General features: G+C 37.5%; 1 non-coding gene and 1 pseudogene across 1 annotated transcript; one reads left to right on the forward strand and one right to left on the reverse strand.

Moving 5' to 3' along the window:
* Nucleotides 1-7,072: 7,072 nt before the first annotated feature.
* Nucleotides 7,073-103,923, forward strand: LOC120779812 (annotated as a pseudogene).
* A 29,290-nt stretch (nt 103,924-133,213) lies between these two features.
* Nucleotides 133,214-133,417, reverse strand: LOC120779944. Its single transcript, XR_005705766.1, has one exon. It is a non-coding gene; the product is annotated as a small nucleolar RNA U3 (small nucleolar RNA).
* Nucleotides 133,418-144,179: the final 10,762 nt, after the last annotated feature.

Below are 144,179 nucleotides of genomic sequence, written 5' to 3' on the forward strand. Positions count from 1 at the left end.
TCTTTCAGCCTTCCTTTTTATACTCTCGCAACAATGTTGCTAAGGAGAGTATTATAGTTTTGTTCACATAACGGTTGTTTGTAAGTCCTAAAACTAAAAGAGTCAGATATAGGGTTATATATACCAAAGTGATCAGGGTGACGAGTAGAGTCGAAATCCGGATGTCTGTCTGTCCGTCCGTCCGTCTGTCCGTCTGTCCGTCCGTCCGTCCATGCAAGCTGTAACTTGAGTAAAAATTGAGATATCATGATGAAACTTGGTACACGTATTCCTTGGCTCCATAAGAAGGTTAAGTTCGAAGATGGGCAAAATCGGCCATTTGCCACGCCCACAAAATGGCGGAAACCGAAAACCTATAAAGTGTCATAACTAAGCCATAAACAAAGATATTAAAGTGAAATTTGGCACAAGGGATCGCATTAGGGAGAGGCATATTTGGACGTAATTTTTTTGGAAAAGTGGGCGTGGCCCCGCCCCCTACTAAGTTTTTTGCACGTATCTCGGAAACTACTACAGCTATGTCAACTAAACTCTACAGAGTCGTTTTCTTCAGGCATTTCCATATACAGTTCAAAAATGGAAGAAATCGGATAATAACCACGCCCACCTCCCACACAAAGGTTATGTTGAAAATCACTAAAAGTGCGTTAACGGACTAACAAAAAACGTCAGAAACACTAAATTTTACAGAAGAAATTGCAGAAGAAAGCTGCACCCTTTTTTTAAAAATTGAAAATGGGCGTGGCCTCGCCCACTTATGGACCAAAAACCATATCTCAGGAACTACTAGACCGATTTCAATGAAATTCGGTATATAATATTTTCTTAACACCCTGATGACATGTACGAAATATAGGGGAAATCGGTTCACAACCACGCCTTCTTCCAATATAACGCTATTTTGAATTCCATCCGATGCCTTCTCTGTATAATATATAGTACATACATTAGGAACCAATGATGATAGCGGAATAAAACTTTACACAAATACGGTATTTGAAAAATATGTAAATGACGTATAATGAAATCTCGATTATCACTTTATCATGCGAGAGTATAAAATGTTCGGTGACACCCGAACTTAGCCCTTCCTTACTTGTTATCATTGCTTTCGATGATATTAGTAGGATGATAAAAAAATTACATAGGAGTTGAGCATCAGATCTATGCTGACGATGTCCTAATCTACACAAAAGTCTCTGACGTTAATTTAGCCCAATCCTTATTTACTAATATGCTCGCCAGAATTGAGACTTGGTCACTGGAGTCTGGTGCTTCACTTTCCTTGGACAAAACACATATCCTTCATGTATGTAGGAAGCAAAATTGCAACGGTATTTCACTAACCCACAACCAAACTAACATCGAATGTAAAACACAGCTGAAAATACTAGGATTAATTTTTGACTCTAATTATAATTTTAATGCTCACTGTAAATATGTCAGAAACTCGTTAATATCACGATTAAATATTGTTAAATATCTCTCGTCTAAGCATTCATTTATTCATCCGAACACACTAGTCAATGTTGTCAGAGCTTTGCTAACTTCAAAAATAGATTATGGGCTCCCCATCTATGGCAATTGCTCCAAAAGCAGTATCAACCTTTTAAATGCACCTTACCATTGCGCAATACGGCGAAGTCTCCGGGCCTTTCCAACCTCGCCAATAAAACCGATAATGGCTGAATCTGGTTTACCAACTATTCAAAATAAAATTATAGTTTCTTCGCTTCAAATTCTTGCGAAAACGGCTGAGAACACCAACCCATTACTAAATACAACTATCACGCATGCCACGAAAAGAAGAAAAATTCCAAGAATACAATCGGCTATTTCGAGATGCTTAAGTTTCGCTGCAGAAAATAATATTTTACGTAACGCAACACGCAAATTCACCACTCGACATCCTCCCTGTCTGATCAATGATAAAATACTACAGAATAAGCTTATGTTTTTGTCCAAGCAAAACACACCAAACGAAGTCTTTCAACAAACCTTTGCTGAACTGGAATCTAATTACACAAATAATGGCTGGAAGTTATTGTTTACGGATGGGTCCAAGTCCATCGATTCCACTTCGTTAGCAGTTGTCACTGCCACAGGAGAAATTATTTGCAATTGGCTTCTTCCCTCAACGAGCTCTGTATTTACCGCTGAAGGATCTGCTTTCCTTCATGCAGTTAATTACGCAAAAAAGACTAAAGGAAAGTTACAGACAGCAAATCGTGTATGTCTGCAATAACGTCTCCTTCCAGTCACAATCCCATAATAGAAGTTATCAGGGACGCGGTCATTGGTGCCCCTCAGAAAATCCAAGTGATGTGGATCCCTGGCCATGCTGGTATTACAGGCAACCACTTTGCAGACCTCGCTGCGAAAAATGTAGCCAGGACTCCTGCCTTAACATACTACGTCTCATCCAAGCAAGACATTCTTAACCTTATTAAGCACAAAAGGCATCAAAAAAACGCAAGCGAATGGAAAACATTTAAACATCACTACGCGGTCATAAACCCAGCCAGAAATCGTATAATCTACTCGTCAACAGTTCCAACTAGCGCAATGAAGACATATACTCGATTAAGGATTGGACACACTATCATAACACACGCCCACTTACCATCGGGTAAAAGCCCATCCATTTGCCCCCTTTGTGATGACACCGCTTCTATCAAACACTTACTCACACTCTGTCCGATGCGTCACCCAACAGCCCATAACTCTGGCAACATTGATCTCATAAAACTACTAAGTGAACCTTCAGAAAAAAACGTGATGATTGTATATAGATTTTTAAAAACCAACGATTTGTTAAAATATATTTAAGCAACATACATCTTTACTAACCCTTAGCAAATAGAATTTTTCACCTAGTTATAATTACAAGACGGCTGAAGGCCTCGTAGCCAGTGCTGCGTTTATGTATTTATATAATAAAACTCTTTTTGTTATATGAATTATTATAAATAAATAAATAAATAAATAAAATGTGCACAAACAAACATACCTGTAATTGCGTGAGCGAAGCATAGCGTTAGCAAAGTGTACAGAGAAAACGCAAGCAAACACAATGCAAATACAATTATTAACTACATTGAGGTGACTGACTTCTATGCTTAACCTTGAATATTAGGCAAATAAGAAGAAGTAGAAATAGCAAAGAATATATAAGAACATATGATTGAAGTATGCAGTGGTTTGCAATCGGTGACCCAACATCCCGACCCCGCTGAAAGGCATTACAAACAGGTAGAAGTGCTAGCTTGTGAATTGGTCGCTGAATGATTCACTTTGTTGTTCGAATATCCACGACACGTATTTTAGAGTCCTTTCCTGGAATACAGTTTATAACTCTTCCAATATGTCATTTTTGTGGTGTTAAGTTGTCTTCATGGATGATAACCATTGAGTTGTTGTTGATGTTTGGCTGTTCCGAAAACCACTTTGATCGTATTTGAATTTGATTTGATTTTCGTTGATATAATCATTTGACCTTCTGTTCCAAAACGTCTGTTTAATGCTTGTGACTTGATTCCATCTTTGTATGCTGCTTATTTCAGCTGACAATGGGCTATGGGAGTGCCTTTAGTGCGCTACCAATAATAAAATGCCCCGGTGTTAATGCTTCCTATTCGTTTGGATCCGATGATAATGGTGTTAGTGTTGTTAGTTCCTCAGCTGTGAGTCTTGTATTTTTGATGGTACGGTTGAGATGACCCTTAGCCGATTTGACTGAGGCCTCCCAAATACTGCCGAAATGAGGTGTTCTGGAAGGAATGAAATTAAAATTTACAAATTCATTAGCACAGTATTTTATAATTGCATCTTTGTCTTCAGTTTTAAATAAAAATTACTTTAATTCAGCTAGTTTGCTGCAAGCGCCCACAAAATTGTTTGCGTTGTCACAAAAGATGTCAGAGGGTATCCCTCTCCTTTCAATCATCGGCTTCAATGATGCTAAGAACCTGTCCGTGGTTAGGTCCGATACAAGTTCGATGTGAACCGCCTTTGTCGCTAGACAAACAAAGATCGCTATGTACGATTTATAAGGTGTTTTACCTCGAATACGCAAGTATACGTTGACTGGTCCGCAGAAGTCAATACCGCAACGTGCAAAGGGGCGAAATGGAGTCAATCGCTCGACAGGTACCTGTCCCATTACCTTATTCATCAGCTTTGGCTTGTACAGTATACAATGTGTGCATGATCTGACGATACGTTTTGCTAAATCGCGTGCATTGACTATCCAAAACTGAAGTCTTATTAGTGCCTTTGGTTCTGCATGGCAGTGTTTCCGATGTAGATGGCGAAAGTAATGCACAACGAATTCGCATTTGCTTGGCAACAGTATTGGGTGTTTCCTTTTTTCTGGAATATCTGCTGATTCCAATCGACCTCCAACTTTGAGTATTTGAAACCCTTCGGTATACTCTAAAACGGATTTAAATAACGTAATGGGCCATTTGTCGTGAGACATTTCTGTAAGAGATGAATGTCATTAGCAAAATGTATATATTGAATGTTCCAATCTATGCAAAGTAATGCGTGATGTAACTCTTGTGGTGTAAGTGTAGATGATTCATTAAGTTTTGTATTATATCGACAAGTATTGATGAAGCGGAACATCCAAGCTATTAATCGAAGGCTGATTTCCAAAATGTCCATGTCGATATCATTGCAGCTGTCCTTTGGCCATTTATTTGAGTTTTCGTATAGAAACCACGGTCCGGTGTACCATATTGAATCAACAAGTTCTTTTACGGTACATCCTCAAGACGCAATATTGTAGGTTGGCCTGGAGGTAAACCGCCGTGAAGTAAGCTATGGTGTTGTCGTGCACAAACCTTGCACCTGTGCGATGATGAACAATTTGCTACTTGATGTCCCTTTGATAAGCAATTGATGCAAAGTCCAATTTTCTTTGCATTATCGAAACGTTGGGTTATGTTTAGTGACTTAAACCGTTCACAATTAAAAATCTTGTAGTTGTTGTTTAAACAGAATTGGCACGATATGGAAGAGCAGGAAAATGTGTAACCTTTTTGGTTGACTCCTTGATTTCGGAGTGGAATGTCTTTAAAACCATGAGCTGGCGAAGTACTACCATGCGTGTTGTCGAGTGACTCCAGATATTGGCAGTGTCTTTCCAAAACTGCGATGCCATCTTCCCATGACGGCAGCGTTCTAAAATCTAGCGACTCCTTCCATTTTTTGTTGGTCTGTTCATCAGACTTCTGCAATATTAGATAAATTAACATAGCTTGAGAAATTTGCCTGTCACTACGCAGTGATGTCAAAGAACTATAAATAGCAGAAGCTTTATCAATCAAACTTCTTAGCTGAATGCCATTTGGTTTCATAACTGCTGGTGAATTAAATAGTGAATTTATTCCTTCCAAGAAAATTAGTTTTGTTGTCATAATGTACCTTCAATCGTTCTTACGCCTTTGGGTAGTTTTCATTTGAAACCTGAAACGCATTTACAGTTTCTAAGGCTTGACCTTGGAGACAATTTCGTAAATGGTTGAATTTTTCAATATTTGTTAAATTGAACTTGTGCTCAATTATTAGTTTGAACGAGGTAATAAAGTTTTGATAATTCGAATACTTGCCATCAAATAGGAAGCTTTAGTGGTGGAAATTTTGAACTTTATTTTAGCACGCAAGTCGGATCCGAAAATGAAACGTTGTTATCTTCTGCCAGTTGCGATTTGATAACCAATTTAGTTGTTATGAAAAGTTCTTCCAGGTTAGCACGTCTTCCATCCTCACCATCCAATCTTTCGACGTCAGTTTGAATTGAGAGAATCTGCTTGAAGTATGACTACAGGATGCCTAAACGACATTTGTATTCCACCACTGAAAGAACCTTTCCAACTGATCGTAAGCTAGCATCGATGATATTTTTAATACGTGTGATATTTTTCTTGGTGCTGGTGCGTTGTTGTTTTAGTTCATCCAAAGACATTGTAGAACGGAATTCTATGTGCTTTATATTGACTTCAAAATTATTTCAAATAATTATAATTATCCTTCTAGTGAGTAGTTAGCTAATAAATGATTAGTTAATTTATTGCAAAATGGTATCAACGAGATTAATATTGTATATATGCGAAGCAACAAATATGTGAATATCACCTGGAGGAAGTGGTACTAGCGAAGCGTTGTCCAATGGTAAAGATGTCCACTGGTGAAGATCCAATGGTGAAGATCCAATGACGATAATGTCCCGCGATGCAGTCCAATACTGACCACCATACTCCGAAATGGCATGTGAACAACGAAACAACTTACTCGTGCCCCACGTTGGGTGCCAAAAGATGTAGGGCTATAAACCTTTTTTTATAACCGCGCAAATTTACCAAACAGTATAAGCGAAATTGTTGCAAAGGGCCAAGTAACGACACTATAAGGTGGTCAGGTATTAGACTAACTTTATTTGCACAATTCTTCTCCTTAAATAATATTCTATACAATATTTCGATACCGCTAAATATGTACATAATTCCGCTTTGTATTAATTTATATATACTTGTACATACTTGTATATATGTTATGTACTTCTAACAGTTTGTTCGATACACTTAGTTTCACTGGTTTTGTGGGGGGAATACTTACGCTGACCTTTGATTATGTATCCTTTTGTGGTTTTAGGTTTATTAAATATTTCCCAATTTTAGTGGGTAAAAATGTAGCAATTTGTATTCATGTTTCCCTTTTGCGAGAGTTAATACTTTAACCTTTAACCACAACCTTATGTTTCAGTTAACATTAAAGAAAAATCATCAAAACAACTTTATCTTAGAACAATAGAAGCGCACTACCAGTACATCAAATAATAACAACCCAAATAGTTATTTACTAGTAAACAACCAGCATCTCAATAGTATGAGCAGCGATAAGCATAGCCTATATAAGCAACTGGAACAATAGCCTCGAGGTCACTTTATCATTATCGACTGCCGATATGGTAACGACAGTTATCCGAACTACAATTAGGAAGAAGTGCAACCATTCCACAACGAACAGAACAAATATGTTCTTACACCAGACCAGAAGAAGTGGATCTGAATATGTTTAAATCAATAACACAATTTAATGGTGATTACAACGAATACAGGAATTGGAGGAAAGTAGCAACCACATTAATGGAAGACATACGACAATTCGAAGGACATAATATATATGCCCAAGCATTAATAATGATGAGAGGAAAAATTACTGGCAAAGCAGCACAGATCCTGAACAACCACAACGTAAAGAGAAACTTCCAAGACATCATCGATAGGCTAGACGATTCCTATGCCGATAAACGACCAATATACATGTATGTACGTTCTGGAGGAAGATATGACGAAAATACAACAAAAAGAACTACCACTGCATGTATATTATGACAATCTGAACCAAGCATTGAATGTAGTGCTATCCAAGATTGAGATGACACACAAGGAAGAACGAATAGTCCAAGTATTTACACAAGAAATCCAAGCTAAAGCAATCAGAACATTCGTGTAGCGAAGTGTAGCTATCAAGAACGCCATCTATGCACGAGCCTGCACAACATTAGCAGATGCCTACAGTATCGCCCGAACAATGCAACATGATTCACGCCATCAGAACCTCGAGTACATTCCACGATACAACAATCATCAGAATCATAATTTCAGCAATCAACATCAGAATAATTATTCTTGTCAACAACAACCCCCAGTTGAACCAATGGATATCGATTCATCCACCATATTCGGTAGACTAACGAGACAAGGTTACAAGAATCAGCAACAACCACCACGAAATCCGCAGCTTCGACAGAATTATCAAAATCCATTTAAGAAAGTAGCAGGAGCATTGGGATACAAACGAGAACGAGATAATACAAGTCATGCTAATATTCAACCGAAGAATCAAGGGATCAACCAAATTACACACGATCAACAATCAAATACAGAATATGAACAGGAAGAATATTTTTTAATTCTAAGGCATGGGTTACCAACGCTTGTAAGGACCACAGAAGAAGGTAACTCAGTGTATATTTTAATTGATAGTGGTGCAGAAGAAAATTATGTAAATCCAATTCCAATTCCAATTCCCTCAAGCCAAAAGGATAGTAGTATAAAGTAAAAAACAAGCCGCTACTTTACACGGTAAATCATTAATTAAATATGAAAAGAAAGTGAATATAATAGGATTCAGTATGGAATTTTTAGAACTCGATACCTTACAAGATTTCGATTTCTTGATAGGAATTAAAGGTTTAAAGCAAATGAAAGCAATGAATAGATACAGAAAAAAATATATTAATTGTGAAAAAGAATAAATTAACAAGAATAAATTATGTAAAAGGAGAAGAAATGTATAAAAAAGAAATAAATGAATTAATGAAAAGAAATGAACAGAGTAAAACATTACCCTACGTAACTACAGTAGAGGCAGAAATCAGAACAGAAACAAATAATCCTATTTGGGTCAGACAGTATCCATACCCCCAAGCGGATAGAGCATTTGTAAAAACTGAAATAAAAAAATTATTAGATAATGAAATAATACAGCCAAGCAAAAGCCCGTACAATTCACCCATATGAACAGTTTCTAAAAACGAGAATGACGAACAAGGCAACCCAAAAAGACGCAAGTTAAATGCGCAAACAATCGCTGATAGATATCCCATTCCGGACATCACCATAATGCTCCAAAACTAAGGAGAAGCACAGTACTTCACAACGTTAGAATTGGAATCAGGATTTCATGAAATTAAAATAAAAAAGAAGACAGCATTTTCAATAAATAATGCCAAATATGAATTTTTACGACTACCATTTGGACTGAAAAACGCACCGTCGATCTTTCAAAGATGCGTTGACGACATCCTCAGACCATGCATAGGAGTATGCGCATACGTGTATATAGATGATGTCCTAATATATTCAGCTAACTCTGAACAACATATGAAAGATATCACCAATATACTACACACTTTACACGCAGCCAACATGATAATTTCGGATGAAAAGTCAAAATTTTTTCAAAGACAGACAGAATTTTTAGGACATATAATTAAAAACGGTAGAATTACAGTAGATACAGGAAAAATAGAAGCTATAGATAGATACAAAACCCCTACAAATTTGAATGACTTAAGATCTTTCTTAGGAATGACCTCATATTATAGAAAATGTATAAAGGGATTTGCATCCATAACGAAATCATTAACACTCTACCTACGAGGAGAGAATGGTAATATTTCAAAGAATAAAAGTAGCTCAGTACATGTAAAATTAGATGACGAAGCACTTAAAGCAGTTGAAACCAGGGACCGGAAATAAGAGATATTTTACAATTTTTAATAAAAAAAAAATCATACATAAAGGAACATAGTAGAAAAGTTTTGATTACACCATCATGATTTTTAGGTGAACTATAAGCGAAATATTGTATGATTTTTAAATTTTGATTTTAATATATTTAGATCAAAAATAAAAGTTATTTTTGATTTTTATTTTTTTTAAGATCAACAAATAAGAATTATTTTTGATTTTTATATTTTTAAGTCAATAATAAAAATCAATTCAAAATTTGTGACATAATATGTTTCTTAATCTCTGTTAAGCTTTAAAGTAAAACTAAGGTGAACGGTTATAATAACAACAAAATGTTATGCCCCTGAACTTGGAATAACGCTGTTACTTGTTCTTTCATTTTTGTTCTTGTTATTATAAGCGTAATCTTATTGTTGTTTTCAATTTGCTAATTTCAATGCATATTGCATATTACATGATAGCATTCAATCGCGAGGGAGAAGTTGCGAAGAGCACTGCTTATTTATAAAACTGAAAAAGTAAAAGTTTAATATAAGTTCATAATGGGAAGAAAACGAAATGTATTCATACGTGGTTTTTATATTATTAAAGCCTCCAATGGAGAATGTAACCTTTGTAAAAAAAAAATTAGTGCACTCTGTTTAACTAATATGAAAAGACATTTACAAAAGGACCATAGTGATATATATGATGACAAAAGGGCTAAAATAGAAAGCTACCGTGAATATATCTACGTAAGAGTTTATTGGACGTTTGATAATGGATAAGTCGCATATATTCATATATAAAAATTGGAATGATGCAGCATTTTGTAATACATACGGCATAAATAAATAAATAAAAATTTTGAATTGATTTTTATTATTGATAAACAAAAAATAAAAATCAAAAATAACTTTTATTTTTGATCTAAATATATAAAAATCAAAAATAACTCTTATTTTTGATCTAAATATATAAAAATCAAAAATAATTTTTATTTTTGATCTAAATATATAAAAATCAAAAATAACTCTTATTTTTTGATTTTTTTGACAAAAGTCATAAGAGTTACGGTCCCTGGTTGAAATACTAAAAAATAAACTAAAAGAACAAATAGAATTATTCCACCCAGATTTTGGAAAAGGATTTGATTTGACTACAGACGCAAGCAGTCATGCGATTGGAGCTGTATTGTCACAAGGCAAGAAACCTATAGCATTCATTTCACGTACATTAACGCGAACTGAACAAAATTACTCAACAAACGAAAAAGAAAAGTTAGCAATCGTTTGGGCACTCAAGAAACTTAGGAATTATCTGTATGGTCTCACTAGTTATACTACTATTTACACCGATCATCAATCCCTAATTTTTTCAATATCAGAGGACAACGCAAATTCAAAATTAAAACGATGGAAAAATTTTATAGCAGAATGCGGAGCAAAAATTAAATATATTAAAGGAGATTTAAATGTAGTAGCCGATGCACTCAGCCGTCAAGAAAACGTAACTACGAACGACTCAATACACTCGCAAGAATCATCCTCGTCAATCAGATTTAAAGAAAGAGCACATAGAAACGCAAAAAATAATACATTAGAGATACAAGAAACTTGCTATTGGCCAAATATAAAAAATGATGTAATCCGACTAACTAGAATTGTAGCATTTGTAAAGAGAACAAATACGAACGCCACCCGACAAAACAAGTTTTTGCAAAAACACCCATACCCGAAGGTATAGGCACACAAATACAAATGGACATATTTGAAATCGATGGAACAATGTATCTCTCATGCATAGATAGATACTCAAAATACGCATATATGAGAAAATTAAACGACAAAGGAGAATTCTACAAAATATTAGAGAAAGTACTCATACAAATATTCGCATTTTGTAATAAACTAATGACAGATAACGAGACTATATTTAATAGCATAGCAGCAAAAGCTCTATTCCAACGGCTGTATATTGAACATTCAATGACCGCAACAAACCATTCAACATCGAACGCTCAAGTTGAACGGCTGCATTCAACCATTCTGGAAATTACTAGAATTCGCATTAAACAAAATAAATCAACCGCGACTGAAGAACTATTCAACGCAATCAAGGAATACAATAGGACAATACATTCCGTCACAAAAAGGAAACCTATCGAATTATTTTTTGAAAGGAGCAAGACTGAAGGAGTAAAAGAACTGATCGAAAATGAGGAGGAGTATATGCTATCATACCACAATAAAAAACGAACACAAAAGGAATTTAAAACATGACAAACAGTTTATGTGAAACAAAACCGACGAAATAAAACATATCCACTGTATATCTGAGAAACAACAACGCTACCATAGAACGTGTAGGAATGACTCATTTACTCAAGACCCAAGTATAGATCAGGAGATCTATTTTTTCCAAGAGAGGGGAGAGTTAATACTTTAACCTTTAACCATAACCTTATGTTTCAGTAAACATTAAAGAAAAATCATCAAAACAACTTTATCTTACAAAAATAGAAGCGCACTATCAGTACAAAAAATAATAACAACCCAAATAGTTATTTACTAGTTAACAACCAGCATCTCAATAGTATGAGCAGCGATAAGCATAGCCTATATAAGCAACTGGAACAATAGCCTCGAGGTCACTTTATCATTATCGACTGCCTAGTAACAAGTTACCACTTGTAACACTTGTACAGTTTAAGTGTAATATATTCAATATTGAAGTACATGTGTATACGGTGAAATATTATACAAATAAAGGATCAGTCAGAACCAATCTCATTGGCTGACTTAAAATTATGTATAGTAAGTAAGTATTTTATTCCTAGCGAGTAAATAAATTAACTTGGGCGAGACTTCAGTATTTGTACAAACTTCAAGGTATTTATAACATTACTTATTTTTGATTACACTGTTCACTGTTGATGCTCTGGATACTCCTGCACACCCACACACGCGACCGGATGGGGATTCCCAATCTGGACCAGAACTTTAAACTAAATTGGCGGATCCACGGTGGACGAGTTGGCGAGACGTGTCTTTTCGAAACGGGCGTAAAAAGCGAATTGGGGTCACCCGATCTAACCAATCCTTTTTGATCGGTTGGGTGGTGAAAACGATTATGGTGTGTAGATTTTATGATATAGTATGGTCGTGTTTGTTGCGTGGTGTGATGAATGATGTGTTGTGTGATGAATGTGGTGTTGTGGGGCGAGATTCCATGAAGTCGCATAAACATCCCGGCCCCCCTAGGCGAATTAATTGCCTAGAAGCCTCTGTAGTTTCTGTAGGGTGCTCACTACAGTGCTAAAGCCCGTCGCTTTTTTTTGCGATGATTATGATGTGGTGGTGTCTGCGAGCGTGCACCTCGGGACGGCTGAGAGCGATTGGCTCTTCGGCGTTGTATCTGATTCCCATGTTGACTGTGCCGGTGACCGGCGCACAGTGGTGCCAGAGCGGAAAAAAAGGATTTTTTTTATCATTCCAAATTTGTACCATCTTTTCAATTTAAGCTAAGAACTAATCAAATAACATTGTCCGAATACTTGGGCTTGATATATTCAATGGTTTTTTGTTGGGAGAGCTTCAAAAATCCAACAAAGTATCAACGCAAAGTTACTCAGAAAAATGTGATGAATATTGCAAAGGTTAAAACTCAAAAGTTAACTATAAAATACCAATTGTAAAGTTTCTATTTATTAAAACCAATGTTATAGATGTGATTTACATCATCAAATGTATACTTTCTTTTTCAAGATTTTTTTTAATATGATGTTTTTCATGGTCCAAAAAAATCATATATTTCACAACTTCAACAGAATATAACTATTGTGCGCAGGAGCGCGGCAAGTTAGCCACTTACACAAAATAAACTTTAAAATCTCCTTAATCGATAGAAAAAAAAATCAGCTGCCATTAGCTGCCAATTCATGAGTAATTAGCATTTTAATCTACTACAACTAGCTGTGATAACAGCGAAAATATTGCAACTTTTGTGATTATATTATATGGGAGATGGGCGTAATTGTGGGCGGATTTGCTTAATTTTTTCTGGACAAGCTTATATTTACAAAATATTACACTGTAGAAAATTTTGTTACTGTAGGATGATTTTTGATTTTTGTGTTATATGGGAGGTGGGCGTGGTTGTGGGCGGATTTTAACAAATTTTTTTTTTTCATCTAATTTAGCAATATGAGAGATGTGTGCCAAATTTCAAAGCCCTACCTCGATTCCTTCTATTTTTTGCCGCGGATTGTATGAAGCGGCACCACTGTGCGGCGTGCGTTAACTGAGCACCTCGTCGAGGGAATCGGTGAAACAATGTGTGGTGCTGTCGGTGGCAGTATTGACTTCACCCGTCTGACATACACACCAACGTAGAGGTGCGTGTCTGCCAAGCACGTCATGAAGTGGCCGTAAGCTCTAGCGAAAAAATGAATTAATCACAAACGAATCAGCTATTTTGCATTTTGAAAATTTACCTTTAATTTCGAAATCAGTGACCTCCAAAATCCCTTGATTCAAAATTTTATAAAAATTGAAGAATTTCTTAAAAATTTAAGAATTGGATACGCCATTTTGTATTTCGAAAAGAAAATAATAATAACATAAAAATATATGTATGTATATATTTATAAGCATATAGTTATGCTTTATGCTTTATGTTTGTATGCTCTTTTGTTTCCCTTATAGTTTCGCACAATTGTCATATATGTACATATGTATGTAATACGTATGTGCAATATAACGAAAGGTGCGGAATAATGGTACTAAATAAGTATACATTTTTTTATATGTTTGTAAATATATCAACATTTAAGTATGTCCGTCTTTATGCAAATGTTTTGTTAATCTGCATACGTTAGCTCAAGAAGAACGCGAAAAAGAAATAACGATAAGTACCCCATGTACGCACATATGTATATACTATAACTATGTATATACAGTAGAAATTCGATAATCCGAATAATTGATTGCAGACCCGATTCAAATTACTGAATTATTCGGATTATTGGATTATTTTTTATATGTGAAGGTATATAAGAAAAATGCTAAATTTCAATAAAAAACCAAACATGAATTCATTTATTAATAATAAAACAAACATTTAACTCTTAATTATATGCATATATTTACTTTGAGAAGTTACAAAAAATTAAGTTTTTTTTACGATTTAAAGAAATCGTTTATATTTGTTTGCTTAACATTTTTTGTGCAAAGCTCCAGCGCTTCATCTCGCAAATCCATTAAAAATAATATTTTCTGTTGATCAATATCTTTTTGTTGTGCCCATAGAATAATCTTTTTTAAATTTTCAACTGCTTCAGCATTTGAGATTTGCTCGTCTTTTTCAACATTTACTTCCGGTTCATCAGGATCTGACAACGTTAGAATATCGTCTGCAATATCACTTTCGTAGTTTTCTTCGATCCATTCATTCAAATTATCATTACTTACATTTATATTCATACAAATTTCAACAAGATCTCTCATAAAATTCGTTGTTTCAGTTTCACCTTGTATTATAGAAGACATTATATTTTGTCGAAGAGTAGCCAAGGGAATATCATCTTCAGAGATGATATTTTCATGAGAAATTTTTGACCAGCACTTTTTAAAACTTCCTCTCGAACTTTGTTCCATGCAGGTTTGAGGAAAATACATGCATCCTTTAACGCAAAAGACTTCAAAGACTTATCGTAATCTCCACCTCCTCCCATTATATGCCATAAAAGCGATTTCTTATAGTACAGTTTGGTTATTCTAATGGCGTTCTGGTCCATAGGTTGAATTAAACAGGTGCACATAGGGGGTAAAAATAAGCATTTGTAATTTTTATAAGCAAGTTCAGTAGGATGACGTGGAGCGTTATCTATTATTAGTAACGCTCTTTGGTCCTAATTGTTTTCAGTTTGGTATTGTTTAACTTGTGGAACAAAAGAATTCTGAAACCATTGCGAAAAAATATATGAAGTCATCCAATCATTCTTAGATGCGTAGTACTCTACTGGAGGAAGATTTTTGAAAGAACGCGGCTTTTTTGATTTTCCTACAACCATAATCCGCAATTTGTGATCTCCAGTCTTATTTGCACAGCAAAGAAAAGTAACCCGTTCTTTAGACATTTTTCTTCCTGGCGCAGATCTTTCCTCAGCATATACCAAAGTTTGACTAGGAAGTAATTTCCAAAAAAGGGCCAACTCATCTGCGTTATAAATTTTTGTGTCGCATAAGTCTTCTGATGATTGAAGTTCTTTCAACTGCCGTATAAGTGCAGGTACTAAATCATCTTGTGCGGATAATTTTTCGCCACAAATCTTTAAACAACGGATATTATATCGCTCCTTAAATTTTTGATACCATCCATATGACGCATTAAATATTTTGCCACTGCCATACCTATCTTTAAACATTTGTTTGGCCTTTTTGCATAAAATTTCACGTGAAAGTATCTTTTGAAGTTCCCGCTGCTTTAAAAACCAGGAGTATAGGCGTTCTTCAAACTCTTGAAATTCACCTTCTCTTAAAGTTTGACGCAGTTTTAGATTTTTAGCGCTTGCATTTTCCGATACTCTTTAAAACAAATGTATAAAAAATTAAAACTTGCAAACTAATTGTAACAGTTATGGATACAAACCTCTTAAGCTTATAACCTTTTCTTTTTATATCAGAAATAGTCAAACGTCCTACTCCGTATTTGTTGGCTAGTTCTTTATTAGATTTGCCTTTTTTTATTTCATCGATTATCTATATATTATTCTAAGACAAGGCGCTTATTTCCAGAGATCTACAAAACGTACAGAAACAAATAATACATCAAATTAAAGTGTGCGATCTGAAACTTTGCACAAATTTTACAGATTTTAAATTCATTAAACCACTTTTGATATATTTGCGTTTAAAGTTCTTCAATTTTTACATTATGATGCCACTGCTGAAAAATATTTGCTTGGGTATTTAATAAATTATACAAAACACTATATTAAACACTTTGAAAATGCATACATAAATGCTAAAATGCAAAATCATTAATTAATTTACATAGACATTTATTTTGCCAAAATATGTTCGCACAGTTTCATTTCACACTAATTTCGTCAAGTAATTATAGCGCTGCTTTTCTGGCATCCCGCCTTTTTCACTAACTGCTGGTTGACGGCACCCTGATTGTACTTTGTTGCCAGCTCAGAAAACAGATCAGGGTGCCCTGCCAGCTGACAAGCGAGAGAGCAAGAAAAGAGATTCTAATCAAGTTATCTATGACAATAAGAGAATGACGAATATTACAAATTACAAATGTTTGCTTTGGCATGTGCACTGGTACATATGTATGTACATACATATGCATGCGCTAAGGCGCTACGATTTGACATGCGCTCTCTTCTATGTTGCAGGTATATGTATGTACGAGCTAAGGAACACTGCGCTTTGACATGCGCACTCTACTTGGTTTTATATTCACACATACATACTTACAAACATATGTATGTATATATGTATGGGCGAAGATGCAAGTGCAAAATCTAACAGAAATATTGTTGTCGGCGTTATTTTGATTAGAAGTGTTATTGCGTTAGGTAAGCTTTGAGTCAGTTCAGTTTTCTTCCAAAAGTCAAGGCGGCTATTACCAGCGAATACATACATACTACATCGAATTTATTAATTAATTATTAAAACTAAAATGCCAAACCAAAGGCGAATTAGACGAAAAAGGAGTTTAACAGGTCGAAGAGAAGAGGTGAATGTTATAGATAACAAGTAATGAGGGGCTAAGTTCGGGTGTCACCGAACATTTTATACTCTCGCATGATAAAGTGATAATCGAGATTTCATTATACGTCATTTACATATTTTTCAAATACCGTATTTTTGTAAAGTTTTATTCCGCTATCATCATTGGTTCCTAATGTATGTACTCGTATTATACAGAAAAGGCATCAGATGGAATTCAAAATAGCGTTATATTGGAAGAAGGCGTGGTTGTGAACCGATTTCACCTATATTTTGTACATGTCATCAGGGTGTTAAGAAAATATTATATACCGAATTTCATTGAAATCGGTATAGTAGTTCCTGAGATATGGTTTTTGGTCCATAAGTGGGCGAGGCCACGCCCATTTTCAATTTTTAAAAAACGCCTGGGTGCAGCTTCCTTCTGCAATTTCTTCCGTAAAATTTTGTGTTTCTGACGTTTTTTGTTAGTCCGTTAACGCACTTTTAGTGATTTTCAACATAACCTTTGTATGGGAGGTGGGCGTGGTTATTATCCGATTTCTTCCATTTTTGAAATGTATATGGAAATGCCTGAAGGAAACGACTCTATAGAATTCGGTTGACATAGCTATAGTAGTTTCCGAGATATGTACAAAAACTTAGTAGGGGGCGGGGCCACGCCCACTTTTCCTAAAAAATTACGTCCAAATATGCCACTTCCTAATGCGATCCTTTGTGCCAAATTTCACTTTAATATCTTTATTTATGGCTTAGTTATGACACTTTATAGGTTTTCGGTTTCCGCCATTTTGTGGGCGTGGCAGTGGGCCGATTTTGCCCATCTTCGAACTTAACCTTCTTATGGAGCCAAGAAATACGTGTACCAAGTTTCATCATGATATCTCAATTTTTACTCAAGTTACAGCTTGCGCGGACGGACGGACAGACAGACATCCGGATTTCAACTCTACTCGTCACTCTGATCACTTTGGTATATATAATCCTATATCTGACTCTTTTAGTTTTAGGACTTACAAACAACCGTTATGTGAACAAAACTATAATACTCTCCTTAGCAACTTTGTTGCGAGAGTATAAAAAAGGAATTTTTAATTGTTAATGTATGTAAATATGTATATGAATTGACCTGTTTTATTAGAGCCGTAATCATGCAGGATCTATGGCAAGTTATTTCAAAGCTGCCCTAAACTCCGTAGTTCTTCCGGAGTATAGTTCGCTTGGGGGTTTGACTAATATATGTTTACACTGTAAAGCAAAACATTTCGGAAGTTCACAGCACACTTTTCATTGTTTTATATTCGTAATGTATGTATATACATACTTATTGTCTTAATATTTGGTTGAAATTGTTACTAGGTAAGAAATGGCTTTACGACATGTTGTCACTGCGGAAAAGTTAAACTTCAAGAATTACGTGTACCTGAGTTTTCGAAAGCTGTGTTAGAAAATGATTTGAGCTCTTGGCGGGGACACTATTTGAAGAATATTCGGCAGCTAAATAGTTCGTTTGCTTTTGCATCATTCGAAGCGAAAATTGAGGAGCCTACAGGGCGCGGACCATATTGCTTCCGAATACATGGATCAATATATCATAGGGTAAGTCCATTGTATGCAGATCATCCTTCAGAATCCTCCTACACCCAGCTGTTTATTCTTGACACGGATTAAGCAACTGATATAAGGGCACAACATAATTCAAACTGCGATAAGTATTTGCTGAGAGAAATCCACGAAATGCTTTCAAATATTAACCCCTTGGCAAATGACTATAATCATATGGCGCAGGTTGAACGCGAAGAGGAACAGAGGGCCAGAGAAGAAAATGGCAATGCTCGCCGAATTAGCATGCTACTTTTTAACAGCGCTGATCGACGTTATAATTTGCCAAACTGCTCAGAAATTGCGGCCGTTTTCACAACAGAGGATGGTGAACCACCTGGAAATCGAAAATTGCGAATATTTTCACGGAAATCTGATATGCAGAATTTATTATTTGTCTCAACGCTACATAGGTTGTGTGATCCATTAGTATATCCACTTTTGTTTCCTTATGGCGAGTCAGGATATGATGAAACTCTTCTGCATGAACAGGGTCATCGAACGGAATGTAGATTTAAATTAACCAAACTGCAGTTTGTTGCTTACCGTATGGCGATAAGAAAAGGTTTCAGCTTGCTTCATGCGTCAGGTAAACTTTGGCAACAGTATTTAGTTGACCAATATGTCAGAATTGAAGGAGCACGTCTGGCATTTCTGCGAACTCATCAGAAAGAGCTACGTGCTGAAACATATGCTGGTTTGCATGACTACTTAATGCGTGGTGCAAATATGGAAAGTGTTCGTCCTGGTATTATAGTTGTACTTCCTTCAAGTTTTGTTGGCTCCCCTCGAAATATGAACATGCATTACCGTCGCTTTTCATAACTTTTACATGCAACCCAAAATGGCCAGAAGTCATTCAGAATATTGAGAGATACCAGGGACCGGAAATGCGTCCAGAACTGATAGCCCGGGTTTTTACGCAGAAGCTCAATGAGCTTATGAAAGATATTTCCCATAGGAATGTGTTTGGAAAGGTGAAATACCACCTAAATGTCATTGAGTTTCAAAAACGGGGTCAACCACGTGCCCACATCTTAGTAGCACTTCACGAAGAAGATGTTATTCGCGAGCCTTCTGAAATTGACCTGGTTGTTTGCGCTGAGATTCCTAATAAGGAGGCAGAGCCTGAGTTGTATGAAATAGTCTCAAAATGTATGATTCATGGCCCATGTGTTGTTCTTAATCCATCATCGCCCTGCATGACTGATACGGGAATTCGCTCCAAAAACTCTCCGAAAACTTTTCATGCTAATACGCTTTCAAAGGTTAACGGCTATCCTCAATATCGCCGCCGCAATGATGGAAATAAAATAGTTGTTCGTGCCAATAAACATTTAATTGAAATAGACAACCGATGGATAGTCCCATACAACAAATATCTGACCAAAAAATACAGTGCCCATATCAATTAATTTCGTGATGATAATGCTGCGATTTCTGATACCCTTGCTCGATGCCGCGATACCACTTTAACCGCTTATTTTAAAGTGAATGCGATAGATCCATTTGCGAATACTTTGTTGTATTATCAAATTCCTGAGTACTATCCTTTGCAAGATGCGTCGCGCTCATGACAAAGAAAAAAACGTCCGAGTAATGCAATTGGTAGAATGTATACGGCCGATCCAAAAAATCGGGAACTATTTGCTTTACGTTTATTACTTACTTCGTTAAAAGGACCGAGGTCGTATTCAGATATATTAACCGTGAACAGGGAACATCTCTCTTCTTATTGGGAATCAGCAGTAAAGAGAAAGTTGCTTTAGCCGGATGACACAGAGTGGACCGCTGTACCAGAAGAAGCATCTGTCTTTAAAATGCCTGTGCAATTGAGACGTATGTTTGCAATGATTTGCATATTTGGAGAACCAACCTAACCAATAGAGCTCTCTGAGAAAATTTAAATTGCATCTTTATGAAGAATTTTTAAGAAATAATTCAGAAAACATCAGCGAGCTTTTAGCATTGAGAAATATTAGTCACATTTTCCAATCACATAACACATCTTTAAAAGACTTCGGGTTACCTGCAGATGATCTTACCACTGAAGACACAGGAATTGAGAATTATAATATAGGTGATGAAGTATTATACGCGCAAACACTAAAGGAACAGCTTAATCATGAGCAAAAGACTATATTCGACCAAATAACCCATGCAATTTTCAGTAGCAACGATGTCGTTAAGGCATTCTTTGTTGATGGTCCTGGCAAAACTTTTTTTTATTAGAGTATTATTCACCATATTCGTAGCCTCAGACAGAAGGTGATATCCGTGGCTTGGATAGGGATTGCCTCTATCTTGCTTCCTGGCGGAAGAACGGCACATAATATATTCAAATTTCCAAACCTTTGACTGAATCTTCTGTTTCTCTAATTAAGCCAGATAGCACCCTCGGAAAAGCAATCAAATGTTCTACAGCAATAATATGGGACGAAGCTAGCATGGTTCCTGGGACTGCATTACTATGCTTAGATCGATTATTACGTGATATTCACCAAAATGAAATACCTTTTGGTGGAAAGGTTATTTTATTAGGTGGTGATTTCAGGCAAGTTCTTCCTGTGGTGCCCAATAGCTCACGCGCCGCTATAGTTGGTAATTGTTTGAAACGGTGCTCACTTTGGAAATTGTTTAGGTGTCTCAAACTCTCAACGAATATGCGTTCTAAAGAATCCGTATACAACAGTTTTCTTTTGCGTGTTGGAGAAGGTCGAGAGCTCTCTCCAGAGTCGAAAATCAATATACCAGAAGAGATAATTTTGCTAAATGAAAATTTAGTGGATTGGGTATTTCAGCCTCAGTCTGGTGTCATTAGTCAAAACAATTTGAAGGATCGGGCAATTTTGTGTCCAAAAAATGATCACTGTACGATAATAAATAGCGAAATAGTAAATATGTTGCCCGGTGAAGAAAGGGTATATTATAGCGTGGATACTGTCGTTTCTGAAGATCCTCAAGAGCATGTCAGATACCCTACAGAATTTCTAAGCTCCCTTAATTTCAGTGGAGTAGCGCCTCATGAGTTAAGGCTTAAGGTTGGAACAGTTGTGATGTTAATCCGCAATCTTAATACATAGGAAGGTTTGATCAATGGGACTCGCTTGATAGTAAAAGCACTACATTGTAATTGTTTGGAGGTCGAAATTTTAACCGGTGAATAACAAGGGAAACAAATTTTATTGCCCCGTATAAATTTACAGCCCAGCGAATTAACACTTCCTTTTATTTTAAAGCGTCGCCAATTTTCAATAATTGTATCATATGCAATAACAATAAACAAATCTCAAGGGCAGACTCTAGCAAGAGTTGGTGTTTTCCTCAAGGAGGATTGTTTTACGCATGGCCAGCTGTATGTCGCATTGAGTCGAGTACGATCTTCTCAAGATATCAAAGTTAAGACTTACGACCAAAATAAAACCACTACGAATGTAGTTTTCCATGAAGTACTTGAATAAATTGAGTTTTTATAAAAAAAAAATTTTTTACTTTTTTCATTTTAAATAACGGAGTCCCCCGATTATCGGGGGTTATTACTAGTTTTTATAATAATAAACACAAAGTTTTATGAGCACGTTTTTTTTTATTCACTTTGCGACTGATCACTTGCAAAACTGATACACAATGACAAAATATGCATTCCCTCTTTCATTTATGAAAGCTATGCTGTTAAAAAGCGTTAAATTCCCGTTAATCATTTGATTCCATTGATTATATGAGCACATCATACAATTCGGATTATAGAGTTGCAATTAATTCGGACTACAGAATAGCCAGTAGTAAGAATATAACCCTTCGGATTACTGGATTTCCGGATTATAGAGTAGTCGGATTATCGAATTTCTTCTGTATGTATGTATAAATGCGCATCCGTAAGCATGTATATGTATCTTTGCCACAATTGAGTACCTTTACTTATATTTGTACATACATATGTACATATGTATTTGCACTTTCTTTTTTGCTCGCCTTTGCTTATTTATTATAGGCGATCCTGCTTGTTGCTTTGTTAGCCCAAGGGGTACTCGTATCAGCAAAACTTGCAAGTAAGAATACTTGACTTTGAAAAATTTTTTTTTTTTTTGAGTTTGGAAAATTACAGTGTGCTTGGAAACACAAAATTAGCAATAGGCAGGTACTGAAATTTTTTCAATTATTTCGGTACCTATATACATACATACATACATATGTATATACCGAACTGTCTAACCGGTTTTTCGTATAGAACAGTTGGGTTATTTCCAATTAGCTGTATGCCGTATTACCGCTCAAACTGTATATTAAAAATTTAATTGGAAAGGACTCACTTTTTTCTCCGCCAAGGGTTTTTGGGCAATACTTATGTGTTCTCTCTATGTTACTTCTCGTTTTTCTCTTTGTAATTTTCGATTAATTTCCTCGCACTCACCGTTTGGAGTTTTATTAAAAGAGAGAGCACACCACAATTCCGCAAAAACTTCACAATATTTATTAAAAATATAAATACAAAAATAGAGCTTGAATGCTTTAGAGTTTTATAATTGTAACACTAATAGAATAATGTTAAATACGGATTCAAAGGAAATTATTATTCGCAGATATGAGAACTCGGGGGGTGCACAGCACGGCTTTCGGCAGCGGATCGCAAAGAAGAAGAGACGAACTTATTTCTCCGCCCCTTTTGTTCCCTTTCGGTTGTGGTGAAAAATGAAATGGTAGTATAGTTATGTGTGATGTGGATTGTAGGTGGTGTAGAGATGAGTGTGGTGAATGAAGCGTGCTAGAGACGTATGTTTTAATGCGGTGAGTGTAGAGTGTTCTGGATGCGGGATTATTGCTGTGGTTAGGTGTTCGGTGTTGGTTATGTTGTGGGCAGGAGACTGAAGCTCATTTGGCCATCAGCCGCTGCCCCTAGGCCTGAGGTGCGGCGCGGACGGAAGGTTTGTTGCGGCGTCGGGCCGAATATTTCAGCCTATGCTGAAGTCTGGTGGTCCGGGTGCAGCATGGTGTAGGCCACATACATATCTGGCACAGGTTTCCCTGAAATATCCTCAAATAAACAAAAAAGCCTGGACGACGCGCAGCTCAAGGTGGTGGCAGTCCTTTTTAAAAATGGCGCAATGCATCAACCGGCGGTCGCGGACGCATATTGGGCACCTGATGCGCTGCGGCTCTGCCGCGGGTATGGGCGTTGACGGTAGTGCTCGCGTTCCACTACGAGGACCCGTGGATGTGGTGGTTCGGGGAGCTGCGACTGGGCCACCTGCAGATGGGGCTGCCGCAACTGGTGCTGCCACTTGGCGTGGCACGTGAATAGTCGAGCGAAGGGTGGGCGTCGGAGCGAGTGGCATGTCTGCATCCATGTTTATCTGTATGGAAGAGTGGTATTTTAATTGTAAATTGGTTGCATGGAGTGGATATGTATGAAATAGTCTCAAAATGTATGATTCATGGCCCATGTGTTGTTCTTAATCCATCATCGCCCTGCATGACTGATACGGGAATTCGCTCCAAAAACTCTCCGAAAACTTTTCATGCTAATACGCTTTCAAACGTTAACGGCTATCCTCAATATCGAAATAAAATAGTTGTTCGTGCCAATAAACATTTAATTGAAATAGACAACCGATGGATAGTCCCATACAACAAATATCTGACCAAAAAATACAGTGCCCATATCAATTAATTTCGTGATGATAATGCTGCGATTTCTGATACCCTTGCTCGATGCCGCGATACCACTTTAACCGCTTATTTTAAAGTGAATGCGATAGATCCATTTGCGAATACTTGGTTGTATTATCAAATTCCTGAGTACTATCCTTTGCAAGATGCGTCGCGCTCATGGCAAAGAAAAAAACGTCCGAGTAATGCAATTGGTAGAATGTATACGGCCGATCCAAAAAATCGGGAACTATTTGCTTTACGTTTATTACTTACTTCGTTAAAAGGACCGAGGTCGTATTCAGATATATTAACCGTGAACAGGGAACATCTCTCTTCTTATTGGGAATCAGCAGTAAAGAGAAAGTTGCTAGCGGATGACACAGAGTGGACCGCTGTACCAGAAGAAGCATCTGTCTTTAAAATGCCTGTGCAATTGAGACGTATGTTTGCAATGATTTGCATATTTGGAGAACCAACCTAACCAATAGAGCTCTGGAGAAAATTTAAATTGCATCTTTATGAAGAATTTTTAAGAAATAATTCAGAAAACATCAGCGAGCTTTTAGCATTGAGAAATATTAGTCACATTTTCCAATCACATAACACATCTTTAAAAGACTTCGGGTTACCTGCAGATGATCTTACCACTGAAGACACAGGAATTGAGAATTATAATATAGATGATGAAGTATTATACGCGCAAACACTAAAGGAACAGCTTAATCATGAGCAAAAGACTATATTCGACCAAATAACCCATGCAATTTTCAGTAGCAACGATGTCGTTAAGGCATTCTTTGTTGATGGTCCTGGCAAAACTTTTTTTTATTAGAGTATTATTCACCATATTCGTAGCCTCAGACAGAAGGTGATATCCGTGGCTTGGATAGGGATTGCCCCTATCTTGCTTTCTGGCGGAAGAACGGCACATAATATATTCAAATTTCCAATACCTTTGACTGAATCTTCTGTTTCTCTAATTAAGCCAGATAGCACCCTCGGAAAAGCAATCAAATGTTCTACAGCAATAATATGGGACGAAGCTAGCATGGTTCCTGGGACTGCATTACTATGCTTAGATCGATTATTACGTGATATTCACCAAAATGAAATACCTTTTGGTGGAAAGGTTATTTTATTAGGTGGTGATTTCAGGCAAGTTCTTCCTGTGGTGCCCAATAGCTCACGCGCCGCTATAGTTGGTTTGAAACGGTGCTCACTTTGGAAATTTTTTAGGTGTCTCAAACTCTCAACGAATATGCGTTCTAAAGAATTCGTATACAACAGTTTTCTTTTGCGCTCTCTCCAGAGTCGAAAATCAATATACCAGAAGAGATAATTTTGCTAAATGAAAATTTAGTGGATTGGGTATTTCAGCCTCAGTCTGGTGTTATTAGTCAAAACCATTTGAAGGATCGGGCAATTTTGTTTCCAAAAAATGATCACTGTACGATAATAAATAGCGAAATAGTAAATATGTTGCCCGGTGAAGAAAGGGTATATTATAGCGTGGATACTGTCGTTTCTGAAGACCCTCGAGAGCATGTCAGATTCCCTACAGAATTTCTAAACTCTTTTAATTTCAGTGGAGTAGCGCCTCATGAGTTAAGGCTTAAGGTTGGAACAGTTGTGATGTTAATCCGCAATCTTAATACATAGGAAGGTTTGATCAATGGGACTCGCTTGATAGTAAAAGCACTACATTGTAATTGTTTGGAGGTCGAAATTTTAACCGGTGAATAACAAGGGAAACAAATTTTATTGCCCCGTATAAATTTACAGCCCAGCGAATTAACACTTCCTTTTATTTTAAAGCGTCGCCAATTTCCAATAATTGTATCATATGCAATAACAATAAACAAATCTCAAGGGCAGACTCTAGCAAGAGTTGGTGTTTTCCTCAAGGAGGATTGTTTTACGCATGGCCAGCGGTATGTCGCATTGAGTCGAGTACGATCTTCTCAAGATATCAAAGTTAAGACTTACGACGAAAATAAAACCACTACGAATGTAGTTTTCCATGAAGTACTTGAATAAATTGAGTTTTTATAAAAAAATTGTTTTTTACTTTTTTCATTTTAAATAACGGAGTCCCCCGATTATCGGGGGTTATTACTAGTTTTTATAATAATAAACACAAAGTTTTATGAGCACGTTTTTTTTTTTATTCACTTTGCGACTGATCACTTGCAAAACTGATACACAATGACAAAATATGCATTCCCTCTTTCATTTATGAAAGCTATGCTGTTAAAAGCGTTAAATTCCCGTTAATCATTTGATTCCATTGATTATATGAGCACATCATACAATTCGGATTATAGAGTTGCAATTAATTCGGACTACAGAATAGCCAGTAGTAAGAATATAACCCTTCGGATTACTGGATTTCCGGATTATAGAGTAGTCGGATTATCGAATTTCTTCTGTATGTATGTATAAATGCGCATCCGTAAGCATGTACATATGTATCTTTTGTACAATTGAGTACCTTTACTTATATTTGTACATACATATGTACATATGTATTTGCACTTTCTTTTTTGCTCGCCTTTGCTTATTTATTATAGGCGATCCTGCTTGTTGCTTTGTTAGCCCAAGGGGTACTCGTATCAGCAAAACTTGCAAGTAAGAATACTTGACTTTGAAAAATTTTTTTTTTTTTTTGAGTTTGGAAAATTACAGTGTGCTTGGAAACACAAAATTAGCAATAGGCAGGTACTGAAATTTTTTCAATTATTTCGGTACCTATATACATACATACATACATATGTATATACCGAACTGTCTAACCGGTTTTTCGTATAGAACAGTTGGGTTATTTCCAATTAGCTGTATGCCGTATTACCGCTCAAACTGTATATTAAAAATTTAATTGGAAAGGACTCACTTTTTTCTCCGCCAAGGGTTTTTGGGCAATACTTATGTGTTCTCTCTATGTTACTTCTCGTTTTTCTCTTTGTAATTTTCGATTAATTTCCTCGCACTCACCGTTTGGAGTTTTATTAAAAAAGAGAGCACAGCACAATTCCGCAAAAACTTCAAAATATTTATTAAAAATATAAATATAAAAATAGAGCTTGAATGCTTTAGAGTTTTATAATTGTAACACTAATAGAATAATGTTAAATACGGATTCAAAGGAAATTATTATTCGCAGATATGAGAACTCGGGGGGTGCACAGCACGGCTTTCGGCAGCGGATCGCAAAGAAGAAGTGACGAACTTATTTCTCCGCCCCTTTTGTTCCCTTTCGGTTGTGGTGAAAAATGAAATGGTAGTATAGTTATGTGTGATGTGGATTGTAGGTGGTGTAGAAATGAGTGTGGTGAATGAAGCGTGCTAGTGACGTATGTTTTAATGCGGTGAGTGTAGAGTGTTCTGGATGCGGGATTATTGCTGTGGTTAGGTGTTCGGTGTTGGTTATGTTGTGGGCAGGAGACTGAAGCTCATTTGGCCATCCCGGCCCCCTAGGCGAATATTTCAGCCTAGAAGTCGTTGCAATTGCTGGAGTGTGGCTACAACGGTGCTTAAGCCTGAGGTGCGGCGCGGACGGGGCGTTTGTTGCGGGCGTCGGGTCGACGTCCATTCTGGTGCCGCCGGATACGGGATGATGAGGCGGTTGGCTGTCGACGCAATCGTGCATCCCGGCTTATTGGCGGTCGTCGTACAGCACCACGGTGGTGGCTACCAGAATGTTGATCGATGTCGTGTCTGGTGGTCCGGTGCAGCATGGTGTGGTGAGGCCACATACATATCTGGCACAGGTTTCCTGAGGTACACTCCTGGGTAGTGTGGGTAGGCGCCAGACAATTGAGGCAGTGGCCGTGTGCCTGGACGACGCGCAGCCTTTGCTGTGGTGGCAGTCCTTTAAAAATGGCGCAATGCATCAACCGGTGCGGTCGACGACATATTGGGCACCTGATGCGCTGCGGCTCTGCTGCGGGTATGGGCGTTGACGGTAGTGCTCGCGTTCCACTACGAGGACCCGTGGATGTGGTGGTTCGGGGAGCTGCGACTGGGCCAGCTGCAGATGGGGCTGCCGCAACTGGTGCTGCCACTTGGCGTGGCACGTGAATAGTCGAGCGAAGGGTGGGCGTCGGAGCGAGTGGCATGTCTGCATCCATGTTTATCTGTATGGAAGAGTGGTATTTTAATTGTAAATTGGTTGCATGGAGTGGATATGGGTATGGCTGCCACATTGTGGCATAAGTGGATCGTCAAGTTGATCGACCATTAAGTTGTATAATATTTATGTTGTATAATATTTATTTTATCGGGTTTATTGGATGGTTTTATCGTTCACGTTTCGATCGGCGGTCGGTAAAAAGCATAGCTTAACGAGCGGTCTTGTTAACTTTCCTGATTGCGTACGAAGATCGACTACGCGAATATGACCGTCGGAGCCCTGGTAAAGCTTCTCTATGCGGCCAAGCCGCCATTCGGTAGGGGGAGACATTCGTCCTGTATCAGGACACAATCTCCAATCTTTGGCGCATTTTCTGTAATTTTCCATCGGTACCTCTTGTGGAGGTCCTTGATATAGTCTTCTTTCCATCGGCGACTGAAATTATGATGGAGAATTTTAATTCTTTCCCATCTATTTAGCAAGGATAGCGACTCCACGCCTGGCTCAGGTGTGGCCAGAATGGGTGCTCCTTTTAGAAAATGCCCTGGAGTTAGGGCTGTGAAATCGGAGGATCTTGCGAGAGAACCGTGAGGGGCCGTGAGTTGAGAACGGCTTCGATTTTAGTTAATAATGTAGTGAATTCTACATAATTGAATTTGTAGCTGCCAGCTATCTTTTTGAAAAGAGATTTGAAGCTCCTTAACAGCTGATTCCCATAAACCACCCATATGAGGAGCGCTTGGGGTATAAATTGCCAATTGATACCTTGGGGGCGTACTTTTGTACGATGTTAGGTGATACTTGTTTAAAGAAATCCACAAACTGTTTTTCTGTGGCTCGTTGAGCTCCAATGAATGTTTTGCCATTATCGCTCATGATTTTTGACGGGAAACCTCGTCGTCCGACGAAACGAGCAAATGCCGCGAGAAACGCCTCCGTCGTCAGATTCGTACATAGCTCAAGGTGTACTGCTTTTGTCGTGAAACAGACAAAAACAGCCACATAGCCTTTCATGAGGGTGGGAGATCTTAGCATGGACGCCTTTATCATAAAAGGCCCAGCAAAATCTACACCTGTAGTGGTGAAAGGCAGAGCAAAATTGCAGCGTTCAGGTGGAAGTGCTGCCATAATCTGCGATCGCATTTTCTGCTTATGCATAGTGCAGATTTTGCACATGAAAATGCACTTCTTTATTTGGGGCTTCAGGCGGGGTATGTACAGCTCTTGGCGGACCATATGTTGCATGAGGCGATGTTCGGCGTGGAGCATTAGTACGTGAATATATCTAATAAATAACGTGGCAAACGGACACCTCTCTGGTATGATTATAGGGTGACGTTCATTATACGTTAGGCTTGAATTAGCAAGCCGACCATTCGCACGAAGTAAACCCTTTGTGTCTAGAAATGGGTTTAGAACTAAGAGTGAGCTCTTTTTATCAATAGGCTTCGATTCTCTTAGTAATGCTATATCGCGGCTGAAGTAGCGCGATTGGGTTGATGCGATAAGAGCGACCTTTGCTTTTTGTAAGTCTTGGTGCGTCAAGGCATCGCAATGGAGATAAGTTGCTCCTTTAACTTTTAGTTTAAGCCGCTCTAAAAACTTGAGCATATAGGCAACTACCCGGAGGGCTCGGGGGAACGATGAAAATCGTTCAAGGATGTCAGTGTCATCCAATGTTGCATGATAAGTGTCGATTTTCCGACTTTCTGGGGCAAGTATGTTGCGCATTGGTGATTGTGGCCAAGAATCAGGAGATTCGGTTAACCATCGGGGGCCATTCCACCATAGGGTGGTGGTGGCGAGATGAAGGGTTTGGACCCTCTTGTGCCTAGATCAGCAGGATTGTCAGCACTGGCTACGTGTCGCCAAGTGGCTGATCCTACTAGGTCAAGTATTTGCGCCGTTCGATTAGAAATATAGGTTTTCCACGCGTGTGGTGGCTTTTCTAACCAGGCTAGAACTATTTCGGAATCAGACCATAGATATAATTTGTATTTCGCCATGTCTAAGTGGGTCTGCACCATGGAAGCTAGTTTTGCTAGTAGCAGAGCTCCACAGAGTTCAAGTCGTGGGAGACTTAGCGTTTTTAGGGCGCAACTTTTGCTTTCGCCACTAGTAGGTGGCTTGTAGTTGCGGTATCGCTTTGTGTGCGCACATATATAGTGGCACAATACGCCTTTTCAGAGGCGTCGCAGAAGCCGTGTAGTTCCACTTTGTATTCGGGGGAATAATTTACCCACCGTGGAATTTGTATCTGCGAAATGTCGGTCAGATTATTAGCGAACTGGGACCATTTTTCTAAGCGAAGCGGTTTCACTTGTTTGTCCCAGTCAGTTCCGTCTAGCCATAATTCTTGGATAAGGATTTTCGCTTGTATCATAATTGGCGAAAGCCATCCTGCGGGGTCGAAAAGTTTTGCCACCGAGGATAAAATTTGTCGTTTTGTAATGGCGGATGATGCGGATATGGACTCAGTCGTATATGAAAACTGGTCCGATATCGCATTCCATTGGATGCCCAGTGTTTTTGTTGTACTTTCCTTTTCAAATATAAGGAAATTAGTATCCAACAAATTGTCGTTTGGTATATTTTTTAAGATACTTGGGTGATTAGCTGTGATCTTTTTAGAGGAAACCCTGCAGAGTTGAGGGCCTTTATCACTTGTGATAAGGACTCGTATGCTTGTGAGAGGCTGTGGCTCCCAGACAGGATGTCGTCTACATACGTATGTGTTTTAAGACTTGTGTTGCCAGAGGAAACTCTGACTTTGTGTCTTCTGCCAGTTCGTGGAGTGTACGAATGGCGAGGTATGGGGCACAGTTTACGCCAAAGGTAACTGTTTTTAATTTAAAGTCGCTTAGTGGACTATTGGGAGATTTTCGAAAAATAATTCGTTGAAAATCTTGATCATCCTTATGTACCATTATTTGTCGATACATTTTTTCGACATCCCCATTGAAAACGTATTTGTATATACGCCAATTTAATATGAGGAGCATCAAGTCTGGTTGGAGTGTGGGTCCCGTAAATAGAATATCATTTAGGGAATTCCCCGAGCTAGTGGATCTCGAGGCATTAAAGACAACTCTAACCTTTGTGGTTTTTTGTCAGGCTTTACTACTGCATGATGTGGCAAGTAGAATGAGTGATATTTGCCTTTTATTATTTTTTCGCATGGGCTTACTTCCTCCATGTGATCTAAATGGAGGTATTCTTCTAAGACACCATCGTAATCTTGTTTAAGCTCACCTTTTCTAAGTAGGTTTTTTTCCATACTTAGAAACTGCTGTATTGCAGAGGTGCGAGAGTGACCTAAGGCGAGTGTGTCTGGAAATTGTTGTTTTCGAGGTAGTCGTACGACATACCGACCATTATCTGATCTAGTAGTTGTGGCTTTGTAAAAGTCTTCACAATACTGATCTTCTGGTGTTGTAATTGAAATGGGGGGGAGTTCTTCTAACTCCCAAAATTTTCTCAATTGTGAATTGAGAAACTCGTTTGAGATTTCCTCAACTTGAGTTGTCATTGTTGTGACTGGTTCCGCAACTAGTCCACTTAGGACCCAACCGAAAATGGTATTTTGCGCCAGAAGTGTTTTCGAAATTTTTTCAACACCTTCTATTATAATTTGTGATATAAGGTCGCTGCCTAATAGAAGGTCTATTGGAGCGGGGGTGTTGCAGTTGGGGTCTGCTAGCTTTAGGTGTGTAACCTTTTGCCAATGCTTGCTATTTATATGATAGCTTGGAAGCATATTCGTTAGTTGCGGTAAGACTATTGCATCTGCTTGAATGCGCTTATCCGCTTGGGGAAATCAGGGTAATGGGGCAGATTTTATTTGAGTTTTGAACTACTCTTCCGCCCATTCCCGTAATTTCAAAATTGGCTAACTTTGTAGGCAGTTGTAGCCTATTTTGTGCCCTAGACGCAATAAATGATCTTTGTGATCCTTGGTCTATTAAGGCCCTGAGTTTAAACAGTTCTCCTCGGTGTTCAATGGAGACGACTGCTGTGGGTAGTAGTACCATACTTTGAATCTCGCTGTGCAGCGTTTGAGTTTTTAATGCCTTGGAGCAGCATGGTGTCTCTTGGCAAAATTCGGGATTTTGTGTTTCGGGAGTTGCTGTTGCAACTAAACCCGTGGCTCTTTTGGAGAAAGCGCTACTTTGAGGTGTGTTGGGAAAGTTATTTAAGTGCAACATAGAATGATGCCTTTGTGGCAATATACGCAGTTGAAGTTGCTTTCGCAATTATTGAGATTGTGTGAGTGGGACAAGCAGTTTGTACAGAGTCTTTTGATCTGACAAAGTTGTTCCTTTCATTGATATTAAGTTTTTAAACTTTTCGCAAGATTTTAGCTTATGCCCTCCTTTACACAGTTCGCATGACGTTAATTTATTTTGTTCAGATGTGAACGATTGATTTTTAAAAAAGCTTCTGTTTAAACTGTTATTGTTACTGGCTTGGGGTCTAATGAAACTTCGATTTAGGTCGTTTTGAACGTTTTTAGTTCTGACCGTTTTTTATCTACCCTTTCCGCAATTTCATATTGGGTAGTTAAGAAATCTTTCATTTGTTGCCACGTTGGGCATTTTCTTCGTGATGAGAGCGATTGCTCCCATAGAAGTAATGATTTTTCTGGTAATGCTGCGGTGCATATATTTACCAGTATGGGGTCCCAATTGTCTGTGGGAATATTCTGTGTGGATAGAACCGACAAACAGTTTGAAACAGTGGATTGAAGTTTAATGAACTCTTCACTTGTTTCTTTCTGAATTTTTGGTAAATTCATTAATATGGTGACCTGTTTGTCGACCAATATTCTTTCATTCTCGTATCGTTCTTTTAGAGCTTCCCAAGCCAAATTGAAATTGTAGTCATTTAATGCGAACTGTTTGACTATTACGCCTGCTTGACCTTTGGTTTTGTATCTGAGGTGATACAATTTTTGCGCTAGTGATAATTTAGGATGGTTTATGTACACGGCCGTAAACATGTCCCGGAAGGACGGCCATTGTTCATAACCTCCGTGAAATGTTTCTGTATCGCATGCTGGCACTTTAAGGTGAATGCCTGAACTCGCCTCTTGGCTTTGAATTTGTGGCAGCTCTACTCTCGTTTGTGGAGTAGGTGCAATTGCTTTAATTAATTTCAATTGATCAGAGATCATGGCTTTTGTCTCTTCATATTGGTCAAGGCAATTTTCATATTTGGCGTAAGCCGAGGATTTGAAATTTTCGGGTAGATCTGAGTCGTCCGTTTCTACTATCGCGTCATATGCAGATTGGAGACGTGTCCAGAAATTGTCAATATTTTGATTTTTGATTTCTAGCACCGATTCAGAGTTATCTTGAATCGGTGAAGATGAAAATCGAGTGCAGTATCTTATTAAGCTGTCACTCTCAGAAATGAATTTAGCGTAAGAAATATCTTTCCCCTTTTTTTGCTTTGTAGCACCTTGTTTCGAGCGTGTAGCTTCTGCAGGTGTACTTGGACTTTTGTCATCAGAAATCATTTTCGGAATTTTTAAAAATTGAGTAGATTTAGAATCTTTAGAGTCTGTGCTCATTTAGTAACAAATAAATTAATAAACGTGAAATATATTTTTTAGTCTAAATTCAGATAAATGCAAAAACCCGAAAACTCTTTAACGTAAATAAGAGTTTTTATTTCCGAATTAACGATTATGTTATTGAGATACGCGTATGTTGTGTTACGCAGTTTTTTTCAAAAATGTTTAGGCAATAATATAATAAATATATTGTATATTTTATATGTGTGTATATTTATATGTATATATAAGTATGTATATATATATATATATATATTTTTTTTTTGCGGACTTATTCGTAAGCCCTCGTATGCACTTTCGCAGTTTCAGGCGTCAATAACCTTTGCATATATGTCTGGCCTGTATGTAATGCGCTATGGTTATATTCAAGTAATTTTATTGCTTATATTGTTTTAACGTTCTTCCGTTGTTGTAGGCGCGATACGAATCCAAAAGAGAGTTCACCATGCGCGAGTGTTCACCTCTTTATGCTTTGTGTTTTTTGTTTTAACTTCGAATAATATAAATCGAGTTGTTACTATTTAATATGTATGTATGTATGTTCGAATTTATTATTTCTTTTATTTCTTTTTCTTGTGCCTTTTGCCTTTTTATTTTAGGTATACTGCTTACTGTTTTGAGGAACAGAAGGAGTATTGGGGAAAATCTTGCAAGTGGATACTTGAAATTAAATTGTTGGTAAATTAGCTGGTTACGTGTGTTCGTAACAGTGGGGTAAGCAAATAGGCAAATCAATTTTTTTTACTGTTTTATATATATAGATGATATATATAATTAAAAATTTCCCGGTTTGTGCCGTTCAAACGGATTATTTAATTTTAAATCCGTTTGTTATCATACATATGTACATACATATAATAAATATAAATGAAAAACGATACACTTACTTTATCTCGCCTCAAGGGGTTTTGGGGGAAAGTAAGGTTTTGAAAAATATTTTTATGCCTGTGTGCTCCGGTTTTCCCGTCCTGTTGTCCCGCGCCTGTGATCCGGTTTTCCTGGTGTGTGTTGTTTTTATGTTGTATTGATGCTTTTTTTTTTTTTGACCGATCGCGCCCGAATGATGTTTAGGGTTAGATTTTTATAACGCGGCGCGTTCGCTTGATTTTGATTTGTTAATTTTTATGTATTATAATTTGTTTAAAAACTGAATTTTTATTTTATTATATTTTTACACATGAACATGTAATTATATCGATATGTTCATACAATATATAAATATATGTTATTGTTTTAAAAATGGACTTGTTTCTGTATATGTGTTAATATTTCTTTTTATCTCCTTTTTTCACAGCACTCCGCTTAACTTTTTACTTCATTTTAATTTAGTTTTATTCTTTTTATTTCGCTTTTATATGTTTAAACGTCACTATTCGTTTCTATTAAAACTTGATTTTTGATTTTTTTTTTTATCTATAGTGCCTTTCTGTAGGCTCGAAGGACCATGTAATTTTCGATTAATTTCCTCGCACTCACCGTTTGGAGTTTTATTAAAAGAGAGAGCACACCACAATTCCGCAAAAACTTCACAATATTTATTAAAAATATAAGTACAAAAATAGAGCTTGAATGCTTTAGAGTTTTATAATTGTAACACTAATAGAATAATGTTAAAATACGGATTCAAAGGAAATTATTATTCGCAGATATGAGAACTCGGGGGTGCACAGCACGGCTTTCGGCAGCGGATCGCAAAGAAGAAGTGCCGAACTTATTTCTCCGCCCCTTTTGTTCCCTTTCGGTTGTGGTGAAAAATGAAATGGTAGTATAGTTATGTGTGATGTGGATTGTAGGTGGTGTAGAGATGAGTGTGGTGAATGAAGCGTGCTGGTGACGTATGTTTTAATGCGGTGAGTGTAGAGTGTTCTGGATGCGGGATTATTGCTGTGGTTAGGTGTTCGGTGTTGGTTATGTTGTGGGCAGGAGACTGAAGCTCATTTGGCCACTCTTGTTGGTTTTTATTTCTTCTTTGATGTTTTCCGTGTTGAGTTTGTATTCTCTTCCCACGTTGCTTGTAATCCTTGTCTGCTCTGCCGTATGTTTTGGGGTTTTTGTCACTTAAATACGTATGTATGTATGTACATACGCATTTTCCTAGTTCTTTTACCACTGCACTGCACTCTAGTTATGTACTATTGAGTATTCTTTTATATATTTTTGTTTTCTTTTTACAGCACTTTTTAGTACTGTTCCTATATGGGTCACTTCACTTTGGTACCGCACTTTAGTTTTCAGTTTCTTTAGTTAGTAATTTTGCCTTGTTAATTTGTATTATATCGCGCCCGTTTATGTATTTTGCAGAGTTGAGGTTATTGACCTTTGTTTTGTGTTATAACACGCCCGTTTAATGCAATTTGTTAATATCTGCCCGCAATTTTCTTCACTTTTTAACTTTTCCGTTTTTTCTTTATGTATTGTATCGTTTTGTATTTAATTTTTATTTTTTCATATTCTATTTTACGTTTGCGGTGTTTTATCTTAGGTGTCTTTCTGAGGGGCTCGAAGGACCATTTGTTCGATACACTTAGTTTCACCGGTTATGTGGGCGGAATACTTACGCTGACCTTTGATTATGTATCCTTTTGTGGTTTTAGGTAAATTAAATATTTCCCAATTTTAGTGGGTAAAAATGTATGTAGCAATTTATATATACATATGTTTCCCTTTGCGGGCGAGACTTCAGTATTTTTACAAACTTCAAGATATTTATAACATTCTTTATTTTTTATTACACTGTTCACTGTTGATGCTCTGGATGCTCCTGCACACCCACAACGCGACCTGATGGGGACTCCCAATTTGGACCAGAACTTTAAACTAAATTGGCGGATCCACGGTGGAGAGACGTGTCTTTTCGATACGGGCGTAAAAAGCGAATTGAGGTCACCCCGATCTAACCAATCCTTTTTGATCGGTTGGGTGGTGAAAACGATTATGGTGTGTAGTGTGGTTGGTTAGACAGAGAACTTAAAACATAGAGAACGTGCAAATTGAATTCTGTATGATGTTCGATTGGACGGCTAACAGAGCTTATAAGATTGAAGTAAGGAATTCACCATTCTCGCTGCTATTTAGCAGATATGAGCACGTTCAATGGCAGAAATATATGTAAAACGACTGAATTCTTGCGAGAATGAGTAAAGAGAAATGCTTTGAAGAAAAATATACAAACTCACACAAAGAATGTAAAAAAGCATTCTCTGAGTAACATATGCATGTATTATATGAACCATTGTCACATAAGTATGCGTGATTATTTTGTGTTATAAGAACCATTGTTTTCCGAAAAATGGTAAAAATTGTATGTTATAAAATTTAACAAAAAATAATTTTCTATAAATTATTATTTCAAAAATGATATTAATTTCGACTATTATGAAATGAACTTAAATGTGCTCATATAAACACTTCCATTCATTCCTTCCATTTCTTAAAAAAATTGATGACTACTTCATGAAATATGCATATTCGCATTATTTCGTTATCATTTCCATATTTGCACCAATAGAATTTCTATGGCATATATACATATGTATGTACATATATTATTTCTTTGGCACATTTGTCTGTATGTTTACGAAAGCAAATGTGAGCCATATACATATGTACATTCATAATAATAGTATCTCCGTTGCTCACGGTCAACCAATGGCCGAAAACTTGCGTTTTGTCAAAGAGTCAAGTGCTGAACAAATTGAGCACGACAGACTGCAAGCGACATCTGTCAAATATTAAAATACATACGTTCTTAGCCGGACACAGTTATGTAGTTGTGCAGCTGGCTCAATAACTGTGTCCCTAAGAACGTGTGTATTCTAATATATTCGTTTTAGCCTGTCGCGCTTAATGTGTTCAGCACTTCTATGTGTCGAAACACTGACGCGACGGTAAAGCGCCACAAGATTGTGTTGTTGGTAGAAAATCCGAGCTGTGCCGATAGAAACTAACAGACGATCGCCGATTGTTACCGCTTCCCTTGCTGCTCGAACAGCGTCGCCAACAAGCTAGCGTAAATATGTATGAAGATGTATGAGCGTGCATACATAGACGCAGAATTTTGCGAGTCACGGAAAAATATTTTAGACAAATATTGTAAATCGACAACGGCTATGTTGCCACTTTTGTCACTTCTTTCTGTGAAGAAGCATCAGAAAGTTGTTCAATTTATGATTTTTAGCTTTTGCCATCGTTGCGAAAAGACGCTTGTTGGCAAAGGCATACTCGGGGAGATGTTACGGCATCTGTTTTTATGAATGAAGCGAGGTCGCTTGTGGAATTTGCGCCTGCGTTTATGAATGAAATTGTTCTTGTTGTAAAATTTAATACATTTGGGCTTCGCCAATTCGGCTGCCATATTGACTTGTGGTGCTTATGCTATTTAGACAATTGTTGTTTTTGTAGAACAGTGTTTCAAGTTTATGTTGGTGACATATTCAAATGTGTACGCAATTGTATTTTTGTATGCTTGTGAATTATTTGTTCGGAAGTGTATACAAATATATGTACATACATATAAGTATAAATGAATGTATATGAACATTCAGATCAATCCGCGCACATGTAATATATTGATAAGTGATAAAATCATGATTTGAATTTCTGAATGCGCACATGGGTATACATGCAATCATATGAGCAGATAATAAGATTAATATGATAGACGATGTATTTATATATTGTTGTGATAAATTCAATTTCTATTACTAAGAAACATAATACAAAAATATTTATTAGTATAGTATATTATGTAAAAATCAAATTAAATTATTAAATATACAAGTCTAAATTGACTGTAAATAGTACTATACATGCATTCATACAAAATTATACTCATATCATAATTATTACATGCCAATATGTAAATGCCGACGGCAAAACGCAAAAGCATACATATTTGCATACATTGCGAAAGCAAAAATTGAAGCATGAAAATATCACAATGCTGTTGTTGGGAGTATCATAAGGAGCATGCATACATATTTATGTCTCTTCATATTCTTGAGTATGTGAGAGAGCTGTATTTGTACACATTTTTCGCTGTTAAAAATGGAATATCAAAGAACTTATTTTTCTTCAATATTCCCTGATTGCGCATACATGCTATGGCATCATAAGCCGTACGTATATTATTTCTCTTCATATTCTCTGTTTGAGCATGTGGAGAACTGTTAAAAATGTTAACATTTCACATCGTGAATTCCGAAGTTGTGAGGTGAATTCCTTACTCCAATCTTATAAATTGTTCGACATCGAACCTGCACCTTCTCTATGTTTTAAGTTCTCTGATCTACTAACATCAAAAACGGGAGCGGTATAATTTAAAAGTTTAACAAGCATACAAAAATTAAAACTAAAATAGCAAACGGGTGATAACATATACATACATACAACTGTACTTACACAAATCACAATTACCATACATAGTCACGGGAGACTACCCCAACAAACAACAAAGAGAAAGACAGCAAATCAACAGGGACTGCGCTGGACCAGAGAACTTAAAACATAGAGAAGGCGCAAATTGAATTCTGTATGATGTTCGATTGGACGGTTAACAGAGCTTATAAAATTGCGACACAGAATTTCACCATTCTCGCTGCTATTTAGCAGAATTGAGCATGTGCAATGGCAGAAATATATGTAAAGCGACTGAATTCATGCGAGAATGAATAAAGAGAAATGCTTTGAAGAAAAATATGCAAAGTCACACAAAGAATGTAAAGAAGCATTCTCTGAGACACATATGCGTGATCTTGTATCATATGAACCATTTTTTTCAGAAAAATTGTAAAAATTTTAATTTTTTACAAAATCGTAAAAAATTAGATAAAAAATAATTAATTATATTTTTTAATTTTTTAATTATTTCAAAAAAGTTATATTTATTTCGTCTATTACATAGCGAAGATGTGTCAAATGAACTTCATTTCTTAAAAAAAATTAATGACCTTCATGAAATATGCATATTCGCATTATTTCGTTATCAGTTCCATATTTGTACCAATAGAATTTCTATGACACATGCATATGTGCATATGTACATACATATATTATTTCTTTGGCACATTTGTCTGTATGTTTACGAAAGCAAATGCGAGCCATATACATACATATGTACATACATTCATAGTAACAAGTGTCGCACGCTTCTTTCGCATCTCCATTGTCACGGTCAACCAATGGCCGAAACTTGCGTTTTGTCAAAGAGTCAAGTGCTGAACAAATTGAGGACGACAGACTGCAAGCGACATCTGTCAAATACACACCTTCTTATGGACACAGTTATGTAGTTGTGCAGCTGGCTCAATAACTGTGTCCCTAAGAACGTGTGTATTCTAATATATTCGTTTGCAGTCGGTCGCGCTCATTGTGTTCAGTACTTCTATGTGTCGAAACACTGACGCGACGGTAAAGCGCCACAACATTGTGTTGTTGGTAGAAAATCCGAGCTGTGCCAAAAGAAACTAACAAACGATCGCCGATTGTTACCGCTTCCCTTGCTGCTCGAACAGCGTTGCCTACAAACCAGCGTAAATATGTATGAAGATGTATGCGCGTGCATACATATCGACGCAGATTTTTGCGAGTCACGGAAAAATATTTTAGACAAATATTGTAAATCGACAACGGCTATGTTGCCACTTTTGTCACTTCTTTCTGTGAAGAAGCATCAGAAAGTTGTTCAATTTATGATTTTTAGCTTTTGCCATCGTCGCGAAAAGACGCTTGTAGGCGAAGGCATGCTCGGGGAGATGTTACGGCGTCTGTTTTTATGAATGAAGCGAGGTCGCTTGTGGAATTTGCGCCTGCGTTTATGAATGAAATTGTTTTTGTTGTAAAATTTACTACATTTGAGCTTCGCCAATTCGGCAGCCATATTGACTTGCCATGCTTATGCTATTTAGGCAATTGTTGTTTTTGTAGAACAATGCTTCAATTTTTGTTGGTGACATATTCATGTGTACGCATATGCATATGTATGTTTGTATGCTTGTGAATTATTTGTTTGGAAGTGTATACATAATATATGTATGTACATATACATAAGTATATATGAATGTATGAACATGCAGCTCAATGCGCGCACATGTAATATGTGTATTGATAAGTGATAAAATCATGATTTGAATTTCTGAATGCGCACATGCAATCATATGGGCAGATAATAAGATTAATATGATAGACGATATATTTATGTATATATTTTTGTGGTAAATTGAATTTCTATTAGTAAGAAACATAATACAAAAATATTTATTAGTATATTAGAGTATACTATGTAAAAATCAAATAAAATTATTAAATATGCAAGTCCAAATTGACTGTAAATATTACTATGCATGCGTTTATACTCATAATTATTTTTACATGTCAATATGGAAATGCCGACGGCAAAACGCAAAAGCATACATATTTGCATACATTGCGATTGCCTGGTTCAAAGCAAAAATTGAAGCATGAAAATATCACAATGCTGTGGTTGGGAGTATCATAAGGAGCCTGCATACATACATATATTTATGTCTTCATATTCTTGGGCATGTGAGACAGAGAACACAATAAAAAATGTCTTTACGTTCTCTGTGTGAGATGTGTGTTTTGTACACATTTTTCTCTGTTAAAAGTGGAATATCAAAGAATTTATTTTTCTTCAATATTCTCTGCTTGAGCATATATGCCATCTCATCATATGCCGTAAATACATATATTTATTTCTCTTCATATTCTTTGTTGAATATGTGGAGAACTGTTAAAAATGTTAACATTTCACAGCGTGAATTCTGTATTTGTGTGGTGAGATTCCGTGTCGCAAATTTATCAAATGTTCGCTGTCGAACCTGCACCTTCTCTATGTTTTAAGTTCTCTGATTCAACATCCGCTAAACTCTGCCGTTAAGAACGCCGACGCCGCTGCCGTTGAACCACAGCTAGCTTGGGTATTTTTAAGATTCTATGTTCAGTTTTATTTTAAACTCACAATAAAGAAGAACTTAACTGGCGCCCGAGCAGGGACCAACGGGGATAAAAACTTAAAAGTTGAACTTCGTTGGACAAATCGGTGGATTGCAAGTCTTGTCAGGTACACTTGTGTAAGCTGCAGGATCCCTAGTAGGAAGCAAACTGGACAAAATTCGAGTTACCAGGAGGAGCGACCACATCGAATTCCCTAATGTAAGTTAGAATTTAAGTAATTTTGAAACATAAGTGAATTAAAAAATTAAGTTTTGATATTTGAAATTGAAAAGAAAAGAAATAAATAAAGTAAGCCAGAAATTATACCTGGAATGTTGAAAATTTAAAGATTTAGAAAAAATGGAGATATTAAGTTTAATTGAAAATAAAAATTATATTTGAGAATTTTAAATTTTATTCAAAAAATTGTTATTAAACTTCAAAACATAATTATTAAGAAGAAAACTTAAATTTTATATAAATATTTCATAAAACATTGAACGTAAGTGAAAGTGAAACTAACTAATTGAAATTGTGAAATCAAAGTGCTTATAAAATTACAAATAATCAAAATTGGGTAAAGCGATAAAAAAATAATAACTCCTACTTTTGCAAACAATTAACTTAACGAAGTTTTGTACGCAAAAGTAGTATAATTTAACCCAATTCTGCGATTCCTACCCAAAGGACCCTCCAGGATAAAAGGGTAAAACCAGCCACTGGTTTTCAAAAACAATAATAATAAATTAAAATAATGATATTGATTGATTAAGGCGAATAAACTTATCGTAGTAAAAATACTCCAATTAATTAATTAGACCTCCAATAATTGATATTGAAGAAAATCCCCATCAACGACAAACACAGATACAAAGACAAGCGACGTTTCAAAACAAGAGAAATATGACCCAACCCAGCGATTTAACAAATGCCATTCGGCAAGTGTTATATGTATGAACAATTACCGATTTTATTACAACAGACTCAAAATCAAACATTTGATTTTACCAATGTAGAGTGTCAAGAAATTGACCAAGAGCACTTAGGTAATTTAGGAGAATTAGACAAAGTGCCCGACATAGTAAAAAGTCTGAGAGAATTTTCTGGTGACCCAGCCGAGTTTGGATCATGGAAAAAAAGTGTAGACAGAATTTTAAGAACATACGAACACACAGTTGGTACGGCAAAGTATTTTGGTATTTTGCATACCATTCGCAATGAAATTACTGGTAACGCAGACACTGCGTTAGAATCGTACAACGTACCTTTAAATTGGAGTGCCATCTCCAAATGCCTTACGCTTCACTATGCAGACAAAAGGGACTTGAGTACATTGGAGTACCAAATGACCACCATAGCACAAGGTGCTAACCAGTCTGTTGAAGAATTTCATCAGGCCGTCTATAAACATTTCTCGTTGATCCTTAATAAGATAGGCTGTATGGAACTAGGCAGGGAATCAGAACAATTAATGACCAAGTTGTACAGGGATAAGGCTCTTGATACCTTTATTCGCGGATTACGTGGAGACCTTTCACGTCTTCTCGGCATGAAGGAGCCTGCTGATTTACCAACAGCATTGCATTTATGTTTGAAGTTAGAAAATAAAGCATACCGTACCAATCATGCGTCAAATAGAGGACAACAAAACATATTTAGGATTGAAAACACGTTGTTTAAACCTAATCTTTATTAAGAGCAATGAATTATAAAATTAACTTATGTTGCGATCCTCACGTGCAAAGCGATTGGCAGCTGCTATCCAAAAACAGAGCGAATATAGAGGCAAACGTAAGGACGAATGAATGACAATGCGCGAATACAAAAATAGCGTAATGTCAAAAACAAGTGTAATAGAGTGATTAGTGTTGTAAAGCGATCATAATAATAAAATTATAAGTTATTGTAATTAGAATGTAAAAGATCGAAATTATGAAAATACAATTTAAGAATCTCGTTATGTTGGTACGCCACATTACTCCCCTCTTAGAAGCCGGGCAAGGTAGCCACAAAGGCGGGCTTGAGCCTATCGATTGTGGTTTTGATATGCTTGCCTCCTATTTCAATGATGTAGTACTTTGGTGTCCTATGTAAAATTTTATAGGGGCCCTTATACGGCGGTGAGAGCGATGGTCGAATGGAGTCATCTCTAATGAAGACTTGCTCGCATGATTCCCAATGACGGATGAACGAACACTTTGTGTGTTGAGTGCCACGAAGTGTCTGCTGGTTTTAAGTCCTGCATGACTCGCCGAAGTTCGGTAACCATCTCGTGTTCGTTATTTGCTGGTTTACTATTCACCCAAAATTCCGAAGGTAATCTGAAGTGTTGTTCCATAAACGAGTTCGGCGGGGCTAGCCATTAAGTCGTCCTTAAAAACTGATCGTAGTCCCAGCAAGATCAATGGCAAATATGTCGTCCACCGTTCGTGTTTGTGGCAGAGAATGGCTGATTTTAGAGTACGGTGCCACCTCTCAATCATACCGTTTGCTTGAGGATGGTATGGCGTCGTGCGAAGGTGGTTAATCCCGAGGAATTTCAGAAGTTCTCGAAACAGAGCGCTTTCAAATTGTCTGCCCAAGTCGGACGTTATATTTGTGGGGATACCAAATCGGGAAATCCATGCATTCACTAAGGCTTTGCTACTGTCGGCGCTGTAATATCCGGCATAGGAATGGCATCGGGCCATCTGGTAAACCTATCGATTATCGTTAGGCAATAACGGCTGCCATCGGATAAAGGGAAAGGCCCAACGATATCAATGTGGAGATGCGAAAAGCGCTGTGTTGGCATTGTAATTCGCTGAAGCGTTGCTCTGTTGTGATGAACAACCTTTGACCTTTGGCACTGGATGCAATGTCGTGCGAATTCTCTGCTGTCATGTTGGATGGATGGCCATACGAAGCGCTCAGACATAAGGCGTGCAGTAGTTCTTGTTCCTGGATGAGCTAAATCGTGAATAGCATGCAAAGCGTTTGATCTGAACTTCTGCGTGATGAATGGACGCACCCTGCTGGTTGAAGAATCGCAATAAATTCTTCGCGAACTGGAAAGAACAGCAAATTTCGTTAGTTTAAGTGAATGAGGCTTATCACCTGACAACAGAGATAGGAGCTCTGTATCTGTGGTTTGGTCCTCAGCTAGTTGATCGTAATCCATGGGCGTGAAGTTTATTGAATTAATACGTGACATCAAATCAGCAGGCGCGTTCTTTTTACCATCAACGTGGCGAATATCTGTTGTAATCTGGGAAATGAAATCAAGTTGTCTCACTTGCCGGTCCTATGCTTTATCAAGGCGTTGTTGAAATGCGTAAACTAAAGGTTTGTGATCGGTGTAGATATGACACTGCCTACCTAAGACCATGTAGCGAAAATGGCGAAGGGACAGGTACAATGCTGTCAGCTCGCGGTCGTACGTGCTGTATCGCACCTCTGCCTTTGTAAATTTTCGGGAAAAGAAGCCGAGCGGTTGGAGGTGGCCATTAACCACTTGATTAAGTACTGCTCCCGCGGCGAAATTTGACGCGTCCACCCATAGCGATAACTCCGCATTGGGAACGGGGTGTGCAAGCATAACACAATTAACCAGTTGCATCTTTCAGGACTCAAAATAGCGCGTAGCTTCGTCGGACCACGTTAAAGGAGTGGAATCATTACGCGTGTTTGCTCCTATCATGTCAAAAAGGGGCCCTTGAGTTTCCATTGCGTGTGGCAGAAATCTACGATAAAAGTTCAACATTGCAAGAAACCGCTTTAGCTCTTTTGCTATTTTTGGTCGTTCAAAGTTCCGAATAGCCTCTACGCGATTCTCTAATGGTCGAATACCATCATTGGTGATGGAATGCCCCAAAAATTCGAGTTTCGTAACACCAAATTCCGATTTCGCTGCGTTAATTGTGAGGTTATGCTCTCGTAATCTTTTAAACACCTGTCGCAGATGTTTTCGATGTTCCTCATTCGACTTTGAAGCTACACATACGTCGTCTAAGTATGTAAAACAAAGTCAAGGCCACGAAATACTTTTCATTTATTGTGCGTTGGAATGTTTGGGCAGCATTTCGAAGGCCGAAAGTCATCTTAGTGAACTCATAGAGTCCGAACGGCGTAGTTATAGCAGTTTTGCACACGTCGTCGGGGTGTACAGGCACCTGATGAAATGCTCTTCTGTAGGTCAATTTTTGAAAAATTGTATTGCCTGCTAACACATTTGCGAAATCCTGCAGAAACGGTAAGGGGTAACGGTCCGGTATTGTCTGTGCATTAAGGGCTCGGTAATCCCCGCATGGCCTCCATGTTCCATCGGCTTTTCGCACCATGTGCAGTGCACTGGACCAGTTACTGCTGGATGGACGGCAAATGCCCAACTTTAGAAGATAGTCGAATTCGGCTCGAGCTGCAGTTAATTTCTCTGGCGAAAGTCGTCGTGGCTGCGAAAAAACGGGCTGGCCATTCGTTAAAATCCGATGAGCTACAGCGAAGTTGGTGATCTCTACAAATTCGTGAAGAATATCGGCGAAATTTGTGTCTGCGTTGATCGTCTTAACACTTACCCCAAGTGTTCTATAAATTGTGCAAACTGATTTTAAATCGGTCTTGCTATCACATAAACATCTCTGCTTGAGATCTACCAAAATACCGAAGTTACTCAAAAAATCTGCGCCAATAATGGCATGAGAGACGTCGGCGATCAGAAAATTCCAAACGAATTCGCGACGTAATTTTAAATTTAATTTTAATAGAACTTCACCGTATACTTTAATAGGTGAGCCGTTCGCGGCAAACAATTTCAATCCGGTGGTGTTGACTCTAGCTGTCTTCGTATTTGACGGTATTACGGACACATCAGCGCCAGTATCGATGAAAAAGCTAATGTTCGACGAAGAGTCAAAGATACGAAGTCGGTGGTTGTTGGCGACCTCAGGTTGCTTGCCAGTACCTGAAATCGTTGCAGCTGAGCAACATTATTGTGACGATGGCTTTTTGACAAAACTGCAGGGCTCACGGCACTTCGTAGCTTTGTCAGCAAATTTTCGATGGTACCAACAAAGTTCTCCGAAGTATCACGCTGTGCGCTATGTCGTACTCTTTTTAGTTCGTGAAGGTGACCTTGAACGAATACGGTCATTCTTAAAGTTAAGGTGCTTTTTCATACAGCGCGTTAATTCTGCGATTTCGGTTTTCAGGATAGAAATGTCATTATTTGCAGATACAATGTCTACATGACCGTTTTGCCAACCGATGGATTCCACGATGGAGTCGGCAATTTGTGCTTTTTCGCCGAGCGGCACTTTCGCTGCGATTACCGCTGCTTGTACGTACGGTGGGAGACGCGTTACCCACAAATCGTTCAACAAACTGTCATTGAGGGTGGTGCCGGCAACACGCTTCATCTCGCTAAACAGCTGCTGGGTTTTCGGTCACCCAGGGGCATGTCTTTTAAAACTTTTTGCAAGCGTCGTTGCTGACTATCGGTGAAATGATCAGTTAGCTTTTGTTTAATGTATTTGAATTTTTTCAATAGAAGGCGCTGCTTCTATGATTGGCTTTAGCTCCAGAAGTTTATTTGGCGGAAGGCCTCGCCAACACTATGTGAAATTTTCTAGTGTCGGAATATACGAGCGACGCCTGAAACCAAAATTCTAAAGCGTAGAAATAGGCCTCGATACTGTCTTCATTCATTTGAGGAAGCGGAATTCGAGGTACAGTGCTGTAATTCCCAGTAAGCGTAGCTTCCCCACCGCTGTTGCCAACTGCCATGCTGTCGTCCAGAGACATGATGTGGGAAATTTTCGAATTAAACAGATTCAAAAGCGAGGTTATACACGAGATGTTGCTTTAAAATGTAGGCTCTTGCACACGAATGGATGAATAGAAATACGAGTGAGAGTGTTCCTGCCACGTGCAGGCTCTTGCAATCGGATCAGCCGATGTAATTAGCGGGATGCGGCAACTTCTAACGAGCACCCCAAAAATGTGCTTATGTGACTTTTCTCAATGCGCGCCGGCGAAGGCCTTTGCAAACGAGCGGCTTCCTTTTAATTGTGGTGCACAAACGACGGGGTCATCAATTTAGGATTGAAAACACGTTGTTTAAACCTAATCTTTATTAAGAGCAATGAATTATAAAATTAACTTATCTTGCGATCCTCACGTGCGAAGCGATTGGCAGCTGCTATCTAAAAAAAGAGCGAATATAGAGGCAAACGTAAGGACGAATGAATGACAATGCGCGAATACAAAAATAGCGTAATGTCAAAAACAAGTGTAATAGAGTGATTAGTGTTGTAAAGCGATCATAATAATAAAATTATAAGTTATTGTAATTAGAATGTAAAAGATCGAAATTATGAAAATATAATTTAAGAATCTCGTTATGTTGGTACGCCACACATATTTAGAAATCAACCCAATAGACCAATGTTAGTACCACGTCAGGTTCCGACTCCTCACTTTTCATATTTTCAAGCTAGACCACTTCTACCACCTAGAATTAGCACATTGCCAAACCCAACTATGAATCCCAGACATTCAAATAATTTTTTTGAACAACCACAACAAAGGCCATATTTTAATAATGTAGGTAACCAATTCGCACAGAACCACAACGTACAACGACCATTATACCAACCATCTCGTCCTATGGTTGCCAAACCACAACCACGATGAACCGATGGACATTGACAGAAGTATCCAAACTAAGCAGATTAACTACATGAACCGACCACAATTTGAGTTAGGTAAAAGACCACCCATGCCCACTGCCGAGATAGCCAAACGACAAAGGAATTTTAATATTCAGACAGACACTTATCAAGAAACAGGTACAGAAGAATCAGTACCAACTATGGCTGATTATCAGCAAACTATTTCAGAACAAGAAGAACAGACAGATTATGATGAAACACTTAGCGACTATACCGAAGTTATTGAAAATAGTGACCAAGAACAGCAATCAGATTCTATTTATCTTAATTTTTTAGAATAACTGACTCCTCACTTCTGTACTTCGAATGTAAGGTGAGGAGCGGATAAATGCTTAAAATACTGATTGACACCGGATCCAATAGAAATTATATTCAGCCGAAACTTGTACAGAATCCATTACAGAATGAAACCTTATTTAATGTAGTATCCGTAGGAGGTAAAATAAAAATAACCCATTACAAAATGGCCAATTTGTTTAATGATCCAAAATCAATAGTTAAATTCTTTTTATTACCCACACTCAGAACATTTGACGGAATATTAGGAAATGACAGTTTGAAGGAACTAGGTGCAATTATTGACACCGAAAGAGGTAAATTGTTGCTTAGAAATGGCATGAGTATTCCCATAAAAGAGAAAAAATTTGAATCAGTAAATACAATTATACCCATATTAGATCATCTTACAAATTGTCAAAGAAAAGAATTAAACCATTTGCTAAAAAAATATCCAAATCTCTTTGCAAAACCCAATGACAAACTGACCTATACCACTAACGTTAAAGCCGAAATACGCACAAGTACAGACACACCAGTATACTCAAAATTCTACCAGTACCCCATGGCATTAAAAGATGAAGTCAACAAGCAAATTAAAGAACTTTTAGATAACAATATAATACGATCTTCCCGATCACCTTACAATTCACCTGTGTGGATTGTCCCCAAAAAATTAGACGCATCAAATACAAAAAAATACAGAATGGTAATTGACTATAGAAAATTAAACAGTGTTACAATAGCGGACAGATACCCTATACCAGACATTAACGGAGTACTTGCACAGTTAGGCAACAATAAAATATTTTCTGTGTTAGACCTCAAGAGTGGGTTCCATCAGATCCTCATGAAGGACAGTGATATAGAAAAAACAGCGTTTTCCGTGAATAACGGAAAGTACGAATTCACTAGACTCCCCTTTGGGTTGAAAAATGCCCCCTCAATATTCCAACGCGCCCTTGATGATATACTAAGGGATCACGTAGGTAATATTTGTTATATTTACATTGACGACATTGTTGTCTTTAGTAAAGATGAAGAAACTCATTACAAAAATCTTGACCTAATATTCAAAACTCTAAATGCAGCTAATATTAAATGCCAACTAGACAAATGCGAGTTTTTCAAAAACAAAGTAGAATTTTTAGGATTTGTTATCTCAGACAAAGGGATAGAAACGAATCCGGCAAAGGTAGAAGCCATAGCCAGCTATCCATGCCCAAAAACTCTCAAAAAATTGAGATCATTCCTTGGACTTTCAGGATATTATAGAAGGTTTATAATGGGCTATGCTGCAATGGCTAAACCACTAACGACACTACTTAGGGGAGAAGACGGACGCATATCAAAGAGTGCTTCATCTAGAAAAATAATACATCTAGATAATGAGGCCAAGAAAGCATTTGAGCAGCTAAAAAATGCATTAATATCCGATGACGTAATACTACAATACCCCGATTTCAATAAAGAATTTACATTAACTACAGATGCCTCTGATCATGCAATTGGAGCAGTACTCTCTCAATCTGACAGACCAATCGCGTTTATATCGAGAACTCTATCAAAAACTGAAGAAGGTTATGAAACAGCGAAAAAAGAAATTTAGCCATTTGTTGGGCAGTAAAGACTTTTAAAGGTTATCTTTATGGTGGTTCCAAAGTAAAAATTTACACAGATCACGAACCACTTACACATGATTGTAATTGGAAAGGTGGAATAGCGATTAAAAGATGGAAGTCATACCAGGATGAGTACAATAAGGAATTACTATATTAACCAGGAAAAGAAAATATTGTAGCTGATGCATTGCCTCGAGTACCAAAACAATATGAAGTTAATTCAATAACAGAAACCCAACACAGTGCTCAAAGCTCTTCTCATAATCTTATTCCCAGCATTGAGGTACCGATAAACGCTTTTAAAAACCAAATTTTTATTTACAAAAAACATCCTCCTGACTACAAGTTTACCATTCCATTCCCTACATTCCATAGACACACTGTTTTTCAACCAACATATTCTGATGACGATCTAATGAAAATATTGAGAAAGTACTTAAACCCATCAGTAATAAATGGAATCTACACGACGGAAGACATAATGGGACAGATTCAAAGACTGTATCCAGAAAATTTCAGGTATTTTAAAATCAGATTTACTCAAATGAAGGTAGAAGACATAACAAAAGAAACAGACCAGGATGAGATAGTTTTACAGATTCACAACAGGGCTCATAGGAACGCTCAGGAAAACAAACTGCAACTATCAGAGAAATATTATTTTCCGAAAATGAGACAAAGAATAGCTACACTGGTAAAACAGTGCCAGGTATGCAAGGAAGAAAAATACGATAGGCATCCTCCAAATCCAGCAATTACAGAAACCCCAATACCTGAGTTTCCTGGACATACACTTCACATAGACATATTCTCAACTGAAAAAAAATTAGTCTTAACAGCAATAGATAAATTTTCAAAACTTGCACAAGCAAGAATAATTCCGTCAAAATCAATAGACGATATAAAAAAACCTTTGCACGACATTTTATTTTATTATGGAGTACCTAAGTGCGTTATAGTAGATAACGAAAAGTCTCTTAATTCTGCAACTATTACTTTCATGATGAAAGATCAGCTAGGTATAAATGTTTTTAAAGCTCAGCCCTACAAGAGCTCTGTAAACGGACAAGTTGAAAGATTCCATTGCACCCTCTCACCCCTAGAAATATTTTTCGGCAGAAACGTAACCACAGGACAACATAGAAAAACTAAAACAAAAGCAGGCAACTGACCTAGAAAACCATAACAAGGACCGCAAAGAAATTAAAACTTACACACCAGGTCAGACAATATTCGTTAAATAAAATAGCAGATTAGGATCTAAACTTTCACCACGATATAAAAAGGAAATTGTAAAAGAAAACAAACACACAACAATTATTACAGAAAATGGGAGAGTTGTTCATAAAAGTAACATCAAAAATGTTTAGTTATTAATCTGATGGTGAATAGAACTCAGATGTCTAATTTAAAAAAAAAAAACAAAAACAAAAAAATTATATCTAACCTTTTATAATTCACTGTTTCAGGATAATTTTACTCTTATTGTGGTTGCCAATGGCAAAGGCGAATCTCGACATTACGAACTATACGGACGCACATACTATTTCCATCTATAAAGGAATAGGGAAGTTACAAACGTCATCCATAAAATTAATCCACTTAATAGATCCTCAGCAAATAGAAATCGAACTTCTAAAAATTCGTGAACATACCAAAGATCTTAAAACAAGTTATTTCTTTCATACTCTAACTCACGAAATAGTACAATCACTCACTGCATTAAATACACTAACTTTGCAAGACCGACGAACTAGATCAATAAATTGGATTGGATCAGCCTGGAAATATGTTGCAGGAAATCCAGATCATGATAATCTATTAGTAATACAAAATAATCTCAATAGCCTTAATACAAACAATAACAATCAAATCATTATAAATAAACAACTACAGAATAGAATTAATGATTTAACTACAATTTCAAATATGTTAAAAAATACAATCAAGAAAGACAATTTGTTTAATAATGAAATAGCAATAAGTTTCCAAAATCAAGTAAGACTAATAAAAGAAGAGATAATAAATGTCAAATATGCAACTCAATGGGCAAAACAAAATATAATAAATACTTTACTTTTAAACGAAATAGAATTACAAGAAGTCCACAAAATATTTCAAAAAATATATAATAAAACAACTCTATCAGTCGAAGAAATGTTAGAATTCGCTGAAGTATCAGTCTTACATAATAAAACAGCTATAGTTTACATTGTAAAAATTCCAGAATTAGAAGCAACCAACTATCAGAATCTACTAATAAAACCTGTTGTAAAAAAAAAATAATTGTTCACTTAGAGACAGATGAAATATTTTTGTCCGAAAATTCTTTGTAAAAAGTATCAAAAAACTGTAAAATATCCAACAATATAAAAATTTGTAAATAAGATACAACCATTAACTTAAGAGAATCAAAATGTATTTCTAAATTAGTTGAGGGCAAAGAATCGCTGTGTGATTTCAGTAATGCAGACCATATCCCGAAAATCGAAGAGATTGACAACAGCCTAATCCTACTTAACAACTTTAACGGCAGTCTAATACAAAATAATATAACCCATCATCTGAAAGGAACATACATATCTCGTACATTATTGGAATGAGAACATAACCATAAATAATAAAGAATTCAGCAACAAGGAGCAACCCGGAGCACCACTCATCCAAATGACTCCAATAGAATTGGAGCGTCTTCAAATACTATCATTGGAATCCCTACACGCACTCAACATAAAAAATAGGAAACAATTAGACCAAATAAATACAGATTCCTTTTCGAACCGTATAGCTATAATTTTTCTATCGGCCATTATTATAGCAATAGTTGTAATACAAAAATTTTGTATAAAGCCAAAGGAAAACCTAATCCTACAAATTGGAAAAGTTCCGGCACAAATCATGAATGAAACAAACAATTTTACTAGATCTGTACAACCACAATTCAATAATATACCATACTTTTAAAGCTACTTGAGGACAAGTAGGAATTTGAGGAGGGAGAGTTAATACAACAAATATTTATTTCAACAACATTCATTGCAACAATGTAGATATTAAAGTTGAATAACATAAACAAACATCCGCTGCAACTCCCAGAATTGATCGACATTAATGCTGATCAATAAATAATAATATCAACAACAATAATCAACTTCAAATTCTGCTGACCATTCAACATCCGCTAAACTCTGCCGTTAAGAACGCCGACGCCGCTGCCGTTGAACCACAGCTAGCTTAGAGTATTTTTAAGATTCTATGTTCAGTTTTATTTTAAACTCACAATAAAGACGAATTTAACTTATATGTACATAAAAATAAAAAAAAAAAAAATGTTTCTTATTTTAATACCGTGTTCAATCTCTCTCTCTAAAAAATAAATATTATAACATTTATTTACAAATATACGGCAAAGAATCTGCCTGCGACACTAAATAAAGTCTCGACATATTACATATTAACACACATTAGTATATATTCAAAGTCCACATTGGCAATTATTCGGCAATACCTCTTGTTATTTGGCAAACAGAAACAACCAGGATTGTATACAAAAAGCGAGTTGATCTCTCTAACGAGCTCTCAATTGCTTAAGAATATAAGAAAAAGCATAATCATAAGCACACAAACAATTCGTGCATACTTATGTAAATAGCGCATTGATCTCTTCAGCGAGCTCTCAATTGCTTAAAACATAAGCACATAAAAAGTGTTAATAAATTAAAGGTGAGTTATTAATAAAACAAAAACTCGTTTTTATACTTAAAAAAAAGGAATTCAGTTTACACTGAAAAATACTTCTACATAAAACTAAAATAATGAACAATAACAAAAATCAAAGTACACCTGGAGCTACACGCTCAAAACAGGTTGCTAGACTTATTTCAGAAAGTGACAGTTTAACAAGATACTGCACTAGATTTGCCTCTTCACCGATTCACGAAAACTCGGAATCGTTATTAGAAATAAAGACTCAAAATCTTAAAAAATTTTGGACTCGCCTCCAAGCGGCTCATGACGCCATAGTAGATTCTGACAATTCAGATCTACCACAAGATTTTAAATCATCGGCTTACGATATTTACGAAAACTGCTTAGACCAATATGAAGAAACGAAAGCGATGATCTCCGATCAATTAAAGCTAATAAAAGCAATTGCACCTACTCCCCACAGTAGAGTAGAGCTGCCACAAATGCAACAATATCAAGAGGCAAGTTCAGGCATCCACCTCGAGGTGCCTGCATGTGACACAGAAACCTTTTACGGAGGTTATGAAGAATGGCCGTCCTTCCGACCGACATGTTCACGGCCGTGTACATAAAATCCTCCATTATCACATGCGCAAAAATTGTATCACCTCAGATACAATACTAAAGGTCAAGCAGGCGAAATAGTCAAACAGTTCGCATTAAATGACGACAATTTCAATTTGGCTTGGGAAACTCTAAAAGCGAGATATGAAAACGACAGAATACTGGTCGATAAGCAAGTAACGATACTAACGAACTTGCCAAAAATTAAGAAAGGAACAAGTGTAGAATTCATCAAACTAGAATCCACTGTTTCAAATTGTTTGTCGATTCTATCGACACTAAATATTCCCACAGACAGCTGGGACCCAATTATGGTAAATATTTGCACCGCCGCATTACCAGACAAGTCGTTACTTCTATGGGAGCAATCGCTCTCATCACGAAAAAAGTGCCCAACGTGGCAACAAATGAAAGATTTTCTCACCACCCAATATGAAATTGCGGAAAGGTTAGAAGAAAAAATAATCAAAACTAAGAACATTAAACACGACCAAAATAAAAGCTTCAATAGACCCCAAGCTAGAAGCAACAAAAATTTAAACAAAAGTTTTCACAAAACGCACACGTTCATATCCGAACAGAAAAAATACACGTCATGCGAACTATGCACAAGAGGGCATAAGCTTAAAACTTGCGATAAGTTTAAAAAAATAAATATTAACGAAAGGAACAACTTTATCGGATCAAAAAGACTCTGTACAAACTGCTTGTCCCATACACACAATCTTAAAAATTGCGAAAGCAAATATAATTGCTTCTGTTGTCACAACTCAATGCTTCATTACAGCCGATATCCCATCTCACACCAAAAAAGCGCTTATTCACAAGGAACCACGGGTTTAATTGCAAAAGCAAATCCCAAAACCCAAAATTCAAAAAATTGTCAAGAGACTCCATGTTGCTCAAAGGCACAAAAAGCTCAAACGCTGCACAGCCAAACACAAAGTGGACTAGTTACAGAACTAGTTACCACCACACCAACTCAGGTTGAGCAAAAATCAAATAAATGCCTTAATTCACAATTAAGGAAATTTAAAGATTTAGGGAAACTTCCCCAAATATTAAACAAAACTAAAGAAGATCAGTATTGTGAGGACTTTTCTAAAGCCACAACTACTCGATCAAATAATGGCCGGTACGTCGTACGACAACCACTAGAGCCACAATTTTGCAATACCCCACATAAAGGTAGAAAAAGCAGGGTCAGATTCCCTATGACAACCTCTTCTAAAAACACAAATATATGTTCGTAACCTTTCGACCCCGCAAGATGACTTTCGCAAATAATGAAAACAAAAAAAAACCATTTCTAAACAAATCTTAGAGCGTTGGCGGGCTACTACTTGTCAAATTAGTGCATACACACTTAAATACATATTATCAATATTTATAGTATAATAAAATTATCTACATCTACATAAGCGCTGCTCACATTGGTGATTAATGGGAATGACCTATACAAAGCATTAATAAATTATGAAAAATTTTCTCACTATGAATCGAAGCCGTTCTCCATTCACGGTCACTCTCTCGCAAGATCCCTCTATTATCACAGTCCTAACTCCAGGGCTAAGGAGTACCCATTCTGGCCATACCTGAGCCAGGCGTGGTGTTACTATCCTTCATAAGCCGAGAATAAATAAAATGCACACTATTGCCGATCAAACAAAAAAGGCAACTAATAAACAACCGGTGTATCAAACCGATAAAATAAGAAATTGTAAATAACCGCTAATAAATTAATACACAAAAACAATTTTTTTTGCTATAATAATACAATAAGTCGTCAAAACACGCAAAAGCAATTACTACCTCAAGCCCCAATATTTACAAAAAATACAATTTTCTATTAAAACCAAAATCGCTTCTTACAGCAAATACTTTGCGCCCTCGGCTACAGTACGCCAAATTACATATTATACCTACATATATAAAACTAGGCAAAATATTCGCCTAGGGGGCCCAGGATGTTTAAATGAGCTAAGCATACACCCCCTCTACCCAGTAAAACAGGCGCATCCTAATGCTACAGTGTAATTCACCACACCTGATAACACTATACTACAAGTCACCACACCTGTCCCGCTAACCACTAAACAAAAAGGATGGACAACAGGATAGAAAACACAATTCGCTATCAACATTCGTTCTACACAAGCCGCCCATCCACATTCGTTTTGATACTTTCCGTTCTGCATTACGCCGCGTGAACAGCTTTTTGATTGGATATTCGCAACCACAAAGTTCGTGTCAATCCAGGTCCTGCGAGCGGCATCCTGTCTCAACTGAACAACACAACACCGTTCTAAATTCATCCATATGTACATATATTTATATTTCATTTAATTGTATTTTAAATATACAAAACATGAAAGCAATTGTACACCAAATTACCCGCGCATTTTCATTTGTAATGTGTATTAATCGCGGGTGTAAGTGAATTTTAAATACCCTAGCATTGAGGGGTTTAAAAATGGTCCTTCGAGCCGGATGACAGGCACTATGGATTTTTAAACAAAATAAAATTAAACAAAATTAAGTGCAATGCGTTGAAGAGCAGTGGCGAACCATCAAACAAAAAAACCAAAATAGAAAGAAAACAGTGTGCAGTGAAAAAATCAGCAACTTCACTTCATTTGCGACTTCCACAGCGACTTGAACCACCTGTGCGATAACCTTTTTTCGGCCTCTTCGATCGGTGTGCATTTTGCTTTTTTTCTCGCGAGTTCTTCACTCCATGCTCGACCGGAATTTTACGTCATCTTATATAAATTAATACATATACAGATTTTTTATATTGTTCGTACATCATTTTTAATAAACCCTATAGGGACGTTGACGATTTTGTACAAGCCTACGCGTGTGCATAGACACCAACCTTTTTTTGGTGAGGAAAACTAGTGGTGGTGTAAAAGGTGAGTGCAGAGACAATATTCGTTAATTTCAGGTTCTGGCTTACAACTGCTTCAGAAAAGATAATAGACTACTCTAGGTCGTTCTATATACCTATAGAGGATGGAAAAGTCGCAACTTATAATGACACAAAATTTCTCATACACAAAACGTAGCTAAATAATTTTGAACAAATGACCTATGAAAATCTCCACATAGCAGAACGTTTCTCATATCCAGAACTACAGAAAACAATAGAAATAGAGTCGGAACAAATAATAAGACTAGTAAATATGTTGACTTTACATCATAGGTATTCACGCAGTATAAAGTTACAAGGATCGGCACTTAAATTTGTCGCCGGTACACCGGATTTTTATGATTTCAATGAAATGAAAATAAAAACTGAGGCACTAATAGAATCCAATAACGATCAGTTAATAATATATGCAGAAATCACTAATAAAATCAATCAGATAACGGAAAGAATAAATGAACTAAAAAATGATAATGGAATAACAAAAGAGGATAACATTTTTGAACTTATTTCACATAGAAATAATATTATCATATTAGAATTAGAAATATTATTTATTCAATAATAATTAAAATGGATGTAGTAAACCCACTTTTTATTAACAGACAATGAACTAATAGATATAAATGCAAGCTTAAGAGATAAAATTAGCATAACAAATATACTAAGTAATTTCTAAACTTAAGGTAATGCAGAATAACGAAACGATATATACAGTATCTATAAATGATTTCTTTATCAGAAATTTCTTATTGAGCCTGTAATTCGAAAAAGACATATCATATAGACTACAGAACTAGTTAAAAAAGAGAGGAGGACACTTTAAATTATTAAAAAATTGTAATAATAAAACAGTCATTAATTTTTGTCAAACAGAAGATAAACCAAATTGTTTATTAGATCTGCTCAACAAAAACACAGCGCATTGTAACATTAGTTATGCTAAAAACTATAAAAAAAATCTACAATGTAAGAGAGGGCATACTAATATTAAATAATGATAAATTTATAATACAAGATGGATTTAATGAAAAAATAACTATAAATGGAACACATTTAGTAATATTTGAGGATAAAGTAACAATCAAAAATACAATTTTCGAAAACAAGGAACACAGAGCTTATGACAACATAGAGCACCCCGGTTTACAGAAATTAAACATAGTAAAAGAGTTGGAAGAACTAACCTTGGAAAACATTGACCAAATTGATATTAAAAACATTAAAAGAATATCAAACATAAACCAAAAGATATAAACAAACCACAGTAGCATGAAGATAATTTTACGCGTTGTCACAATGATTCTATTCATCATAATTGTTGCAAAATTTTGTAAACGTACAACGATTAAACTTATAATGAGGAGGCAAACTCAACAAAGTAATGACCTAGTCATTGAAGAAATATTGAGGCAGGTCAATGCAAATGATACAAATAACAGCGAATAATCGCGGACGATTATACTTAAGAGAGGGAGGAGTTAACACATGACTCCCACGCCATGACTTCCACTCTAAACATCACATCGCTACGCTAAGTCCATTCGCAGGGAACATGCGACATCAGCAGTTCTGGATGATTCCCATCAACCTTGAAGTCATTATGCTCCCACGCCAGTTGGCAGCGCTCGCAATCAGATGCTAGCTGCCAATAGACTAAACAAACAAAGTCGGCAATAAAAGGAACCACAACGTATGAACAGCTGCGGTTCCAGTTTCCTACATGTTTTGTAATTAATAGAATTAAGTACATAGAATAAGGTATATGAACTCACCAAGTCGAGCGAATAGCAAGTACAAACGCAACTGGCACCCAAGGACTTATTCAACTTGTACATATATCGTTTTTAAATTAGTGTTATTAGTTAAGCGAAAATTGTGTACCTGTAATTATAGTAAATTACTGCCCTTTTTGTTATTGAAACAAATTTCCTTTCCACTTTTACTTACTATGTAATAAGTGTCGCATCAAAACCTTTGAGTGGAGTGCGCTTCAAATTGAATTCGGTACAAAAATGCTCATGGTCCTTCAAGCCTCAAGTGGTGAACACAATGACAGCGACAGACTGCAGCAGCACGACAGTGAACTGAAAATGGCGTTGTGCATCTTACTACATGAACATTCGTAGGAAGGCAGCAACATAACAATGGCCGGCATGTACACAAGACAGCACAGCTGTCCATTTTGCATGTACACAATTTCGTTGTGGCCATACTTATTTCTTTCTTTTCAATGAAATTTTAATATTTTGTTCAAAGTGAAATTTTTTATGCAAAAAATTAGTAAATAGGTAAATAGTTTTGCTTTAAATTATCAATTGTTATTACAAATGATATAATAGAGCTATTTTATGCTTTTATTTGCAAAATAACGTCAAGTTTGTTAGAGCTATTTCTAATTTTCATTTTATATAATAGTGGCATCACCACTCTACCTTCTCATTCTATCTTCCATTCTACTGTCGTCCTACTGTCGTTGGCAAATATAGGGGGATATTGAAGTTAGCGAGAACGACAACTGTCGGCCTGCAGTCGTGTAGTCGGGCAGCTGTCAAAATAACAGTGTCCATAAGAACGTGTGTATTTTACTATTTGACAGATATAGTTTGCAGTCTGTCGCGCTCTATGTGTTCCGCACTTTAGTTTGCGGATACAAATATACAAAATAAGCGCGAGTGAACTGAAGATACATTGATACACGTCAAAAAATTTTCAGTCACATTTTAAATAAAAAAAAAATTATCGAACTTTTACATAAAAAACTTTTACAAAAAAAAAACTTCAATCTTTTTATGAGGTAGCGAGAATTAATTTTGAATCATACTACATCTATTAGGAAAAACTTTAAACTAAAAGCTTAAACCCCTTTCCAAATAAATGCAATCTGACAAATCAAGAGATGTTAAGCCAAAAACACCTCTATCATTAGAAATTCCGAAAATGGCTGATGAAGATAAACCAAAAGGCATACCTGCAGAAGCTACATGCTCAAAGCAGAGTATAAAACAAAAAAGATCAAAAGATCAGACAATTTATAGATTTATCACTGAAAGTGATAGTTTTATAAGATATTGTACAAGATTTCAAGCTTCCCCTATTACTGACATCACAGAAGCAGTTTTGAATATTAAACTAGAAAGTGTTAACAATCTCTGGGCACGCCTTCGGGCAGCGTACGATACAGTACTAGATGCTGACGACGCAGAACTCCGAGAAAACGCAAAAGCTTCTTCGACAGCCAAGTGTGATAACTGCCGCGATCAGTATGAGTTAACAAAGGAAATGATAATTGAACAAATAAGTTTAGTAAGGCCAAATAGAGCCACTACTCTCCCTCCCAATAGTTACAATACCAAAAGAAGACCTAGATAAAGGCATATAAGTATCTAAAAGTACCAGCTTGTGATACTGAAGTTTTTAATGGAATCAATAGCACTCCTTCCGGGACATGTTCACTGCCAAAAATTCCAAAAGAAACCAGCCAGGAATTTCAAAATTTATACTCGACAGTGACTAATTGCATATCAACACAAAATATCTCCACAGAATCGTGGGACCCTATGATAGTAACTCTTTGTACAGAAACACTCCCTGATGCTGCGTTACTATGATGGGAACAATCACTTGTGGAAAGAAAAAAAATGCCCACATGGGAACAAATGAAAGCATTCCTCACTGCTCAATACGAGATAGCTGAGCGAATTGACAACAAAAATATAAACCTAAAAAGTCATCAAAATGACTCAAGTAAAAACTTGTTTAAACCTCAAGCCAGCAATAATATGGAATACAATAGACACGTTAATAAAAGTCACACTTTCATGTCAAACCAAACAAATAAATGGCAACCGTTATGTGAAATTTGTAAAGGAGGTCATATCATAAGATTTTGCGAGAAATTTAAAAAATTATCCGTTTCTAACAGGAACAATAATGTCAGACAACATAAACTTTGCATCAACTGTCCGTCGAATGCTCATACGACAAAAAAATGTGAGAACAAATTTAATTGTGTGTACTGTCAACGAAGACATCACTCACTGCTTCATATTACTAACTTTCAAAATATTTTTTTTTTCTCAAATTCTTTATTTACAATCTGTCTGTATTCAAGACAATAAGCAAATGTTCTAAAATATACATAACTTTATACTGTTGGACCCCAGTGGGCGCAAAAGTAATATTTTAATCTATACTTAGCTTAAGCTAATGATTATTTATTTCCTGTACGGGAGGTCTAGAATATGAAATCGTTTCAGTCGAAACGTTTCATCTGTTTCATCCAATAACGCAATAGCTAAAGGGTTGGAATGATTGCTCAGCCTTTCAAGATATCTAGAACTAAATTTCCTAATTTCGTCTTTGACACTTGGTATATTTAGGTCGTTGTTAATTGTGATATTTGAAAACAAACCAAGGAGCATCCAGAATCTTCCTGAGGGTTAAGTTCTGATAACGCTGCAATATTTCAATATTTGAGTTGCTGCAAGAGCCCCAAAGCTGGATTCCATACGTCCAGACCGGCTTTAGTATGGCTTTATAAAGTAAAATTTTGTTTTCAAAACTTAATTCAGATTTGGGTCCAATAAGCCAGTACATTTTATTAGTCTTTACTTTAAGCTCTTTTCGTTTTGCCTTAACGTGATTTTTCCACGTTAATCTTCTATCAAGATGGAGGCCTAAGTACTTCACTGTATTGCTGTTAGGAATCTCTTCATTGTTCAAAATAATATTTGGACAGGAGTCTTTTTTCATTGTAAATGTGATATGTATAGATTTATCTGTATTAATGGCCATATTCCATTTTTTAAACCATGCCTCAGTAATTCGTACCTGATCCTGAATAATTTTCGACGCTTCGATCCGAGAACTGCTTGCTGCAAGCATTGCAGTGTCATCCGCATAGGTGGCGACTAAGACATTTTCAAGGACAGGCATATCTGAGGTATATATTGTATACAGGATCGGACCAAGAACGCTTCCCTGTGGAATTCCAGCACTAATAGGATATATTTTCGAATATTCGTCTTTCACTCTTACGTAAAAGTGTCTATCTAGAATGTAGTTTTTCAGAACAAGGAAAAACGGAGCAGGGAGCACTTTTTTTAGTTTATAAATCAACCCAATATGCCAGACTCGATCAAAAGCTTGTTGAATATCTAAAAACACTGCGGAACAGTAATTTTTACTTTCCAGCGTATTACTAATAAAACGAACAATGCGATGGCATTGTTCAGGAGTACCGTGTTTGTGACGAAATCCGAATTGATGCTGCGGAATAATGGAATTTTTCTCTAAAACTGGTAACAGTCGTCGCAAAAGGATTTTCTCAAATAATTTGGAGAAAGTTACCAGTAAGCTTATCGGTCTGTGCGACTTCAGCATGCTTTCAGGTTTGCCTGGTTTGCTGATCATAATGATTTCCGCGCACTTCCATTGAGACGGAAAGTGGTGAAGCCGTAGTATTGCATTGAATAAAAGCGTTAAAAGGTTATGTGCTTTTTTCGTTAGCAATTTAACCACTCTTGCGTTTATTTGATCATAACCAGGGGATTTGGCATTATTGAGCATTTCTATCTGCTTACCCACCTCACATTGTCTTATAGGTCTTACAGGAAGATCCATTTGACAAGGGCTTTCAATAAAATTATTTATTTCTTCAATGACAGAAGGGCAGCTAAACTCAAATGGCTGGAAAGTGCCTTCTAAATGTTCGGCAAAAGCTTCTGCTTTGGCAAAATCGGACCTACACCATGCTCCGTTAATATCTTTTACCGGATGGTTTCTTGTTTTTGGGCGTTTTATGTACTTCGTTGCTTTCCAAATAGAGTGATCGCTGGGTCGTGTACCTAGACTTTTTAAAAAGTTAGCTGTACATTCATTTTTGAAATCTGAGAGTCGTTGCTTTAGCTCTTTTGTTGCCCTGTTTAAATTTCTTTTGTCAGAGGGGTACCTACTTGTCTGCCATATCTTCCTTAACTGTCGCTTGGTCTGAACCAGTTTTCTTATGTCAGCTGAAAGGAAATCACTATACGATCTTTGGTCAAGTTGTCGCGAAGGAGTGGAGATGGCGGCTGCTTCATGGATTGAATTGGTCAAACTTTCCACTGCCTCATCCAAATCTCTACCAGATTTTAAGCAAATATTGAGGTTGATATTTTCGTCCAGGCAGTGTTGAAATTTATGTATACTGGTTGTTTTAGAAATGATACTGCTCTTTTTCATATAAGTGTGCAAAAAAGTGTTATAGTGAAGAATGAGTGGAGAATGGTCCGAGCTTAAATCATTGGAATCTGTTATATGGAGGCAATTTTTAGGAATTCCATTATATACGACAAAATCTAGCAAGTCAGGAGTTTTACAAGGATCAGATGGCCAATAAGTCGGGTTTCCTGGAGACAGTGTTGAAAATTTCTTATTGCTAATACACTTATGCAACTCTTTGCCTTTTGGGTTGGTTAGCCTGGAACCCCACCATGGATGCTTAGCGTTAAAGTCACCACCTACTAAGAATCTTGGTCCCAACGACCCAAAGAAAGCATCAAATTCATGAGCCCTGACGTTATGGCGAGGGGGTAGATATATTGAGGATACAAGCACCTCGGAAGAGTCACATTTTATTTTTATACATGCTGCCTGAATATAATCTTTTGTGATGGGCTCTTCAACAGTATACTTCATATTTGCCTTAACCAAAATAGCAGATCCTGCATGAGCTCTGTCATTTGGATGGTTTGCGCTTATCAAATCATAACCTCTTATCTTGAAAAAAGATTTCGATGTGAAGTGGGTCTCAGAAATTAAAAATATGTCAATGGACATGGTCTTAAGAAATTGTTCTACTTCTAGTACATGATTTGAAAGGCCGTTGGCATTCCATATAGCTAGTTTTAAATTTAAGGACATAATTTTGCTATAATTAATCTCATCATTTGCATCATAGTGTTCATTAATTCGCTTTGTTTGTTAATCATTTGTTCTATCTTAGTTATTAGAGAATTTTCTTTGGCTAAGTTAATGCTAATATTATCACTAACGCTATTTATATTATTGTTGTTATTAATGAACTGAGACCGGGTAACATCTGCATATGACAAATTTGTGTTGTTGTCTTTATAACTTGAGTTTCCCGTTCCCTATTATTTTTAACATTATTTCTTTTAATTAATTTTTGGTATACCAGGCATTCTCTGTAGTTCGCTGTGTGTATCTGTTCACAATGGACACATTTCCGTGGGGACTCTTTCTGTTTTGAGCATTCTGCTGTCGGATGACCTAGGGCGCATTTAACACATCTATAGGCCTTTCTGCAGTAATTTTGGGTATGACCATACTCTTGGCATCTGTAGCACTGAACCAAGTCATTTGTCTTTCTTACAGGCTCAATCGTAACAACCGCGTTGCACAAATGTTCAATTCCATATATTTCCTTGTTATTAGTGTCGGGGTCCAAGTCTACCAAAAACATATTCAATGGTCTCTTGTCAATGCTGCTTGTAGAATTCCTAACACTTCTGACGCTATGACCAAGAATTATAAGCTCAGCTTTTATTGATGAAATGTCAGTGGAGTGATGAAGCCCTTTAATGGCAATCCTAAACGAACGTTCTTCCTTCAATTGGTATGTATGATAGTTAACTTTAGTTGCATTCAGTTGTTTAATTAATTTGCGGTAGCTTTCAACGTTCTTTACCATCAGCCGAACTTCATTATTTTTAACAGTTTTGTAATAGAAATCATTCATAGATATTACTTTTTGAATGTTAGCTATCATGTTGTTTACCTCGGTTACATCTGGAAAGAATATTGGCGGCGGTTTTGGTATTTTTTCCTTGGCTGTAGTATTTTCATTAATGTCACAGCTGTTATTGCAGTCCATAACATTATTGTCATTGTTGTTCGTGCTAATGGCATTGTCAAGAAGACTGAATCTATTGTGGCTTGGCAAATCTTTACTTAGTTCTCTAACTCTTTTGCTGGTTTCCGGAGTTGGTGACGCTGATTCTCTAGGTCGCTTGCTGGTCACAGTTTGCCACGATGAGTCCATGCTGCAGCAGCATGTATTTTTATTTTAATTAGATTTGCTAATAATTATTTATAGATTTTATTGATATTTACTTAATTTAATGAATATTTGATGTTGTTTGTAATATTGTATTAGTTGCACTTTGCACTTATTTATGTAAATCAATCATATGATGTACATATATGGTTGTTAGTGTCTTAGCACTGCACTCAGCTGCACTAGCACATAGTTGTTAGCGCGTTAGCACGAATGATACTGTGTTATCAGTATTTTGTCTTGCACTCTCGTTTGTTTTTTAACGGTGGTTTGCTTTGCATTGATCGCTAAAATATTCACTTGATTGAATGTTAATCAGCTTCACTTCACACGTCTGTTCTACTCAAGAGTTGGATAGCTAATAACTTTCAAAATATGAAGCAAAATCAATTTCAAAAAACCACGGGGTTAGTCGCTACAACTACATCAAGTAGTCCCGAAGCCTCAAATCCCGAAAAAAGGGAAGATAACCATGTTGCTCTAATGCAGCAAAAATTCAAGCGCTTCATTCAGAAAATGAAAGCAAAATTCTTTTACCCACTGCGGTCATCACCATAGAAAATAAGGGTGATTTATTCAAACTAAGAGCACTAATAGATCAAGGATCTCAAAGATCCTTTATATCATCAAAGGCTTAAAATCGGCTCAAATTGCCAATAAAACATTCAAATTTCCAAATTTCGGGAATGGGCGGAAGAATTATCCAAAATTCGAACAAAATATGCCCAATTACCATAGTATCTCCAAATGCGGATATTAGAATAGATGCACAAGCCATCGTTCTACCGCTACTTACAAATTTGCTTCCAAGCTATGAAGTAAATAAAATACACTGGGAAAAATGCTCACATCTCAAACTAACAGATCCAAATTGTCATACCCCATCACAAATCGACATTTTATTAGGCAGTGACTTAATACCTCAAATAATTCTTGAAGGTATAGAGAAAATCTCCAATGAATTGTTAGCCCTAAATGCAATCTTTGGGTGGATTATAAGTGGCCAAGTCCCTGAAAAAATCAATTATTTCACCACACAAGTAGAAAATATCTCAAACGAGTTCTTAAATAATGAACTTAAAAATTCTGGGAAATAGAAGAATTACCCCAAATCACACAGCTTTCAGAAGAAGACCAGGCATGCGAAGTTTATTACTTATTATTATTATGATAATGTGATGGACGAATATCTTGACCTCAATCATATGGAAGAAGTTGTACCATATGAAAAGGTATCTAAAGGTAGATATTTGTCTTTTTATCTGACACATCATGGGGTAATAAGACCTGATAAAATTACAACAAAAGTACGGTGGTTTTCAATGCCTCAAAACGTACGAGCTCAGTCAAATCACTTAATGTACTATACACATACACATACACAGGGCCAACATTACAACCTGATCTCAAGTTGCTAATTCTAAATTGGCGCATGCTTAAATACGTTTTCAATGGTGATGTAGAAAAAATGTACAGACAAATTATATGTATAGCCTTCCGCAAATCAAATAATAGTCCAATCAGTGACTACAAACTTAAAACCGTCACCTTTGGCATCAATTGTGCACCCTATTTGGCCATTAGAACATTACACGAAGTGGCAAAAACAAATGCAACAAATTTGCCTTTAGCATCTTCTGTGTTGCAAACACAACATACGTGGATGATATTCAGTATCGCATTAGCATGCGAATCACTATCGCAAGTGATCAAAGCATTAAATTCAGCAGGTTTCCCTCTAAAGAAGATAACATCACATCACCCTGAAATAATAATGAGCATTAAAAAGGAATACTTATAAGATACAGATTTCCTTAAATTTGAAAAAGCTGGTACAACCAAAACCCTAGGGATTCAATGGAATGCGATAACAGATCAAATCTCATATACAATTGAGTAGCTGCTATATTACAAAACGCCAAATACTTTCCTCGGCGGCAAAACTTTTCGACCCCGCAGGATGGCTTTCGCCAATAATGATTCAAGCTAAAATTCTCATTCAAGAATTGTGGCAAGATGGCACTGAATGGGATGAACAGATAAAACCTTTACGTTTAGCGATATGGGTAAATTTCGATGGGTAAATTTCACCCCTAATATTAACGCAGAATTACACGGTTTCAGTGATACCTCTGAAAATACTTATTGCGCAACAGTTTACGTACGCACTCGGTACGATAACAAAATATCCTCACACCTCTTGGTAGCCAAAGCCAAAGTTGAACCTTTGAAGACACTCAGTCTGCCACGGCTTGAAATGAATGGTGCTCTTCTGTTAGCGAAATTAATTTCAATAGTCCAAACCCATCTCAAATTAAACGATCATAAAATGTATCTTTGGTCAGACTCAGAAATAGTTTTAGCATGGTTAGAAAAACCACCCTATACCTGGAAGACCTATGTACCTAACCGAATATCTCAAATCTTAGACTTAGTTGGCCCAGCAGAATGGCAACATGTTGCAAGTGCTGATAACCCAGCGGATCTTGGGACAAGAGGTTGCAAGCACCTGCACCTCACCAGCACTACACTCTGGTGGAATGGTCCAACATGGCTAACAGAATCACCAGAATTCTGGCCAAAGTCTCCTGCTTGGAATATCATACCTCCGGAAAGTCGGAAATTAGAAAGTTTTCATATCACTCCAGAAGAGGATGTTATTCTCCACAGATTTTCAGTCAGAAGGTCAGTCTAATATTATATACGCAAACTCGCTATTTCAGCAAAGTGAAATCAAAGTTGCTGGAAAAGCGACCTCTCGAAAAGGGGGTCACAGGGGCCTCCGTGTCGCAGCCTGTGCCATCGCCCACACGCCCTGAAAAGATGTACCACTTTTAAGAGCATGAAGCCCGCTCAACGACAGCAGGTTGCAAGAGCACACGGGCATTGCACGACCTGCCTGGCAGATGACCACGCCACCATAGAGTGCTGGGCCGACGGCGCCTGTCAATATTGCCAAAGGCCGCATTACACTCTATTTCATCGATTTCCCAGCCGAGCGAATCCGTGGGAAAATCCCACTAACACCCGGTCTGGCCACGCGCCGATCCTATCCGGCGACGACGAAGCAGCCAATCAACCACCATACGTTCACGGCCATCTCCGCCACGCCACGCTCATCGCCAGCAACAACGACGCTCAACAGGTTTGAGCGCTGTACTCAGTACACTGCAACAGCTGCAGAGGCTCCTAGCCGATTACTTCGTCTAGGGGGGCCGGGATGTTCACATGAGTTATGAGCGTTCTGCAACGTCCCACATCACATCACATCACGTCACAACACCTCATCAGATTACAACACAACAACCACACGTTCAGCATCGAGATGACTCGGAATAATATAGTATTCACCACCCAAACTATCAAAAGGGATAGATCCGAACGGGATCTTTCTCTTATCTTAAGTAAGAAGCTCGACCGTATTTATTAATTTTTTCACCGCAACAACCACCGCACTTTCCTTTTTCATAAACCACCAAGTGACGGAGTGACGTGATCAGCGAGTTCGCCAACAGTGTCCGGCAGTGGATTTTCTTTAAAAACAACGTGTTTTACATACGATAAATAAATATTATATAGTGAAAAGAAAAGTTCTTTGCGTTGTGTTTTCCTTTATTAAGATCAGTGTCTTCCCATTCCAGTAAGTACATATATCTAGTAAACAACCACCTTTCCATCTTTTGCCACTTATTGCACTTTTCGCAGTGTCGACAACTTCTTTCAGTGCATCGATAGTACACCTTTATTTTCTGAAGCCGTATTGTCTTTCTGATAGTCCGCCGGCTTCCTGAATTGCAATCTCCACGCGGTTTCTTATTATGCTTTCGTACACTTTACCCATTGTGTCGAGCTTCCGCAGAGGTCGATACGAAAAAGGTTCATCTGGTGTTTTTTGATTTTGGGAATAAAACCAAGCGCTGGACTCTCCTGGGATCAGGGACCATCCCTTATTTTATACATGCCTTGTACATTTTTGCGAAAAGAGTGGGCTTTGAAATTATGGCTACCTTTAGGCCTATGTTTGGTATGTCATCGATACATGGCGCTTTGTTGTTTTTTAGCTATGTCCAATAGTTCTTCTTCTGTAACCAGGGGGGGTGATTCAGCAGATTCGTTTCGTTGCACATCGCTAGTAATAATGCCTCGATGACTTTCTTCATAAACGGAGCGCATTTGGGTTTCTGTCTCTTATTTTGGAATTTGGACATACAGATTTTATAAGCAGTCCCCAGGGGTCTATATCTATATATCTATATCTTTTGCTACGGGTTATAGCTGACTTTAAAAGCTTCTTGTGACTTTTAAAAGTTTCTTTGAGACGGTTTTTGTTTTTGCCACTTTGATTGTGTTGTAGGCGACGTCGGGCTGAGTGACAGAGCTTTCTCAGGGTGGCAATTTCTTCATTCCACTAGTATACAGGTCTTCGTTTATTGTAGCATTTCCTTTCGCAATGCGGCTACTAAGTGGACGCCACCTTCGCCAGGTGCTATTGGTGCATTCCAGACTGTCTCGAAAACGTCAATATTAAAATCTGTTTGCTTCCAGCTTCCTTTTGGTATAGTATTACTGTGTGCGGGTTCCTGGTCTCGAGAAAACAAAACTTCTGCAATGATAGCATTTTGGTCACTAGTTGTAAAATTGGCTGACACCTCCCACTTAATGTGTATGTTTATTGCGTCATTTGCAAACATCAGGTCCATTATACAGCCTTTATTTCCTCTTTGCTAAGTTTTTTTCTAGCCACTATTAATTATTTGAGGTTGGTTTGGCTCAGAAATTGTACAACTAGGCACCCACGCTGGTTTAAACTTCTGCTACCCCAGGCAGTAGACCATGTGTTAAAATCGCCTGCCATTATTATCGGCGACTTGCATCTGTTTAGGCTAATTCTAGGAGGAAGTCTTCAAATTCTCTAATGGGCGCTCTGGGACGAGCATAGCAGCTTACGAAAAATATTCCTCCTATTTGCGCCCACGTTAAACCATTTTTTTGCTTCTCTGCAGCAGGATGTAAATGTGTGTCCATTGCAGAAACATATTGCTGTTTTGCCACTTACATCTGTTATCCAAGTACTTTCGGAACATTGGGAATATTGCTTACTCAGTAAGGCGACATCAATGTTGCTTTCTATTACGATTTGTTGCAGCAGGGCTTGTGCTGCAGCGCAGTGGTTTAAGTTCAGCTGCAATATTCTCATTTCTCCATTGTTTTTAGCAACTCCACGTATTTGGGGCAAGTCGTACTTAGAACCGAATGTTCTCCTTTGCAGAGCATGCAACTCGGTGTGTTAGTGCATACTTTTGCAACATGTCCCGCGCTTCCACAACGTGTGCAAAGGGAGGACCTGTTGGTCAGACTGCAACATTTATGCGCCATGCGGCCTGGATAGAAACATCTGTAACAGGGGGAAACAGAGGAGTACTCTCGGAGGCGACAGATCGACCACCCGATCTTTACTTTGCCAACTTTCCAGTCTTGGCATCTTCAGCACGCGCGGATATAAGGGCTATTTGAGTGCCGCTTCTTGTTTTCCGCATATTTTTAACATTAGCTGGCCCTATGTTGTGTATTCCGCACTCGTTTTGTAATTCGCAGCAAATTTCTTCATCAGTAGTTATCTCATCCAGATCTTTGCACATTATAGTGACGTTGTGTGTCTTTGGTTGTCCTACAGCCATCTCGCCAACCACTCCCTCTTGGGCGCTCTGAAAAGTTTTGAGCTCATTTGTCTCCTTGGCTTTTTAGCTCTATGAGTACGTCTCCTTTGAGAGTTTTCCTGATGTAGGTCACGTTTCAACCCAGTTCCTCGCGGCCACTGTCACCTTTATTTTACCGGGGATGTCTGCATACGAGGCTCCGTCATTTTTTGTTAGAATTTTAGCGTCTGGTTTCGACCTAATTCTCTTCTCCATAGGCCTCTTCTTTTTTTCCCACTTCTACCTATTTCTCGCGTACTGGTTTATTTGCTGTGGTGTCTTTAGTATTTGTTTTGATGACTTCACAAAAACTTTCTTGCACTTTTTGAGTCATGTTTCTTGGCTTCTTCGTATGTAGTAAGAAGCCTGATGTCTCCCATGCCCTTTTTGGGGTATTTTGGGGCAATAATTGTGACGCTTTCCCTACCATCACTATTTTCGAATGGATTTCGGGATTATCTGTTTTGCCACACAAGTACGTTATGCTGCTTGCAAGCTCTCGCATGGCTTGGTTTATGTGTCTCTGTCCGGACATCATATTTTCGAGCTCCTTTATTTTTCTGCCCAATTTGCAAAAAATATTAGTGGATTCTTTACTTTGCGCTCTATCGGATTTGCTACTCTTGTTCTCGTTGTCAGCAGATTCACTATTTTTTATCGGTCCAACAACGGTGGACTCCTCATTTTTGCCATTTGACGACGTTCTTGCAATTTTTGAAATCCTCCGAAAAGGATTTTCTGGTGTACACCCAGAACTATTCTTAGGCCCATACCTCACTAGAAAATAGTTAGGAACACCTGCCAACTAGTCTGCCAAAACCAAAAGGGAATGCAAAAAAGAAAACAAAGTGAAAAGGAAAAGGAGAAAAAAGGGGAAAACAGCTGATGTCTCCAACCACACCAGCAAAACAAAATGTATAATAATGTATGTAAAAAACAATTTTTGTTTAAAACAGCCCTCGCAGTGCTAGTATTATGGAAAAACAAATGTGTGTTTTATATGTTTAAAGCGGCCTGCGCAGTACTAAAATATGTCAAAACAAGTTTCTGTTTCATATGTTTTTAAATTGGCCTGTACAATGCTTAAATTATGTAAAAACAAATGTTTGTTTTATATGCTTTAAAGCGGCCTGCGCAGTGATAGAATTTTGTAAAAAAAATTTTTGTTTTATTTGTTACAAGCGGCCTTCGCAGTGTTAAAATGATTAAATTATGTAAAACCAAATCTCTGTTTAAATGAGTTAAGCATCCACCAACTCTACCCGGAAAATCTGGCGCACTCTAATAAAAGACAGCTCAATTCACTACAGCAGAAGACACTACAACACATCTGCACACCAACCCACTTATCAAAAAAGATGGGAAAGCAGACACAATTCAAATGTCCAAATGACTCTCAGTCTACACCGTCATGAAACACAGCTACATCACATTTCAACACCCCACATTGGCAGACAAAATCATCATAAACGAACCGCACACCTCACTCACCACTCACCTTCCACATCACACCAATACACTCAAACATGACACCACACTATACCAACTAGAACACAACAACTTTCAAAAAAAAGGGACGGACAACTCTAGCCGCTCACACTTCGTTTTTGGTTTCCGTACGAGTTAAGACTCAGGCACTTGCGCATCCGTTTTTCTTTTCGCATCATCACGGCTTTTTTTCCCCCGTCTAATAAAATCAGTTTATTCCGCCGATTGGCATATATAATTTATAATTTTGAAATCGTTTTGTAAATTATAATTGTGAAATCTTTGCTACATTTAATCCGAAATATAGTACATATACTTATATAAGAATATTTAAAGAGAAAAAAACCGTACTTTGCGTTCTTCTTTAGAAAAGTGAGTTTCGGCAAAACAAAAGGTGAGTTCGCTACTTAAGAAAACATGGTCCTTCGAGCCTACAGAAAGGCACCTTAAAAAAGAAAAACAAAAAAAAAAAGTTAATAATAATAATAAATTTGAATTAAACAAAAGTGTGGTGACTACTTAATATACACATATTAAAAAAAATATAAAAGTGAAAAAAAAAAAAATTTAGAAAACAGTGGGGTGAATAACACCTAAAAATCAAAAAGGAAACATTTGCATATTATATACATATACATATACATATCTATACAGTGAAGCGAACAAAAACGCATAAAAAAAAAAGGAAGACTAAACGAAAACAAAAACAACAACAACAACGGGCGCGAAACTAAATTAAATCACACCACCGGGCGCGGATAATAAAAACAAATACAACATACACAAAAGCACTTGCATAAGGCACACCAGAAAATAGGAGCAAACCAAGAGCAGTGGGATAAGGCACAAGGCAACAAACATTAGGGCAAGCCACAATAAGTACACTCCCCCAAAATTCCCTTGATGCGAGAAAGGGTAAGTGTATCGCTTCCACCTTTTATTTATATGCATGTACATATGTATGTTTAAAAAACTGGTTTACTAATTATAACTCTGTTATAACTTTAAACAGTTTCATCTAAACGGATACTAAAATTTAATACGGTGCTTCAAAATACCGATATTAAAGTTGATAAAATACATACTTGTATTTAAATTACTAATGCCTATGTATGCTTTTTCTTTGTGAACACAATCACACAAAACAAATTAAAACCTTACAAAGTCTCTACTTGCTATATTTTCCAACACCCCTTCTGCTTTTAAAGCAGCAAGCGAATTGCACTAATAAGCAACAGGCACATTAAAAAGTACAAAACAAGAAATAAAAGAAAACATATATACAGAACATACAATTTATAACTTCAAACACACATACATATATACATGCAAAACAACTTATCATAACTTAAAATTTACCTAACAAGTAAATTAGACATATGCTTACCAATATTTATTAGAGGCATATGTAGGAACATATATACGAGTATACATACCGTCACACATGTGTGTTGAGTGCAGAAGTTTATACCTGTAAATCTCATCTCTCTTTTAACATTGTATCCAACTTTCTTTCGTCATTACTTGAACCGCGATTAGAACAATAAATTGTATTTACATAAATTGCATGCCTACATAGTATATACCACATATACATAGGGACAATTAAGTTATTGGAAAATAATACAGTTTTGAAAAAAAAAATATAAAAGGAGTGTTCTAGAATTTCATAACACGAATTAACAACAAAACGACAAAAAAAAATTTATTATATAAATACATAAAAGTTATTAAACCATATATGTACATACATATACCTATGCACATATGAATAGCATATATTCATATATTCAAAGTCCATATTGACAACCGGTTCAAGCAATACCCCTTGTATTTGCACAATAAAACAAGCAGGTTGCACCGTATTAAAATAATTTAAGCAGGCACATATCGTGCACACTTATATACAAAAGGTATTGACCCCTTTCGTTACATACGTACGAGGGCATACCAATAAATCCGAAGCACAAAAAAAAAAAAAAACAAAATACTCGCAGTACATATAAAAAAGAAAAAAAATATTGTTATAATAATATTATTATTATAATAATATTTAACAAATATAATAATAAAAATTATAAACGCGGATTTCATTAATTTTATCGAAAAAAAAACTCTTATTTACTTAAAAGAGTTTTCGGTTGATAAAGTTCTCAGTATACACTGAAAGAAAATATATACAAATATTTTACAAACTTACATTTTCTAAATGAATATAGATTCAAAAGAATCTAAAACATCTCAATTCTTGAAAATTCCTAAAATGATTTCTGACGATAAAAGTCCATGTACACCTGCAGAAGCTACACGCTCTAAGCAAGGTGCTACAAAACAAAAGAGGGGGAAAGACATATCATACTCCAAATTCATTTCTGAGAGCGACTGTCTCATAAAATACTGCACTCGATTTGCTTCTTCGCCGATTCAAGACAATTCTGAATCGGCGCTAGAAATAAAAAGCCAAACGATTGAAAATTTTTGGACACGTCTCCAAGGTGCATATGACGCAATTGTAGATACTGACGATTCAGATCTACCAGAAAACTTTAAATCTTCTGCATACGCCAAATTTGAAAACTGCTTAGACCAGTATGAAGACACGAAAATTATGATCGCAGATCAACTAAAACTTATAAAGTCAATTGCACCTACTCCCCACAGTAGAGTAGAGTTACCACAATTGCAAGCCCAAGAGGCAACAGGCATTCATCTCAAAGTGCCAGCGTGCGATATAGAAATATTCCATGGAGGTTATGAACAATGGCGGTCCTTCCGGGACATGTTTACTGCCGTGTACATAAACCATCCAAAACTATCGCAAGCGCAAAAATTGTATCATCTCCGATACAAAACGAAAGGTCAAGCTGGCGTCATAGTAAAACAGTTCGCATTAAATGACGACAATTTTAATATGGCTTGGGAAGCTTTAAAATCAAGATATGAAAACAAAAGAATATTGGTCGACAAGCAAGTAACCATACTCATGAACTTGCCGAAAATTCAAAAAGAAACAAGTGAAGAATTCATAAAATTAGAATCCACTGTTTCAAATTGTTTGTCGGTTCTAACGACACAAAATGTTCCCACAGACAGTTGGGACCCTATTCTGGTAAACATATGCACCGCAGCATTACCAGAAACATCATTACTTCTATGGGAGCAATCGCTCTCATCAAGAAGAGACTGCCCAACGTGGCAGCAAATGAAAGATTTCTTAACTGCCCAATATGAAATTGCAGAAAGGGTAGATAAAAAACAGTCAGAACTAAAAACGTTCAACCCGACCTAAACAGAAGCTTCAATAGACCCCAAGTCAATAACAATAACAATTTAAATAGAAGCTTTTTCAAAGCTCAATCGTTCACATCTGAACAGAACAAATATACATCATGCGAACTATGTACAGGAGGGCATAAACTCAAAACTTGCGAGAAGTTTAAAAAATTAAATATAAACGATAGGAACAACTTTGTCAGGTCAAAACGACTCTGCACAAACTGCTTGTCCCACTCACACAATCTTAATACTTGCGAAAGCAAATTTAATTGCGTATATTGCCATAAAAGGCATCATTCCATGTTACATCTCAATAACTTTCCCAACGCATCTCAAAGTAGCGCTTTTTCAAAAAAAGCCACGGGTTTTGTTGCAACAGCAACTCCCGAAACAGAAACTCAACAAAATTGCCAAGAGACACCATGCTGCTCAAAGGCATTAAAAACTCAAACGCTACACAGCGATAATCATGGTAGAGTACTACTACCCACAGCAGTTGTCTCCATCGAACATCGAGGAGAACTGTTCAAACTAAGAGCCTTAATAGACCAAGGGTCCCAACGATCCTTTATAGCGTCTAAGGCCCAAAATAAATTAAAATTGCCAACAAAACATGCCAACTATGAAATTACGGGAATGGGCGGAAGAGTAGTACAAAACTCTAACAAAATATGCCCCATTACCCTAATTTCCCCCCAAGCGGATAAGCGCATTCAAGCAAATGCTATTGTCTTACCGCAACTAACAAACATGCTTCCAAGCTATCAAATAAGTAGCAAGCATTGGGATAAGATTTCACATCTGACTCTAGCAGATCCCAACTGCAACACCCCCGCTCAAATAGACCTTCTATTAGGCAGCGATCTTATATCACAAATAATACTGGAAGGTGTTGAAAAAATTTCGAAAACACTACTGGCGCAAAATACCATTTTCGGATGGGTCCTAAGTGGACTAGTTGCGGAACCAGTCACAGCACTGACAACTCAAGTTGAGGAAATCTCAAACGAGTACCTCAATTCACAATTGAGAAAATTTTGGGAGTTAGAGGAACTCCCCCCCATTTCAATTACAACACCAGAAGATCAGTATTGTGAAGACTTTTACAAAGCCACAACTACTCGATCAGATAATGGTCGGTATGTCGTACGACTACCACTAAAACAACAATTTCCAGATACACTCGCCTTAGGTCACTCTCGCACCTCTGCAATACAGCAGTTTTTAAGCATGGAAAAAAACCTACTTAGAAAAGGTGAGCTCAAACAAGATTATGATGGGGTCTTAGAAGAATACCTCCATTTAGACCACATGGAGGAAGTAAGCCCATGTGAAAAAATCATAAGAGGCAAATATTACTCTTTCTACTTGCCACATCATGCAGTAGTAAAGCCTGACAAAAAAACAACAAAAGTCAGAGTTGTCTTCAATGCCTCCAGAACCACTAGCTCGGGGAATTCCCTAAATGACATTCTATTTACGGGACCCACACTCCAACCAGATCTAATGCTCTTCATATTGAACTGGCGTATATACAAATACGTATTCAATGGGGATGTCGAAAAAATTTATCGACAAATAATTGTTCATAAAGATGATCAAGATTTTCAACGGATTATTTTCCGAAAATCTGCCAATAGTCCACTACGCGACTTTAAATTAAAAACAGTAACCTTTGGCGTAAACTGCGCTCCATACTTAGCCATTCGTACACTCTACGAACTGGCAGAAGACACAAAGTCAGAATTTCCTCTGGCAACACAAGTGTTAAAAACACAGACGTATGTAGACGATATCTTGTCTGGGAGCCACAGCCTCTCACAAGCATACGAGTCCTTATCACAAGTGATAAAGGCCCTCAACACCGCAGGGTTTCCCCTAAAAAAGATCACAGCTAATCACCCAAATATCTTGAAAAATATACCAAACGACAATTTGTTGGATACTAATTTCCTTATATTCGAAAAGGAAAGTACAACAAAAACACTGGGCATCCAATGGAATGCGATATCGGACCAGTTTTCATACACGACTGAGTCCATATCCGCATTATCCGCCATTACAAAACGCCAAATTCTCTCCTCTGTGGCAAAACTTTTCGACCCCGCAGGATGGCTTTCGCCAATTATGATACAAGCGAAAATCCTGATCCAAGAATTATGGCTAGACGGAACTGACTGGGACGAACAAGTGAAACCTCTTCGCTTAGAAAGATGGTCCCAGTTTGCTAATAACCTAAAAGACATTTCGCAGATACAAATTCCACGGTGGGTAAACTATTCCCCCGAATACAAAGTGGAACTACACGGCTTCTGCGACGCCTCGGAAAAGGCATATTGTGCCACTATATATGTGCGCACCCAAAGCGATATTGCAACTACAAGCCACCTACTAGTGGCAAAAGCAAAAGTTGCGCCTCTAAAAACCATAAGTCTACCACGACTTGAACTCTGTGGCGCTCTGCTACTAGCAAAGCTAGTTTCCATGGTGCAGACCCACTTAAACATGGCAAAATATAAATTATACCTCTGGTCCGATTCCGAAATAGTTCTAGCCTGGTTAGAAAAACCACCACACGCGTGGAAAACATATATTTCTAACCGAACGTCTCAAATACTTGATCTAGTAGGATCAGCCACTTGGCGCCACGTAGCCAGTGCTGACAATCCGGCCGATCTTGGGACAAGAGGGTGCAAACCCCTTCATCTCGCCACCACCACCCTCTGGTGGAATGGCCCCGATGGTTAACAGAATCTCCCGATTCTTGGCCACAATCGCCAATGCGCAACATAATTGCCCCAGAAAGTCGAAAAATCGCCACTTATCACACAATAATGGATGATGCTGACATCCTTGAACGATTTTCATCGTTCTCCCGAGCACTCAGAGTAGTCGCCTATAATCTCAAATTCGTAGAGCGACTCAAACTTAAGGTAAAAGGAGCAACTTGCCCGCAATGCGATACATTGACGCACCAAGACTTACAAAAAGCGAAGGTCGCTCTTATGGCATTCACCAAAACGCGCTACGTCAGCCGCGACCTAGGGTTACTAAGAGAATCGAAGCCAATTGACAAAAAGAGCTCACTATTAGTACTAAACCCATTTATAGACTCGAAAGGTCTGTTTCGTGCAAACGGCCGGCTTGCTAATTCCAGCCTTACGTATAACGAACGCCATCCCATAATAATACCAGAGAAATCCTCATTTGCCAAATTATTCATCAATTATATCCATATAATCATGTTACACGCCGAACATCGCCTCATGCAACATATGGTACGCCAAGAGTACTATGTTCCCCGCCTTAAGCCCCAAATTAAGAAGTGCATTTTCACGTGCAAGGTCTGCACTATGCACAAGCAGAAAATGAGAACGCAGATTATGGCAGCACTTCCATCGGAACGCTGTAACTTTGCTCTGCCTTTCACCACCACAGGTGTCGACTTTGCTGGGCCTTTTCAAATAAAGGCGTCCATGCTAAGGTCTCACACCCTGATGAAAGGCTATGTGGCTGTCTTTGTCTGTTTTACGACAAAAGCAGTACACCTTGAGCTATGTTTCAATCTGACAAAGGAGGCTTTCCTCGCGGCATTTGGTCGCTTCGTCGGACGACGTGGCTTTCCATCCAAAATCATGAGCGATAATGGTAAAACATTTATCGGAGCTCAAAGAGCCACAGAGAAACAATTTGTGGATTTTATGAAACAAGTCTCACCTGACATTATACAAAAATATGCTCCCCAAGGCATCAATTGGCAGTTTATCCCCCCAAGCGCTCCACATATGGGTGGTTTATGGGAATCAGCCGTAAAAAGCTTCAAATCACATTTCAAGAAGCTAGCTGGCACTTATAAATTCAATTATGAAGAATTCACGACCTTGTTAACTAGAATTGAAGCCGTTCTCAACTCACGGCCTCTCGCAGCCCTCTCGCAAGATCCATCAGACTTCACAGCCCTCACACCAGGGCATTTTCTTAAAGGAGCGCCCATTCTGGCCACACCTGAGCCAGGCGTGGAGTCGCTTTCCTTATTAAACAGATGCGAAAGAATTAAAATTCTCCATCACGATTTCAGTCTTCGATGGAAAGAAGATTATTTAAAGGACCTCCACAGAAGGTACCGGTGGAAAACACCAGAAAACGCGCCTAAGCTTGGAGATTGTGTCTTAATTCATGACGATTGTCTCCCCCCCACTGAATGGCGGCTTGGCCGCATAGAGAAGCTTTACCACGGCTCCGACGGTCATATTCGCGTAGTTGATCTCCGTACGCAAAACGGAATACTAACTCGGCCGCTCGTTAAACTATGCTTTTTGCCCACAGCCGATAAAACCGACACGTAAACCGTAAACAATAAACGAGAAATCGTACTTAAGAAAACGATATAACCCGCAAAACGAACCACGAATAATATGTTAATGAACCGCAAAAGTAATAATAGATGGGTGATCCACATGACTACCCACCAGTGCCACCTAACGTAGCACCAACTATCATATCCGTATCTACCACAAACATATAACTTAAATAATATCTTTGACAGATCAATGGATGTCGATATGCCGCCAGCACCAACGCCAGCCGTTCGGTCGACCATTCACGTGCCACGACCGGGGCCTACACCAATCCCTCGAAATCCTACGGCCATAACGCAACCGACCGTTGCCCGAAGTGCAACACGCGCAAATCCGACGCCGGTGCCAGCAGAACCGCAGCGCCTCCGATGCCCGCTTTGCCGCCGCCCCCACAGATTGCCGCACTGCGGCATATTTAAGAGAATGCTGCCTCCGCTCCGCCAGCAGATTGTCCAGGCACATGGCCACTGCCTAAACTGTCTGGCAACTACCCACTCCACATCGGAGTGTACGTCCGGATATACGTGCCAAATATGCATGCGGCCGCATCACACACTCCTTCATCGAGACGGCAGACAAATATTTGCCTCCTCCAGTCGTGCTACGACCCGACGACCGCAGGCGAACCGTGCTGCACGACCACGAAGAGCAGAGCCACCTCCAGAATCCCGAACACGTACTCGGCGCCAACACCATAATACCTCTACGCGGCGGCGTCAACCTAGGCCGCGGTCACGCCAACCCACTGGGCTCAGTAACGTGGTGGCCACATTGCAACAATTGCAAAGATTACTAGGCTAATAATTTGCCTAGGGGGGCCGGGATGTCCAAATGACTCTCAGTCTACACCGTCATGAAACACAGCTACATCACATTTCAACACCCCACATTGGCAGACAAAATCATCATAAACGAACAGCACACCTCACTCACCACTCACCTTCCACATCACACCAATACACTCAAACATGACACCACACTATACCAACTAGAACACAACAACTTTCAAAAAAAGGGACGGACAACTCTAGCCGCTCACACTTCGTTTTTGGTTTCCGTACGAGTTAAGACTCAGGCACTTGCGCATCCGTTTTTCTTTTCGCATCATCACGGCTTTTTTTCCCCCGTCTAATAAAATCAGTTTATTCCGCCGATTGGCATATATAATTTATAATTTTGAAATCGTTTTGTAAATTATAATTGTGAAATCTTTGCTACATTTAATCCGAAATATAGTACATATACTTATATAAGAATATTCAAAGAGAAAAAAAAACCGTACTTTGCGTTCTTCTTTAGAAAAGTGAGTTTCGGCAAAACAAAAGGTGAGTTCGCTACTTAAGAAAACAATAATGTACAAGATTCGCACATCGACAATCGTTTTTTCGACCCATCCCACGACTGCAATTTTTTGGATCAGAACATTCAATCAAAACGGTTCTCCACAGCGATCACTATATTATACACATTTGTAAGTTAACACATGACTCCCACGCCATGACTTCCACTCTAAACATCACATCACTACGCTAAATCCATTCGCAGGGAACATGCGACATCAGCAGTTTTGGAAGATTCCCATCAACCTTGAAGTCATTCTGCTCCCACGCCAGTTGGAAGCGCTCGCAATCAGATGCTAGCTGCCAATAGACTAAACAAACAAAGTCGGCAATAAAAGGAACCACAACGTATGAACAGCTGCGGTTCCAGTTTCCTACATGTTTTGTAATTAATAGAATTAAGTACATAGAATAAGGTATATGAACTAACACATAGGTAGCTGTTAGTTCAATTTTAAGTTAAGCCACAAAATTATATTCTCAATAAAGCTAGTAAAGACTTACCAAGCAGCCAAGCAATCAAGTTTGATTTTATTCAAAGTATACTTTAATAAGTTTTCAACCAACAACAGCCCACTTGGAACTGTTTGAGCTTGTTCACCAAGTCGAGCGAATAGCAAGTACAGACGCAACTGGCACCAAAGGACTTATTCAACTGAAACTCTTAGTGTAAAAATTATAATTAATAAAACAGTGAAAAGCTTGTTCAAAAAGCTTGTTAATAAAAGTGCATAGTTATTATTAAACGTTTTATCATAAAAAAGGTGAAATAAGTTCAAAATGAACGAAGCACAAATTAGGGAACTATTTGATGCCTTTGCAAGTAAAGTTATGCAATCGGTACAAGCAAACATAAATGAGATAACGGAAAGAGTGAGCAAGTTAGAAATACCAAATCAAGTAAAATAATACGAATCAATTTCCGTAGTTAGTGGTGTGACTTGCGAAGAGCCTTTAGACATTGTCAAAACATTACCTGAATTTAACGGGGACGAGGCACGTTATGTTTCGTGGAAGCAAGCGGCATTTGCCGCACACAAACTATTTGCGCCCTATAGAGGTAGCTCTAAATATTGTCAAGCCGTTGCAATTGTAAGAAACAAAGTTGTAGGTCGTGCTGATGCCACGTTGGCCTCCTTTAACACGGTATTAAGTTTTCAAGCTATATTAGCCAGACTTGACTTCGCGTTCGCAAATAAGCGACCAATTTACCTAATATAACAGGAGTTATCGACTTTAAGACAGGGCCTCCAGTGTCACCAAATTTTATGAGGAGGTAGAGAAAAAATTAACTCTTATCATAAACAAAATAATTATGTCTCACGAGGGAAATTCCGAACTAATTACATCACTTAAGTACAAATACCGTAGTGACGCGCTTCGTGTTTTTATATCTGGGTTGAATAAACCATTATGTAATATCTTGTTTTCTTCAAAACCAAGTAACCTGCCTAGTGCGCTGGCATTATCCCAAGAACTTGTACCAAATAATGCCCGATATGCTTTCGCAAACGCTTTCAAAAACTCCCAACACAAGATACAAAGATACAATTACTCTACGTACTACCAAAGTGCATCTAATACAACGAATCAGGAAAATAATAAAAATCAAACCCCTATGCCAATGGAGGTTGACCCAAGCACTTCCCGATTTGTAAGGAGAACACCGGGTAATACTTCTTTCCAAAACGGCAAGGCAGTAAATAACTACAATAGAAGCAGATCAAATGTTTTTAACGGTTTAGGGGAAAGCCCAACACAGGTGAAAACAGGCCTGCCGATGGTACACAGCAAGTACCCAACAAAATCCAAAGCATTAATCACGTCGAAACAGACGAATGCAATTTTTTAGATTAGAATCGCGGCTCACATATAAAAAAAAAGGCTTAAATGGTAAGCTGCTTAGATTTCTCTTGGACACAGGAAGTGCCAAGAATTATATTAAGAAGGTAACATTTTTAAAAGGGATTAAAAAGCTTGGGAAAGCGTTTATCTTAAAGACAGTAAACAGTAAATTGATCATAGATCAAAAATGTCTAATAAACGTGTTCCACAAGTACTCGTACTTTTATATATTACCCGAACTTCAATCGTTCGATGGTATTATAGGATACGATTTTCTTAAACAACTTCTTAACTTACCTTTAACAACGGCATAGAACCGTTAAAATTTAGAAGTCTCGCGGAGGTGAATCAATTGGAGTTAGAGCATTACCTGCCTTCATATGTAAAGGCCAGGTTTTACGAAATATTAAGTAAAAATGAGAAAGTTTTTGCGGACCCAAACGTCACAATACAAATGTAAAAGCTACTATAAGCAAATCGACGGACGAACCCGTTTATAGTAAAAGCTATCCTTACCCAATGGCGGTAAGTGAATTTATTAATAAAGAGATTCATGACTTATTAAGAAACGGAATCATCCAACCTTCCAAGTCGCTCTATAACAACCCTGTATGGGTAGTGGACAAAAAGGGTATAGACGACAACGGCCAAAGAAAGAAAAGACTGGTCATAGATTTTAGGAAATTAAATAACATAACTGCCAATGATAAATATCCCATACCCGATACCTCAGTTATCTTATCGAATTTAGGCAAGGCCAAGTTTTTCTCTACGCTAGACCTCAAAGCGGGTTTCCACCAAATTCTACTGCACGAAAAAGATAAAAAAAAAAATAAAACAGCTTTTAACATAAATAATGAAAAATACGAATTTTGTCGCATGCCATTTGGCCTCAAAAATTTGCCAAGTATTTTCCAACGAACCATAGATGATGTGTTAAGATCAAAAATAGGGAAAACATGTCATGTCTATGTCGACGATATAATAATATATTCGGAAAATGAAAACGAACACCTAAAGCATTTGCAAGAAATTTTAACTTTACTAAATAATGCAAACATGAAGGTAAATTTAGAAAAATCGAAATTTTTTAGAGAAGAAACGGAATTTTTAGGATTCGTTGTATCAAAGGATGGGCTTAAAATTTCACCCGATAAAGTGAAAGCTATCCTTCAGTACGAAGAACCGAAAACTGTTCGAAGTCTCCGAGCGTTTTTGGGTCTGACAGAGTATTATAGAAGATTCATTAAGGGGTACGCTGACGTAGCAAAACCTCTCACAAAATTCCTGAGAGGTGTAAATGGCAATGTAAGCGCAAACCAGTCGAAGAAAATACCCGTTGAATTAGATATAGAAGGACGAAAGGCATTTGAGAAACTAAAAGAAATTCTTACATCTGAAGAAGTAATACTTCTCTACCCAGATTTAAATAAGCTCTTTGATCTGACGACTGATGCGTCATCTCAGGCTGGTGCGGTCTTATCACAAAATAAACGCCCAATTACATTCATTTGAAGAGCACTGTCTAAAACAGAAGTCAACTATGCAGTAAATGAAAAGGAATTACTGGCTATAGTGTGGGCTATAAAAAATTTAAGAAATTACTTATATGGATGCAAAGGACTCAATATTTTTACCGATCACAAACCTCTCACATTTTCAATGTCAGATAAAAATCCAAATGCAAAAATAAAAAGATGGAGAGCTTCTATAGAAGATTTCGCCCCAACATTTTTTTATAAACCTGGCAATTTAAATGTTGTAGCAGACGCTCTGTCAAGGCAACACTTAAATCACCTAACTGAGTCCTGTTCCCATTCCGAAATTTCTTTAACAAATACAATTAGAATAATACAAACTCCCTTAAATAGTTTTAGGAACCAATTAATAATAAGTAAACGCGATAGTAACAGTAAAAAGACAAAAATTTTGTTTCAAAAACACATTCGGCATGAGATAAACTTTACGGATGAACAAAATCTTATAAAATTACTAAAAGAAACAATTAATCCTGATGTAGTTAATGTACTTTCTTCTTCTTCTTAATTGGCGTAGAAACCGCTTAAGCGATTATAGCCGAGTTAACAACAGCGCGCCAGTCGTTTCTTCTTCTCGCTACGTGGCGCCAATTGGATATTCCAAGCGAAGCCAGGTCCTTCTCCACTTGGTCCTTCCAACGGAGTGGAGGTCTTCCCTCTTCCTCTGCTTCCCCGGCGGGTACTGCGTCGAATATTTTCAGAGCTGGAGTGTTTTCGTCCATCCGGACAACATGACTCTAGCCAGCGTAGCCGCTGTCTTTTAATTCGCTGAACTATGTCGATGTCGTCGTATATCTCGTACAGCTCATCGTTCCATCGAATGCGGTATTCGCCGTGGCTAACGCGCAAAGGACCATAAATCTTTCGCAGAACTTTTCTCTCGAAAACTCGCAACGTCGACTCATCCGTTGTTGACATCGTCCAAGACTCTGCACCATACAGCAGGACGGGAATTATGAGTGACTTATAGAGTTTGGTTTTTGTTTGTCGAGAGAGGACTTTGGTTCTCAATTGCCTACTCAGTCCGAAGTAGCACCTGTTGGCAAGAGTTATCCTGCGTTGGATTTCTAGGCTGACATTGTTGGTGGTGTTTACGCTGGTTCCAAGATAGACGTTAATGTACTTTACTGCGAAGAAATTGATCTCGGAGAGATACAACAAATATTATTAAAGAACTTTTCAGGTATTAAATTCGTGTACACTCAGAAAATTGTGATTGATGTAACTAACAAAGACGATCAAGAAGAAATTTTAGTTGCTGAACACAACAGGGCACACAGAAAGGCAAAAGAAAATTATAAGCAAATAACAGAAGATTATTTGTCCCAAGTCATGCAAGACCTGTTTACTCTCAAAATATAATAGGAAACCAGGCAGACAAAGAATTGAAGAAACTCCTATTCCAACTTATCCAGGGGAAATTTTACACATAGATATTTACTCGACGGCAAAGAATTCATTCTTGACATGTGTCGATAAATTTTCCAAATTCGCAGTATTCAAAAAAAATAGAAACACGCATATATAAAAGTAGGCATTATGAAAATATTAAACATATTCCCTAAAACGAAGATTATAGTGTGTTCGGTGTCACGCATTTAAGTCACAAACAATTAAAAATTACATTAAAAATAACCATAATATACAACAATATGAGGTCCAACCTTACCATAGCAAGTCAAATGGTCAAGTGGAGCGATTCCATAGTCCACTCACAGAAATTGGTAGATGCATAAAAAATATATATAGATAGATATAATTTATGGGGGAAAAAATATCATATAAGGATATAGAGGAAAAACTTAGAAAAAAAAGCAAATGATTTAATATTTCATAGTAAAAAAACTAAATATAAAACATATAAAAACGGAGATATTGTCTACGCTAAAGTAAATAAACGACTAGGAAATAAGTTATCAAATATTTACCTAGAGAAAGTAATTTCAGGTTCTGGCTTACAATTGTTTCAGCAAAGATAATAGACTACTCTAGGTCGTTCTATATACCCATAGAGGATGGAGAAGTCGCAACTTATAATGACACAAAATTTCTCATACACAAAACGGAGCTAAATAATTTTGTACAAATGGCCTATGTAAATCTCCACATAGCAGAACGTTTCTCATATCCAGAACTACAGAAAACAATAGAAATAGAGTCGCAACAAGTAATAAGACTAGTAAATATGTTGACTTTACATCATAGGTATTCACGCAGTATAAACTTACTAGGATCGGCACTTAAATTTGTCGCCGGTACACCGGATTTTTATGATTTCAACGAAGTAAAAATAAAAACTGAGGCACTAATAGAATCCAATAACGAAAAGAATAAATGAACTAAAAAATGATAATGGAATAACAAAAGAGGATAACATTTTTGAACTTATTTCACATAGAAATAATATTATCATATTAGAATTAGAAATATTATTTATTCAATAATAATTAAAATGGATGTAGTAAACCCACTTTTATTAACAGACAATGAACTAATAGATATAAATGCAAGCTTAAGAGATAAAATTAGCATAACAAATATACTAAGTAATTCTAAACTTAAGGTAATGCAGAATAACGAAACGATATACTTCATAATACAGTATCCTATAGTAAATGATTTTTATCAGAAATTTCTTATTGAGCCTGTAATTCGAAAAGACAAGATACTACAGTTAGACTACAGAACCGTTGGAAAGAGAGGAGGACACTTTAAATTATTAAAAAATTGTAATAATAAAACAGTCATTAATTTTTGTCAAACAGAAGATAAACCAAATTGTTTATTAGATCTGCTCAACAAAAACACAGCGCATTGTAACATTAGTTATGCTAAAAACTATAAAAAAATCTACAATGTAAGAGAGGCATACTAATATTAAATAATGATAAATTTATAATACAAGATGGATTTAATGAAAAAATAACTATAAATGGAACACATTTAGTAATATTTGAGGATAAAGTAACAATCAAAAATACAATTTTCGAAAACAAGGAACACAGAGCTTATGACAACATAGAGCACCCCGGTTTACAGAAATTAAACATAGTAAAAGAGTTGGAAGAACTAACCTTGGAAAACATTGACCAAATTGATATTAAAAACATTAAAAGAATATCAAACATAAACCAAAAGATATAAACAAACCACAGTAGCATGAAGATAATTTTACGCGTTGTCACAATGATTCTATTCATCATAATTGTTGCAAAATTTTGTAAACGTACAACGATTAAACTTATAATGAGGAGGCAAACTCAACAAAGTAATGACCTAGTCATTGAAGAAATATTGAGGCAGGTCAATGCAAATGATACAAATAACAGCGAATAATCGCGGACGATTATACTTAAGAGAGGGAGGAGTTAACACATGACTCCCACGCCATGACTTCCACTCTCAACATCACATCGCTACGCTAAGTTCATTCGCAGGAACATGCGACATCAGCAGTTCTGGATGATTCCCATCAACCTTGAAGTCATTATGCTCCCACGCCAGTTGGCAGCGCTCGCAATCAGATGCTAGCTGCCAATAGACTAAACAAACAAAGTCGGCAATAAAAGGAACCACAACGTATGAACAGCTGCGGTTCCAGTTTCCTACATGTTTTGTAATTAATAGAATTAAGTACATAGAATAAGGTATATGAACTAACACATAGGTAGCTGTTAGTTCAATTTTAAGTTAAGCTACAAAATTATATTCTCAATAAAGCTAGTAAGTCTTTAGCAGCCAAGCAATCAAGTTTGATTTTATTCAAAGTATACTTTATTAAGTTTTCAACCAACAACAGCCCACTTGGAACTGTTTCAGCTTGTTCACCAAGTCGAGCGAATAGCAAGTACAAACGCAACTGGCACCCAAGGACTTATTCAACTTGTACATATATCATTTTTAAATTAGTGTTATTAGTTAAGCGAAAATTGTGTACCTGTAATTATAGTAAATTACTGCCCTTTTTGTTATTGAAACAAATCTCCTTTCCACTTTTACTTACTATGTAATAAGTGTCGCATCAAAACCTTTGAGTGGAGTGCGCTTCAAATTGAATTCGGTACAAAAATGCTCATGGTCCTTCAAGCCTCAAGTGGTGAACACAATGACAGCGACAGACTGCAGCAGCACGACAGTGAACTGAAAATGGCGTTGTGCATCTTACTACATGAACATTCGTAGGACGGCAGCAACATAACAATGGCCGGCATGTACACAAGACAGCACAGCCGTCCATTTTGCATGTACACAATTTCGTTGTGGCCATACTAATTTCTTTCACTTCAATGAAATTTTAATATTTTGTTCAAAGTGAAATCTTTTATGCAAAAAATTAGTAAATAGGTAAATAGTTTTGCTTTAAATTATCAATTGTTATTACAAATGATATAATAGAGCTATTTTATGATTTTATTTGTAAAATAACGTCAAGTTTGTTAGAGCTGTTTATAATTTTACATTTTACATATTACTGGCATCACCACTCTACCTTCTCTTTCTATCTTCCATTCTACTGTCAACTCTACTGTCGTCCTACTGTCGTTGGCAAATATAGGAGGATATTGAAGTTAGCGAGAACGACAACTGTCGGCCTGCAGTCGTGTAGTCGGGCAGCTGTCAAAATAACAGTGTCCATAAGAACGTGTGTATTTTAATATTTGACAGATGTAGTTTGCAGTCTGTCGCGCTCTATATGTTCCGCACTTCACAGAAAGGCACTATTGGAAACACGGAACATAATAATATAAATAAATGTACTTATACTAGTGTAGTGGCAAACAAAAAAACAGAATAAACAAAGTGCAGTGACCCAAACAGACCAAAAAAAAGCAAGAAGAAACATATTTATATATATTATATAGGACATACAACTATGGATACATAAATGGCACATGTTTTATATCTTCTTCCTTGTGTTACAGTATCATAAATGTTTTTAATAAATAACAAGTGTTTGGGGTTTTTTAAAAGGTTCATTCTTTGTCTATACTAACAGTACAAAATGAAGTTTCAAATCACTACTAAAAAAATAATCTTCAAAATGCGAAAACTTTGGTATAATGAGCTGGACACATAAATGGCACAACCTAAAAAAAGGTGGACAATTTAGTTCATATTGCATTTTTATAAATTTTGTTCCATACAAACGTTTTTATTGTTAATATATTGTGCTGTAACCTTTATTTTTAATGACTGCACTCCTGCGACCCGTACTTTCTACGAGATTCTGACGTCTAGCTTTAGGTATAGCGTACCAAGTTTTTTTAACGACAGACCAGAGATCGTCCATATTTTTATAATTAACTTTGCAATTTCAGTCTTGACTTCATTCCATAGGTTTTCAATTGGATTTAAGTCAGGGCTTTGCGCTGGCCAATCCAAAATATCTATCCCCTCTGCAGAAAACCAATTTTTAACTAGCTTCGAGGCGTATTTGTGATCGTTGTCGTGCATAAATTTCCATTTAATTGGCAAAGACTCAAAAGCATATGGTTCCATATGGTTTTTCAAAATGTGAAAATACTGAAACTTGTCCATTTTTCCATTGATTCTTGCGAGCGGACCTAGACTATGCCACGAAAAATCCTGCCCTTGACAAATAGTTGGGAATTCTCCATACATGATTTGATTGCGTTGTATACTTTTTTACGAGAAATTTCAAGTAGTTTAGCAATTTCGTCCACTTTTGTTTTTTTTCATACATGTTCCAAATTATTTCCTTTCCTTCTTTTTCTTTCCGGATCCCATTTTATATTATTTCTTTCACTGAAATACTTTCAATTATTTATTTTTCAACAACACAAAAATTGATGTTCTTAAATTAAAATCTGCGCCAGTATTACTTCTGCGAAGTAATCTGTGCCATATAAGTATGTGTCCCCTCAAAATCAGCATTGACTACGCATAATTGATAACGGTAAACAAAAGCAAAACATAACGGAATATTTGGGCAGTACAGTACAACTATAGTAGAGCAGCACCAAGTTGAATGCAAAATTTTTACATTTTAAACAACTTTAACTTAAACAATTTTAGCATTTATATGAAATGAAACTTTGTGCCGTTTATGACTGTACATAAGTATACATTAGTATATACTTGAAGTGACAAAAAATGCGGTACAACCAATTTAATTATACATACGAGTACATATATAGATATATAAAAAAAAAGTGCAGAATAGTGCAGTGTTTTGATGTAAATTTACATAGTATAAAGATTGTCGGTAGATAAAAGAGAAGTTAAAGTGACAAAAACAAAAACAAATTACATGGAAAATCAAATTATACAAAATAATTTCAACAGGCAAAGAAAAAACAAACAGGCAATCGGGCGCGAAATTTAGAAGCGCTTAAACAATAAAACATATGTACACAAAAACGAAACCACAAGGTAAATCCGTAGGCAGCAGTAAGCTACAGGAGTGGAAGAGAGTTGGAGCAAAATGCCCTGGCACTTTAACACAATGAGTGCCATGTCACACATTTTCGTACAACAGCGATTTTTACGATGATCTTGTCAATCATGCAGGCCCATGTCGTACAAAATCGTGCGACGTACGAAAACAATTATGAAATCCAAAGTAAACAATAAAGCTGATCGGGGATGGCTCAGATATAAATACATATATACTATTTTTAACTCCTTTATAACAAAAAACCAGAGACCAGAGAAGATTTTTGTCAAATCCGCTTGGCACTCATGCATATATACATACATTAGGGTGTTCTTTTTATGGCAAAAAATTTTTTTTTTTTGAATTTCGAAACGCATAATCTCTACTTTTTTATAAATGCTAAAACGTACTTAAATATGAAATTTCATCTTTCTAGCATGATTGCAACCAGTGCCGACCTAGCTCTAAAGTTTAATAAAAAATGGTGTTTTGGCCTGACATTTTGGTTTGATCCAAAACTAATTAAAATGCAAGAGATGAAGTAAATATGAGTAAAAAAAAATTGTAATAACAATTAATTAGGGTAGCTTCTTTTTAGTGTCGTTTTTTTACAGTCTGGTTAAAGATTTCTATGTTCCTGTGCACAAGGCAACAAAAACTTTTTGTGCTCTTCTTCAGCCGTGATAAGTCCATTAAAATCTAGAAATAATTTAATAGCTCTTTCAGCAGTGTCACTTACCACCACGATACGTCTTCCCGAAGAAAACTGTCGTCGATTTGTAGTCGAGTTAGATACTGTTTGCTTCTTTGAGTCACAAAATCACCCAGCGTCATATCTGAAAGGAAGAAAACACAGTTTAAATAAGCAAAAACTAGCCACGACACTTTGAAAAAAGAAACAAGAGAATATTAAGCTTACTAAACAAATTTTGCGTAATTTCTTCCTTCGATGGGACATAGCGTTTGGCGTAATCTGAACTTTCGTCTCTGTTTAAATTATTAATCATTTTTGTCTTGGTTTTGGAATCAATCTCTTCACCAAAGAGTGATAACATGACTGTTTATTCACACAAATACTGTTTAATCCAAACAAATACTCCTCTGCATTATTCCCACAAATTACATAAAGTAATGAGGCGTAATGCAGAGGAATGTCAACCGCCCCAACTTCACTTATAGTGCCCATACACGAGCACACAAGTGCGTTCGATCGGTATGAATTCGTTTGCCCATACACGACACACAAATCCATTTTGCGTTCGTTCTTCACAGAGTTAATATGTGCGACAGGCAAGCCGAACATTTCTTGGAATTTATTTCTGATGTAGCATTTTTATCTATTTCATTGTATTTCGTTAATAAGTTATCCCAACTTTTATTTTTCTTACACTATGTACATATATGTATGAGCGCTTAGGCACAAGGCGAAAACTTGAAGCGTGATTTCTCGGTTTTTCATTTTTACGATTATTCTTAATTGGCGGGCAGGATAGAAAAAAAAAACTAATCGTCGTATGGAATTAGGGCAAAGTTTATTATCATTGACATAGAATTATCTTATATTTAAACTAAAAAAAATATTAAGAAAAGTCAAGTTTTAACATGTTTTTAAACAGCATAAAGTAAAATTTTTTTGATCAAAAGCCACTATTTATTCAATTTTTAATAAAATTTTAAGTTTTACACTTTTTTTTGGAATTTTCTTATTTTTAACTAGAAGATAAATTAATAAAAAATATGAATCTCTTTGAATTTTTTGTTTCCGATAGAAATTACGACCTGCATCCTGCCCGCCGTCCGAAAAATGTACATGCGAGATGGATCGGGTAATTGCTTCCCAAAGGCAGAATATCAAAGATTTCGTATCCAAAAAATTTGTGAAAGGTGTTCAAATATATAACTATAAAGCCTAGAAATTTCGCTTGAATCAATTCTTTCTTTCCCTCCCAAAAAAATCCTCAAAAAAATCGATTTTTTGAAGCCTCGAAAGCAGGCTCTCCCCTTAACACTTGCCATTGTCCGCGATCTTCACTGTTCGGCGACACGAGAGAAATGAGATTTGGGGCGCCGACAACGCCATACACGATACACATGCTCGCGCACCGAACATGGATCGGTACGCGAACAAGCCCATACACGATAAACCGCAAGCGCACATATACCGATCGAACGCACTTGTGTGCTCGTGTATGGGCGCTTTTAACAGGCGAAGAAGGAGAAACAAAAGAAGACAGCTTTTTCACGCGGTTTTTGCACAAAAGGAATATTATCCCGCCAACACAGCAGTGAAATACAAGTGAACACGGAGAACAAAACTAAGTAAAGTTTTTTATTATACAGTGAACACGGAAAGCGAACGTGTGCCATCCTGCCATAAAAGAAGAATTTTTATACCTTTTTTTCAACAAAACTAAGTGAAGTTGATTATCATAAAAAGTGAGCAAACACCGAAGAGGAAACAGCACTTCGATCAACAACAAACACACAGATATAGCGGAATCATAACCCACAGCAGGTTACAACACTTGAATTAATTAACATAGATTTACATATATCTACAAAATAACATAATTAACCAATATTGATAACACACACACACCTATAATTTTATATATCTACACAATTGAATATTAAATAAGAAATTTATAACGATCATACTAAAGGAAGTATTTTTTGATTAAACACAATCGGCCCCCTACGTCAACATACCCCGACACGTTTGGTCCTATCGAACCGCGACAATTAAAAGAAAAAGTCTTCGTGGGAATTTCAGCAACAACATCGTTGGAATTCCAGAACCCAACCTAAAGGTTTTAAACACTGCAGCCAACAAACAAACACCATGTACGGGAAAAAACTGTAAGTGCGACCTATATTTTTTCTATATAATAACATAAAGTGCAAATCATATTTGTTAAAAAATACCTAATTATCAAATTGTGTCCTTAAGCAGACTTAAGCCTAATTTATTTGTTTTATAAGGTTTACAAAAATTTATTTTGCACTATTTAACTATATATATGTACCTATTTACATATACTTACCCAAGAGAAGAAGTGCAATAATAAACTATATGCAAGTTAAGCTTTTGGTTATTAAAAAACTAAAAATATATAATTTTTTAGCGGAGCTGCATTGGTGCAGCGTTACCCCGTAGCTTTATTGGAGTAATCAAACTGAAACTTAGCTTAACCAAATTACAATATTTATACTTAATTCTAAACTAAATAATTACCCGTGGCGTGATTCGTTTTCACGCATCTTATTCTGCACAACATGTAGTGCAGACGCTGACCATGCACTTCCTGATGCATTTCGGTCACACGCGCGGAAGTTGTAAGTCGATGCTTATCATGTAACAAGTGTTGCGTTAACTATTCCCCTCTTAAATCGATTGTCCCCAATCGGTGTTGCTCGTAGGGTGTGCCGTTGTTACTTGTAAAAAAGGACCTTTCCGCACGTTTAGTACGTCCTCTGCACTAGATTCAGGTGACAAATATACTTTCTGACGATGTTTATATAAAAATGCTTTTATAACGATTATAATTATGACAATTATAATTACATCAGAACTTAAGGGGGTAGTAAGATTAATTAGTTAAGGTTTAATATTTTCCATAATTTTTTTAAAGATAGAATCAATATTTATTTATTTGTATAATTATAGCATAATCATATGATATTTAAAGAATATTCTGTGAAAGTTTCATAGAAAATTTTTAAAAAATGAGCCGGTGACAAAGATCTTCGCAGACGTTCCAAAAAAAAATGATTCGCGGTGTACAGCATAACTCATGACTGGATCATCTGAAATTATAAAACCAAATTGATTTGATTAGTTGATAAGTTTCCTCAGGTACGCTGTCGAGTGTTTTTTTTTGTTTTTGATGACTTTTCAATTTTTTATAACGCTCGGAACTCAAAATACTGATTTTTCATTAAAAAAAATCAGAAATTTTGTTGTTTAAAAATAAGTTAAAATTAAAAAAAAAAACTCTACAGGATCAAAAGGATCGGTTCAGTAGACTTTGAGCCACAGAGTTCACCGGTGAAGTGTGAGAAAAACACGTTTAAAGTTTCACAGCCGCTCACAATCAAATCGGAGGGCGGAGACTTAGAAGTGTATATCTTCGTCAATTTTGCTTTGATTGCTCTCAAATTTTCTCACAGAATAATCTTAAGATATTGTACATTAATATAAAATAAAAAAAATGCAAAAAAAAATACCTTACTACACACTTAAGCTAATTACTGAGGAACTGTTGCTTTTATTTAACAAAAATTCAATATTATTTTCATGTTGGAGTTGTTTCACATATAAGGTTTCCAGTCTTAATTCTTTGTTAGTAAAATTTGTATTTTCTTTAATACTTGTTATTACATTCGGTAATACAAAGGATTCATATACTCCCCTTTTTACACTAATATATGATCTGTTAAATACTTAATTCACAATTTTTACCTGCCACCTGCAAGTAACTTTTTCTTCTTAACATTGTTTTATGTTGTTTTTGTGAACAATCCTGCCTGTTTTAGTTTTAACGGTGGTATTATAATTCTGCGCGACAATTTCTTTCCTAAATCTAGGTGATAACTTAGTTCCTAATCTCTTATTTATCTTAACAAAAATTTCATCTCCTCCAAAATATTGTTTGGGTGGCGTTCGGTTTTTATTGTGATAGGAAAGATCTGCCAATTGTTTATCCTGAAGCCTTTTTTCGTTTCTTTTCTTTCCTCTTCTATTAGCCTGTAGTCGCTACTGACACGTCGTCCGAAGAAGATTTCAATTGGTTTTTTTTCCGTTGTTGAATGAATAGTGTAGTTATATTCTTTGATTGATTGTTCCAAAATTTCTCCTGTAGAGTAGAACGGAAGCGCTCAACCTGACCGTTCGAGCAGCTTGTATAAGGGGGGGTATATTTTGGTACCAAATTCGTTCTTTATCATAAAGTTGATGGACTCTGAGTTCAAGGATCTTAAATAACTATTACCAATGTTTCCGGTACAAGGAAGAAAAGAATGTCCCTTAAAGGTTGTCTGATATCCTCTGTTGCCTTGGATTTTATGGGTTTTGCGATAGCGTATTTTGAGAATTTGTCCATTGCTGTCAGAACTAGCTTTTTGCCTATCAATAATATATCAACGTGGATTATTTGTCCAGGGTAATTAGGTATGGGTGTGGCTTGTAGTTGCGGCTTTGATGGGTGGCGATCGTACTTTTTATTATCTTATTTATTTTATTCGCCATACTTGGAAAGTAGAATTTTTCTAAAATTTATATCTTATTCTCCCTGCAATTTCTATGCGCTCTCTTATGTTCATTTACAATAATATTCTCTTGCTCTTCCTCGTTTGTTATGTCTTCCACTTGGAACTGCGAAAACCTAATATTATATTTGTCAAAGTGTAAGGGGTAAATTTCTTGAATCTTGCCCATGATGTGCTCCTCCGTTTTGATGCAGTTTATTACGGACGGATTTAATATCTTTTTAAAATAGAAATCAAATTTTGTTCGCAGTAATCAGGTTCGGTTACTATATGACGGTGGTAGGTGGGAAATATGATTTTAAATTATTTAAAAATATTTGATTTTTCAACGCGTTAATTGGTGCTTCTACGCAGTATATTAAATAGTGGGATGAGCTATCATCCGATTTTGTCGCTATTGCGTATGCAAATCTGATTCTTGGTGTGGAATTCTTGACAGTGCGTCGGCCACGACATTTGTTCTACCTGCCTTATAGTGCATTTCATAACTGTATTCTTCTAGTATTGCTTTCCTGCGTTTCATTTTGCTACTACAATTCTTATTGCTTAACGCATAAGTTAATGGTTGATGATCGATGAATATTTTTACTCTGCCCGATCCATACAGATAATTCCGAAATGAGTTCAATGCCCAAATGATGGCTAACATTTATTTTTCATTTGCGGCATAGTGCTCTTCCGCTTTGCTTAATGTCCTGGATACAATTGCTATTTGTCTCTCTGACTGAGACAATACTGCGTCTATGGCGAAGTTGGACGCATCTGTGGTCAGCTCAAATTCTTTGCTGTAATCCGGATACGTGAGAATGATATCCTCTGAGGTGAGGGAATTTTTTATTTTCATGAAAACTTCTATCGCTTCCCTATTCAAATTTATTTTTATGTGAGTAGATTTATTCTTTGAGGTACGACCGTCTTCCCTCTTAAAAGAGATGTTAGGAGTTTTGCAAGTTTAGCGTAGCTGCGAAGTTGTTTTAAATTTTGTGGTTGTGGAAAGTTTGAAATGGCTTCAACTTTTTTTGGGTTGGTTCTTACGCCAACCGATGTGATTACATACCCTAAGAATTCTACTTCGTTTTTTAAAAGTTTACATTTTCCTAAGAGCACTTTCATACTAGCGTTTTCTAATGTTTCAAACACCTTATTAACGCACCATAAGACAGCTAACTTGTTTAATCGACCTGACATTATCATACATTTTGTTTTGTTTCCTACATTAACATCTTTTTGCGCTATTTTAGGGAGCGGAAGCCCTAAAGAATTAGAGGAAGAAACTAAAATTCACAAGAAATTAATGACCATAAAGCAAAATATTCATATTCCAATTAAGGAAAGGATTTGTGACGGACATTCAAAGAAATGATTTGCACCAATTGGTAAAAAAAAAATTCAATCCCTTTTTGGCAGTGTGAATGGCAAAATAATTTTCATCACAAGTATCAAAGCAGAGATTAGAACAAATACAGATTCACACGTATTTTCTAAGTTTTATCAATATCCAAAGACTCTCAGGGATGAAGTCAGCAAACAGGTCAAAGAATTATGGGATGACGGAATTATCCGCCCATCCCGCTCACCATATAATTCATCAGTGTGGAATATACTGAATATATATACGAAAATGCGCTTTCATATTCCAACGCGCACTCGATAATTTACTTCGAGAACATATTGGTAAAATATGTTGCATATACTATACATCGACGACATCATTATCTTTAGCAAGGATAGCGAGTCGCATACGAAAAATTTGGAAAAAATGTTCCAAATCCTGCAATATACCAATATTAAATGCCAAATGCCGGCCTCCTTCTCCAAAAGAAAACCCGCAAAAAAGTTAATTAATCTTAATCAAGAGGCAATAGAAGCGTTTAAAAAATATAAAAAATGTACTAGTATCCGAAGAAGTAATATTACAATACCCCGACTATAATAAAGAATTCCAGTTAACAACGGACGCCTCCAACTTCGCCCGGGCCCGTATTGTCTCAGAAAATCCTTTCTTTCAAGAACCCTTTCCAAAGCGGAAGAAAATTAGGCCACGAACGAAAAGAGATGTTGGCAATACAAGTAATATTGTCTTTAAAAAAATTCCGGAACTACCTTTATGGTAAAGCGAAAGTCAAAATTTTTACAGATCATGAGCCCCTCATTCTCTTAGTAATTGGAATGGTAACGTTAGAGTCAAAAGATGGAAATTTTACTTGGAAGAATACAATTACGAACTAATTTACAAACCAGGCAAGGGGAATGTAGTGGCTGATGCTCTGTCAAGAATCAATCAAACAAACTCACTAACATCAACGGTATCCACACAACACAGCTCTGAAAACTCAGGCGAGTACCTTATACCTAGCATTGAGGTACTTGCTCAACGCTTTCAAAAACCAGATTTTCATTCAAAAGGGAAATTACACAGATTATGCTTTCAGTATCCCACATCCGACCTTTCACAGGGATGCACTAACGGAGCCAGATTACGCTAGCGAAGACCTCATCTACATTCTAAAAAAATACCTCAATCCGTCCGTGACGGACGGAATCCTCTCTGAAAGTAATGGGACAAATTCAGAAAATGTATCCCCTTCACTTTAAAAATATGAAATCTAGATTCACCTCAATTATGGTTAAAGACCTTGTCACAGCAGTAACAAGCTATGGAAAACAAACAACAATTGTCCGAGCAATATTACTTTCCTAAAATGAAGCAAAAGATTATAGCAATATCAAACCAATGTCGAGTATGTAAGGAAGAGAAATACGACCGAAATCCCACAAAACCAGAGTCCTCGAATACCCAGGCCAAATAAATATAGACATTTACTCGACAGAAAAAACACTTGTCTTGACCGCCAGAGACAAATTCTCTAAACTTGCTCAGGGTAGAATCATTAAGTCTAAAGCCATAGAAGATACAAAGAAACCTCTGCATGAAATCCACAATCATGAGATATCCAAGAACAAAGAAAGAACATAAATATCTAACATATAATTACTCTATACTAAATATTAGACCTAAAGAACCATAGACAAGACAGAACAAAAAATATTTGAAACACAAAGTTAGGATCGAAACTGACTTCAAGATACCAAAAAGAAATAGTGAAAGAACACAAAAACACAACAATACTAACGGAATCAGGAAAAAAATTTCATAAAAGCAGTATACGAAATACTTGATTTTTTTCAGAGTATTATTGAGATGGAGTTTGACGACAATAAACAGATTCAGTGAGGTAACAAATTACACTGATGCCCAAACAATTACCATCCACAAAGGAATATGAAATATAAGGACAACAACCACCAGAATAGTTCATGTCATAGACTTGAACTTGACGACACTCTTGAAAATTACTTTACCATATTGACAATTAATTAAAAACTAACGGTTTATATCCTACTATTCAAAATGAAATAATTTACGCATTCACCTCATTTGATACGATAACGTAATCTTTTAACAAGCGCCATACAAAACTGGACAGGTTCAGCTTGGAAAATATATCGCATATAGTCCCGACCCATTTGATCTGATCACAGTAGAACAAAATATCAACAACTTAATTTCAAACAATAACGAACAAAACATAATAAATAGACAATTTGAACCGCGAATAAATATTCAAGTTAACAAGCCTAACAAGCGACCTTACGAATTCCCTACGAAAGGATAGTTTTTTCAGTGACGAAGTAGCTATAACCTTACAAAACCAAGCTGGACTCATAAAAGATGAAGTTAACAACATAAAATACTCAATACAGTGGACAAGGTTGAACATTGTAAATGCACTGCTCCAGAGTAAATATGAATTAGAACAGGTTAATAAAATATACCGTATGAGTAAATTGCCTCAGTTATCGATTGAGGAAATGTTAGAATTCTCTGATGTTTCTATCTTATACGTACAACAAAACAACACTTATTTATATTGTAAAGATTCCGAATCTTGAAGAGCCAAATATTCAAAAGTTAGGTTAGAAGTAAGGTTAGATGGCCGATGAGAGATCGCACGTGGACTGATAATGTAGTCCTTTTTGAAGTCATTGAAAAAATAACTCCCGTGTTCGGACTTACAGACAAAACCCTTTGTAGCCAATACAAATTTACAAAGGCACTTAACTTCAACATCCGCCAGATCGGTAGGAAGTCTGAAGGTATACGCACCTAAGTGTCTAAGTCTTGACCTCCCAAACGCGATACAGTCAAGAAGGAAGTGCTGCCTTGTTTCTACCGCATTTTCCTCCAAACAACTTATGCAGTCGGCGTCCGATAAGATTCCCATTCTCACCGCATGTGTGCCTACTAATGAAAGGCTAGCCTTACTGAGGGCAAAGAGATCACTAGATCTCCTGCGATTTATCTTGCGTTGGCCAAGCATTCGTGCGGCCCAGCAATCTAGTGGTAGAACACAAGAGGATGCAGGAGCACTGACCCGTTCCCATTGTACCGATAATAATTTTAGGGTGTCTTTCCTTGCTAGCTAGAACTAGAGATAGCGACGTTAGATATTCTTCGACCAACCATGAACGCACTGTAAATGAGTTCAAGGCTAGTATCGCCGTTCTGCTATCTGAGTGAATGGTCACTTCTCTGAAGATGGACGCTCTCCGGAGCAGCAAATTTTCTGAGTCTAATAGCCACCTTCGCGGCAAAGCACCTTCCGGCAGTGTCCACGGGCGTTATGTTCAAAATTCCATTAAGTGCCATGGTTGGGGTGGACCTTAATGCACCGCACATGCTATTGAGCGCAGCCCGTTGAACGCTCTCCAGTTTCTTTGCAGGTTTGGTCTTCTCTAAAACCCTTCACCACATAAAGACTCCATAGAACGTAATGGGCTTGACTATGGTGTTATAGAGCCAGAGGACCACTTTCGGTGAGAAGCCCCACCTCTTGCCAATAGCTCCTCTACAGCAGTACAGGGCAATCAATGCCTTTTTGCTCTCTCCTCGATATTCGGCTTCCATGAAAGCTTCGGTTGCAAACGAATACCTCCCACTTATATCTTCTACTGAATAAGACTATTTCGGTTTTATATGGGTTGATGGCGAGTCCACTTCCGACCGCCCATTTTGTTACAACGCTGAGATACCCCTGCATCAACTCGTACACTGTGCTAAGGAAATTTCCTTTGATCATAAGGGCATCATCGTCCGCATAGGTAATCATCCGACAGCCACGATATTCTATTTTTTTGAACAGGTCGTTAACGACTAGGATCCATAAAAGAGGAGAAAGAACCCCCCGCTGCCCTATTCTGTTTCGATCACTCTGTCGCACAGAAGACTGAGAATGAGGTGCTTGAGGTTCGAATCAACCCCAAGACCGACAAGAGCAGTTACGACTACCTCCAGCAGGTAATTGTTGAAAGCTCCCCCGATATCAAGGAAGGTCCCAACAGCGAAGTCCTCAGCTTCAATGACTTCCTCAAGCCATAACACGATAGTATGCGGGGCAGTATCCACTGACTTACCTTTACGATAAGCATATTGCGCTCCTGACAGATAGTCTCTCGGAATGCGCCTCCTTATATACCAGTCCATCAGTCTCTCCAGAGTTTTAAGCAAAAAGCCGGAGAGGCTGATGGGCTCGGAATCCTTGATCGTAACATGGGAGCCCTGGCCATCCTTTGGAGTGAACGTAACTCTGACTCGTTTCCAGGACCCCGGGATGTAACTTAATCTGATACAGTTCGCATAGATAGGTGCCACCCAGCTGCTTGATACCTTAACAACCTCCTGCAGCTGCGCTGGTATGATGCTGTCCGGACCCGGGGTCTTCAACAGTTTGAACGAATTTATCGCCCATGTCAAGTGTCGCTCATCCAAAAGGTCGACAAAGGCCCTGCAGTCATCATGCACCACTCCGAGAGATACCTCCTCGGGAAACGAGAATCAAGGATCATCTGAAGTGTTTCCTCACTGCTCAGGGCCCACTTCCCATTCGCATCCTTGAGAAAACCGAGGGACACTGGTTTTTTTTTTCTAGAATACGCCTGAATCTATTCGTGACAGCACTCTACTTTTTCGCAGAAGCTCTTCTACGAGATCCTCTTAGCCTTATATTAACTCGGACTTGTATATTGAAAGACCTGTTTTATACAGCGCCCAGTCATCAGATAACCCACTCCTATGGGTCCTGTTAAATAAACGTCTGCAGGACGCCCTGATATCAGAAATCCATAGTCTACCATAGAGGTTTCCCTCTGCCCTTCGGTGCTTTCAGTGTACAAGAGCTCTTCAGTGAACACCATTTCAAACCCATAGCGTATGCCTCTTTTGGTTTTGCTGAGAGGACCGATGGACTCCGCGGTAAGCATTATCTGCGCTTGCCGATATGGTTCGTCGGTTCTCTCCAGCCTTATAACCCTCCAGTCTTGCGGTTGCAGTACCTGTGGATATCCTCAATCTTATTCGCAGTAGAAGGTTCGACTGGCAGCCAGATGCGAGCCCTGGGTCGTACCTCCCTCACCTGAGAGACTGCCTCCTTATATAAGATAGCCGATCTTTCTTTGGCACATCTTGTCAGCTTGTGCAGCCCATGGTGCCAACCGGCACTCACGCATTTTTGGGGTGGCCCAGGGTTTGCTTTGACCACCTTCAGGAAGACTGAAGAGATAGCTCCCGCTACTCTCTTCCATTCTTCGTTGGAGATAGCACCATCCTCCCTGCTGCGGTCGAGCACACCAAGTACTATTGTATCAGCGCTTTTAGCGATTTCACTAAAGGTTGGCGCAGCCCCCGTTCGCGGTTTTTTTCCAAGATAGGTTTCTCCCTCATGCGACCTATGCCGCTTAACAGCTGGTTCAAGTCTGTTCGTTTCCGGTTCAGCCCTATCGGTCTCGCTCTAGCTCAACACCTTCTTGGCCTACCCAAGCGTATTAGCACGCTGCTCAGATACCTGACCAACATGCTTACCACCGTACCGTTCCACGATTTTGGCCGCCAATCGGAGGTCAGACTTCAGCTTCCTTGCTAAAGCTGCCTTGCTTCTGCCCCCTGTGGATCCCTTCATAATTCTAGCTGAGGTTCTCTGCTAGTGCTGGCGATTCCGCCGCGTATGAAGCCTCCACCCTTCCCTACTTCTCTTTCCGGGTGGCTTGCGCCGGCTTTCTCCAACCTACTGTCTGATGAGGAGACTCCTACTGGAGTCTTAGTCCTGTTGCTGCAGTTACCCAGCTACGGTTTCGTCCCCACAGGAGCAGCAGCCCCGCCTGCGATAGATTTGGATGCCAATTTCGATATCCCTTCACCTCCCATCGTCGCCTTTCCGTCGTTTGTGTTTTTGTCGTTAGTTGTGTTGTCCATGCATAAAAGCTCCCCACTCATAGCCGCTATCCGTCTCCCCGAAAGGTAGTCGCCTTTTATGGTCCCAAAGCTATCTCAGTGACGAGGCCAAGGCGAGGGTTGACGTACGCCTTTATGAAGCAATACGTTCAGAGGCGACCAGCGTAAAGAAGGAGTCATCTCAACTTACGTACTCTGAGGCCTGCCAGGGTTTTAACCATTTCTGATGAGTGTCACCTCATCATACTCAGGTGCCAGAATATCGCCGCTACCAGCCGAGGGTTCTACCAAATCCGAAGAAAGTTTTCCTACTCTAAACCACTTCGAAGCCAAAAAGTCGTCATTGGAGTTGTAAGGCCCTAAAGGCCGCATTCATTTAGCGTTACTCAGGATGCACCTGCTTGGAGGTGACCTGCACTACATCCCAAAACATAATATTAAAACCAGTTGTCAAAATGATCCATTTAGATGAAAATGAAATATTCCTGCTAAACTCAAAACTGTATGGACTATCAAGTAATTGCAAAACCGTTTATAATTTTAAAGTATGTAATAAGGACGAAATTTTTAACTCAAGCGAAACGAACTGTATCCCAAAGCTATTTAGAGGCCAAAAGGCAGAATGCAAATTCAGTAATGCTGATCACGTTGGTAAAATCTCCAAGTTGGCGATAGTATAACATTGGAGTCTACACGTTTGCAAATAGAAGAGGAAGGAAGTAGCTTTACAAGTGACGACAATTCGAAACACCAGCAAAACGACTATGAGCAAGATATCGGTTGTAAGTTGCAATACGCCACAGGTATTACCCCCACGATTACAATTTAACAACATTCCATACTTTTGACGTCTGCTTGAGGACAAGCAGAAATTAGAGAGGGAGTCAATGACAAAATTGCACAATTTCAAGAAATGCTGGCTTTGCATCTGCACGACTTCCTAGAGAAAATTAAATTCACAGCGATCACTTCCGCCGTTGCCGAATTCTACAGAATTCGCGCTCAGCAGTTTTCGCTTCAGCTTTATCAATGCCGGCGATATGAACAACTTAACTTGGCTTAGCTTAGATTTGATTGAAGTTAAAGCAGGCAGTCTAGAAGTAACAATAAAAGAGAACTAACGCTTCATAAAAAGTTTTGTCAATTTTGTAGGATTAATATGAGTCATTATTGTAATATATGTACATATTAAGTTTTTTAAGATATTATGTTATTAAGTTATACTTATCTATATCTTGTTCTTCTTTTACGCGATTATAGCCGAGTTAACAAGAGCGCGCCAGTCGTTTTTTCTATTCGTTACGTGGCGCCAATTGAATATTCCAAGCAAAGCCATGTTCTTCTTATATCAATATCATCGGCAAACGCCAGCAGCTGTACACTCTTATAAAAAATTTTACCTGCTCGATTAAGTTCTGCAGCTCGAATTATTTTTTCCAGCAGCAGATTGAAAAAGTCGCACTATAGGGAGTCGCCTTGTTAAAACCTCGTTTGGTATCCAACGGCTCGGAAAGGTCCTTCCCGATCCTGACGGACTTTTGGTGTTGCTCAACGTCAGTTTACACATGCGTATTAGTTTTGCGGGGATACCAAATTCAGACATCGCGGCATAAAGGCAGCTCCTTTTCGTGCTGTCAAGAGCAGCTTTGAAATCGACGAAGAGGTGGTGTGTGTCGATCCTCTTTTCACGGGTCTTTTCTAAAATTTGGCGCATGGTGAATATCTGGTCGGTTATTGATTTGCCAAGTCGAAAGCCACACTGATGTATCGTCCAATCAGTTTGTTGACGGTGGGCTTTAATCTTTCACACAATACGCTCGATAGAACCTTATACGCGATGTTGAGGAGGCTTATCCCACGGTAGTTGGCGCAGATTGTAGGTCTCGCTCTTTGTGGATAAAGAGCTAATGCGGGAGAACACTAATTTTCGTATGCATGTAAGTATACTTAGTACATACAAGTATATGGATTATGGTGGGTTCGAATCGTTACAGCCATGAACGTATCACTCGTCAGTTAAAGTGCTGCATTTAAAATTATGAGATAAGCGGTCGTAACGCTTCTCCGTATCGTAATCTGGCCTGATGAAATACGTGAACGAGTATAAACGTATGTTGTGTGTAATCAGAATCACAATTTTGAGGATCATAACTTATTTTAAATTTTATGTAGATGTTATTGTAATGCAGCACAAACATTAGCAAATCTTGCCACTTTGTGATATGATACATTACTCTCTTGCCATATCCTAAATTTCTCTACTTTCATTAAAAGATACATCTAGAAAGAAAATTTTTGTAAGAAGGTAACAAACTTTTTTTTATACCTACGCTATCGCACTTTCACTAGAGCTGAAATAAAAAAACAAAGTCGGATCCATTTTGATATTTTATCAGCTTTTGTTAGTTTATTGAAAATTTTTAAGTTTTTACAGTTCCACATCTATTGTGACCTAAAAATACGATCCAATGCAATGTGGATTTTAAAAACTATTGGACATTAAGACAAATTACGACCCGTTTGCTGTCGTATGTCATGATGCCAATCACCGTATACCATTGACGTATCCCGGAATTTTCCTTCGTAGGTTTGCTGATCTGTGCACGGATGTAACGTACTTAATTTCGACGCAATCGTAGTTAGGCTGGATTGCTCATACGCAGATAAAATTTCGCCACGCCTGTTGAGACAGGGCCTCGAAATGGTTTGGCAAGGTGTCTTATGCCTCATGTAATATTATTATGAGGACGAAAGGAAGTTGACCCTAGTTCCAAACAAGATTGTAATATCACACGAGGCGGAGCAGGCTGCATTGCTCAACGATGAAGTTAGGGCAGACCCACTCCACGCCTTCCTTTCTGGCTTGAAAAAGCTCCTTAAGCCCATTGTTTTTCCAGCACAGCCAGCTTAGCCAGTGCAGCATAGAGCGCAGTACGCTTTCGGCATCCTAAACCAAATATATTGCAGGAAGAGAAAGGGCGAGGGAAAAAAATTTCAACCGCACTCGAAACAAGGCAAAAACAATAAAGATGAAAGTTATGGTGAAAGAAACCCAATTTTGTCAAAAGGCAACCACAGTCAACAAGATGAGAAAAAAACGAAGACCAAGGGCATGCCCCAAAGCCAGTGGAAGTTGACTCATGATGAACACAACGCAAAAGTGTTCTACAAACCTATTCTTTTTCTCCTTAATAGGCGTAGACACCAATTAACAAAAGCGCGCCAGTCGTTTCTTCTTTTCGCTACGTGGCGCCAATTGGATATTCCAAGCGTAGCCAAGTCCTTCTCCACCTCGACCTTAAAACGGAGTGGAGGTCTTCCTCTTCCTCTGCTTCCCCCGGCGGGTACTTCGTCGAATACTTTCAGAGCTGGAGTGTTTTCGTCCATTCGCTGAACTATGTCAATGTCGACGTATATCTCGACCAGCCCATCGTTCCAACGAATGCGATATTCGCCGTGGCCAATGCGCAAAGGACCATAAATCTTTCGCAGAACTTTTCTCTCAACGTCGACTCATCAGTTGTTGACATCGTCCAGGCCTCTGCACCATAAAGCAGGACGGAAATTATGAGTGACTTATAGAGTTTGGTTTTTGTTCGTCGAGAGAGGACTTTGCTTCTCAATTGCCTACTCAGTCCGAAGTAGCACCTGTTGGCAAGAGTTATGCTGCGTTGGATTTCCAGGCTGACATTGTTGGTGGTATTTACGCTGGTTCCCAAATATACGAAACTATCTACAACTTCATGGTTATGACCGTCAACAGTGATGTGGGAGCCAAGTCGCGAGTGCGACGACTGTTTGTTTGATGACAGGAGATATTTCGGCTTGCCCTCGTTTACTTCCAGGCCCATTTTCTTTGCTTCTTTACCCAGTTTGGAGAAAGCAGAACTAACGCGCCGGTGTTGAGGCCAATAATATCAGTATGATCGACATAAGCCAGCAGCAGTACTCTTATAGAAGTTTGTACCTTTTCGATTAAGTTCTGCAGCTCGAATTATTTTCTCCAAGACCATATTGAAGAAGTCGCGCGATAGGGAGTCGCCATGTCTGAAACCTCGTATGATATCAAACGGATCTGAGAGGACCTTCTCGATCCTAAAGGAGCTTTTGGTATTGCTCAACGTCAGTTCACACAGCCGTATTAGTTTTGCGAGGATACCGAATTCAAACATCGCGGCATAAAGGCAGCTTCTTTTCGTGCTGTCAATAGCAGCTTTGAAATCGACGAAGAGGTAGTGTGTGTCGATTCTCTTGTCACGTGTTCTTTCCAAGATTTGGCGTTTCGTTTACGGTGGGCTTTAATCTTTCACCCAATACGCTCGATAGAACCTTATACTCGATATTGAGGAGGCTTATCACACGGTAGGTAAGGAGCTTGAAATGCTGTCCCACAGTTCCCTTATAGCGGGTTGTTGACGAGTGCTCTCAGAGAGCAGGAGTGCAAGCCGAGTAGTAATTCGATCGGCTGTCTGTTGTGATTGCAGCTTCTCGACGTCGAACCTTCCTTGTGTTTGTTGACGAGCGTTTTTGCTGCACAGAGGCGGGTGCGAATCTTGGCTGCAACAAGATAATGGTCCGAGTCGATGTTAGGACCTCCGAGCGTACGCACGTCTAGAACACTGGAGACGTGTCTTGCGTCTACCCTAACATGATCGATCTGGTTGGTAGTTTTTCGATCCGGAGACAGCCAGGTAGCTTGATGTATCTTCTTGTGCTGGAATCTAGTACTAGAGATAACCATATTTCGGGCCCCGGCGAAGTCAATCAGCCTTAACCCATTCTTTGCCCACCCTGGCGTTAAAGTCGCCAAGCACGATTTTGACAGCGTGGCGGAGGCAGCTCTCATAGGCGCGCTCCAAGCGCTCATAGAAGGCATCTTTGGTCACATCGTCCTTCTCTTTCGTCGGGGCGTGGGCGCAAATCAGCGATATGTTGAAGAACCTCGCTTTGATGCGGATAGTGGCTAAACGTTCATTCACCGGATTGAATGATAGTATTCGGCGACGGAGTCTCTCCCCCACCACGAATCCCACACCAAACTTGCGCTCCTTTATATGGCCACTGTAGTAAATGCCACAAGGACCTATTCGTCTCTGTCCTTGTCCCGTCCACCGCATTTATGGGTCTGGGGTCACTCATCCGTGGCTTGTTGTTTCCTTTCATGGCGGGTGTTTTTTTTTACGTGGCGGGTCCCAAACCCAGCGCACAACCCTATGAAGGGGATGTTTCGCCTTCTCACTTTAGCTCGCCTTCAAACGGATGTTCTTAGGCTACCCAGAGGATACTTGGTCAAAGACCGGAAGTCGTGAGCTGCGTGAGCCATATGTAAAAGAATCGTTTCTGGCAACTCCCAAGTGAATGGCGATCAGAGAACTTTCCTCACCTGCGTGAACTTCTACACATGACCCCATCCTCCTATTACGGTAAAATGTAAATGCCTGAAAAAGCCGAGATACAGGCAGACGCTAAAACGACTCACAGCGAAATATCCTTGACATACACGATCGAAATGACTGAAAAGTCCTTAAACTGTTCAAAAAATCACATCGATCTCGAAGAAGTAAAATTTCAGGCGAAACGTGTTATCATATTATTTGTTCAAAAATACGCCACCATATAAACTTCATGAACAAAAACATTATTATTTTTAAATGTTATTGAGTATGTTCCAATTAATGTTTGATTGTCTACAATGTTTTTTCCTGAAACTTATATAACTTCTGGTTTAATTTCTTCTAATTGCGAATTTGTTTCTTTTAATTTATTATATTTTCCGTGTTTTTTATTTAAAATTTCTGACAAACATGTGCTTCTTTTATTTAGTTTACAATATAATAATACCCAACGATTACCCTCCTCCCGCCCAACCGACGCGAGGGGCGCAATCCGCGAACGAGCGGAATTAGCCGAGTAATAAAAGGCAAGAGAGTTTTAAGCGTTGCGATCTTAAGCTGCTCAGCTAGAGAAACAAAAATTTCAACAGCCGAAATTAAGAATTAGATTAAAGTTTATAATTTTTAAATGTTACTTGTTAAGAGTAGATAAAATAATTTTTTTAATGGTAAAGAGGGAGTCTGTTAGATCAAATGTGCTGGAATGAAAATTGAAATCATGACATATACAGCGGAATGGTTCGTTTAGCTCAAAATTTGTTCTAGAAAATTTTAAAAGTAAGGGTCTAAACTGCCTGGTAGAGCGAGCGGGAACGTTAAAATTAATATCAGATAAGAGAGATGGGCTACAGACTGACCCATTCATGAGTTTTACAAGAAATATTATACCAAGCATCTCCCTACGACTAGCGAGTGTCGGGAGATTTATAAGATTTAAACGGTTAATGTAAAGAGGAAGATTTAAACTGGAATCCCAATACAAATGATTTAAGGCAAAAAGTAAAAATTGTTTTTGAACGGGCTCTAACTTATCCGAATGGACTTGGTAACTAGGGTTCCAAATCACAGAGGCATACTCCAATAAAGGCCTCACCAGAGATGTAAAAAGAATTTTTGTGGTAAGCGGATCTCTAAATTCTTTAGACCAACGTTTAACAAAACTAAGAGCGCCTTTAGCTTTAAAAACCGTGGAAGTTGCGTGAAGGGTAAAATTGAGTTTGGGGTCCATAGTTACTCCCAGATCAACAAAACTGCATACTTGCTCCAACTTAAAGTTTTGTATTGCGTATGAAGTAGGGTCTGCAGTTCTACGTGAAAAGCACATCGTTTTGCATTTTCTAAGGTTTCACTGTTTGAAGTATATGTTTTAAAAAGTTTTACATCGTCAGCATATAATAAAACTTTTGAAAACTTAACAACAGATGATATGTCGTTAATAAATAACAAGAACAGAATTGGACCAAGATGGCTACCTTGAGGAACGCCTGAAGGAACATTGATTATGTCAGAAAAAGTATCTTTAAATATGACTTGTTGAATTCTGTTACTAAGATAAGAAGCAACCCATTTTAGAAATATTGGTTGAAAACCAAGAAGATCAAGTTTATTCAAAAGAATTGAATGGTTTACTTTATCAAAAGCTTTACTAAAATCTGTATATATAACATCAGTATTCTTATTCTCCCTAAAGCCCGTTGATACATGTGATACAAATTCAAGCAAATTTGTTATGGTAGATTTCCCTTTACGAAAACCGTGCTGAGAACAAGAAATTAGTGGAGAGATCCGGAAGGTTATGTCGTCTGTTATAATTGCTTCAAAAAGTTTAGGTATTGCAGACAACTTTGCTATTCCCCTATAGTTTTCAATAGATGAACCAAATTCACTCTTATGCAAAGGAATTATAAATGAATTTTTCCATATGTTTGGAAATAAGCCTTGCATAAGAGATGAGTTAAATATGTAGTTTTGTTAGGGGTTGGTATATATATTTGGCACATTTCTTAAGAAAGCATGAGGGAATCATATCTGGGCCATAATTGTATGATTGTTCCAACATATTTAACTGATTTAAGACGTCTGCTTCGGAAATGGTAGGTGCATTAATGACAGAAATCGGACATAACTTGTGCTGATGCGGAACATTTTGTGGAGATTTTGGAGAGTAATTGGACCTAAAGAATTCAGCGAACATATTAGAAATGGTGTGATTGTCACTGGACATACTAGACTTATATTTCATAGCGGACGGAAAATTAGAAATCCTGAGTTTGGAGTTGACGAAACCATAAAACAATTTCGGATTACGTATAATATTATTTTTTACTGTATTTATATAATTACTATAACATATTTTGTTAAGTTCAGCAAATTGTCGACGCAATTTAGAATATTTTGAATAGTTAGCAACTAAACCAGTTTTTTTTGAAAGTTTAAAAGCACGAGATTTTCTATTTTTTACATTACATAATTCTTTCGAAAACCATAAATTAGAACTAATTTTTTAAGTAACAACACACTTCGGAACATATTTTTCAAATAAATTTACAATAGTTTCATTAAAGTGGGAAGCACTAAATTCAATATTGTCACTGTAATCTGGCCAAGTTATTTTAGATAGTTCGTAATTAATCTTCTTAAAATTAGCTTTCGCAAAGTTGAACCGAAAACAAAGGTCTTGTGTATTATTATAAGCAAAGTTGGCTATGATTTCGATGTTAATTTCCAAAGCGGTATGATACGTGTCCTCTGGCCGAACCAAAGGATCACATCGGACAACAGAGAACATTGAAGCGTTATCGACGTAAACTAGATCTAAGAGCTTACCAAACTCGTTTGAAATTAAATTAATTTGGTTAAGACCCAACTCCGACATTTCATCTAAGAACTCGTTGAAACATGAACGAGTACTAATAGGGATGGTGTGATCATCACTAGATTTCCATGATACGCACGGTAAGTTGAAATCTCCCAAAACAATCATGGAATCAGTATCATTAACCATTGAGAAAACATTACTTATTAATGAAGCATTCTGCATGTATACAGATATGTCCGAGTGAGGCGGTATGTAAGACAATGTTAAGTAGATATGGCCACTATTAGCGCAAATACGAATGCACTTAAATTCAATGAAGTCTGCATTCGGAACATCGACTTCTTCAGATGGAATTGAAGAATGAACAGCAAACAAGACGCCACCTCCTTTTCTGTTCAGCCGGTCATATCTAAAGATTTCGAATTTGCTGTTGAATATTTCGTTATCAAAAATGTGGGGCTTTAGCCAAGTTTCTTTCAAAGCAATGATTTTAAAGTTACAATGAATGCTATTTAGATACAAAGCAGTAAGTTTTGTATTAAGCCCTCTAACATTTTGATAATAAATAATCAGCGAATTATTGTTAATTAGTTTTTTGTATCAACGGAATTTCTTGGCATTTTAGTGATAACTACAGGGGGCTTATCACGTTTGTGCTCGAATTCGCGCACAAAGACCCCAGATGGCCAGAAAGAGTTGTTAAGTATCAATTGAAAATTGTCAGCGGATACGTCGATCTTAAACGAGGAAATATCCCTGTTGTATTTGAAATTAAATTTACGGATGCCTGTATCTACCGTTTTTAATTTCGACGAGATGTAACTTTTTATATCCTCGACTGTGGTATCCGCAGCAAGTCTCGAGATAAAAATTGCTTTTTTCCGCGGTATTACCACTAAGTTTTTATTAGCTGACTTGGAGGTATTTGGAGGCGGATCTTGAAAAGTTTTCCGCTTACCGTATTCAGTAACAGTTTTCTCTGTGTCCTGAGCAGACGGAACCTTCTCTCCTTGAGGACAAGGGGATGCAAGATTTATGAGGTCAATAGCGGGTGGGGGCATTCTTTTTAAGGAAGATACAGTGCTATCTTCATCAGACGGACGTTTTCGTTTAGGTTTTGAATTCTCATCCCGAGTATTTAGGCATTGAAATGATTGAAACAGCGTTTCATAATGCCTAAATTTTTCAGTAAGGGTTTCAAGCTCTCGACCAATCTCCCTGAAACCATTGCGCGCCTGCTTAAAAACTTTAAGCAATTCAATTTCAGTTGGTCTGCATTTCAAGCAAGACCAGCGCAAGCCCTTGCTGTCAAGAATGGAATCCAAAATCCTACCTGTCAGTCCAGCACATTTAAGATGGGCAAGCCCATCACAAAGCCAACAAGAAACAAAGCGTTCCGACTCGCCTTTCACAGAGCAGTTCGGAAAGTTACAAGTCATAATGAACAAAAACAGTATTAAACAAAAATATAAAAAATGTTAAATAATAAAAGTAAAAGAAAGCGCGATGACAAAAATATTTGTGACAAATGAATGCAATAAAATAGTTAGTTATCAAAGATAACAACCAATGTAAGCTGAGCAGTTTGAGATGGACTGTAACACACGAAAAGTAAGAAACTCGCGATCAGCTGTGGACAAAGATGGAAATGAATAAACACAAGAAAGAAATTTAAGTAAGCAATATAAATTACCACAAACAATTGCACCTTTTATAATGTAGCTACAAAAACAAATTGAAAACAAGTAAGGAAGGGCTAAATTCGGGTGTCACCGAACATTTTATACTCTCGCATGATAAAGTGATAATCGAGATTTCATTATACGTCATTTACATATTTTTCAAATACCGTATTTTTGTAAAGTTTTATTCCGCTATCATCATTGGTTCCTAATGTATATACTTATATTATACAGAGAAATCATTAGATGGAATTCAAAATAGCGTTATATTGGAAGAAGGCGTGGTTATGAACCGATTTGACCTATATTTCGTACATGTCATCAGAGCGTTAAGAAAATATTATATACCGAATTTCATTGAAATCGGTCTAGTAGTTCCTGAGATATGATTTTTGGTCCATAAGTGGGCGAGGCCACGCCCATTTTCAATTTTTAAAAAACGCCTGGGTGCAGCTTCCTTCTGCAATATCTTCCGTAAAATTTAGTGTTTCTGACGTTTTTTGTTAGTCTGTTAACGCACTTTTAGTGATTTTCAACATAACCTTTGTATGGGGGGTGGGCGTTTTTATTACCCGATTTCTTCCATTTTGGAACTGTATATGGAAATGCCTGAAGTACACGACTCTGTAGAGTTTGGTTGATATAGCTATAGTAGTTTCCGAGATATGTACAAAAAACTTAGTAGGGGGCGGGGCCACGCCCACTTTTCCAAAAAAATTGCGTCCAAATATGCCCCTCCCTAATGCGATCCTTTGTGCCAAATTTCACTTTAATATCATTATCTATGGCTTAGTTATGACACTTTATAAGTTTTCGGTTTCCGCCATTTTGTGGGCGTGGAAGTGGGCCGATTTTACCCATCTTCGAACTTGACCTTCTTATAGAGCCAAGGAATACGTGTACCAAGTTTAGTCATGATATCTCAATTTTTACTCAAGTTACAGCTTGCACGGACGGACGGACAGACGGACGGACGGACAGACAGACATCCGGATTTCGACTCTACTCGTCACCCTGATCACTTTGGTATATATAACCCTATATCTGACTCTTTTAGTTTTAGGACTTACAAACAACCGTTATGTGAACAAAACTATAATACTCTCCTTAGCAACATTGTTGCGAGAGTATAATGACTCGGCACAATAAATTAAAATTAGCCAGAACAGATTTAAAGTAAAATCAATTGCTTCACTAGCACAATATAGCACTGATACTTATCTTAAAAGATCGCTTAATACAGAAATTTTCACAATAAAGTTTTAAATATAAATTGAATAAATTCGCCAGAGCACCAAATTCACAGCTGAGCACGAGAAATGTTGCCGGATATGTTTTCGAAATTTCTGTTTTACAATTTTGAATATTCAAAAATTTATTATTACAATGTGTTATGTTCTGGTCAATAATAAGCTTACCAGCTTACCATCTAATTGAGCTATGGCTTTTACATCAAAGTACTTACATGTTAGTTCTATTTTAGGGTATTTTATATAAATTATAATTATGTACCCTTTTTGTGCTATTTTAAATTTATAAATGTTCATTAAATCGGTTATGGTCATTATACCGTGTTGGTAATATGTTATGTTTTTTAGTTCATCAAAATGTAAAATTGTTGTAGAACAATTTCGTTACACAATATTTTTTATAATTATTAATTTTATGCTCCTGGGATAAATCTTCAGCTGGCGTTTAAGACCTTTTCGTCCCAAAATAATTTTTTTAAATAAAATATTGACGGTGAAATCTTCGGCTGGCTTTTTAGTACCTTTTCGTTCCCCAATATTATTTATAATTATTATTTCCATTCTGCTGGTATAAATCTTCAGCTGGCGTTTTAGTACCTTTTTGTCCCAAAATAATTTTTCCTTCATCATAAAATTGCCGGTAAAATCTTCGGCTGGCTTTGTAGAACTTTTTCGTTCCACAATATTTTTTATTTGAATATTTATAACCATGGTTTTTGTAATTTTTTCGATACCATTGTAATCCACATAACAAACTTTCCCATTGGGTACATCGATGTGTGCCTCAATATTTTTAAGGAAATTGTACCCTAGGAGAAGATCAGATTCTAATCCTTCAAATTCGTAGAAAATCTGCCTAAACCCAAACAAGGTTATTATGTGGTAATATTTGTTAAAGGAATAGCATTTCACGGTTTTTATCCGTATGTAGTTGGCTAATATAATCCTATTATCATAGACTCCTGGCTTGATACAGCAGGAGGTTGCCCCGTATCGACAAGAGCTTTTAAATTTGTATTTTAATTTTAAATAATAAAGTTTGAGGTAGGGGAGTTCATCCCTTCCTCGCCTAATAAAAAACTCTCATTTATATTAAAAATTCTTCGAATTTTTTTTTTGCGAGCGAAAGTTTGATTACTTTCTCTTTGTCTCTTTGCACCAGGGGTTTTGACCCCTATTAACCTGAGCGTTTGCACTTGTTTGTATTGGTTTTATATTTTGATTACAGTTTCGGTTACCTTGTTGTCCCTTCACTTTAAAATCTCTATTAGCTACATTACTGTCTGCCGAAAGCCATTTTGTCTTATTTTCTGTATTTCTGTTTTTTTGTAGTATTTGTTTTTTTTTTTTTAATAAGGTGGTTATTTTCACCACAACCGTAACAGTTTGAGATAAATTATTATTTTTTTTTGTAATTTTTTCGTAGTCCCTACCTTAAGAAAGGAAGCTCTTCTATTCTGGAGGGTCTGGAGTTCAGAATCGCAAAATTGTGCTTGAATTATAGAACTTTTACTTTAATTTATTGGCTGTACAAGCCTTAATTTATGTATTACCATCTTTTTGGTTAATTATTTTTATTTTATCCCTTTTAGGCAGGGATGCAATTTTATTCTGGATGGTCTGGAGTTCAGAATAGCGGAATTAAGCTTTTATAATAAACCGGAGGGTCCCCCTTGCGGTGGTGAATAGCGGTTCAATATATATGACCTGGTCTACGAAAAGGGGGCTTAGGTGTCAAAAAAAGGAGAACAATTAATGAGATAACGCGAAACTGACGATTATTTTAGACAGCTTTTCCCAGAAAACTAGTTTTCGCACGTTAGCCCCCTTTTCGTAGACCAGGTCACATATTTTGTTATATGGCTGGTCGAGCCTTTAATTCTTGTTTTATTGATTTAAATAAAATTTATCGGTATAGGCTTTTTGAAACCTTAATCATAGCTACACTCTCTGCTTTTAATGAATCCCTATTGTATCAGTCCTTTAATGTGGCTGTTTTATTTTTTCCTATATAATTAAATACTGCGTTCATGCAGACTACTTTCCTATCTTTGTCGTGAAGGTATTTTAATAAATATGTTTTTATCTGTTAGAATGGCATACTTTTTCTACTATTTTGTCATAGTCCAAGTTATTAGATAGGTCGTAAAAAGATTTCTTGGTTGGATATATTTTAATTTTCTGGAATTCTCTGGAAGATCCCTTGGGTGGTGAATCGCAGAGAATTTTAAATTTTAATAAGCTGGAGGGTCCCCCCAAGGGTGGTGAATCGCAGCTTTTGATTATGTTATTTATTGGTTGTACAAACCATTAGTTATACTCTTTTATTTTTGCTTCTTCATTCTTTCCAGTTCGTCAGTGTTCAAGTCTGCTGTTAATACCCCGGATACATCTTGATATAAAAAATCACGTGTCACGTTGTTTGTCCGCGATGGACGCCTAAACTACTGAACCGATATTAAATTTCATTGCACACCGTGTGCAATTTGATCCAACTTGAGAGACAGGATAGTTTACATTTCAATTTTTAATCGCAATATTGTATTATTGCAAATTATTTGCATATTATTTGTCTATTATTTGACAGTCATAATTATTTGTTAGCTCCAAAAGATTCTAACAGATGGCGATAATTATTGATTGGATTGAGTAAGTATTCAACAGATGGCGCTATGTAAAAAATACCTTAGCACGTTACACGTGGTGCTTTATTCAATCTCAAAAAAGAAGTAAGTGTTACAAAATGACAATTCAATTATAAAAAGTTACATGACATTTAGCAGTGCTGCCACAGCCACTCCCCTTCCAATGAACCCCTTAGGGGAAGGCAAGATACTTCAATAAGTCCTTTGTGGTACAGCAGGATTAGGACGAGTGCTGTCATCTTCGGTTACGAATGCCGGCTTAAGGCGATCCGTTGAAATGTTAACTTCGCTGCCGTTGATTCTCACTGTAAACACTCGATCTGATTGCCGACTGACTATTGGATATGTGCCGCTATACGGTGGACCCAAAGGCGCCCTTACTGCATCCGTCCGTACGAAGACATGTGAACGCTCGAACATATTTTTCAACACGAACATTTTCGGCCTTTGATGATGTGCGACAGCTGAAGGTTTGACTTTTTGCATGTGCTCTCTGAATTTATCGATGAAAGTTTGATGTGGAATGTGCATCTCTTCTTCTGTGAGAAATTCACGCGGAAGACGAAAAGTTGTACCGTACAAAATCTCTGCATCTGATGCTTTAATGTCCTCCTTAAAGCAAGCCCTTAATCCCAACAAGACTGTAGGAAGCAAGTCCACCCACGATTTATCACTGTGGCACACGAGTGCGGCCTTGAAGGATCTGTGCCAACGATCTATCATGCCGTTGGATTGTGGATTGTACGGAGTGGTATGAATATGTTTGCTTCCAACCAATCTTGCCAATGATTGGAACAAGGCAGACTCGAATTGCGTACTCGTACCTTGACGAATATCCCAACAAGACTGTATTAAGCAAGTCCACCCACGATTTATCACTGTAGCACATGAGTGCGGCCTTGAAGGATCTGTACCAACGATCTATCATGCCGTTGGATTGTGAATGGTACGGAGTGGTATGAATATGTTTGCTTCCAACCAATCTTGCCAATGATTGGAACAAGGCAGACTCGAATTGCGTACCTTGATCGGTGGTAGTTGTTGTTGGGCAGCCAAAACGAGCAATCCAATGCGTCCAAAATTTAGTTGCCACTGTGTTTGCGGTTATGTCCTTCAAAGGAATCGCTTCGGGCCAACGAGAAAATCTATCTATCATTGTGAGGCAATAGCGGTATCCTTTGACTAAGGGCATTACAACCAGATCAAGATGTATGTACATGTTCAAAACGGCTATCTGGTATGTCAATTTTTATCGGTGGAAAGTGATTATGTTTATGAATTTTAGCCCGTTGGCACGGTAAACAACTCCTTACCCATGAACTTACATCTTTTTTCATGGCTGGCCAAACATATTTACATACATACAACGAATTTTTTGTAATGTAGCGCACCCACTGGGGTGGGACGAACTGTGAACTGCGGCAAAAGCTTGATAACGTAATTCCTTGGGTATATAAAGGCGAAGATGTCCGGTTGAGACATCACAGTACACTGAAGGTTTGTCTTGGGATTGCACCAAGCGAAGCCTTAAAGACTGCTGTGATTTCAGAAGCTCCTCCAACTCTATGTCACGTTCCTGTGTTGCTTGAAGTTGTGATCGGTCGATAAAACAGGGCATTGAAATGGCGTTTATTCGAGACAATGCATCGGCAACTACATTTTCGGAGCCAGCTAAGTTTACGATCGCCGTTGAAAATTGTGATATATAGCTGAGGTGCCTTAACTGCCTCGGAGATACTTTGTCTGGCTTTTGCGCAAAAGCAAATATAAGTGGCTTATGATCTGTTTTGATCACAAATTGACGTGCTTCCAGTATATGACGAAAATGTTTCACTGCTTCATAAATTGCTAGCAACTCACGATCGTAAGCACTGTAGTTTTTTTCAGTTGCGGTTAGCTTCCGCGAGTTAACGACATAGCCTCGCTCCGGGTCACACACACTCACATACACCTTATCTCCTAATATACATTCCGAACAAAGGCGAACTATGTATGTAAACCGATAGAACTCGCTTTGACATGCACTATCAGTCTAACAATAGAAATGAACATGCATTATCTAGAAAGGCATTCTCAACATGTAAACAACAAACATCTGGCAATGGAATAATCCACTGCGATAACCAACTCCGCATCTCAAGTAATAGCAAGATAGCAGATATCGAATTACGACAAAGAAGTCGCATGCAGATAACAGCAGCCGCATTTCATTAGTATAAATAGCTGTAAGATCTTATATTAAAATTCAGTTCTTAAGAATATCAATAAGAGGCACGCATTTCGGCGTATAAATAAAATTGTTTAAATTCTTGAACTCATATCGTGCAAAACGATATTAACTGGGGGCTCAACCAGTCTGTAAGCCATCTCTATCCATTGAATAAAACGATAGAAAAAAATTCCACGGGAAGTAGGACTTCCAGCACTGAGATCTTTGAAAAAGGTGCTTAGAATTGAACAAAGATAAAATTAATATTCCTGCAAAATCTGGAAAAGAATAACGGATAAGTCTTGATATATAGTTAAAACAGTCAAAGCAACGTTATATCAACGGATATCCCAACACGCTAGAATCTCAAAAAAGGAGACAAAAGCCGTTCAATTTGCGTCGTCCCTATTGAACACCGACGTCAAGATGACAACACAAGAAATCATAAGCTTGAGAGCACAAATCGCTGCTCTGACCACAACGTTCACTGAAACCCAACAAAGATTGAATTCGTTGGAAACCCACACCAACACCTAACGTCACAGTCACAAACCAATACCAGGACTGTACACCAAACATCACAGATGAATCACAAATAAACTTAGAGAAATATTCAAAACCTTACCAGTCTTCACAGACGATATGAACCATTATAGGTCATGGAGAAAACGCGCCTGGACGCACATGGAAAACATCAAGAATTACGCTACTACACCCATGTACTACACGGCACTCTCGATTGTACATTCCAAAATTCAAGGAGAGGCGGCCGATATTTTAATAAACCACAACACCAAATTCCAACTTTTATTCCATAATAAACCGTCTCGATTATACTTATGCGGACCAGAGACCTCTGTATGTTTTGCTCGAAGGAATGAAAAGAATAATGCAAGGAAAAAGGACTCTGGCAGAGTTCCATTCCGAAGTCAGCAAGTCACTTAATCTTGCACTCACTAAAGTTGAGATGGATAATCATGGACCAGGAAATCCATCAGCTATGATTGAATATGCAAACCAGGAAGCTGTGAGGACATTCATTCTCGGTCTGAACAGCAAATATACCAGCGGCACCCTCTACAGTCACAATCCGAAGGGACTTGAAACCGCTTACGCTATCGCCAGTACGATATACCACGATAATATAAACTCACAATTCGACGTTCCAATGCAATCATGCAGAGACAATATAATACATCACAGTACCAAAACTCAAACAGAAGACATTACGAGGAGCCACAAAGGGTACAAACCTAACGTACTGGGTGCAATACAATCAGACAGCACCCCGGCAACAGCATCAACCAATGGACGTAGATTCATCACAACAATACACGAGATCCGCAAATCCCAATAGGATCATTCCAAACCACAACAAAGCAGCTATAACCGCCAATTACAAGGGCTACCTCCAAATAATCAATTTCGCGGTAACCCTCAAAAAAGAGAACGAGAAATCCTTGCGCATCTCATAATTCCCACGTACAACAGAAATGTCAACGTGTAAACCAGACACGCGACGAAGAACTACAATCGCTTACACGCAGAATACGAGAACGATGATTACCGAAACAGGCAGCGCTTTTTTACAGCGCATGAACGATTTGCCGTGTCTGCAACGCCACTGCAGGGATACAGGCAAACTTATTAAACATCCTGATTGATACTGGAGCAACAAACAACTATATAAGTACAAAATGTAACTTAGGTAAGTCTATTCAAATTAAACCTGTAAAAGTGAAAACTCTTCATGGTTACTCAATAACCAAATCAAAAAAAATAATTACATTGTTAGAACATAATCTCACTTTTTTTGAAACTGATGTATTAAAAGAATTCGATATGCTTCTGGGTGAACAGGGTCTTAGGAAAATTAAAGCAGAAATCAACCTTTTCGAGTACACGCTCAGTTATAAATATAGGGCCAAGAAAGAAAGTGAATCTGTGCAAAAAATAAATTATACGGTTAATAGTGAAAAATATAGAGCAGAAATCAGGAAGAAATTATGCAAAGAAATGAAGACACAAATGAAGTGCTACCATATACTACCACGGTACAAGCTACCATTAGAACGAAATCCGAAGATCCTATTTGGACCAAGCAATATCCGTACCCTATGTCGGATAGCGATTTCATTAACAAAGAGAATTAACAAACTTTTGAAAATGAAATAATTCAACCCAGCAAAAGTCCGTATAACTCTCCCATTTGGACAGTCGCAAAAAAAGGGTACCGATGAACAAGGGAAACCTAAGCGCAGAATGGTCGTAGACTTTCAGAAACTTAACAATCAAACTGTTACAGATAGATACCCCATACCTGATGTGGCTATGACCATACAAAATTTAGGTAGCAAAAAGTATTTTCAACTCTAGACTTAGAGTCTGGTTTCCATCAGATCCTTATTAATAAATCAGACAGGGAAAAAACGGCTTTTAGTGTAAATGGAGCTAAATACGAATTTCTTCGTATGCCATTCGGCCTGAAAAACGCCCCATCTATTTTTCAAAGATGCGTGGATGATATCCTTAGACCATATATCGGGAAGTTCGCGTACGTCTATATAGACGATGTTCTCATTTATTCTTCCTCTCCTGAAGAACATATCGAACACATCCGCATAATCATAAATGCCCTTCACCAGGCCAATATGAAAATCTCTAACGAAAAATCTCACTTTTTCAAAGACTCTGTTGAATACTTAGGGCATATAATTAAATACAACAAGATTACAGTCGACCCAACAAAAATACAGACTATTAAAAATTTTCCTATTCCTACAACACTGAAGGAACTCAGATCCTTCCTAGGTCTCATCAAGTTACTATAGAAAATTTATAAAGAATTTTCACAAGCCATCGTCAAACCACTGACTACGTTCCTCAGAGGAGAGAACGGTGGCATATCAAAGAATCAAAGTGCAAAAATAAAAATCACTTTAGACGAGCCTGCACTAAAAGCACTGAACATAATAAAAGAAGAACTACAAGCCCAGGTCGAACTCTTCCAACCAAATTTTAACAAACCTTTCGAATTAACCACAGATGCTAGCAATTACGCTATAGGAGCCGTATTATCCCAAAACCAAAAACCCATATCATTTATTTCACGAACGCTCAGTGAAACAGAACAGAATTACTCCACAAATGAGAAAGAGTTACTCGCAATTGTATGGTCACTACAGAAACTACGCAACTACTTGTATGGTATGTAGATTTAACAATATACACCCGACCATCAATCTCTAATATTCTCCATATCAGAAAAAACCCCAATACAAAATTAAAAAGATGGAAAAATTTCATTGAAGAATATGGTGCAAAAATCGTTTACAAACCCGGACATCAGAACGTGGTCGCTGATGCCCTTTCTCGTCAGCAAATAAACAACACTTTAAATTCTGATGACTCCCAACATTCAGCACAAAGCTCACCAACACAAAGACTCAAACGAGTAAAAAAAACCAGATAAACTCCTTTAGAAACCAAATTATTGTAAAACGGTCAGATCAGAACCCCATCGAAATATTCTCACAAAACATATTTTCTAACAGCCGACACACGATCTTTTTTAATACGAAAACTGTATTACTAGATAGACTAAAAAATGTAATTAGACCAAAGATAACTAATGCTATACAAATAGACGAGCAAATGTTATTTTACGTCGAAAATGACATTATGAACACATTTCCAACTGTATCGATTGTACTAGCGCAAAAATTGGTGGACGATATTACCGAAACCGAACAACAAGAACAGATCATACAAGACACACACAGACGTGCTCACAGAAACTACAAAAACAACGCACAGGAAATCTCGCTCAGATACTACTGGCCAAACATACGTGACGCTTGTAAAAAAGAAGTACAAAACTGCTGAAATCTGCCTCACAAACAAGTATGAACGCCGACCAAATAAACAACCAATAGGATCAGCACCGATACCGAACAAAGTAGGCGAATACATACACTTAGACTTATTTTTTATGAGCAACAATATGTACATTAGTTCAACCGACAAATATTCCAAATTCTGCCATTTGAGACAAATACCATCAAAGAAAGACACATACAAATATGTTGACGAGATACTGTCACAAATATACCCAAACGCAAAGTTTGTAATGACTGATAACGAGTCAACATTTACTGGCATATGTGCACAACAAATATAGATACAAGCGATTACAAATAACGCATACCAAAACTCCAGCCTATCATTCGACAACAAACGGTCAAGTTGAAAGAACGCATAGCACAATTATCGAACTCACAAAAGTATTAGCGCATCAACACAGTTCGGCTCCTGACGATCAGATATTTGAAGCAGTCCGACAGTACAACAAAACAATCCATTCGGTAACCAACCACAAACCGAGGACGTGTTTTTTAATCAAAGGGAATATCCTGGCATCAAAGAGCGTCTTCAAGCAAAACCAACAGAGAGTTTTGCGATACCATAACCGTAATCGGGAAACAGCTCAAATACAAAGAAGGAAGAGGTAATATATTCAAAAACGCATAGACGAAACAAAAACGGAAAAAATACGTGAAACACATAGTAAAAAAAGACAACGGAGAAACAATAACGACCAATAAAAAAGTAATTATCCATAAAGACAATATCAGAGCAAAAGCATGTACGGAATAGTATTTACCTTACTTTTCTCTATCGCACTTTGCGACAATATTATAGATTTAAGCCATAGGAAATATGTACTAGTAGAAACAGTCCTGTTTACATTTATCAGGATACAGCTTTCTTGTATCACATATCAATCTCTCAAAAATATTGGCGCCATACGCAGTATAATGAAATCATCATTCAATCTAGAAGACCAACCCCAAAACTCAAATTTAATAGTAAACTAAAATCAGAAACTCTGAAAACTCAACTCATTCCCAATATTTATAGATCCAAAAGATCACTTAACTTTCTTGGTTCCATGTTAAAATTCATCACGGGCACACCAGACCAAGATGACCTTGTGGAAATAAAAACTTCACTTAATTTGCTAATAGAGAACAATAATAAGCAAAAATTAATTAATTCACAGTTCGAAAGAATACTCGAAAGCCTTGATCCCAAAGCAATAACCGAAAACATTGTTATATCAGAAGTTTATAATGAACTCAAATCAATAACTAACACTATCGAATTTTGCAAAAACTAATAATTTCTATTCTGGCACATTAAATTTGAAAGACGTGTACGATTTAATAAACCATGAAAAGTTAGATCTTCCAATAATTAATATATTAGAATATGCCGACATTCATATATATGTTACCTACAACAAAAGCAATTATAAACAATATACAAATATCCTATCCTTGAAACTAAATGTAGCTTATTTAATGTATATTCTTTAGCATATAAGCATGGTAAAATTAATTTAGACCCTAAGATCGCAAAGTGTAACGATTATCAAAGAATATCTAAATGTAAAAATTATATGGGTCACTTTATTTGTAAATCAGAACCCGCTGACAATTGTACTATAAAAATATTAGAAGACAAAACAGCACAATGCAGAAACAACCCCACGAAAATAATGCTCACTTCGCATCCTAGAGAATGGATACATTTTGACAGATTACCAGCATACTTGGAACAACATGCATATATCAGGCCCTAAATTGATACACTTCAATGAATCCACGAACATCGATAACGCGACATATTACAATCATCAAAGACAACTCAGAGAAATAATACACAATCAACACAACGAAAAACTTGAAAGTACTCCGTATCCTTTCTTCAAACTCAATATACAAATTCAGCAATATCCAAACACTCTCAACATTTTGATACCTATTGCTTTACAGAAAATCCCAGTACATTCTACGTTCTTCATCATAATAGGATTCCTTACTTTAGTAGTCACCACTTACGGTATGGTACACCTCTGCCGATATCGCGTAAATAGAAGAATGCTTCACAGACATAAGCAAATTGACGAAATATACGAAGTCGAATTGAATCGTCTTCAACAACAACAATCTGTAGCAGCATAGCGAGGACGCTCCGTTTAAGAAGGAGGGGAGTTAACGACATAGCCTCGCTCCGGGTCCACACACACTCACATACCACCTTATCTCCTAATATACATTCGAACAAAGGCGAACTATGTATGTAAACCTGATAGAACTCGCTTTGACATGCACTATCAGTCGAACAATAGAAATGAACATGCATTATCTAGAAAGGCATTCTCAACATGTAAACAACAAACATCTGGCAATGGAATAATCCACTGCGATAACCAACTCCGCATCTCAAGTAATAGCAAGATAGCAGATATCGAATTACGACAAAGAAGTCGCATGCAGATAACAGCAGCCGCATTTCATTAGTATACATAAATAGCTGTAAGATCTTATATTAAAATTCAGTTCTTAAGAATATCAATGAAGGCACGCATTTCGGCGTATAAATAAAATTGTTTAAATTCTTGAACTCATATCGTGTAAACGATATTAACTCGCGAGAAGAAACCGAGAGGTCTCCAAGTGCTGTCTGTTTTTTGTTCAAGAGTCGCGCCAATAGCTAAATCTGCGTCACAACTAAGCGCTAAGGGTGCGTCGACAGTAGGGTGCGCCAGTGATATTGCTTTGCTTATTGAAATTTTACAGTCTTCAATTATTCGTTTATAGTGTTTCTTTGACTCGTGCAGGTAGCTATTTAGCGGTGCCTGTAATTCGGCTGCATGTGGTATGCAGCGCCTGTAGTTATTAATTATTCCCAGAAACCTGCGCAATTCAAGGACCGTCTTTGGTCGCGGGGTGTTCAAAATTGTCTGCACTCGCTCTGGTGGCGGTTGGCAGCCGGAGCTGTTTATTGTGTATCCCAAAAATTGCACTTGACTTTGTTCAAACGCACACTTCTTAGTATTTATTTCGAAGCCGTTCCCTCTTAGGATATCGAGTACAGTGCGTAGGTAAACGCGATGTTCTGCACTATCCTTAGACATGATTAGTTCATCGTCAATGTACACGTATACGAAATCAAGGCCTCTAAATATGTTATCCATAACTCGTTGAAAGGTCTGTGTTGCGTTCCGCAGTCCAAAAGGCATTCTGAGGTATTCAAATAAGCCAAACGGCGTACATACAGCGGTCTTCTGAATATCCTTCGCAACCATTTGTATTTAGTAATAAGCGCGAGTTAAGTCAAGTGCAGAAAATATCGAATTTCCAGACAATCTCTCAGCAAAATCTTGGATATGCCCTATATAGTAGGATAGCGATCCGGAATTGTTTGCACGTTTAGTTTCCCATAATCACCACATGCACGCCAACCACCATTCTTTTTTGCCACCATTCTTTTGTGTCCCCAATGGACGTTGGTGAAGCGCAAGTGTTTTCGGTGTCGTTACTATTTTTGTGCTGTATTGTATTGACGCTTACGCCTGTTATCGTTAGCCCAGTTGTGAAGTCTATTAGCTGCTTGCGATTAAGGTCCACCATCAGTTTGAAACCTGAAAGAAAATCTGCTCCAATTAATGGTGTCTGTATGTTGGCAATAACAAACGTCCATTCAAATTTACGTTGCAACCCGAGATCAATTTCCATGATATGTTCGCCATTCGTCATAATCTGCGTATGGTTAGCTGCTGTTAATTGTAATGCATCCACAGTGAGTCTCTTGTCTACGAGAGAACTAGGAATTACCGAAACACAGGAGCCAGTGTCGATGAGGAAACGGTAGCCAGACTGGAGATCGTTGACAAATAATCTGCTTTCGGGAATTTGATTTAAACAATATGGGGCTCGCTGTGAGGTCGTTGAGTTTTTTACGTCTAAGCTGCCGTCAACAAGCAAAGCTGACGGCAGCCGACTTAGTTTTCCGAAGATGAGCGTAAACAGCCTGGACGGCACTTACGGGCAGCATCGCCAAAGCGTTTATGAAAATAACAAAGCTGACCATTATGAGGGTGTACAGGTTCACTGCATTTGCAGGACTGTGACTTCTTTTCAAGGGATGCGATTTTATTTTTAATTGACTCAATTGCTGCGCTCAGTTCAGATAGTGGATTGGCTTTGTGTATGGCTTGGACTTCGTCTTGCTGAGCATTACCAATAGAGCGAACTTTTGGCGTTGCAATTGACTCGAGCATTTTGTCGGCCAATGAGGCGATACTGCTTAGGTTATCCGTTGCTACACTCAACCATGGTCGTATTGTTGGCGGCAGCCGTTGAACGAATAACAGAGGGATAAAGTCATCTTGATCTGGTGCCAGTTGACGCATTTGGGCTAATTTATCAGGTGGCTTCATACCCACAAATTCGTCGCCTTTCAACAATCGTTCTAATTTACTCTGATTAGAATCGCCAAATTTTTCCAGTATACGGCTTTTCAGAGCTTTGTATTTATTTTAGTTTGGGGATGAAGCAGGAGATCCTCTACGGCGAGTAAAGTTTCGTCTTACAAGTGTGTGGCCACCACATCGAATTGATCTGCATCCGTTACTATGTAGTTTAGTCTAAATGTTCGCTCAATTTGTGCAAACCACAAATTAGGATGACTCCTGTTGAATGCAGAGATGTGGACGCGTTGAACACTGCTGTTTGGCACGGATGAAACCTATTGCGCTCATGTACCGATGTGCTCATAAATAATCAAGCGAAGATCGGGGTCACCAATTTAGCACGTTACACGTGGTGCTTTATTCAATCTCAAAAAAGAAGTAAGTGTTACAAAATGACAATTGAATTATAAAAAGTTGCATGACATTTGGCGGTAGATGGCGCATAACACTGCGCAGTGCTGCCACAATACAAACGTTTTATATAAGCTACAATTTAATAGCATAATCTCTAATCAAATTAGAAGTAAAATAATATTGCGACTATAAATCGAAATGTAAGCTATCCTACCAATAAAAAAATAATTTGGAATAAAATATTCAATTATTCTTACTTGTGTGTTACTTAGACTGAAGTATAAATTAAATTCTTTTATAGTGAAGATAATACAGTGAAATTATACTAGCTTTTAAATTATTAGTGCTTGATTGTTCAAAAATGTTTATTTAAAATATGTACATGTACCACAATCACAATGTATGATATACATATGTATTTTGATGATAAGAGGTACTAAGGCTCTAGGATATATGTGCCTAACTAAATTTTGTTATCGAGCTATTTATTTTCCGTTTGCTTCTCATGTTATTGATTTATTAATTAATGATAGTTAATCAATTTACAAAAATGTATTTACCAATTTGCAGATAATTTAACGGTGATTAATAATGCTATCTCCAAAAATTAATTAATATACTACTGTGATCAAATTGAAAGGGGAATTTTGTCCATTTCATTTCCTTCAAAGTATTCCCCTCCCGCTGCAATACACTTATGCCAACGAATTTTCGTTCCTTCGTGATGGCTATCAGAGGCTTCTCCGATTCAGCTTTTATATCCTAAATTGAGTCAAAATAGTGTCCTCGAAGTGGTCATGTGAATTTGCTGAATAGCCAGAAGTTGCACGAAGGTAATGCGGTGGTCGCGGCGCGATATTAGTTGAAAATGTTGCGAAATGATCACGAATAACCAATGCAGGATGAGATGGTGTATTATCGCACTTCTTTGTTCAATAAATTCAGACATAGTAAAAATCGAAGAATTCACTGTTAGAGCCTCACAAAACGAAGCGTATCTCAAATACTAATGAATATTTTGACGTGAAATTTATCATAGATGTCACTAACTGTACTACCAACTTACCGATGTAAATTAAATTGAGATTAAAAGTATTGATAATTCAAAATATTGAATATAATTCTTAAAGATTTAAAACTATTTGTTAGAAATTTAAATAAAAGCAAAATATTTTTAAATTAATTATTATGTATTAATGTATAGTGCAGGTCGCCTCCACGCTGGTGCATCCTGGGTAACGCCAAATGGCCTGCGGCCTTCACGGCCTTACAACTCCCTAGACGACCTTAGGCATCGAACTGGTTTTAGAATAGGAAACTTATCTGGATCTGTTAGAACCCTGGGCTGGTGGTGGCGGCATTCTGGCACCTGAGTATGATAGGGTGACACCTAGTCAGAAATGGCTGTCGGGCTAATGTCGAAACTGCCTCCGTCCCGTTAAAACCCTGGCAGGCCTCGGAGTACGTTCTTCCCCCCATCGTCGTTAAGTTGGCGTGGTAGGTGTAAGTTGAGAGGACTCCTTCTTTGCGCTGGTCGGCTCTGAACGTATTGCCTCATAAGGGCGTACGTCAACCCTCGCCTTGGCCTCATCACTTGGAGATAACCTTGGGACCATAAAGGCGACTACCTTTCCGGGGACGGATAGCGGCTCTGAGTGGGGACCCTTATTGCATGGACACTTCACAAAACACGGACGAGAAGGTGACGAAGGGAGGTGATGGGGCGTCGAAATCGACACCCAGATCTGTCCCAGGCGGGGCCTTTGCTGCTCCCGGGGCGACGAAATCGTCGCCAGGCAGCAATAGAACTAAGACCCTGGTAAGGTCTCGCATCAAGCGGCAGGATGGGGAAGCCGGCGCAGATCCGCCGGCAAAAAAGGTAGTGAAGGGTGGAGCCTTCATACGCGGCGGAGTCGCCAGCACTAGTAGAGGAACTTCTGCTAGAATCATGAAGGGCTCCACAGAGGGCATTAGCAAGGGGGCTTTAGCTAGGAAGCTGAAGTCCGACCGTCGATTAGCGGCGAAGATAGTGGAACGCTACGGTGGTGAGCATGCTGGTCAGGTATCTGAGCAGCATGCTAACACGCTTGAGTGGGCCAAGAAGGTGCTTAGGGAGAGCGAGACGGACGAGTTACGGCTCGAGAGAGGCAGGGACCAGCGGTTAAGCGACAAAGGTCGCACGAGGGAGAAACCTCCCTCGGCAAAAAACCGAGAACGGGCGCGGCGCCAACTTTCAGCGAGATTGCTAAAGGTGCTGGTGCAAGGGTATTGGGCGTGCTTGACCGCAGCAGGGAGGACGGGGCTATCTCCCATGAGGAGTGGAAGAGAGTAGCGGCGGCTATCTCTTCGGTCTTCCTCAAGGTGGTCAAGGAAAACCCGGGGCCACCTCCAAAATGTGTCAGTGCCGGTTGGCACCATGGGGTGCACAAGCTTACTGGGTGTGCCAATGAAAGATCGGCCATCTTATATAAGAAGGCGGTGTCTCTGGTGGGGGAGGTTTGGAAGGGGGCCAGACTGGAGGCCGTGGACAAAGAGGATCTTCCCCTTCGCCCTAGGGCTCGCGTCTGGCTGCCAGCTGAACCATCCACTGCGAAAGAGATCGAGGAAATCTCTCAGATACTGCAACCCCTCACTCCCTGCGCATGACTGGAGGGTCATAAGGCTGGAGAGAACCGATAAACCATATCGGCAGGCGCTGATAATGCTTAACGCAGAGTCTATCGGTCCTCTCAGCAAAACCAAGGGAGCCATCAGCTATGGGTTCGAAATGGTGGTACTTAAGGTACTCCCAACGGATGCCGGGGCTGATGGCACTCAAACTACGGGGTGCGGGGGAGAAGGAGGAAGGCGTTAGCGATGGTCAAATGACCTTGGAAAACGACCCAAACCTCTCCCGGACGTGGCGAGCTCTGGAGGCGGATCGTCGATGGGCGACTCCGTTTTCAGCCTCGAACAATTGTTCAAGGAGGTGAGGGTCGATCAGGACTTTAGCGCTGAACTAGCGCTACTAGAGGAGAGTCTGAAGGATGAAATTCCTCCAGATTAACCTCCATCACGCAAAGGCGGCCTCCGCCAATCTACTGCTTCGTCTGGAGCAAGACGAAGCCGATGTGGTCCTGATCCAGGAACCGTGGCTAACTAGCAACGGTATATCTGGACTGAGGACGAAGAACCATAAGCTGCTGGTTGCCAAGGATGCAGGTAGAAACAGAGCTAGAAATATTAACAGTAAATTTTAAATACAACTTACAAATATATTCTGTAGCATGTTGTCAACTGCTGCAGTCTTTTCTCCTGGTTCAATTTATTATTAGCCGTTGCTGTCTTCCGCTGAATTTCCATCGAGTGTACTTTTCCTGCTGTCTTCGTATTTTATAAAGCAAAGTCTAAATGAAGGAATTTTGACTCGGAAAGTAGTTCTGACTCTTCGTTGCGGAAGGGAAAATGCAGCGAAACCATCTCTCTTTTGTACTCTTCGAATTGGGTTGTCATATTATAATTTGTATATCTTATATCATGGTGTTTAGTCAATTTCTTGTATTCATTATTCGCGTTCCATTTGTATTGCGCACAAAACTGGGCCAAAGTAAAATGAATTTTCTTTTTATTTTCCTTTGCAGTTTTTCAATAAATTTAAATAAGTTTCCTTATAAATTTAAATAAGTTTTTTAATAAATTTAAGTAAATTTACATGTATTTTCATTTATATTTAATTATCAATAAATTTTTTTAAAATTATTTGCCCTAGTTGTCCATTTTATTTTCTCATGCATTTCAGTCGATTTTTGTATAGAAATTTGACCGGCATAGAAGCAAAATGCGAAACAATATACCTTATATACATATATGTATATAATATTGCTGTGATAAATTTAATTTCTATAAGTAAGAAAAATATTTATTAGTATAGTATACGATGTTAAAAGGCATACATCTTCTATCCTATCTTGTGTATCTGCATATGCTCATATGAGTGTATGTATACGCAAGTGCGCGTTCAGAAATTCAAAGAATTCGCAGAAATGAAACAGAAACGAAAGAAATAAAGTCACACTAAATAGCTGAGAATTCGCAAAAATGAAAGACAAACGAAAGAAAAATAATGCGCAAGCATACATAAGCGTACTGTACTTATTGACTGCATTATTTTTGTGTAAAACCTTGGAATTTGTTCATTAAAATCACCACTCAGAACTCGTTTTATCCGTTGTAAGTGAGCGATTTTCGAAGAAACATCATTTCTAATATGCCACAAAACAAAATTAGAAATGAATTACATAAACCTCACGCTGTCAGATAAAACGACATACCTCGTCATCGCGGGTCGATTTCCAAAAAAATGTAAATGAAGACTAACTACAGAAATGATCCTGTGAAGTATAGTCATAATTTTTCAACGGCCAACGCAGAGTATTTCAAGCAAAAGTCACACAAAATAGTTGAGAATTCGCAGACACGAAAGACAAACGAAATAAAAAGAAGTATAACTTCAATAATACACAAGCATACAAACATACATATGCGCAGCAGCAAGGAAAGAGGTAACAATCAGCGATTCATTAGCCGTGTTTTATTTGACCATCATAAGCTAATAGCTAAACCATGGACAAATAAAACGCATTTAGCTTATTTCTCACTTTCGCTTAAATATGCAATATGTTGGCAACACGGGCAATAACAATCAGCTGATATTCAATTTATTGCAACGAAATTTTTGACATGGAGAAAAGGTAAATTTGAATTTTTAAATTTGTAAACAAACTTTTCACAAACTAAATAATTATTTATTTCGTTTATATACAGCAAATGAAAAGTTTGGACGAAGGCCGAGACACTTCTATTACTGAAGTGCTACACTGAGAGGAAGGATGAGTTCCTGCATGCGCGGAAGAAAAAGTTCGCATATAAAAACGTCTTGGAGGACATGGTATATCAAGGATTTACAGTAAGAATATATATAATAATATTTTTATCTGTCAAAATGAGGGTTTTTTTGGGAAAAATCATAGCTATTGTGAATGAAAAAATCATTTTAACTGGCAATGCCTCTAGCCCAATATACAAGCTATGATAGCTTATGACAAGCCAACATAATTGTGTTGACTAAGTCTTCCATACAAAATAAGCTAATAGCTTAATTTGCTGGTCAAATAAAACACGCCTATTGTATATTTCTTTCATGCATAACCAAACCATAATGAGGACAACGGAATACAAGTGTCAATGGTGGTGTTGGTGGTAAGGGCTTGAAAAGTTACGACGAGCACGTATGTTCGAATCCCAACAGAATTTATTTTTAATTGAATATGTCACCAACCAAAAATTGAAACATTGTTCTACAAAAACAACAATTGCATAAGCATGGCAACATTGTGTTGTTGATAGAGGTTGCGCATTTATGAATTTAACGCAACCTTTTCCGAACTCGTAGAAGAAGTATAACTTCAAAAATTTTCCTTATTTTTTTGACACAGTTGATTTCTTTTTAAATCTTCTCTTTTTTTAGACACAGTAAAAGCACTTTTGCCTTTAGCACTTTTTTACACAAAAAATTTTCCTTACTAATGTTTCTTTTTGAAGACTCAGCCCCCTTTCTAGGTACTTTTTAGACACAAATAGTTTTTATTAAACTGCTTCCTTTCAAAACATGTTTGTACTTATTTTTCTTTCATTTTTCACTTTAGCAGGCAAAAAGAGTTTTTACCAAACTATTTCCTTTCAAAAGATTTTTTGCAACTATTTTTCCTTCATTTTTCATTTTAGTAGGCATAAATAGTTTTCACTAAGCTGATTCTTTTCAACAGAATTTTTGTTTCACTTTTCTCTTTAGTTGGCACAGCTACTTTTTCGAGCACTTTTTATGTCGTGTCCCACGTTGGGTGCCAATTAATTCCCGCAACGAGAGAATTTAAAAAATATATATATTTTATATCCGCGAACGCGCGGATAAAATGAGAGCTTCCTCAAATCAATTTTGCGCAAATAAGGTAGGCTTAAAATTTCAAAGTTTCAATGTCAAGATAACAAACTGCGTTGAAGGAATTCTAGGTAGGAGCGTTCACTTTTTCATTGAAAAACGTTCTACCATTAATGCAAATTTTTCCCTCGAAAGTTACTAAATAAGTGCCGCATTTGTAACCGATGATGTTTCTTCTTCCCGAAATTTGACTGTTTGGTCGCTTATGATAATTAAGACACTGTCAACGTCGATAATCGGATCAAAGTTATTGTAGGTAGTAGCATGTCGCCTTATTATTGTTGTTTGAATTTGTAATTTATACTTCGCGTGTTTTTCGAATCACCGCATTCGCCTGATTTACCTTAGTGTAACTTCTGGCTATTCAGCAAATTCACATGACTACTCCGAGAACACCGTTTTGACTCAATTAAAGATATAAGAGCTGAATCGAAGAAAGCCCTTATGGCTATCACGACGGAAAATTTTTCCATGTGCTATGATGACTGCAAAATTCGTTGGCGTAAGTGTATTGCAGCGGGAGGGCATTACTTTGAAGGAGATGAAATGGGCAAAACTCACGTTTCAGCGTGATCAGAGTAGTAGGTCTCCAAAAAAAATTATTTTGTCGTCGTGTGCCACCGGAAATACCCTAACTGAGCTGCATACTTTTTGTATTCGTGGAAATTTAACACTAAAGTATATTACATCGTTATTTTGAAAAAATTTAACTTAGAATTACTTACATTTAAAGTGTAATAGGTGATCAGTATTTTTGAAATTTCATCAGTATCCTAAATTATAGGATTTACAAAATTTAATTTATGTAAAACTATGTCTATGGTGAATTTTCACCGTGTCAATCAATCGATAAATGAAGATCTTTAGTCTAAGATATGTACATAATTGGGGAAAAACGTGAAATATATTTTCTGTCTCCTCCAAAACGGTGAGGTAATTCGTCAAAATCGTTTGATGCGTTAAGTAGTCATGTTTGTACCAAACTGCTATATTTCCGTCAATAACTATTATGTAGTTGGATTTTATAAAATTAATAATTTTACTATCGAATCCCTGAGTACGCAATATTGATAAAATAACTCTGTAAATGTGAAAAAAAAATAAAATTATTACATAAGGTTACTCTTGTGAACCTTCCTATTATCTATTAAAACTTTGGACCCTAGAACCTTTTTTCCGTAAAAACTTTTGTAAATTTATTGCCAACTATTTTATTGTTCCTAATATATACTTTATCTCCTGGCTTGAAAAACTTTGTAAGCTTACCACTATTGTCCCTTACCAACTCTTTTTCCTGGGCTTTAATTAATTTGCCTTTTATTTCGGTTTTAAGGTCCAAAGGCATAGCAAAATTCAGCTCGATAGGTGTCCATCCAGTTACTGAATGAAAGTGTTAGTTCATTGGTATCATTTATGGCTTGTTCTAGCTTAGTGCATCTAGCGATTTCAGTTAAGGTGATATGCAATTTTTCTATCTGCCCATTTGTTGTACTATGGAAAGGAGGGGTTGTAAAAATGTCTGCTTCAAAATGATCATTAAGAAGGGACTTTATTGTTTGTGAGTTCAGTGACTTTTCGTTAACAACCGTCACATTCTTCGTATATTCAAAAGAATTAAGGATTTGTAATAAAGTTTTTTTTTGCTCTCGGTGCAATTGGAATAACTGTGGCGAATTTTGAAAATTTGTCTATGCAGGTTGAAAAGTTATGTTTATCAGTGGAATAAATATCTATAGGTAACATTTCCCCAGGACGGGATGGTATCGGAGTCTTTCCTAACTCTGGTTTAGTCGGATGCCGTTCGTACTTGGCTTCTTTACTAACTTTGCAGCTGCCAGTAATTTTTTTAATTTCTTCCGCATATTTGGAAAGTAGTAGTCGTTCAATACCTGTTTAGTATTCTCTCGGATAGGGCGATGTGCCCTACAATGTTCCATTGCCAGTATTTCGTTTTGATCGTCTTCTTTAAAAATATCATTAACTTGTCTCATTGTGTGACGAAATCTTATTTCCTTACAATCTCATCCTGAATTTTGCCCAAAATAGGCAAACTGCAATGAATAGCGTTAACTACATCAGGATTAACGCATTAACTAATCAATTCTAGTAGATCCTGAAAGTTTTTAAATGTAATTTGATGCCTTATCCTTGATTTGAAAATAATTCTTGTCTTCTTGGTTGTGATATTTCCTTCTTCAATAATTATCTGATTTCGAAATGAATTAACAGAGTTTTCCACTTTTGGAATAACTTCTATTAGAGATTCCTCACTATGCATAGTAACAGATGAGAATTCCTGCTCTATAGCATTAACGTGCTGTCGTGACAATGCATCGGCAACAAGATTATCTTTACCGGGATTATAATGAAATTGAGGTGCAAACTCTTCCACAAATGCTCGCCAGCGTTTTATTATTGTGTTTGGATTCTTATCCGAGACAGCGAAGGTCAAAGGCTGATGATCGGTAAAAATATTCAGCTGTTTTACTCTGTACAAATAGTTTCGCAGCTACTGAAGTGCACACACTGTAGTTATATGCTCTCTTTTATTGGTAGCATAATTCTCTTCTGCTGTCGATAACGTTCTAGAAATCATAGTTACAGTTAGTGTTAAACGGCAAAGCCTCATCTGGATATGCAAAAACTTTTGAATGTTTTTCCAATATAAAAGAAAATGTTTCCGTATTTCCTGGTTCTTTAGAAGAATTCTCAATTCCAACTACTCTTCACTCTTTTATAGTGAAGGATTCCTTTTTCTAAGTCTATTTTTGCGTCAACGTCTTTCCAACGGTCAAACCCAAAAATCCCATCAAAGGTTTTAAATTCGGAAAGAAGGTAAAAAAAGCAGTCTTTCCGAGCACGTTAATTAAGCACCTCACATTTATCACGGCAGTACCGTGGATGGAACTAACTTTAAGTGAGTTTTCTATATCCTTTACACCTTTCAAATTCTCTAAATTCTAAATACACAGGATATAAAGAAATTATAACCCACCGCAGGTTACAACACTTGAATTAATTAACATAGATTTACATATATCTACAAAATAACACAATTAACCATTATTGATAACACACACACCCATATATTTATATACATACAGAATTGAATATCAAATAAGAAATTTATAACGATCAAACTAAACGAAGTATCTTTTGATTAAACACAATCGGCCCCCCCTACGTCGACGTACCCCGACAGATGCCATAAATGATGAACAAACTGCTTATGGATGCCGTGAAACTTGTCGCGTCCACTTTTTCATAATCTTTTAGAGCTTTCAAAAAGAACAAGTCTTTGTTAAGTGCTTTAATTGCCACTGTGCATTCGAGCCAAGGTTTAGTATACAAGGTGACGATAAAGAAGCAAACATCTTGTAGAACATTTTGGTCCGTTGCAGTAATTGTCAGTTGCGATTGAAGTAAACATATTTTTATAGAATAGATCGTTCTCGTCAATCAACGCGCTTGATGCAAAGCTCCGGGGGGTCTGAGTTTTAGTTTATTCTCTGTATCTCTTCAGAAGAACACAACGCATAGTTCAACCAATTCGCGGTAATCGTCTCCAATAAAAGGTTTGATCCGTTCAGTCTTATAAAACGTTAACAAAGATGTAATCTTTGTCTCAGCAATACATACATATGTGCTTTAAGGGGCTATACCAGTGTGACGCATGAAAAATTAGGCGATTTTCGTGAATTTTTTTAAAAGAAAGTACTAGATTGAATGTTTCGACGTTCTATGGACGTAATAAAGTATATTATTAGCTATATTAAAAAAAAAAAATTTTACAAAAATATTGAAAAATAACGGAGTAATGTGCTGTCTGCGGAAGTGCCAAAAAAAAAAAGTGCCTCAACTGCTGGCATGATTCCGGTCGATTGAGTAGCTGAAACAAAAATTCAAAATGTTTATTAAACTTAAATATATTTTCTATACAATGGACTACGATCTTTGAAAAATATCAAAAATTAAGAAAATGGCGCCATTTTGAAAAAAAAAATCGTTTTTTTTACGAAAAAAATTGTCGTTTTTTTAATGCCAAATTGACAATTTTCAGCCAATCAAAAAGATCGTAGTCTATTGTATAGCAAATGTATTCAACTATATCCAGTTTTAATTTGAAGTCGATCGGTTAATTTCTCGTTGAGTTATAATGTCAGCAAATTTGAAAAATGTCGTTTCGAGAAAAACGCGTTTAAAGTTTCACTTATATATGTTTGCACCTCTGAGCGGTCGCTATTTAGAACGCTGCCATTCAAAAACTATTTAAAATACGACCTCGCCGATTTCACAGGATATTTTTGAATATATAAGCTATCGAAAAAAGCAAAAAAAAAATTTTTTTTTGAAAGTGTCACACTGGTATAGCCCCTTAAGGAAATTCAGAGGTGGCTCAATATTATCGGCTTGAATTTTTTTCCAATTATCTTAACAAAATAGCACAAGCTCCGCTGAAACGGCCAGTATTTGTTGTATTACAGCACAATACCTGTACTTTATCATGGAGGTCCCAGCCAAAGAGTGCAGTTGAAATGGCTTTAGTTTAATGTTTTCTAGAAGAACTCTCTAATTTTGGTACTGCAAGAAGCTGTTCTCTATCGTTAAATGAAGCAATAATTTGCAAGCGTTTTTCTTGTGAACTTCGTTCATCCTAATCAGATAATAGTTTTGCATCCCAATGGACAGTGACTACATCAGGCAAATTATTCTGGAAGTCAGTTTTTATTGATTGACTGAGGGAGAGTTCCTCCCCCAAAAGTAAAAAGTTATACATTATTTCCACTGAGCCACAAATGTCATAAAAAATCAAAACCATTTTCATATTATTTTCAAGTTTTTAGAATATATTTCTTGCGCACGGACCCACGTGCAAAATAAACCAATGCTTACACAGGACAAACATATGTACATATGTATGGACATATACATATTCTTTCTATGGCACATTTATCTGTATGTTCACGGGCCACATACATATTATATGTACATATGTACAAACATTTATAAAGAAATACTACTGTGATCAAATTGAAAGGTGAATTTTGCCCATTTCATCCCCTTCAAAGAAATCCCCTCCCACTGCAAAACACATATGCCAATGAATTTTCCAGTCATCATAACACTTCGAAAAATCCTCCGTCGTGATGGCCATCGGAGCCTTCTTCGATTCAGCTTTTACTATATCCTCAATTGAGTCAAAAAGGTGTCCTCGGAGTGGCCATGTGAATTTGCTGAATAGCGAGAACACAAAGGTAAATCAGGCGAATGCGGTAGTTACATCACGAAATTAGTTTAAATGTGACGAAATGATTACAAATAACCAATGCAGTATGAGATGGTGCATTATCGCACTCCTTTGCTCAGACATAGTAAAAATCGAAGAATTCACTTTTAGAACCTCACAAAAAGAACGCGTATCTCAAATACTATGAATATTTTGACGTGAAATTTAGCATAGATATCACTAACAGTACTATCAACTTACAGAAAAAAAGCGTCAAACGAACACAAGTGCTTTTTGCCTTAGCCTCAGCACTTTGCCAGCCATAAATGCGCTGAACGATGCTGAACGATCATTTTCTTCTTTGCGCCGAATCAAGACTTGGCTCAGAACAACGATGCTTCAGAAAAGATTGAACGGCTTAGCACTCCTCAACATAAACTATGAAATTGCAGTGGAACCAGAATAAATAATAGCAAGATTTAGTAAAATGAGCAAACTCTGTATTGATTTTATGCTGTAAATTAAATATTGAAATATGTATAAAAAATGAAATCATAGTTTAAAGTTAAACATTTCTTAAATCAGTTAAAAAATCATAAAGCTTTCCCCCCAAAATTCTACTCTGGATCCGCCCCTTGTGTGTATACCATACATACCTAAATAAATAAATTCATTTTGATAGCCTAATTATACTTTTATATATAGTACATATTAGGGCGGGTCGATTTAAAAATCGCCCATTGCTCTAAGAAAATCATATTCTATAGATCAAAATAAGAAACTTTGCCGAAGGAACCATTCCTCTAAAACGAATTTTGATGTCCCCCAATTGGGGTCGAACTTTTGGGTAGGGGCAAATTTTGAAAAATCCCACTTTGACCCATTTAGAGTGCTCCAATCGAGTCCAAATGTATGACCGACCCCCACTAACTTTGGACGGCCGATCCACCCATGCCAGTGGCACACCCCTGGAGCTCCTCTGGGGAGTTCCCTATACAATCATTCCAAAAAATCACCATTTTTGGCCTTTACATGAAAAAATCAGCTAAGAAATTTATTTAGTCAGAACATATGTAAATGAAAAAATTAATTTAAGTGAGTTATAGAAAAGATACTAAAAAAAATTATTGTTTGAAGTCTTTTTTACTTTCAAGTCTGGGAAATTTCGCACGGCTCTCTAATGTCGTCGCCAAAACAGCCTCTACATTTTCCGGTATAACCCGTTTGGAAACGCTAGCTAGCAATTGAACATGTCGTTCCGTTCCTTGTATGTATGTTCCTTTCAATGTATCGTACGGAATGCTTCGCGTGAATGGTGGTTCAAATACAATATTTATATTATTCAAATTGATCATTTCCGTATAACTTGTGCAATTAAAGTTTATATCTGGTTTTTTATAAACTCTAAGTTAAAAATGATTTGACAATTATCGGTTCGATAGTGTAGAATTAACTTGACGGAAGAGTCGCGCTTTTCTTCACAAGTTTCGATTTGACGGCTCAGTTTTCCGGTTGCCGATCTTGGTCCAGTGCTGGTTGATTTATCCAAAGCTTCAAACAAATGCCGAAACGGAAGTTCGTTGAAGTGTAGAAGGCAAACAAACCAATGCAATGGTTTTTTTAACAGCAATTCGAATCGTCGTATAATTCCACCGTGTGGGCCAGTGTTTGTTGGCTCACCGTCAGTGCATATTCCAATTAATGTATCCAGTGCTATATTTTTATCGTTGAAAAAACCATTTAATTTGGTTGTTTTGTATTCAGCGGTTTCATGTTCCAGCCTTACGTAACCAATCCATTCAGAATTGGGTTCTCTCAAAATAACAAGATGAGCTTCTTTTACCATTCTAGTATGATACTTCTCATCAATTTTATCTATCGTTAAAGTATCATCTTTTCTGCCATCGAATGAAAACGCTAACAAATTGGTATCATCTAACCGTTTGCGAAGCACTTCTTGTCTGCATTTCTCTTTTTCTCTGCGAACTTTCGATTTATTCATGATGAGAGGTTGCCCATGCTTATCTTTATTTTAAAATCTTGCAAAAGAGCGGTTCCCAATGCTGATGCTACTCTGTCAGGCACACCAAATCTGTCACATACCAAGGCAAAGTTAAAACAATCGTATCTCTCTGTGTATTGTGAACTTGTGCTTCTATCCATATCTTCTTGAACCGGTGGCGGTGCGTATGTTGAATCATCCCGGGATCTTGGTATGTTGGCATTGATGACATAGACTTTGCTCCTTGCTCTTCAGTTTCCATCATAAATGCATTCATTGTTAGTCTTCTCTGATTATGTTGATCGTGCATGAACTCTTTGAGGCGTTCGGGAACCCAGCCGCATGCACATGGAGCTGCCTTCAAATCGCATTTACATGTTCCAATTTAAAAAAATGTTTCCAGAGATTTTACATACTCTGTAAATTGTTGGGTGTTGTTTATTCTCTTGATTTGCTCTTGATACTTGTCAAGCAATTTATTCAATTTATTACATACACTTTCTTTCAGCATTATTTCCATACCAAGTTTTTCCCAAATTCCAATCAACTTATCTTGTACTTGAATAGTGAATGATTTATGGGAAAACTTTTTTTGTTCTGTTTTAGCACGTTCGCTTAAGTAAAAATAATATCTCAAGATATCCAGATGGGTTGGTAAATTAAGATCAGTCAAATTAGTAGACACACCAAAAACAGTAACATTATGCTTGGGTATATGACTCATTGGGTTTTCGATAGTTGTTGATGTAGTTGCTTCATCTCGCGGTGTAGAGGATGGTGGATTCATTGTAAACTTTTTGATTTCGAATGGTCACTTCACTTATTATTTTTATTGAAATACCATAGTGGTTGTTTCTTTAGTTCTCCTTACTTTCAGAGGTAATTAGAATGAAATGGTAATTTCAATTCTATTTCAAAATTTGCCCCTACCCAAAAGTTCGACCCAAATTGGAGGGCATCAGAATACGTTTCAGAGGTATGGTTCCTTCGGCAAAGTTTCTTATTTTGATCCCATGAATATGATTTTCATAGAGCAATGGGCGTTTTTTTGCCTCCCCACAAATCGACCCGGCCTAGTACATATGTATCTGCTTACCTTCGAGGAATCAAAACACGATTATTTATGCTTCTTCTTCTTAATTGGCGTAGACAGCGTTTACGCGATTATAGCCGAGTTAACAACATCGCGCCAGTCGTTTCTTCTTTTCACTACGTGGCGCCAATCGGATATTCCAAGCGTAGCCAGGTCCTTCTCCAACTGGTCCTTCCAACGGAGTGGAGCTCTTCCTCTTCATCTGCTTCCCCCGGCGGGTACTGCGCCGAATACTTCCAGAGCTGGAGTATTTTCGTCCATGATCTAGCCAGCGTACCCGTTGTCTTTTAATTCGCTGAACTATGTCAATGTCGTCATATATCTCATACAGCTCATCGTTCCATCGAATGCGATATTCGCCGTGATCAACGTGCAAAAGATCATAAATTTTTCGCAGAACTTTTCTCTCGAAAACTCGCAACGTCGAATCATCAGTTGCTGTTATCGTCCAAGCCTCTGCACCATATAGTAGGACGGGAATTATGAGTGACTTATAGAGTTTTGCCGTGAGCGGACTTTACTTCTCAATTGCCTACTCAGTTCGAAGTAGCACCTGTTGGCAAGAGTTATCCTGCGTTGGATTTCCAGGCTGACATTGTTGGTGGTGTTTACATTGGTTCCAAGATAGACGAAATTATCTTCGACTTCAAAGTTATGACTGTCAACAGTGACTTGAGAGCCAAGGCGCGAGTGCGACGACTGTTTGTTTGATGACAGGAGATATTTCGTCTTTCCCTCGTTTATTGCCAGGCCCATTTGCATTGCTTCCTTCTTCAGTCTGGAGAAAGCAGAACTTACAGCGTGGGTGTTGAGGCCGATGATATCAATATCATCGGCATACGCCAGCAGC

Source organism: Bactrocera tryoni, unplaced genomic scaffold (genome assembly GCF_016617805.1).
Source record: "Bactrocera tryoni isolate S06 unplaced genomic scaffold, CSIRO_BtryS06_freeze2 scaffold_11, whole genome shotgun sequence".
NCBI classification, from domain to species: Eukaryota; Metazoa; Arthropoda; class Insecta; order Diptera; family Tephritidae; genus Bactrocera; species Bactrocera tryoni.